The sequence below is a fragment of the Orcinus orca genome, chromosome 13 (genome assembly GCF_937001465.1).
Source record: "Orcinus orca chromosome 13, mOrcOrc1.1, whole genome shotgun sequence".
NCBI lineage: Eukaryota > Metazoa > Chordata > Mammalia > Artiodactyla > Delphinidae > Orcinus > Orcinus orca.
The window spans coordinates 13,071,058-13,214,860 of NC_064571.1; the positions used below are offsets into that span (position 1 = coordinate 13,071,058).

Consider the following 143,803-nt stretch of genomic DNA (forward strand, 5'->3'; position numbering starts at 1 on the left):
ACTTGCAGGACTGATGACACGGCCCGCGAAGCTGATACAAATTCTTCCCTCAGGACGCATCAAATGTGCAGCTGGAACCATACTGCCTTTTCCGATGTACAGCTGAGGTCTCAGGAAAGAAAGAAAAACCCCCAGATGCCAGGAGCACCGTAGGAATTGTAAGTCAGACAAGTAAGCAGTGAGCTGAGGCTGGGGCACCTGGAGACATTACCACTGGCCCAGGGAGATGGGAAGGAAGCTAGTCCCCAAGTCAGGAGATAAACATAAAAGTTGGCCCTGGGCTGGGGATACCTCTGGACACCTGGCACAAGCAGACGCCAAGTGCTCTGATCCCCTCTGACTTCACTTTCCTGAAGGACTTGGGTTGACACAGGGCTTTCACAAGGCAGAGAATGTCAGGACCATTTACTAGATAAGGAAGTGGAGGCCCAGTGAGGTTGAATGATTTGTCCAGGGTCACACGTCTGTTAGCCAGAAGAGCTGGACCCAAACTCAAGTCCTTCCCCTCTTGCAGCCCTGCCTCCAGTGAAGTACATGGCATCTCCTGAAACACCCAGGAAGTGGGGAAACGGACACTGCAGACATCCTGGGATCAGATCCAAGTGCAGAGGTGCCTGGCCTCAAATAACTGGCAGTCATACCCTGGCTACCAAGAGGCTGTCACCCCTCCCACGCCTCCACGTTGCTCATCTGAGTAGGGAAAGTGAGGAGAGGGGATGTCTGGTGGGGCTTGGAGGGGGCTGGAGTCTGCGAGTGGACAAAAATCAGAAGCTGGGCCCGTGAAGTGGGATTCTTTCTTTCTTGAAAGCCACTTGAACTTTGTCATTGCAATTAGGCTTATCTCTTCTTGTGTTTACTTAGCTTGTGGGCGGGAGATGTCATTACCCTTTTTTAATTTTATGGAAAAATACTTACAAGTGGTAAATTTTGAAATGGCCACTAATTTCTGTGACTTCAAGGCTCTCTCTCTCTCTCTCTCTCTCTCTCTCTCTCTCACACACACACACACACACACACACACACCACATACAGTCTAGCCAAGAGGAGGCTGCCCCTTTGCCATGGGAGCTGTCACGTCTCCAACGGCTGTGCTAGCCCCTTGACCAGCCTCTGAGCTGGTCATACCAGGCACTGCCTGGACGGGGAGGCAGGAAGGGCAGGGCAGGCAGAAGGGTCTGCAGGGAGTCAGTTCACAGGCACTGCTCTTCCTCGGACACCAGAAAAGGGTCCAGGCTTCCTGAGAGGCCTCTGGGATTGGTGCCGTCCTGCCCCATGGGGAAACTTTCATGATGCTCTGTCTCCCTAGCCACCTTAGAGCCCAATGAGCAGTACTGTGGGTTGTGTCATTTGACATCCATGGTCAAGGGGAGAGGAGGGGTGTTGGGCAGGCAGTGGCTGCCTGAGAGAGCGTGCTGTGTCCAGGGCACTGCCAGGAGATCCTCCCAGATAGAGCACTTGATGGCGGGGAGGGATTGGGGAGTGTCTCAGGTATAACTTGAATTTAGCCCGGGGCTCAACCAGCGCACGGTCGTTAGGCAGACACACGTCAGCTATTAGCCAGTGCGTTACCCTGCGTAACCCAGATGCCAGCAGGGATTAGATGGTACTCTGGGACTTGGACAAAATTAGTTTGAATTCCTCTAAAGCCCAACCTAGGATTTAGGGGGATCCCTGGGGAAAATGCACCCCATGGCCACTCGGCTTCCTGGTACTGTTTTCAGGGTGCTGTCTTGGCTGCATTACATCAACCCAGAAATGAAACTCAGCCCATCATGTTCCTCTTGCACATCTATTGATTCACGGGTTATGTTTACTGAAGCATGGAAGTAGCTGGGGAGAGAACTGAAGAAAGACGGATGGGGATTCAGTTGGCAGTTTCAAATTCAACACCAGCCTTCCTGGAAGCCTGCCTGCCTCCCTGCCACTGGGGATGCCTTAGGGACTCGGTCACCCTACACCCTCTTGCTGGCCCCTCTCCTTTCTGCCTGCTGCACTGTTCTCTCTCCCTCCCCCATCATCCAGGAGGGAGAAAGATGCCACTGATGTGTCTCTCTCAGTCTCCTGCCCAGAACAGCCCTGCTGCCTCATCAACTCAGCCCCACTAAACACAGACCCCGGGCTCCCTCACCCTCTCTCCCTTATCCTGTCATTTTCTCTCTCTCTTACACACACACACACACACACACACACACACACACACACACACACACTAATCTCCTGGCTGCCCAGCCCTGCCCAATCTGACTACTCTGTATCTCTCGTTTTTGTTTAACGAGAAACACCGTGGACTCATTATCTGCTGACAGTTTTTATTTGCTGACTCATCATTAATTGGACGTCTACTACGTGCCAGTATTGGGAATACCAAGGAAGAAGTACAGTGGAAAAAAGGCAGAGAGAAATAATCCCAGTAGGAATGACAATATAGGTACTTGCAAAGTGTTCTCTGAGCCCAGAGGATTCATAGAGGAGGCTACCAGGGGGAGAAGGACAGAAGGGCAGGGGGAGCCCTGTGAAAGCCAACACAGAGGCATGAGCACCCCGACAGGTTCAGGGGGTCCAACAGGTCCTACCTTCTTCCTTCCCCTATCTTGTCCCTGCCTAATTAAATGCATCTCAATCTCCACACACCTGGTGTAAAGGTACCCTTTCACACTTCCAAAAGGAGATTTTATTTTTTGGCTGTGGTGGGTCTTCCTTGCTGCACACGGGATTTCTCTAGTTGCAGCGAGCGGGCTTCTCATTGCAGTGGCTTCTCTTGTATCGGAACACAGGCTCTAGACACGCGGACTTCAGTAGTTGTGGCTCGCAGGCTCAGTAGTTGTGGCTCACGGGCCCTAGAGCGCAGGTTCAGTAGTTGTGGCGTCCGGGTTTAGTTGCTCCGCGGCATACGGGATCTTCCCGGACCAGGGCTCGAACCCGTGTCCCCTGCATTGGCAGGTGGATTCTTAACCCCTGCCAAAGTGGTTAGTGGAAAGTCGCCAAAAGGAGATTGATTTGGACTGTGGAGGAGCCTGTGAGGAATTCCCAGAATACAAAGCAGCTCTAGGGACTGATGACAACTTGGTAAAAATTAACTTAGTGTGATGATAAAGATGAGAAGAGATCATAAGGTAACTGAGGTGAGGTTTTGAGATTAAAGGGATTCTTTGGTATTTTTCTGAGTGTCTAAATCTAGATCCACACGTACACATACACATCTCCACGTATATACGTATACATACACATGCACACGCACACATATATGCGTGTGCAGGTATGTATGCATACGCGTACACGCACACACACATTTCATGGGATAGCAGCACCTTAAGGTCTGCAGAGCCATAGGGCTTTGTACCTGATTGGCTCTCATCAAGGTTTGCTGAATTGGAGCAAATCACTGCTGTGCCCAGCCTGGTTTTTTTTAATCGTTGACCATTGCTCTCAGGAGTTAATGTTTGAACCTGGCCATAAAGGAGTCGACAGCGGCTGACCTATGACCTACATTTGAAGGGGAAGGAGCCCCCCTATAAATCAGCCCACGCTGGCAGCCCTGCCAGCAGAGCTGTTGACTCAGCTGTGAAGGGAGCTTCGTCGCCACCATGAACTTCTCCGGCAAGTACCAAGTGCAGAGCCAGGAAAACTTTGAGACCTTCATGAAGGCAGTCGGTGAGTGCTGGGCCAAGGCTGGGGGCCATGGCCATGACGGTCTGGTCCTACACGTGGTGGCGCTTTGGGGTCCTGAGGTCTGGATGCGAGGAGCGGTCCAAGCTTTGCACAGACCAGGGGTCCTGTTCTGTTACTTTCGAAGCGCATGCTAGTCCTCCCTGCACAAGGCCACGCCTTAGGCAAGTGGAAATAGCACTGAACTAGGGTCCGATCTGGATTGAAGCCGCCTCTACTGGTACCTCATGGTGTGACCCTGTTCATTCACTCGTTCATTCATTTATTCATTCTTTTTTTAAAAATATTTATTTATTTATTTTTGGCTGTGTTGGATCTTCGTTTCTGTGCGAGGGCTTTCTCCAGTTGCGGCAAGTGGGGGCCACTCTTCATCGCAGTGTGCGGGCCTCTCACTGTTGTGGCCTCTCCCGTTGCGGAGCACAGGCTCCAGACGTGCAGGCTCAGTAGTTGTGGCTCACGGGCCTCGTTGCTCTGCAGCATGTGGGATCCTCCCAGACCAGGGCTCGAACCCGTGTCCTCTGCACTGGCAGGCAGATTCTTAACCGCTACGCCACCAGGGAAGCCCCATTTATTCATTCTTCTAACAAACTTTGATTCAAGGCCAACCGCACGCTGAGATGAGTGCCGTGCTGGGCAGATACCACGGAGACAGATAGCAATGAGCCACGTTTCCAAGGTCACAATTTAGAGAAAAAGAGAAGAAATAAATGCAGTCAAGCATGCACTAACGTGTCCTGAGTGCTGACTCAGCATCAGGCCCTGTGCTAAGCCCTGAACAGGCAACATCCCGTGAATGCCTCACCAGAAGACTCTGAGTTGGATACTATTATTTTTCCCATTTTATAATTGAGGCAATTGAGGCCTTGAAAGGGGAAGTAATCCCAACCGGGGTCACATAGGCAGTAATCCCAAACTGAGCTGGGATTTGAAGCCGGCTCTAGTTCCCGGAGACACATTTAAAATCCCTTTGCCCCACCCCACCGGGTCACTTACAGGAGGATGTGGTGGTCCTGGGAGGGCATCAAGGGAAGCATTGGGAGGAGCGAAGGCGAGCCTTGGGAGATGAGCAGGTGTCCCCTGTGGGGCTGGGGGAGGGGAGTGTCCTCCAGGGGGAGGGAGCAAAGGGGCAGGGGGACAAGGAAGGATGCTGAGAGGAGAGGGTGGGTAAGACAGCAGAGGCAAAGAGAGGAGGAGATTCGGGGAAGCTGAGAGCTAGGACCTTCTCCTGTAGGGCACGTCGTAACACCTCTCTGTGTCCTGCATCCCTCACTTGGGCAACAGGACCCTCCCCACCGCTGTCCATGCACCTGGTTTTCATGAAGCTCAATTCATGTAAGAACATAGACATGCTCTGAAATTCGTAAAGCTCTGTCCCCGGGCAAGGGACACCTTGTCCATCTTCCTCAGGAACCTCAGTGGCAGAGGTGGAGGTAAGGATAGGGGGACATAGGTTTGCCAGGCACAGTCTGGGTGTGTGCCTGCCGTTCTGGCATAATTATTCAGAGCTCCCCTTCCACTCTCGGGGGGGGACCTGGCTTGGGAGACAAGCTGGATGGTCCCCTGAATGTGGAGGACAAAATCCTTTACACTCAAAAGAGCAAAGTCTGAAGGCTTTAAAGTAGGAGGAACGAAGAGGGAGAGCAAGTAAGAAGCAGGTGCTCGGCCGAGAAAAGCTTCCCCGGGCAGAGGGGTGTGTTTTTTTTATAAACCAACTGGCAAGATAGTAGGTACATGAGATCAGGCCAGGTCAGGCCACTGACCTTCCCTTTCAGAGGTCAAAACCCACACTGCTCACAGGACTCCAGAAAGTGCTGGGGCCTCCGGGAAAACACGGCATCTCCCCTCCCCCTCCACATCACGGGGTTTCTCTTGTGACCTTGCAGCTCCCACCTCTGCCCACCTCTGAACTTCCAGTGCTTTCCACCAGGTATGCCTGATGAACTCATCCAGAAGGGTAAGGACATCAAGGGGGTGTCAGAAGTCGTGCATAACGGAAACCACTTCAAGTTCACCATCATCACCGGCTCCAAAGTGATCCAGAACGAGTTCACCTTGGGGGAGGAGTGTGAGATGGAATTCCTGACTGGGGAGAAGGTCAAGGTAGGAGGTGCCCCCTCGAGCCACCCTCTGCTTCCAGAACTTTCCCTGGAGCCTGGTCCCAGGCTTCCTCCCTCAAGGCTCCCACCTCACAATTCCCACTGCTGATACCCTATCTCCGAACCCACTGCCGGGGTGAGAGGCAGAGAGACAAAGACAGCTCTTAAGGAAGAAGCTCTTAGGGAAGCTGCCAGTTTCCTGTGACCCTCTGGAGGAGTTCTGGCCCAAGGGTCCGAGCTCTCCCATATAGAGGGTATGGGGAACCAGGCCCAGAGTGGGAGTCTTAGACTCAGAATCTCCCAGGCCCAGCAATGGGCAAGTGGCAGTCTGTGCAAAACCCCTAACAGAGCCCTGAGTTCATCCGTGAGCCAAAGGAAATGGCTTTGCTGAGCCTGGAGCTGGTGGTCGTGGGGAGAGACTTCCTGAAGGAGGTGCCTGTGACACCAAAGAACCAAAGCAGGCCTTCAGACCAAGCCTTGTGGGTTGGTCAATGAGCCCCTAGACTTTGCTACCTCATCTGTGAAATGGGCACAGTCACCCTTCCCAGAACAAAGGCAGCGGGCGGGGCGGTGTCACCTCCGCTGGGCTGTGGCTGAGGTGTGCGATGAGAGCTGGGTGTGGGATGTGTGATGGTGGGCAGGCGGTGGCAGGGAGATCCAGGCAGGGGGGCGCCCCCCACAAAGGGCCTCTGTTCCTCCGTCCGAAACCCCACACACCCCAGCACCACCAGTACCACTGAGTGGCCATCTTCACTCCTCTCCCCCAACATCCCCTGACCCCAGACAACTTTGTGCATCTGTCTCCGCACAACTGTTGGTCTTTTTTTTACCTCTTCTGCTGGCTCTTGATTTCTGCTTCTCTAGATATAACATTACAGGTCAGGAAATGTGCGATACATTTTAGGAGGGAAATTCTCTTATATGGCCCACGGTAAGGGGCAGGCTGTCATGGGTTTTACCACAGGCCTTTTACAATTGTCCGTTTTGGAGGCAAATTTTAACGTTGGCCAGTGTCTTCTGCTCCGTGCTGGGTTTCTGTTACCTCTTCCTGGATGCATATGAAAAGGAGACCGCAAGAGGAAAGATAAAGGTGCTAGAAAGAATAATATAAAATAATACAAAGCAAAAATATGTGTTCTTCCAGCTGGCCAGGATTTTGAATTTTGCTACTCCCTCCCTCCATTGGCTTGGAGAATTGCGACTTGAATCAATTTTATTTGTGTTTGATTTGAGACAGCCTAGGGGTCTTATGCTGACTCCTAGATCACATCCCATAGATGAAAAGTCTGGCAAAAGAAGCCCTGCCGTTTTCTTCAGTTCTTACACGCACCTCACTTCTGTTCAGAGCCAGAGAACAGGGTTTGGTTGCTGCAAGCAGAGACCTATGCGGGGGAGCCAACCTCATGAGCTAGAGGTTTACTCCCTCGCAGACCCTTCCTCCCAGGCCGTTCCTTTTGTTCCATGCAGGCGGTGGTTCAGCTGGAAGGTGAGAATAAACTGGTGACAACTCTCAAAGGCATCAAGTCCGTGACTGAATTCAACGGTGACACAGCCATCAGCGTAAGTTGACGCTCTGACTTGTGGTTCCTCGTGCTTGCAGCCAGGGGTCAATCTCTGCTACCACTTACTGAGCACCCGCTGCGCCCAGGAAGCTTTCACACATTATCTCGAATCTTCCCACCAACACTGAACTTTCTTAATGGGGAAACTGAGGCAATCATACCGCCAGGAAATGGCAGAGCTAGGGTTCCTCTGAGCTGGATCTGTCTCACAGGGCAGCAGTCCACGGCGATACACTGCACCACCCTAGGAGAAGCCAGCTCCTACTGTAGACGGGGGAGCTTTGTACATTTCTTACTGGCTTGCAATGCAGCTAGTAAGTCATCTTGTTCTAATAAAACCAGTACAGTGTGTTAGGGCAGTTTTCCAGTAGAGAAGTATGGTGTCTTAAGGAAGGGGCACACTTTTCTAATTCACCAAAAGCCCCCCATGTGCTGGTGCTGGCTCCAGCTGGTGCTTCCCTGCCTCTCCCAGTTCCTTCAGGCTGTCCTTCCACCACCAGTTTCCTGGTCAGGGTCGACCACTCCTACCTCCCCCACTTCCTTCCTTCCTCACTGCCATCCCCTGCCTCCTCTCCCCTTCCTCCCCCAACACCCAAATAGGATGGGATAGGAGAGGATCTTGGTAGGAGACACAGGGCCGTGCAAAGCCACCAGCACAGGTCACACTTCTTAGACTCTGCTGGGATGTGGACACAAGTCTCGCTCACGGGCTGGAGGACAGAAATCCATTCATTCCCACCTGTGGTCCTCTGATTCATGGAGCAACCTTCCCATGGACGCAGCACCCACGCTCAAGGAAGGCTTGGTTTGGCAGAAAGTTGGGCTGTTTCATTGCTTTTTCTATTTTATGACGTTGCAGTAATTGTTAGCTATAACGCTTCCCTTCTGCGTCACTAACCAATGAACCCAGAGGCCTCCATCTGCCTTGCAAGCCCAGGGAACTCAGTAAATGCCTTTGCCCTTTGGGCATTTATAAGGAGAATCGTATTCTCGGCAATTTCATGGCAGCTTATGGACGTGACACTCCGGTTTGTGTGTGCCACTTCACCCTTGGTGTCTGGCTGTCGGCCACGTCCTCTCCCCCATATGGGAGTGAATAGTACAGTGTTTCTCCTGCAGTTATAGTACAGTGTCCCCACGGCTTTTCCTTGCCCCCAGGTTGTATTTTGGGGAGTAACAGAGGCAGAACACTGCTCAAGGGGAGAAATCCCTCAACGAGGGAGAGAGTGAGGGTCAACCATGAAATTTGCGGTTCCCAGCACATTCATAGCAGAGAGAGGCACCTGCAGGGCAGTGGTAGATAAGCTGTCCTGGACTCAGTCCTGGCCAGTGTCTTTGATATGATCCATTGCCCCTATTCCTCTCATGTCCTGTGAGGGAGGCAGGATGGGGGACTTAATAGACAGGTTGACCTGTCCAAGGTCATCCAGCTAATGAGTTGTAGAACTAGGGTTCAAACATAGATCTTTCCGTTCCATTTCATTGCTGTTGAAACTAAAGGGCTGCCTTTTCACCCTGATGACATCACCCCACATCATTGCCATAGTCTTGTTCAAGAGAATCAGCAGGAGGGAAGGGCTGGGGGAGAAAGGAGCAACCCTCAAAAACTCAAACACTTACGGATCCAATGAATCTAATGTTTTTATAGGCTCCACAGCTTTGGGAGGGAAATTATGCACTACCTACTAAGTTCCAGGCTGGATGCCCAGGTGTTTCCCCATACACTTGTCCTCAGTGCTCAACACGTTTGGTCCGTAGTAGGTGCTCAATGAAACTTTGAGAAATTGGATCAGATTGGACTGGTTTGGATGGTCTTGCTGTAACAGTCATTGATGTAGAAAGGAATTCAGTAAAAGGCAGGACAACTCTGCACGTGAGGAAGTAAAGTGACCAATGGGATTTTAGAAAAGATTGCAAACCCTTCCTCCGGTCCTATAGAAAACAGAGGAGTCTTTGAATTACTACATATGTTAGCATACTGGGGGCTTAACTATCACTTACAATTCAACATCAGATGAGTGTTTCACGATGTCTTTTCTGGCTTTCAGACCATGACACTGGGGGACATCGTCTTCAAGAGAATCAGCAAGAAAATTTAGACAAGTCTGCATTTCACATCCTTTTAGTATATACAATTAATGTAATAAAGTGAACTTTGTTTTTAAAAAGTGTGTTTTCCTCTTTTCATCGATGTGGTTATTGAACGCCGATCACCTCTATTTTTGTAAATCTTGATCATCTGCACATTCCATCCTACAGAGTCGGGTCTGATTCTCAGCCTGAAAGCAGACCCCAGGCTGCCCGCTCAGGTGACCCTGTAAGGGACACATGATGTGGCTGGATCTGTAGAGCAGCCCTGGAATGAGCTGTCCCAGTCAGCCACATGGCAAGGAGCTGGAACGAGAGGGGCTGTGTGCTGGGTCATCCCCATGGGGACAGAGACAGCAGAAACACTGGGCAGGCGAAGGGACGCTATGCTCACAGCAGCCCCACCCACCAGGGGACATGAACAAAAAGATCGGGCACTGGCCCACCCAGGGACAATTCTCCCTCCTGGAGGAGGGCTGAGTGAGAAGCTTCCAGAAGCAGACAGAGGAATCTCAGGTAGAAATTCCCTCCATGCTGCGGGCAGAAGCAGAATATGGGAGAAGAGGGATTTCTCCAAACGGCACCTTGTACCAGGCTCTGGTAGCTGTGATGGGTTGAGTTGCATCTCTCCAAAACTCACATGTCGAAGTCCTAGCCCTCACTACCTCAGACTGTGACCTTATTCAGACATAGTCGTTGCAGATGTAATCAGTTAAGTTAAAATGAGCTCATACTGGAGTAGGGTGGGTCCCTAATCCAATATGGCTGGTGTCCTTATAAAAAGGAGAAATTTTTGCACACATACACCCACAGGGAGTCTGCCATGTGGAGACGAGTTATGCAACCACAAGCTGAGGAACTAGCAGAAGCTAGGAGAGAGACCTGGACCAGATCCTTCCCTACCTCTTGAAGAAGGAGCGTAGCTTTGGTCACCTTGATCTTACACTTCTGGCCTCCAAAACTCTGAGATAATAAATGTCTGTTGTTTGAGCCACCCAGTCGGTAGTACTTGGTTACAGCATCCTTAGCAAATGAACACAGAGCTCATTTCCCATACCCAAAGAGCTACCAAGCTCGGGCATCTCTACCTTATATCTTTCAGCTCTCAGAACGGTGCCCAGACCACAGAAAGCTCTCAACAAAGATGCTTTAATGAATGAATGAATCTGTCACCTTTCCCACCTTCCCTCTTTTGGGGTTGAAACCCCGTTACTCATTACTTGCATTGTTTCACAGGCCACTATGTCATCTCCCTGCCTCTCTCTCTCACCTGCAAATCTCCACCCCACAAATTGTCATCTTCCCTAAAAACAGCACTGATCGTAATGCATTGCCCTACACATAAGAGTCAAACTCCTCAACCTGCATTCAAGGCTCCGTAACAGGGATCAGTAAACTTCTTCTGTAAAAAGCCAGAAAGAAAATATTTTCAGTTTTGTGGACCACCCAGGCTCTGCCACAACTCCCTAATTCTGCTGTTGTAGCACTGAAGCAGCCACAGAACAATACCCAAACAGGTGGGCATGGCTGTGTTCCCATGAAACTTTATTTATGAACACTGAAATTTAAATTTCACATCATTTGCCTATGTCATAAAATATTCTTCTTCTTTTGATTTTTTTCAACCATTTAAACATGGAAAACCATTCTTAGCTCGCACACCATATAGAAACAGGTGGGGACTTCCCTGGGGGTCCAGTGGTTAAGACTCCGCGCTTTCACTGCAGGGGCGTGGGTTCAATCCCTGGTCAGGGAACTAAGATTCTTGCATGCTGTGCAGTGCAGCCAAAGAAAAAAATGTGGCAGCTGGACCTGACTCATGGACCATAGGTTGCCGAACTTTGCTCCATTATGTCCTGTGCCACCTTATCTAGCTTTACACCCTTCCTATAATATACACTGCAATCGAGTTAAACAACCTCTCATTCCTCTCATAATTTAAGTGCCACCTCCTCCAAGAAGGCTTCCTAAACTGCACAGCTGAAAGTACTCTTTCCCTCTCTCTGGCTTTTTATCTGCACCGGTCTATTGGATGAAGTTCTTCCTTCCTTGCTCTATAGTTTTCCTCATATGTTAGCCCTCCTTCTTCCATATGGAGCAGGATCTTGGGGGGAAAAATGGGAGACAATTATTTCAGGAACTAGGGCAGACTTAAGGAAAGTGCTTCAGAACTTCAGTAAGAACTCAGAGCTGGAAGATACAGGGGAAAATACAACTAATAGGAGACTACAATATGCCATTCACAAAATAGATTCCAGATGAACTAAAGAGCTAAATGAATAAATATGAAATATTAGAAATAGATATGATGATAGATAAATAACTTGAAGTATAGAAGACCATCTTAAACAAGGTGCAACATCCATGAAGGGAAAGATTAATTCATTTTACCACCTTACAAATTTTAAATTTGATATGAAAGAAAGACACTGTAAACACAGTTTCCAAAAAGAAGCAATAATGTGGGAGAATATATTTGTGGCTTACATAACAGAGGTTAATAGACAGAATATAAAAACCTCCCCCAACTCAATAAGACCAACAAGTCAATGGAAAAGTGGGTTGAGGACATATACAGGGAATTCACAATATGAAATATGCTCAGTCTCACTGTTAATCACAGAGGAGGGATGTAAGATGAGATATCATTTTACAAATCAAACTAGTAAAACGTAAAAAGATTGACCACATCCAGTGTTTGCAAGGATGTGATGAATGGCTCTCCCATCAGTTGGTGGAGACGTAAACTGGTACAGCCCATTTGGAGCACCACTTAGCAGTATCCGTTAATATTTTCAATGCGAATTTCCTAGCACCTAGCAATGCCACTGTTGTACATCGCCCTAGAGTTGTGTTTAAACACCTGCACAAAGAAGCATATAAAAAATGCAGCAGCCCCAAACTGGAAACAAATGTCCATCAGTAAAAAAAGGATTAGATAAACTGTGCTATGGCCACACTCTGAAATAACCTTTGGTAGATTAAATGGACGAGTAGATCTATATGTACTGTTATAGGACTATCTCTAAGACCGAGCATTAAAAAAAAAAAAAGTAAGTTTCAGAACAATATCAACAGTACCATATCATGTAAATTTTATTAAAATACGAAACAAAATTATCTATTTATATAGATATACAGATATGTCTATGACCATGGATGGCTGGAACACCAGATAATAGCCATGACTTCTGTGGCAGGAACAGGAATTGGGTGGGAGGTCAAGAGAGCTTTTTGCATTATTTTTATTGTTTGAACCTTTTACAAGGAACTAATTTTGTGGAACTACTTTTTTTAAATGAGCAATGACTTTTTAAAAAGCAGATGATTTCAAGTAAAAATAGTGGGCTTGAAGGCACAGTTCTAGTTAACTAATCCATGATTTTGGACCTCAGTTTTCTCATCTGTAAAATGGGCAATACAACACCTTCTCTCATAGCTTTTGTAAGGATCCCATGAAATGATGCCAGTACCATGCAAATAAAACATGTCATCATTGCCACTTGGATTCCTAGGGAACTGCGGTTGGGTTTGACATTTAGACTTTTAGTAGCAGAAGCTCTGTTACTGCCCAGAGAAATTAACCTCTGTGAGCAGATGAAGCACAGAGAAGAAACAAGGTTTGCTTAGGACCACCCAGCTGATAAATGGTGCATCTTACGTTCTTTGACTCTTAATACACAGGAGGCAGAAAGTAGTAGAAATGAGGTCTTCTCCTCAGCAAAGCCTCTAGGGATCTGACAAACTTCCCAAAATCTCCTAACTGGGAACAGCTCTGGATTTAGGAGGGTGTTGTTTGTATGTTTTTGCCTGAAAAGGAGAATTCATTTTAAATGCTGAATTTGGATTTCGTACAGGTGCCTAGAGAAATCTGGGCCCGAAGTCTGCTTTAAATAAATTGAATAAACAGCTGTTGATGGTATCAGCTATTTTTAATTGGACCCCTAGTCTCTTCTGACCCCTCCCTCTTCCCTCTGCCTGTCCTGTGGGCATCCCACTACCAGAGACGGCTCTTCCCCTGTGACAGCGGATTGATTTGTAAAGAGTCAGTTTTGGTGTCTATATCCACACAAAAGTAGACATTTCTGTTGTTGTTGTTTCAACTGATTGTCATTAGAATAAAGAAAGTGATTTTTTTGTGGGGGGGGAGTTGGGGGGTTGAATATAACAGCTCATACTCAATCTTCAGACCATTTTTTCTATATATACTAGAGGCATCTTGACCATCCTATGATTTTCTAGTATTTCTTACCAGTAAAACACAGAGATGTGGAATTACATGTATCTTTTCCACAACCTAGACTCATTCAGCCAGATCAGGGCTGGCCAATGCTAAGCTCTGAGGAGACAGTAATTCCTGGGAGACGTGATGTCTAGCAGGGAGACCAACCCATAAGCCACATGGCGACAGTATGATCCGTGCTGTGATGCTGACGTGTACAACCACCAGAGCCTGTCTGCCTCAGAAAATGTCTCAGCGGAAGTGACGTTTCAGCCGACTCTCAAAGCATCTGAGTGTGTTTGCTCGGCAGGGAGGTGTGGTATAAATGGAGGTTTGGCAAGAGATGAGGCTGAGAAGGACACAGAGTCTCTGTCATGAATATTCTCGTAAGGAGTTTAGACTTGACCCTGGAGACCATAGGGAATCATTGAAGGGTTTTCAGCTGCAAGAGGAACATGATACTAAAGGCTGTAGAAAAATCATTCTGGCCATGGTGTCGAGGATCAAAGAGAGGGCCACGGCTGAATACAGACAGACTATGAAGAGACAGCGGCGATGGTCCAGGCCAGAGATGTTGGGGACCTGAACCAAGGCAGTGCCTGTGAGGATGGAGCAGGGTGGAAAGGTTCACGAACATTTAGGAATTAGAGTCAATGGGATCTAGTGACTAGGTGTGAGAAGTAAATTGGAAAGATATATGTCAGGGAAATACTGTATGACATCACTTCTGTGTGGAATCTACAAAACACAACAAGCTAGTGAGTATAACAGAAAAGAAGCAGACTCACAGAGAGAACAAACTCGTGATTACCAGTGGGGACGAGGCAGAGGGGAGGGACAATATAGAAATGGGGAAGTCAAAGGTACAAACTATTATGTATAAAATAGGCTACTAGGATATACTGCACAACATGGAGAATACAGTCAGAATTTTGCAATTACTATAAATGGAGTATAACTTTTAAAACTTACTCCCTATCTAGTGAATCCCTATATTGTACACCTGTACTTATATAATATTGTACATCGACTATACTTGAATTTTTTTAAAAAGAAAGATACATGTCAGGGATGTATCAGCAGGAAATAAGCCTCACGCAAAAGGGTTTTCTTGATGAGAATTTAATGAAAGCACCAGATACAAAGGTGTGGTTTGAATAAGGGGAGCTTACGGGGTAGGTGAGGCACCCAGGGACCCGCAACCACAGAAAACCATTACCACCCATGGGCCTGAAGTGGCAACCTGGAGGACAGCATTACTGGAGCTCAGTGAGAGCTGGGACCCTTCGAGAACAACCCAACAGGCGCTGGTTAGGCAGGGAGGGGCCAGGGAAGAGGGAACATGGTGGGGAATAACACCCACCTCTCTCTCCTTCTACCATCCCATCTCCTGCCAGTGCCTCCCACTGGCTGAACAAGAAAGCAGAAGTCAGCCCCCCTGGGCGCAGAGCCGGGCAGAGAAGGGTGGAGAAGGAACGTAGGGAAGATGGAGACAAACTAGCACAATGGGAATTCCTTTAGCTGCGAATCAAAGGAGCCCACTTAGGACTTCCCTGGTGGCGCCGTGGTTAAGAATCCGCCTGCCAAGGCAGGAGACACAGGTTCAAGCCCTGGTCCGGGAAGATCCCACATGCCACGGAGCAACTAAGCCCGTGAGCCACAACTAGTAAGCCTGCGCTCTAAAGCCTGTGAGCCACAACTACTGAGCCCACGTGCCACAACTACTGAAGCCCGCGCACCTAGAGGCCGAGCTCCACAACAAGAGAAGCCACCACAATGAGAAGCCCGCGCACCGCAACGAAGAGTAGCTCCCTCTCGCCGCAAGTAGAGAAAGCCTGCGCGCAGCAGTGAAGACCCAACGCAGCCAATAAATAAATTAATTAAAATTTAAAAAAGAAAAAGAAACCCACGTAAACTGGCTTAGGCCAAAATTAAAGGTGGGACGGGGTAGTTCACTGACTCATGTAACTGTCAAGCAGGAATGGATCCAAAGCCTTACAAGAACGTCATCAATACTTCTCTCTCTCCTTGTCAACTCCTTTTTCTCCCTCGATGCCAGCTGTGTTCTCCCAGAACTTTCCAGGCAGCAGTGAGTCTGACTACCAGCATCTCTAGGGTCACAGACCGAGAGCTTTTATTCCCAGAGAAGGGCAGGGACTCCTTCTCCAGTTCAGAAGGGCCCCAGCAAGGGGCCGACTGCCTGGCATGGGTCGCATGGGGTACTGGAGGCAGCTAGGACCAGCTCCTGACTCAACATACAGCTTGGGAGCTTGGCACTGGCCATGGCGAGAATAGTTACACTGAGAAAAATCAGCAAACGTTACCAATCAGGGTTCTTCTTAACTTAGTTGCTGAATGTTTACCAGCAAACCATTGTGGGTCGGGAAATGCTGCACCATCATAGGTTCAAGCTGGGTGAATGAGGAAGGGAAAGAAGGTAAGTTGGACATGGCTGTCAATGTGATGGATGGGAAGGAAGGTTCATTCTCCTGGTGCCTGGAGATCAGGATGCGAGTCCCAAGCCTTCTGCTCAGAGACTTGCTGCTGTGTCTGCATGACTGGTCTGAGGGCTTGATGACAAGACTGCTGTGCTAGGCAGAATGATGGCCTCCAGAGATGTCCCCATGCTATCCCCCAGACCAGTGACACGTGGCAAAAGGGATTTTGCGGATGCGATTAAGGCGAAGACCTTGAAAAGGGAAGATTATCCTGGATTATCCCAGTGGACCCAGTGGAATCACAAGTATTCTTGTCAGTAAATAGGAAGGCAGGAGGGTCAGAGAAGGAGTGGTGTGTTGTTGACTGGGGGCCACAAACCAAGGAGTGTGGGCATTCTAGAAGAAGCTTTTAGAATCTGGAAAAGACAAGAAACAGATTCTTCCCCAAGGGCCTCCATACAGATTCCCTTCTGCATCCTTGAGAAGTAAGCCCTGAGCAATCTTCCCAAGCAGGGGTTATATCTGGCCTCTAATACATGTGTCTGTCAATACACTGGTGAGGCAGTGAACAAGTGGCTTAGTCTGCGGGGTAGTAATCAGAGTCTTAGACTTGTTTGTGAGGCCCTGCGGGATAGAGGTTTCAGAATGCAGAGCTCACCCCAGCTGAAGTAAAGATTTCTTTAATGGTCTTTCTAAGTATCTGTTCTGCTACAGTTATGTAGCAAACCCCATATTTATAGATTGACAACACTACAAATTAATGTGTTCTTCTAGAGTTAAACCGATTACCATGATGTAAATATTCCCACTGTGGCTAATGGAGGGCTATCAACATGATGCTGATAGATGCAGAGGTGGGAAGAAGTGTATGCGATTGGCTGTCTCGAGCTGGTCCAGCATACCACTGCTTATCTCTACCCTTCACCTCCACTTTCTTAGTAGGAGAAGGGACACCCTGATAGAAGCATGGTTGGAATGCTCATGGACCACTTACGATGGGCCAGGCACTGTCCTAAGAGCCTTACATTTTAAAAACGTAATTCTTTATTAAAAATTAATTAATTTATTTTTTATTGTTGGCTGCGTTGGGTTTTTGTTGCTGCGTGTGGGCTTTCTCTAGTTGCGGTGAGCAGGGGCTACTCTTCATTGTGGTGTGTGGGCTTCTCACTGCAGTGGCTTCTCTTGTGGCAGAGCACAGGCTCTAGGCGCGCAGGCTTCAGTAGTTGTGGCACGTGAGCTCAGTAGTTGTGGCTCGCGGGCTCTAGAGCACAGGATCAGTAGCTGTGGCACACGGGCTTAGTTGCTCCGCGGCATGTGGGATCTTCCTGGACAAGGGCTTAAACCTGTGTTGCCTGAACTGGCAGGTGGATTCTTAACCACTGTAACACCAGGGAAGCCCAAAAATGTAATTTTTTTTTTTTTTTTTTTTTTTTTTGCGGTACACGGGTCTCTCACTGTTGTGGCCTCTCCCGTTGCGGGGCACAGGCTCCGGACGCACAGGCTCAGCGGCCATGGCTCACGGGCCCAGCCTCTCCACGGCATGTGGGATCTTCCCGGACCGGGGCACGAACCCGTGTCCCCTGCATCGGCAGGCGAACTCTCAACCACTGCGCCACCAGGGAAGCCCCCCAAAAATGTAATTCTTATAGCAACACTATGTGATAAGCAGAAATAAGGAAACTGAGGCATGGATGAGATAACCAGTCCAAGGTCATCTAGCTAATATCAGGAGAGCTGATATGAACTTAATTTGTGTCAGTGTCCATAATCTTGAGAACTACACTGAAGTATTCTCTAAAACTGCACTGTCTAATACAGTAACCACTAACCACATTAGCTATTATAATTGAAATGAAATAATTAAAAGTTCAGTTTTTCATTCATATTAGAAACATTTCAAGTTCTCCATTGTCACATGATGCTAGTGGCTACTGTATTGGCCACAGATAGAACACATTTCCATCATGACAGAGGGTTCTATGAATAGACTGTCAGAAGGAAAGAAGCCACACTCATTTGCTTGGAAATACAGAAAATTTAATGGCCTCTGTGGACTGCAATAACATAAAAACTCGAGATACACAGTTTCATGTCTCTTCTGCTCTGATCTAAGCGAATTCATTCACTAATTCATTCATTCATTCAATACACATTAACTAACCACCTACTATGTCCCAGGACCTGTGCTAGGTTCTGGGGATAGAAAGATGAATAAAGGAACGAAGCTCCCGCCCTCCAGAGCCTCACGATCTGATGCTGGAGGCAGACAAGTGAAAAGGCAATTATAGGGCCACGAGGGGAGTGTGATGATGGGAGACTCAAGGATAATAGGACAGACTCCGACAGGCAGCCAGCTGACTCTGAGGCTTTCAGGGAAGACTTCACAGAAGGGGTGATTTCCAAAGTGGGTGTTGAACGATGAATATGAGTTGGCAGGTTTCGGGTATTTTAGAGAGAATGTTTCAAAACTCAGAGAGGCACAGAAGAGCATGGGCCACCCGGGGACCCGTGACTGAAGGGACCTGACTAACGTCTCCGATGCGGTAGATACTCAGGAAGTGACTAGAAGTCAGATGTTCTCCTCAGGGGTGGAAGGAGGGCAGCGCTGAGCAGGAACAGGTGTCGGGGTGGAGAGAAGGGAAAGAGAAAGAGCTTCCTTTTGGACACGCCAAGTTTGATGGGCCTGCAGAATGTTCAAGAGGGTATGCGGGGCTGAGGGTATGCGGACCAAGGTCAAGGGATACAGATTTAAGGACATCAGCCTCACGGCAGTGATTAAACGAAGGGCCTGGCCAAGCTCATGGGGGAGGGTGTGCAGAGAGAGATGAGGACAAACTGAGAGTGACCCGAATGAACAAAACCAGCTCCAGGAAATGCCAGGGGCAGGAGAGAAACGGGGCCAGGGGAGAAACCTCATTAGAGGATCATCGCAAAGGATGTGGTGCCCGGAAATCATGGGCTGTGATGCCAACTGAGGCAGAGAAGCCAAATCACATGAGGGCTGAAAAGTCCCCCCAAGAGTGAACCGTGGGAAGGGCCACATTCATGGACTCAGAAAGCCAGGCTCAGTGGGTTCAGGAAGAAATGGAAAGTAAAGGAAGGCAGATAATAACTGTGGGAGACAAAGCCTTTTTAAAAAATACTCAGCCTTGGGCTTCCCTGGTGGTGCAGTGGTTGGGAGTCCACCTGCCGATGCAGGGGACGCGGGTTCGTGCCCCGGTCCAGGAAGATCCCACATGCCGCGGAGCGGCTGGGCCCGTGAGCCATGGCCACTGAGCCTGCGCGTCCGGAGCCTGTGCTCCTCCACAGGAGAGGCCACAACAGTGAGATGCCCGCGTACCGCAAAAAAAAAACAAAAAAAGCAACTCAGCCTTGAAGATTATGATCAGAGTTTCCCCAGCACATCTATTAACTGCTTTGAAGAAGCCAGTAGACAGAGAAATGTGAAGAATCCAGGGTGAGAAGGAATAAACGGGAAGCAAGGCCCCAAGGACCTAGGAGGGGATGGGATCCAAAGCACAGGTGGAGCGTTTGGCTTTGGAGGAGAGGGGCTCTCATTCCACTGGTGTGAGACAGAAGCGGGAAGGATGAGCACAGACACAACATGTGTGAACGCGGGAAGAGGAAATTGAGGAACCCCATCTCCTGGCCTCTGGGTGAAGCAGGAGATGAGGTTCTGCTGAAAGCAGAGGACTCGCTCAAGGACAGGAGTGAGGACCTGAAATAACCACTGGGCAAAGGGAGTAGCACAGGGAGCACGCCTGGGCTGCACCCCAAGGCCAGCTGAGGTTGGAGAAGAGGCCGTGGATGCGCCTGAGGTGAGAGGTACCATTTTCCTGGCTGTGCTCAGACCTCCAGGTGCAACAGAGGAACAACAAGACAGCTGAACTCATCCAGGCCTGGACTCTGCCGAGTAGGAAGGGGGGATGGGCAAAAAGAAAAAGAGGCTGACGCCCTGGTTATCTGGAAGGATGTGAAGACAGGAGGAGGGGGGACACACTGGAGAAAATATGATGCCATCTAGCAATCAGGGGTGGAGGAAAAAGAGAAGTGAACAGATGGAAAGCAATGACCAGAGAGTCAGACATCAAAAATGAAGAAATTGGGAATTCCCTGGCGGTCCGGCGGTTAAGACTCCACCCTTCCACTGTGCCGGGGCACAGGTTCGATCCCCGGTCGGGGAGCTAGGACCCCGCATGCCACAGAGGGCGGCCAAAAAATGGAGGAATTATGGGGGATGACAGTGTCCAGGGTGTAACTAAGAGAGGGTTTTAATGGGGGAAGTGGAAAGACACCTGGAATTGAGTAAATGAAGAATCTGTAAAACAAGTGGTTTAGATGGTCTGTGAAAGTGGACTTCGAAGACACCGAATCTGAGGAAGAGGGGACGGAAAAGAAGACCTTGAATGTGGGGGAATGGCCAGCGGTGTGGCAGGTGACAGTGACAAGGAAGGGAAGAGGTTTGGGGGAAGGTTTCATATGAGGATAGAAGAGAGACCATTTGAACCGGCACAGTTAGGTCCCTGGCAGAGGGCTGGAGCCATCCTTACGTGAGCTTAGAAGAACTGTCAGTCTCCCTGTGAAAGTTCTGAAGCAGCAGGTGTCCTCAATGAAGAGCCAAGTGCCAGGTGCCAGTATTCCGCACAGAGGCGGCACCTTTGCAGAGTTTTTGGACAAAGTTTTTGGCACATGGGCAGAGCTGTTGGTCAGGTTACAAGGGAGGCAGTGGATCATTCTGAGGACGAAAGGGTGGGGATGGAGGAACTGACACTTTAGGCACAGATGACAAATATGGAGCCTGATGGGATCACCTGACCTCAAGAGGTTAGCTAGAGCTCTGGGGTCAAGGGTGGCCCCAGAGAGTAGAGAAGACTTGGTGACACTCTCAAATGGGGGGGGGCTTTTGTCCAGGATCCCCCAAAACATTCATGAGAAGTTTGGGATCCCAGAAGATAACAGACCAATGGGACAACTAGATCGGTTGATTCCCAAGACCCACACTCTTGGGTGGAAACCAGAGCAGCCTCCCAGGAGATGAGGGCAAGTTGGTCACACTCCCAGAGAGGTCCTCACCTAGGTGTGCAGAGTCCAGACTAGACATTCCTTCTGGTAAGGAAAGCAGAGGACCCAGGGAATGGACAATGAAAGAAATCAAGCAAGGGAAGTCATAATTATTCGTTACTAAAAAATAGAGATTTACTGGGGGCCAGTGATGAACTCTAAGCTGGTAAAGGCCACCCAGGCACACGTGACAAAATAAAAGACGCAAAGGCCAATTCCGCTGGACCCATGATCATCAGGTATGTGGGTTTCCAAGTTTCTCCCTCAACTTCACCCTGAAGAGACTTCTCCAATCCTAGGAGGCCAATGGTCAGAAAAATCTCAGCTATTATCCAAGTAGTGGGAATCACAGGGCTTGGCAGGGAGAGTGTGGAAAGGAAACACTCCCTCTCTGTGTTCTAGAAGTAGTTTCTGAATAATGCTGGGAACCCAGACTTTAAACTGAGGCCTCAAGTGGTTTGGGCAAAGCCCTCCTTCTGCATACGTGCCCTTCTGAAGAAGTTTCAGTTCTCTGAGTAGGACCTGAAAGGCCCAAAGACAGTCTCTTCTTCATAACTCCACACTCGCCTGAGGAAACTGAACATCACCATCCCAGTCAGCAAATTCCGAATATTCCAGAGACACCTGCACAGATAGGTGAGCGGCCACCTGAGACTCCAGGTACCTGCCACCCTTAGCTCAGATGTCATCTCCTCCATGACACCCTCACCACTACACACACACACACACACACACACACACACACCAGACACATGCCCTCCACTGTACTCCCTCTCTCCATAGAGTTTACCATTGCATTTATTATCACACTGTGCTTTAATTGTTTACATTTTGCCTCTCCAGCTACATTTGGAGCTTCTTTATCCCTATAAATATTTATCCCAATAAATATTTGTAGGAGGAGTTGGACTGGTCTGGGATAGGGTTAAATTGAATTAAACTGAGTTGAAATGAACCGAAATGACACTGGGAAAAAAGAGTAGGACATTCCTGCGGCAACAAGGCTGAGCGTTACGCTGATTTCCTCATCAAGGGTCTCCCCAGAAACCCACCACCTCCAGAATGTCTCCCCAGTTCCCCAGCCACGGCGCCCCTCTCCCACCAGGCAGGTCCTCATTGCTTCTTGTGGAACAAAGCCGGCGCCGGCTCATTGCTGGGTTCAGCCATGACCTGCATGGGCTGGTTGTTCAGGGCGGCCTCCCGCATCTTGTGGTACATGAACTCGTTCTGTCGGAACATGCGCAGCTCCATCTCCGTCTGCATCCGCATGGCCTGTGGGACGCGGATACACCGAAAACAGTGAGGACAAACCCCCAGGATGTGTTGGTTTCTGACCTACCTTGGCCCTTTTGGAAATGACAGACTATGGGGTAAGTGGCTCCCAGCCACTGAGATTCAACTGTACCTCCCCAGAGGACACACACACACACTCATACACTGCGAGTCTAATGTCCTGGCCGTGGACTCCATTTGTTGGGAAGAGGGAGTCAGACCCCTGAGAGAGTAGCTTGAGGGAATGCTCTCAGCAGAGAATGTTTGTTCTTAGGAACTGCTAGGTGGGGAACTGGATTTGAACCCTGGTTCCTGAACTTAAGTCCCATCAACACTGTGGGACATCAGGCAAGTGACTTAATCCCTTCAGCCCTCAGTTTCCTCATACACGAAATGGGTGAGATTCCCTTGTACTTTACAACGGCCGGGAAGATTACTATTTCTATGTGACACACAGAAAAACCCTCATTCTCCCGTATGTTAATTCAAGAAATATTTATCAAGGGCCAGGCTTCGTTGAGGGGCTGAGGTTAGAGCAGTGAATACAATGACAAACACTTGTATTTGACAAGCTTAATGTACTGACATACATTCTATGACACCAAAGTCTGTCCTCTTTCCCTGTACTACTGCCTGAGGACAGTCCTCTGAACCCCGTCACTTTCAAATAAATCAGCCCTCGAAGCACAAAGCCAGCCAGCAGCTATGAAGAGCATGCCACTCACCAGACACTGTTGAGCGCTTTTCACACATCAGTTCATTGACCCTTTGCCGCAATCTTACCCTTTTGTCTCCATTTTTCTGATGAGAAGACTGAGGCCCACACAGTCAATATTTGTAGCCACAAAGCTGGAAAGTGGTCAAACCGGAATTGGATCCCAGCAGTCTGGTCCCAGAGCCTGTGCTCCCTGACTCTACTCCATGTGGCACGTTTTCTAATGTACGTGCTACACACACATGCACACCATTAGGTTTTCTCGGTCCAGGCCTGGAGCATCCCAGCGTTCAAGCCTCAATGTTGCCGTCCACTCGCTTTGTGACCAAGGACAGGTTACTCCCCTTCTCTGGGCCTCAGTTTGCTCAGATATAAAACAAGGGGAGTGGACTAAGCATTTCTGAATTCCCTTCTGGCCTAGCAGGCAATCTAGGGTCTTTCCAAAAGCAGAGTCTAGCCCTCAGCTTCCATCTTCAGAGAGCCCAGACTCGCCCCAAGAAGCCACTTGCCTCTAAGTCCTTGGTGATGGGGTGGGAGGGTCCGTGTGTCACCAGGAGAATGGCGTAGGCTTTGCAGATCATGCCGTGCCCCACCTCAATGTTGCCAGCGTGCCAGTTGGTCAGCCCTGCCCGCATGATGGCCATGCCCAGCTGGGCATTGTTGGGGTGATACAGCTTCCTGCAGGGGCAGAGCGAGTAATGATGACACATATTCCCAACCTACCTTTTATCTGCACAACATTTGACAACTTATAAAGTGACCTCACTGATGAAGTCCATATACTCTCCCACCAGCGCTGTGAGGCGTCAACCATCAGGGGAGACTAGGGCACACAGAGATGCACTGAGATGCCAAACACCCCACGCAGTGAGGCTGCAAGAGCTGAGACTCCGACCTAGCTACTGAGCCAAGTCCTAATGGGGAAACGGGGTCAGGATTGTACTTGGAACTTGAGTACAAGGAGCTGGGAGCCTTCAGCCCTCCTTTGAACGGGCTAGGAAGTTCAGGGGAAAAAATATAATTCGAATGTCCTTCTCGGGACAGGGTTGTATCTTCACCTCCTTGGCACTCTCTTAACAGGACTTCCTTTTCGCATGGTGCACAGTTTTCCCAGATTTTGTTTATGAGTAACATCCACTCAAAAAAATGCAACTTTCTTACGCCAACATATTCATTTGGCCAGAAATACAAATTCACATGCCCATGTGGACACATAAGGCAAGAGAGGACATTAGCAGAGGGAAGGCAAAGGAGCTGCCTTTTACAATTTATAAGCAAGAATGGCTGACACCTCTTTTTTTTTTTGCACCTTGCTGTGCAGCATGTGGGATCTTAGTTCCCAAACCAGGGATGGAACCCATGCCCCCTGCAGTGGAAGCGAGGAGTCTCAACCACTGGACCACCAGGGAAGTCCCTCTTTTTTTTTTTTTTAAATAAAATCTAAAGCTGACAAGATTGCCTCTGTTGATTGTTAGGGGGGAGAAACTTTTCTAAGCACTTAAAGTCAAGCCAGATTTAGCCTTAAGGAAACCACAAGCAGAAGATGCCTCCCAAATGACAGACAAGCTGGAGGATTTGGGGAAGACCGGGGATGACAAATAGATTTCATCTCAGGTATCAAATCTGATTATTTGGACATTATTGCTCAGAACTCCACGATACAAAGACTCAGTTATAAAGAGGACAGGTATCAATTACTGATGCCTGCTGTGGGCGCAGGAGGGAGAGGTAGTGATATGCATGCCATCTCTTTGCCATCCCTGGAATAGACACGTTTCCAGGAGACTACCTGAGACCCAGGATCGTCACCTACATATAGCCATCCACCATCCTCCTGGCGTAGTGTGAGGCCTCCTCAAAGGCCTGCAGGTAGGAGAGGACCTCGGAAACGGTGCTCAACAGCCGCAGCGTGTAGATGTTGGTGTCGGCAAACACTGGCTCCTGCTTCTGCAGGCACTCCCGGCATAACTTCACAACCTAGGAGACACAGGCCCTGTCTGTTACCCCTGCACCAGAGCACATGCTTGACTCACATATGGGAGCATCACGCTGGCATTGGACACTCACTCTTCGAAGCTTGAGGAAACTACCGGCAGAGAAGGGAAAGCACAAGTTTGTGATCTGAATAGCAAAATGGCCCTGTTTGGCTAAGATGTAGGGATGGCAAGGGTAACAGTGGGAGACACAGCTGACACGGCAGAATGAGGAGTTATCATAGAAGTCAGCAGGGAGTTATGAAAGCCATGTTCATACATATATATGTACTTCTTCTCAGAACAACGCAATGAGGTAGGCACTACTAATATTCCCATTCTCCCAGACGAGGAAACTGAAGCACAGAGCGGCAAGTGCTTTGCCAAAGTTACACAGAAAGTGAGCAATGGAGCAAGTATTCAAATCAAGCAGTGGAGCTTTATCTTAACCATCATTCCCATGATTCTGCATCCTGGCTGTGCTCTGGAGTCATCTGGAGAGCTTTTATAAATCCCGATGTCTGAGTCCTACTCCAGACCAATTGAAACTGAATACCCGGGGGAGGGACCGTGGCATCCTTCACATCTGCCCCTGGGTGGCCCTTATGCACAGTGAGGTTGGACAGTCATGCCCTGCTCGAAGTGTACGGGAGGGATTGGCAGAGAGAGAGGCCAGGCGACCCATCAGGAGGAGGCCACATGGGTCCTGGTGAGGAAGAAGACGGGCCCGACCACAAGCGGCTTTATGGTCGGGCTTTTCCAACTGATTCATGTGTAGACGTATCTTCAGTTACACCCTACAGAGTCAGATGGTCTCTAGATTTTAGTGGTTCACAGTTCTCCCCTCCTTCCCTTGCCACTCTCACGGGAGAAATGTCACACAATTCTTTCCATTTCAAATGCGTGGAAACCAGTTTTCTCTGAGACTCTCCCAGAGGCCCATGAGGCAGCTGGGTAGGGGCGTGGCAAACTGTGAGCTAGCAAACAATCCTTCCTGAAGACAATCCTTGTAAGCCCATGGGCAGCGTCCAGCCCTGCACCCGACCCTACCAAGCTTGAGCAGAGAAGAGGACAAACGAAGAAGACGACAGAGGAATGGAATCCGGAGCTCCAGCTCCTACCGCGAGCCTCTGCCATAGATTTTCCGTACTGTACAGCAACACTTTGTTCATGGGACTCTCTCCCCGCAACCTGACAGAACTCCCGGGAGGCAAGGAGCATGTCGTGTGTTGGTCACCCCAGTAAGGGCTCAAAAGTGGGCAAAGAATGAGTGAGGAAAGGAGGCGAATGAAGATCAGAGAAAAGCAGATAGAAACGAACAGAAATTAATCTCCCACCTTGCCATGCCCTAGTGCCATCCAAACCTAGCTACCAAATTGTCTAAAGAGCTTGGGGGAAAAAATACTGATTCATGGTCCCTGTGTTCTGTTGCAGACTAGACGAATCACACCTTAGGGGGTAAGACACGGGAATCTGTACTTCCAACAAGCTGCCTTTGTGAATTCAGTGCAGGCACGTGCTCTGCAGGTCAGTGTTGGCCATGGGTCTCAACTCTAGGTGCCTGTTGAAATCACTCGGGAGCTTTACAAATCTTGATGTCTGGGTCCCACTCCTAGAGGTTCTGGAGGAATTGTCCTGAGCATCAGGATTTTTTCAATGATTCTTGTGTACAGCCAGTTGAGAACGCCTGGTGTTTCTAGAGCCAGGGTTGAATGCACAGTTAGTAGATCTGGACACTGTAGCCAGGACGCGAGAAAGCAAGACACCCACTGCCATTTCCATTCCTCCATCCCTGATATCACAGACACCCCCAGCCCCAGGACATTTGTCAGGCTGCCTGTGCTCTCCTCAAACCCAGTTTCAGTGAGTTGCCGATGCAGGGGACACGGGTTCGTGCCCCGGACCGGGAAGATCCCGCATGCCGTGAAGCGGCTGGGCCCGTGAGCCATGGCCGCTGAGCCTGCGCATCCGGAGCCTGTGCTCCGTAACGGGAGAGGCCACAACAAGGAGAGGCCCACGTACCGCAAAAAAAGAAAAATGAATTCTTACCTCGTGGTACAAACCCTCAGAGCGAGCCTTGTCAATGTTTTCGAGCGTATCCTTGGAGAACTGTATCATCTCCTTCACCACCTCCTGAGAGGGCTGGGAAAGGGAGGGACATTCAGTTGGAGACCCCCTTGTGAGGCAACCCACTGCATCTTTGAACAGCTGCCCCCTTTGACATTCACTGTAGTACAAGATTAATGCCTTCTTCATTGAATGCTTCAGTTCTGTAAATGCCATGCAAGGTCCCTATAGCTCAGGACTTCCCTGGTGGTCCAGTGGTTGAGGACAGAGGCCGGGGACTTGACCAAAAAATATCATACTCCAGTTTGCCGTTGGAGCTCATTAAAGAGGGCCCTGTGGCTATGGGCTGTCAACCCTTCCAAGTGTCTCTGCAACCAGTCCCTATTTCCCTGTCTAGACCAAAAGGATATCCATGAGAGAACTTGTCAGCCGTGAAATCTAGACCTACCAGGCTCCCTATGTTTGCCTAAGCAGTCTAGTGATCTTGTAAAAAAAAAAAAAATGAGGTTTTGATATTTGAGGTACCATAATTAAGAAGCCAGTTCCCGTGAAGCCACGATAATTTTGAAGAAAAAGTGCCAAATTTCTCAAAGACCAAAGGAAAAGTTTGCTTGCTATGTTTATCCATATCAGAAGCTCTTTTCTGGGGGGACTTCCCTGGCGGTTCAGTGGTTAAAACTCCTCGTTTCCACTGCAGCGGGCACAGGTTCGATCCCTGGTCAGGGAACTAAGATCCCGTGTACCACGTGGCAAAAAAAACCCCAAGAAACTAAAGAGCAAAAAAAAAAAAAAAAAAAAACTAAAGAAAGAGAAGTTTTTTTCTGAAAAAAAGATTTTTTTTTTTTGCTTGGGCAAATCTAACTTTTTTCCAAAATAAAAATACCTTTATTATTTATTCTGACTGTAAAATTAACATATGCAAACTGTAAAAAATTAAAACATTATGAAAAAGTACGGAGAAAACAGTAGAAATGCCCAGAACCCACACGAAGATGGACACAGCACGTTGAGGAGTATTTTCCAGTGAGTATACAGAGGAAAAATATTTAAACTATGTAACAACTGGTACAGGAAAGGCACCGACCTATCAAAGGCACAGACACATCAACAAAGAGTATGTCTGTATGACTGTATCAGTGTGTTCTGGCTGAATTGCAGTCCTGCATGTACACACATGCATGAGGGTGTATATGTCAATAGCATCAATCTTTTTCTAACTGGAATAATAACATATTTCTGTCTATTGCCTACTTTTTTTCACTCAGTAGATTGTGGATATTTTCGCATATAAATATAAAAATACCTATATCGCCTTTTTAGTAACTAGAGTTTTCCACTGTACAAAACTAGAACAATTTAATCAGTTCTCTGGTCGTCCAATTTTTTCACCACAAAGAATCGGGATCAACAGCTGTGTTTATATCTGCTGCTCACATTATTTTGTGAGGTCACCATCACTAAACTACCAAAAAGTTACAGGAGAATGGGCATCTGTTCCCTTAAAAATACAGCCCCCTAATACGTGGAGATCAAGGGTCTTCCCTCAGGCTCCCAGCCTGTCTTGAGCCAGTTCCACAGTGTCCATCTTGTAATAGGAGAACCCGAACCCAGGACAGCTTGCCTCAGGGTCGAGATCACTTAAGGAAGTGGGATTATATTTATGCTTCTCCCCACTTCACCTACTTTGGCTTCTGCAGAGTTCTTGATCATCCCTAAAATTCTGACTACCTTCCTTTCCATATCCTTCTGTATCTGGGCCTCCCTGCAATTCTTCTGTATTTGTTTCTGTACTTGTCTCACAGCCCGGCTCCAGCATCTGATGCATCCATCAATGCTCTGAGTTCTTCTGGCAGGTCTCACTCCTGACTTAACTTTCACCTTGACCTTTGATTTGTCTGAGATTCCTGGCTTCTGGCTGCCTTCCTGCCTGACGACCCGAATGTTGGCTTCCCACCCGAGCGCTACTCAGCATTCTGCTAGTTAGCAGACCATGCCTTGGTCCCAAGACCAGTCATTTCAGCGTGCGTCTGCTTTCCTTAGCCCGTTGGAATCAAGCACATTAGTGAGAGGAGTCCATATCTTGCCTGGTTGTGTAGAGTTCTATGACTGGTGGTTCGGAGGTATGTCACCCATCCATCAAACGTACATCTTTAGTTTCACCTATAGGTTGTTGCCCAAGTGTTGGCTCATAAAATCACACTAGTCTCCAACCCACTGTACGTTCCATTGTCTTTAAAACTCAAAATACTTAGTGAATCTAAGCTGTTAGGTGTTAATGAAAGCCTTGCTCAGTTTGATGTTGTAAGGAAGAGTGTTACTTTAAGCTCTGGAAGGGAATTAAATTTTTTCAAGGAGGCAACTGCCAATGTTCTCAAAACAACCTGGCTGAAAGGTTGTTAACTGACACATGCAACATGGGATAAAGCTATTCGGAGAAGGGAAATGGGCGGTTCCACTTGGCTCCCTTTTCGGAGTAAAGGCAGGAAAACCTGATCTGCAGATAGGACGTAAGGAAGCCCACAGAGAGAGGCTCCCCTCTCGAGGAGCACACCACAACTAATAGAAAACAGGGAGGAAGAGAAAGGAACCGGAGGAGAGGGGTAGAAGCCAGAGGAGGAATCAAAAGAGGAGGGGAAGGAAAGAGGGACATTAGCTCCCCAACCTTGAGAAACTGGAACATTCCTATTGTAAAAACCATAGCTGAAGGCTGGAGAGAGAGAGAGAGAGAGAGAGAGAACCAAACAGCCTAAACAAGGAGGGTCCAAAGCTACAATCGGGGGAAATTGGTGTTATGTTCTCATTTTTAAAAAATTTGGTTTTTATTTTTATGCAGGTCTATATGTGTATGTTTTTATTATATTTATTTAGTTATTTATAATATATACATAGGAGTCAGAAACAATTTTGATGCCAATTTAAGGTTTGAAGATGAGTCACAAAGGCTGGTGTATAGAAAGGAGCTTGTCAGGCTGGGATAAAGCATTATTTAAATGAAGAAAGAAGAGCAACTGTGATGACATCGTAGATAGAAAAGCTTGAAGGAACTGTTAATAAGTTAGTCCAATGCTCCACTTTACAGATGAGGAAACTGAGACCCACAAGGAAGAGACGTGCCCAAGCTCAGACATTCAGGGTCACAGCCAGAACTAGAACACAGGCCTCCTAATTCTCCAGTATTCTTTCCACTACAATATAATGCCTTTTTATTATGCCTTCAGATGCACTTGCCTTTAAAAAGTTATACTCAATTTTTTTTTCTGCTTACTTGTTTTGGTTGAGTCATTTTAATTTTGAGTTATTTCTTTATTTTAACAGAGAAACCCAATGTGATATAAAAATAATAGACAGTTTTCGCTTTGAATCAAGGTCGGTTCAAGCAGAAATCATCGATGTTTTTATATCAAGAGAGATGTCAGCTCTGCTAATTCAGACTGAAAGACGTGGGCATACAGTCACCAGCTGGTGAGCGTATCTAAAGTGAAGGGACAGGAGCTAACAGCCACACATCACCTATTTAACTATCGGAGTTGCCAGGTAAATATTGAAAAATTTAGAGAAATGACTACACAGTTGTTTCACTTAATTTCTGAAGGGAGAAAAGAGGGTCTGGCCTCTTTGAAAAATTAGGTAGTGGTGGAAGCAAGTTATGAAAAAAATACTCAGGGCCAGGCACCAGGAGGGAAGGCTGGCTGGCTTGCTGATAAGACACATATTATCCTGCAGGTTCTGGAAGGTCAGGGTGAGGGTGGACACAGTGGCTTATTCTTTTCTGTAGCTCCTGTGGTACTGTGTTCAGTGCCCCACACATAAGTGTCAATACACATTTCCTGGAAAACAGAACCTTTGATTCTGTGAAAATGGGGTTGTTCCTATAAGGCACACATTCCTGCTTTGTATCCTGCCTGGGAGGGATGACTCTCAACTTCTCCACACTAGGCATCGTTGATCCACTGGTTACAGATTCTTCCTCCTACTTCTGTCTGTTTGGAGACTGACTCTGCTTGCACACCCCGGTGGGGTGAGTGAATCTGTGTCAGGGCATGTGTCCCTTTTAATTGAAATAATTTAATAAATTTAATTTTCAGAAATGGTAGCATACACAGTGTTATGGATTGAATTTCATCCCCCCAAAATTAAATTTCTATGTTGCAGTCTTAACCCCCAGTACCTCAGAATCTGACCTTATTTAGAAATGGGGTCATTGCAGATGTAATTTGTTAAGATGAGGTCATACTCAAGTAGGGTGGGCCCTTAATCCAACAGCACTGGTGTTCTTAAAAAAACAATGCCAGGTGAAGAGAAAAAGACACATGAGGAGAAGACCATGTGAAAAGGCCCAGGGCCAGCTACAAGCCAAAGAAAGAGGCCTAGAACAGACACTTCTTTCACAGCCCTCAAAAGGAACCAGCCCTGCCAAGACCTTGATTTCAGATTTTAGCCTCCAGACCTGAGAAACAATACATTTCTATTGTAAGCCACCCAGTTTGGGGTACTGTGTTATGGCAGCCCTAGGAAACGAATTCATATGTCAATGTTCAGCCCCTTAACTCTTTTCCTTAAGAAATAGAGCTCAACTATTTACAATTACCAAGACATGGAAACAACCTAAATGTCCATCGACAGATGAATGGATAAAGAAGATGTGGTACAATGGAATATTACTCGGCCATAAAAAAGAATGAAATAATGTGATTTGCAGCTACATGGATGGACCTAGAGATTATCACACTAAGCAAAGTAAGTCAGAAAGAGAAAAACAAATACCATATGATACCACTTATATGTGGAATATAAAATGTGACACAAATGAACTTATCTATGAAACAGAAACAGACTCACAGACATAGAGATTTGTGGTTGCCAAGGGAGAGGGGGATGGGGGAGGGAAGTATTGGGAGTTTGAGACTAGCAGATGCAAATTATTACATGTAGAATGATAAACAACAAGGTCCTACTGTATAGAACAGGGAACTATATTCAAAATCCTGTAATAAATCATCATGGAAAAGAATATGAAGAAGAATATATATATGTATGTATAACTGAGTCACTTTGCTGTACACCAGAAACTAACACAACACTGTAAATCAGCTATACTTCAATTTTTAAAAATAATAAATAAAAAAAAAGAAAGAGAGCTCATTCCACGTCTGTACACAAAGATCTACCTCATTAGTTTATTTTCTTAACTTAAATATTTCCCTATTGGTGGTTATTTAGCTTTTTTCCAATATTTTGCTGTTCCCAACAATGCCATAATGTACTATCTCTTTACACATATATTCCTGTGCACATACGCAAGTATATCTGCAGGGTAAATTCTTAGAACTGCTTGGCCAAAGAGTAAAAAATATTATATATTGAGAGTAAAAATAAGTTAGTGGCAAAAGAAGCCTCGAATAGCCCGAAAATGAAAGAGAGGTGAATCAAGTGGGGGAACAGAGCTATCTGGACAGTAGCACTGACACCACTGGGTAATGAAGTCATTGAGAGGGGTCCCTCCATCTGAACCTAGAAGTCAGTTTTGCTTGTAGCCTTTGCTCTAACCAGAGACAAGTTTCTGCCCACACTTAGGATGCAGAAGTTAATTCAGAAGTATATTTGTATCTTAAATGCTCTGGTGAACTGCGAATTATATAGAAGTGCTGGGTTAGCCTCCCCGAGGAGAATGGCTCCCGGTTAAAAACCTACGTGTGATTTTTCAGACCTGACCATAGGCAATTCCAAAGGCTCTCCCTGGCAGGCCTCACGGGTGGGGGGAAAGCTGCCCTCCCCACAGGGGATTTGGTGCAGGGCCAGAGCACCGCAGTCTGTGAAGGGAGATGCAGCCAAGGACTAAGGTCCCCCGGCATGCTCTTCGCATATTTGCATTCCTGGCCCAGGTGCCTTCGTTCCTAAGTCTCTCTCTCTCTTTTTTTTTTTTTTTAATTGAAGTATAGTTGATTATCTGAGGTCTTGAGGTCTTCTTCAGGAGCCTCTACGAAGGCCTGCTTATTGTGAAGGGGGCGCTGGGGGACATCCCCCTTGGTAAGACTTCAGTGCTCAGTGGTCCCACCATCAATTAGGCAACAGTTACTCAGGAATTAAGCATATTAAGCAATCCAAACATTGCCCCATCTCCCCATTGCCCATTTCCATGGGACTAGGAATATCTTTGTGATAACCCGACAACAAATCTCTTTGCCCATCTGGTCTCTCTATATGGAATTCTCAGCATCACTCAACCTGCAAAGGGGCAAGAAGAGCAACTTAAATTTACTGAGTGTCTACTCTCTATGCCACTCATTTAGCGTCTACTCTCTATGTCACTCGTTTAGTGTCTACTCTCTATGCCACTCGTTTAGCGTCTACTCTCTATGCCACTCGTTTAGCGTCTACTCTCTATGCCACTCGTTTAGCGTCTACTCTCTATGCCACTCGTTTAGCGTCTACTCTCTATGCCTCTCCTTTAGTGTCTACTCTATGCCACTCCTTCAGCGTCTACTCTCTACGCCTCTCCTTCAGCGTCTACTCTCTACGCCTCTCCTTCAGCGTCTACTCTCTACGCCCCTCCTTCAGTGTCTACTCTCTACGCCCCTCCTTCAGTGTCTACTCTCTACGCCCCTCCTTCAGTGTCTACTCTCTACGCCCCTCCTTCAGTGTCTACTCTCTAAGCCTCTCCTTCAGTGTCTACTCTCTATGCCTCTCCCTTAGTGTCTACTCTCTATGCCTCTCCTTTTACATATATCATCTTGCTTAATCCTCATAACAACCCCTGTAGCAGGTGCCATCATTCCTATCTTACAAATGAGAAAACAGAGTAACTTCCCCAAAGTCAAACACCTGGCAAGCAGTGGTACCAGGACGCTAGCTGGGACCCATCTGCGTGCTCTGTCCACCAGGGCAGTGGCGCCTTGGTTAGCTGTGGAATCTGCCCTCGCCTGGCTCCTGGGGAAGATGCCCAGAAGCACCCCAGTGGTGGGGCTGCCTGTACCTTCGGGTCGTCTTTCACACCCAGGAAGAGGTCGTCCTTCAGCCCTTTCTGGCAGTGCTCACACGTACAGTCAAAGTAGTACTGCTTCTTCAGCTGCTTCTTGCGTTCTTCGCTGACGTTAAGGAAGTCGATATAGGACACGGTCAGCTCCTCTCCTTCTGAGATCTTGCCCAGGGCCCGGAGTTCAATTCTGGAGCAGGGTAAAGGAGAAGAGTCCATCAGATCCGGGGTGGGATGTACGCTCTTCATGGTTTCAAGAAGTTGAGTCTCAAAGACAACGACCTCCACTAACACTGAGAAAACTCCATTCCCCCCCAAAGGGGGAGATGTGGTGTAAAGGACAGTTTTCTGGAGAGTTCTACTCTACTCATTATAACAATCAAATCTGCTCCATTCAGCTAATTGCTCTGGAATCAGCTCAAATAGACTCCCAGTAGAGGTCTGGGCTCCATCATAAAAGCATACAAAGGTTCCACGCCTGCAGTTCTCCCAGTGCATTTAGCTACTGATGGTCTGTAACAAAGGAATGGAGAAATAATAAGGCAAAAACTCCAAACAAGAGAAGCCTTGATAGTCATTTCTGGTTAGTTTGGAGACTGCTTCTCTCAGAAACACGCACATTCAGTTACCCAGAAGCTTGGCCCGTTCTGTGTCTAATTATAAGCCCCCTCTTACCTTAACCTTTGGTCCAATGGCTCAGACCTAATTTATGTGAGGAGACTTATGCCTGGAGATCTCTGAGGCAAAGCCCACTGCATTGTTCACTTTTGTGTTTATTGGGGGACATGGCTTTGGGGTTGAAGGTGGTTAGCGAGAGCAGATGACATTGCAACCCCCTTCCAGCCTAGACCTGACCCTCCAATTACCTACAGCACTACACACCTCACCATGTGATAGATACAGAATGTACTGAAGACAAAATCCCACTGCACAACTGACACCCAGCTAAGCCAAACTAGCTGAGACCAGCCTGTGGGCCTCTCAGCCATGCATCTTCCACCCAGGAGTCCAGAAACTACAGAAAGAGTGGTGAGCCTGGCAAGCTGGATCCTAAGCTATGCTCCTGTATCCCTACAACATCAGGGGGCCTCCCTGCCCAGAGGGAACCCATCACCCAGAGAGTGAGGGGCAGGATGCAGAGGGCTGGGAAAGCATCTACAGAGAAGTCCATGGTCATTTCCTTTACCTCCCAGAGAGGCTGATTCAGATGCCACGTGAAAGGCAGGAGAAGATTCCAGCACCAGAGAAAGGTCCCAGTCAGAGGGAGCCCCTTCCACGTGCTCAGAGGTGACAGCCAAGCGAGGAACAGCAGTGACTTGCATGTCCAGGCCCCTGAGGTGACCACTTAAGGTTAAAGAACCTTCTCTCAAAGTGGGGTACACTGCCTTGCCCAATATATGTGATAATATAGGATAAGTAAGCAATTCTGCTCCCACTAGCCCTTTCACAGAGGCAGCTCACTATATTGACATGTCCTCGTTCAACAGTAAATCAGTGGCCAGTTGAGTTGGCCAGTAGCTTTGCTTCGCACCAAGGTTAATCCAATTCTCACAAGGTCTCAGAGTATCTCAAATTATTTCAATGATATGAGAGAGTTTTCAAAACCAAATTAATGTGAAGTCACTTAGGTGTAAGAAATGCACATTATATGCCCCACTCTACCTAACCTGGCACTGGGAATCAGGGGAGGAATAGTGACCACTATTCTGTTTTGGATCCCAGACCTCTTCCATCTCTAATGCTCTGCAGTTCTACAGTTCAGCCAATTGAGCCACAAGTAGGCAACTTAAGTATTTCTTGTAGAGAGGTCAGGAGCAGAGTCCAGGGCCACAGAGACTTAGAATTAGGAAGGTCCCTAGACACGCTCTCACCTTGACCTTTGCTCTACAAATGTAGAACCAAACACCCAGGAGATGATGTGACTCGTCCAAAGTCCCTCGCAACGCACATCAACACAGACTCAGGTGCACCGACCACTCCTACCCCTGCCCTCCCAAGGCCCAAACTTCCACACAGCATTTTGTTGTTAATCCGAAGATCATTTCAAGTACTTTCAAGCCCACCTTGAGAAAAAGGCCCACTGGGGCTGTGGAGTTGTCATTAAGAAAAGTCCGAAGTAAAATCTAATCTAAACCACTAATTCATAGTTGGCCAGAAGCAATAAAGAGAATGCTATGAATAAATATTTATCAAAAACATCACAGTTATGGGTACCATTTTCAGAACCAGTCTGAGTGAGAAGTTGGAGGTTATAAACAAACACAGAGTTCTTGGGCTTCCCTGGTGGTGCAGTGGTTGAGAGTCTGCCTGCCGATGCAGGGGACACGGGTTCGTGTCCCGATCCGGGAAGATCCCACATGCCGCGGAGCAGCTGGGCCCATGAGCCATGGCCGCTGAGCCTGCGCGTCTGGAGCCTGTGCTCCGCAACGGGAGAGGCCACCACAGTGAGAGGCCCGCGTACCGCAAAAAAAAAAAAAAAAAACACAGAGTCCTTTAGTAGGTCAGTAATATCAACAGTGCTCATTTCACGATAAGCAGGGTTTAAAGGGAGAGTGTGGGTTTTTGCTAAGATGGTGTGGACTGGAAAGGACCTTCACGCTTTGAGGTTGGAGGAGAGAGAGAAATGAGGAGTAAGAGAGGGAAGCATAGGCACAGCAGGTAGTGGGTGGGTGAGGAACAAAATGATTAATATAAATGCATTAAACACACAGCATACAGCAAAGACAAGATTCTGGGGAGCAGAAGGACATTACGGACAGACAGCCAAGGAGTCTCGTGAAGGGGCAGCCCCAGCAAACCAGGCAAGTGAGGGAGATGGGTCAGAGCAGCAGGGATGTTTCCAAAGACTGACCCACCTCATCTGGGTGTGAAACATGGATTTCACTGCCTCATGACTGAAAAACAAAACAGACACCCAAATGGAAATCATTACCATTGGCTTATCCCGTATGGCTAGCAAGGGTGCACAGCACTCCAGGTTATGCCATCAAAGCTTTGGTCATCACAACCATCTCTATCCCAGCCGCTCCTAGCTGGGCTCCCTTGACAAGAGGCAGCCTGCTATAGTGGAAAGTGCACTGGATTTGGAATGAGAAGTTCTGGGTTCAAAGGGATTCAGCCCTGGACAAGTTGCTTCACTTCCCTGGGCCTCGGTATTCTCATCTGTAACCTGGTAATGAGACCGTCATGAGACAACGCATTTAAAAGTAGAGTGCTACAGTATTTTTCAATGGCAGGGCACAAAAAGTATGTGAACCATTCATGAAAGATGCTCCAGGTTGCCCAGTCCTGTTTGAGCGCCAAATCGTGGGCAAATTGGGCTTGGAGTACCCCTTCAGAGCCTTGGGGTTTTCTGAGTGGTACACCAATAAGGGCTTCAACTTAGAGTCCCCAGCTGTGTGGCCACCAAGAAGCAGCATCAGGCGATCTTTGGATGATTCAAACCCTGGCTCAGCTTTCTCTTCTACTGAAATAAACCTTCCTTCAGGCATTCTTTTCCAAAAGAATAAAATAAAAGTAGAGTGCTAAGAAAACACATGGGAGGCTATTATTGTCCCACTAACAAGCATCTTGGACAAATAAGGGTGGCCTCTTTGAATGTCTATTTCGGGAACAGTTTGAACTGTGTCTGGAGACCCATCACACAGGAAGTATGCAGAAGTTACTGGGGTTAGAATTGGGCTCCTAGCTCCGCGTCCCGTGTTCTTTGCACTATGGCAGGCAGCTAGACAGTGACTGCAGTCGCCTCTTGCACAACATCCACGAAGCTCGGGTACAATGTGGCTGCTTGAAATTAGTGGACGCGTGGAAGCCAGAGCGGGCACTGGTGACGATCTGAAGAAAGGGCCCCCGGGTTCTTGTGGCTGCTACATGTGGTGACAAGAAGAGCTCTGGGTCACCACCACTTAGGGGAATGGTGACCAGAAAGACCAGCCCCACATGTGAATCTGATCTTCTCTGCCAACCAGGGTAACTCCAGACACCAGCTCCTCTGGGGAGGATTCCATGAGGTCCAGGCCAGTGACCCCAAGAGGCTTACAAAGGGAAATACAAATGCTGCGGAAAGATAATCATCTGGGTGCAAAATGAACTGTCCTGTCTTGAGTGACTTTCTCAAGTGCTACTGTCATGCACGCCCTTGCTTCCAGAAATAGGAAGGAAGAGGGAAATCAGAGCCCTCGCTCTATTGGAACTTAAGCTTGACTCTTGGCTGAGAACCAGAAACCATTATCTTTGGGGGGAAGCCTGCTCCTTGTTGATGGCTTAGAGTCAGCTTGCACCTGTCATAAGAGCTCGTCTCTAAGAGCAAAAGAAATATTGTTTAGGCCTCATTCCCCCAAAGCCCCCCAGCCTAAGCCATGGACAACGAGGGGCTCATCCTGTTTGCTGACTCTTCTCCATTTGCGCTCCACCCCAAATTCCATTCTCTGCCCTTCTGTCCCCTGACCTGTGCCTTCCAGGGGGGCAGGGCTGACCTCTGAGGGCTTCATCACCCAGGTTCCTTGGCCCTCTGGCTTCTGGTTGGGGTTTGGCCCACGGGAGGAGATCAGAAGATGGGAGGAGAAAGAGGTTGGGGTATTTAGTCTCTTGGCTCTCCCTCTGCCACACCACGGTTCTAGCAGTGGCTGGTTTCTCTACAGGTACAGCCAAGCTGTTGGAGTGGCGGGGGTGGGCAGGGAGAAAGGGCCCCCTCCCATGGCTACAGCTCTCACCAGCTGCAAGAACCGTACTTCCTCCATTGCCCCTCCAGGTCAAAAGGTGGTAATGGTTTCATTCTGTCACTAGACCCTGGACATTTCACCATTCTTTGTCAATTTCTTCGACTCTACCCACACTTCCGTCAATTGTGCTTTTACTAACTTCTCTTAGGGTAACCCCTGCATGTGCCTTCTGACTTCTGCTGGGAACTTGACTGTTCCTGCCAAGCGCCTTCTCAGTTGATGATGTTCTGCAATGACCTCTAGATAGAAAATCTCAGGCTTCAAGTTCTAAATTATGTAGTAGTTAGAGGTTTATCTAACATATCTAGGCAACCTCAAGAAACATACAGAGACTCCAAAATTACTCACGTGGAATTCTTTGCCATCTTCCTCATTATGTTTCTCCTATTCACAATTATTCTAGAATAAAATTTCTATGTTCTGTCCATTTGGAGTCCATGCTAGCTCAGGTTCAACAGGTTACTTTTGGTTTAAATCAAGGGTAGAGACAATACCATAAGGTCTCCCCATCCCCAACATACCAACCCAAGTTGAAGACATACTCACTTGCCGTTGTTAAATATGACCGTGCAGTTGGGCCAACAGTCATGGTTCACCAGGCCCAGGTTGGGGAAGATGCCCACACCCACTGCCTGCAGGCCTCTCTGGTCACTGAGCGTGAAACCATTGCAGTTAATCTACCCAGGGGAAAAGAGGAGAGTCAGCTAACATAGACTTGGCGCAGAACACCCTCCAGCTGTTGAAAGTTTTTTAAAAAATAGAAAACCTGGTCTCATCCTGGAAATGCTTAGAGAGTCTGGAAACGAGACAGTCAGTCTCCTGTTCTCTGTGTGACTCCAAATGACCCTCAAGATTAGCACCGTGGGAGAGTCTCCTATTTGCTAAAATGCACCACCACCTTGAAAGTTTTGGGTAGCTGTATTCTAAAAAGGCCCAAAATGGGAATTCCCTGGTGGTTCAGTGGTTAGGACTCAGTGCTCTCACTGCTGGGGCCCCAGGTTCAATCCCTGGTCGGGCAATTAAGGTCCCACAAGCCGTGTGGCACAGTCAAAAAATAAAATAAAATAAAAAAATAAAAAGGCCCAAGATGGAAATGTTGGTTCTGAGAAGTTTCTCCTTTTTCCTGTATCTGGGTCTCACGAGTCTTCCCCAGCGTCTATCTTGGTTTCTCTCTCTGTGCCCTTCTCTGCTTTGCGTGTGTGTGTCTCCTCTGCTACCTTTGACTACTCTCAACTCCTATAACTATTCATAAAATAAAATTAACATCTGTTTTTTGTGTCTGGTGGATACCTTGTACTCCCTGTCCACAACTTTTAAATCTGATGAGTGCAACATTTATTTCTGAATGCCAGGCATATCAAATTGGTTACTGCTTATACGGCACCTGATTTCTTTCTTTTTCCTTAAAAAAAGTTATTTTTTTATAGAAATAGATTCCAAATGTCTGCTCTCAGGGTATAAAAAAATGTATAAGAATAAATATTACCTAGGATACATTAATATCTGCACACAAGTTTCTGCCAAATGTAAAAATCATATATATAAATACATGCTATCCATAATATTTATAACACAATATACATTTATTGATATATACTGATCTGTATAGCACATAGCTATTTGTTATTGATACTAGAGGACAGTCACTTTCTCCATCAATCTTATTGGTCATTCAGCAAGTACATGAAGTTAAGCCCGTCAGTACCACTAATAAGCTGTGTTACCTTGGGCAAATTTCTTTCTTCTCTGAGCTCTTATTTTCCCATCTGTAGGTTAAATAAGTTAGACTAGATGATCTTCATGGGTCCTTTCAGCTCTACGCCTTGGTGATTACAGCATCCTTGGCTGTAGTCCCCAGACCACCTTAGAGATACTCAAGATAGTCTATGACACCCATTCACACCAAGGCTGTGGAGCATAGAAACTCCACATGTGAGAGTAGAAACTCTGGCATCAGACAGACTGCTTCTAGACCTTCCTTGGACACCAGCTCACTGTGTGACCTTTGGCAGTCCTGTAACCTCTCTGGCCCTAGGCTTTCTGTTTTATAAAATAGGAATGTTAAAACCACGGACTTCATCTTGTTTTGTAAAGACTGCACAAAATAATATCTGGAAGGCTATGATGGTTATCTTTCTGTCAACTTGGCTGGGCTGTGGTGACCAGATATTTGGTTAAACATTATTCTGTATGTTTCTGTGAAGGTGTTTTTTGGATGAGATAAACATTTGAATTGGTAGACTTTGAGTAAAGCAGATTACCCTGCACAATGGAGATGGGCTCATACAATCAGTTGAAGGCCTTCACAGAACAGAGACTGACTGCCCCTGAGCAAGAAGGAATCCTGCCAGTGGACTGCCTTTGAACTTGAACCGCAATTCTTCTTTGGGTCTTCAGCCTGATGGCCTACCAGCAGCTCCCACCATCACAAGAGCCAGTTCATTAAAATAAATCTCCTTCCCTCTCTCTCTCTCTCTCTCTCCCCATATATAATATATATATGCTATCCATAATATAAAGCGTAGAGTATAATATACTATATATATATATGCATATACATGGACACACACGGTACATCCTTGTGGTTCTGTTTCTCTGGAGAACTCTCACTATTACAGAAGCACTGGCACATGGTGAGAGATGCTGCGTGTGATCATGCTACTGTTATCACAATAACCCCTTCCTCAGCCCACTCACCATCACCCCACAAGGGTCCGGGCCTGCCAGATGGGAGACATGCCCCCATAGCCCACGGCCTGAGACTGCTGACCCCCTGGGCTCCCACCCTGTCCTCCCGGACCCTCATGGCTTCAAGAGGCCTGGATAGGTTGCTCAAGGCAGTGCCCTCCAGAAAGCCCCTACTCTCCTCTCCCTGGTTGCCCATGATCAGCACATCAGATGTGGGAAAAGGAAGAGTCTTACTTCCAAAGTGACTGGTGGGCAAGAAGGGACAGTGACGGGGTCTTCGTTTTCAATGTGGAGAAGAGAAAATATAGGAAGTGCAGATGAACGAGAAGGTAAATCACCAGCAAAATCTACCGCTCAGAGCTAATGAGTAGTTTACGCTTGGGGTGCTGACTTCAGCCACGCAGGCGTGACCTCAGAGTAAAGGAAGACCAGAAGGAGAACTGGGTAAAAGTTCGTCACGTGAGGTCTCTTTCCCTCGTCCAGCACTTCTCTTGGCCTCCCCTTCCACACGGACCTGGCAGCATCTGGAAGGTCCTTCGTCGGACAATCCCAGGCGCCGGCCCAGCCCCAAGGCCACTTTGGGAGAAATCTTACCACGCCGAAGATCCGCGAGATGTACTGCATGCTGAACTGCTGGCTCTGGGGCGGCCAGTACTGCAGGAAAGTGTCCACGTCCCCCCGCAGCTCTTTCAGCGCCTCCTCCTCGAAGTGTTCCACGTGGCTCTGCAGGTCGTCCACGGGGACCAGGCAGCCCTCCGTGAGCCCGCCGCCCTCTCTCTCCACCCGCCACATGACGCGCGCCGCCAGCCTGCGCAGAGGGGCGGGGTTAGAGAGGCCTCGCTGCGCTCATTCATTCGACAAACGCTTGCTGAGAGTCTAGTACACGCCCGGCACAGGGTCGGGCCCAAGACACCGTTTTGAACTAGACGGATGGAATTTCTTGTAGCATGAAGCTTCTCAGAGTGGGGGAGACCTAAGTTGAAAAGATAATCTAAAGTACTGTTAAGTGCTATGCCCCAAATCAAACAGGGTGACCTGATAGGGAGCGGTTGGGGAAGGGGAAACCAAGGTGATGGGGGGAGGCTCGACAAGGCACCCCCTGGCTGCCAGCGGAGTGAACAAGCGCCCGCCCTGTGCAGATGGGGAAAGAGCAGCGAGTACAAAGGAACAGGGAAAGAGCTTGGCACGATTAGAAACAGCAAGGTGCTGGAGCTAGGGAGCAAGGAGAGGAAATCACATAAAGGTGGAGAGGTGGGCAGAAGCCAGGTCACGTGGGTCTGGGAAATCATGGAAGGGGCCTGGGGACACAGTGAGGTGCGGCAGCCTGGGTCTCTCCTGACTGTGCGGCTAAGATGAGCACTGGAGAAGGAGTCTGACGACTCCACTTCTTACTGTGTGACCCTGGGCAAGTCACTTGACCTCCCTGAACCTCTCCAGTGGCAAGTAAAGTGAGGATAATATGTATCCCCTGCCGTGCTAACCTGCAGAGTGTTGGTTCACAAACTGGCCCCCATCCACAGAGGGCAGGAAGAGAGGCAGACCACTCCAGATTGGTGGGTGTCAGTTTGAATCAGCAGGGGACTTACTTAGGAGGCTTGTCTTGGGCGGCCACAGATAAAAAGATCTTGGGGGCTTCCCTGGTGGCGCAGTGGTTGAGAGTCCGCCTGACGATGCAGGGGACACGGGTTCATGCCCCGGTCCGGGAAGATCCCACATGCCGCGGAGCGGCTGGGCCCGTGAGCCATGGCTGCTGAGCCTGCGCGTCCGGAGCCTGTGCTCCGCAACGGGAGAGGCCACAACAGTGAGAGGCCCGCGTACCGCAAAAAAAAGAAAAAGAAAAAAAAAAAAAGATCTTGGCCCCTGCCAGCCAAATTTTAGAGTTTATAAAGAGGCCTTTCCTGGGTTTGGTCATACCTTCCAGGTGATTTCAACACCACATTGCTATCTCAATGCCACATTCTTGGGCAGCTTCTGGGAGGCGGGGAAGGCAAGCGAGCACATTCCAAGGACAGGGGAGGGGATGAAGACCTGGGTCCAGCTTGCAGGTCAACCGGAAGTCGTGTCCTCTCAATGCCCTCCTCCAACACAGAGGTGTTTAGGAGACAAAGTGAGGTAGTGGATGTCGACATCATGTGTGAACTTATTCACATTCTTAATGATTAGATAGAGAGAAGGCAGAGAAGACAATCTAAGAGGGGAAACAGTATAAGCAAAGGCCCTGAGGCAGCCCCAAACGTGCATATGCAGGGAGCAGGGGCAAGAAAGGCCTCGTCTGGAAGGAGCAAAGGACTCTGGAGGAGAAGGGGGTTGGTTAACGTGGGACAAGAGGGAGGGCCCTAGAAAGCACAGAACTTTGTTTTTTGGGGAGTTTTTTTTTTTTTTTTTTACATCTTTGTTAGATTATAATTGCTTTACAATGTTGTGTTAGTTTCTGCTGTACAACAAAGTGAATCAGCTATATGTATACCTATATCCCCTCCCTCTTGGGCTTCCCTCCCACCCTCCCCATTCCACCCCTTTAGGTCGTCACAAAGCTGATCTCCCCGTGCTATACAGCATAGAAAGTACAGAACTTTGAGTATGAGACAGAGGGCCTTACTTCACTCTGAGGGCAGAGAAGGCCCACTTGTTAACCATTAGGCAGCCCATGCCCACAAGATAAAGCCTGTGACCAAGGGACACTTTGGTGGCTCTCTGCCACTCATTAATTTTTTGACACAGGCAGATCAATTTTTAAAAAGTAAACATTGGGGGGCTTCCCTGGTGGTGCAGTGGTTGAGAATCTGCCTGCCAATGCAGGGGACACGGGTTCGAGCCCTGGTCCAGGAAGATCCCACATGCTGAGGAGCAACTAAGCCCGTGCGCCACAACTACTGAGCCTGCGCTCTAGAGTCCACGAGCCACAACTGCTGAGCCCACGAGCCACAACTACTGAAGCCCGTGAGCCTAGAGCCTGTTCTCCGCAAGGAAGGAAGCCACGGCAATGAGAAGCCTGCGCACCGCAGCCAAGAGTAGCCCCCGCTCGCCGCGACTAGAGAAAGCCCGCGCACAGCAACGAAGATCCAACATGGCCAAAAGTAAATAAACAAATAAAATAAAATTTTTTTAAAAAATTAAACACTGGGGAGCCGCACGGAACAAGTCTGCAACCAGCTCCACCAGTGGAGATCCCCTCATAGATGGGCTTCCCAGACCAAGGGAGAGCACGGAAGAAGTGACCATATCCTGTCACTTTGGGACTCTTTCCTGATTTGCACTCATCCCAGCTTGCTTGGACCTGGGCATGCTGTCCCTGCCGCCATCCCCCGCCTGACATTTGGGAATCCCAGTCTCCACCCCGGGGCCCAGCTCTGACCTGATGTTCTCATTGGGCACCTTCCCGTATCTCTTGATGGCCGAACACTCGTTCTTGTGGTTCTGCCAAGCATCCTTCTGGCAGGTGCGGTCACAGTAATGGGCAAACTTGCACTGCCCGCAGCGGTGGAGCTTCTCCTGCCTCTTGAAGCAAGTGTGGCACACAACGTTCACAAGGCTGGAAATGGAGGGAGAAAACCTGTGATTGGAGGACACCACACTGGCTTTTGGGGGACTGGGGTTCGGGTACTGGCTGTCCTTGTCTTTCTAAGCTTCAGATTCTCATTTTTCAAAATAAGGGGCTTGGGTTTCCAAAGATCCCCTCTAGCTGTGGCTACGCTTCTGGCAGATATTTTTCAGTGAAACCAATGTAGGGAACTCTACTGTGCTCTTCATATAAGCCCTTCAATTTAATTCAGCAAGAGGTCGTAGAGTTACAACCTTTATGCGTTAGCCACCGGGAATACCACAAGTTGCTGGATGAACACTTGAACTTGGGATCACCATGCAGCATGAGCACCCACTATAATAGGGGGGCCTCAGGGTATTCCTGGATCACAACGGAGGAACCAAGGAAGTCTCCTAAGCCAAGGGAGTGGCTGGAAATTCCTCCCAATCCTCTTGCTAAAAGTCACTTGTCATTGGCACCGTGGCCCGGGAGAGGGCATACTATGCAACATATCCTTCTCATTGTTGAAATGGAATGTCCCTTTCCCCAAAGAATAAAAATATCGTAACTACTTACGATATGATGGGACATGAAACATGGCATGTTTTACACAAAATGAAGTCTACACGTTATGATGTATGTCATAGCTCTGCGTGTTTTGCAGGAGTAAAGATGGACAAGGTTACTCATGTCACAGATGTTATCTGATGTATTCTCCTGGCTCAGAGAGAGAGTGGAAGTGATGGGTGGCCAACTCCACAAACTGCTGTGTCCCCATCTGCTGTGAGGTGTGATGCTAGTAATTTGTTACTAGTCATAAAGTACTCAAGGGCATGAAAGGTTAGTGCTTATTTATAACTTACAGTAGATGCAAGGTTATTCCCATAATAATGTCTTCCTCTCTCCCTTGCATTCCCTTAAGCTTTCCCAACGAGAGAGGAAGAGTAGAATTACCCTGACATACTTACAGTTGCACAGAATCCGCAGCGCATCATAATTATGCCGCTACTGCTGCTTTGACCAGGAGAAGGCTGGGGACAGAGCCCCAAGATGCTGCAGTATAGATTTCACCCCAGTCTGGGTGATGGAGAGACCTTTACAGTCATGCATATAATCCCTTATGAGGCCTTGACTCAATGCAACTATCAGTTCAATAATATCTCACCTTCATATTGTCTCATGAGAGTCTTTACAATCACTTTGCTGTAATAAACGTTTAATTACTTTTCATGAAAAGAAAACGTGATCAATCTGAAATGATTTTTCTCCTAGTGAACACATAGTGGGTTCCAAAGGTTAACCACCAAAGTATTTTCTACGGGCTCACACACCTGTTTAAATCTCATTCCACAATTTTTTTAGGACCTAGAGTCAATTTTTAAAAGCTGGTGAAATCCAGGAAGTATTATGAGCTATCTCCTAATTTAGATCTCTTGAGATGAGGCTGACCTTTCTCTCCATCACCCCACCTACCATTAAGGCTTAGCCACGAGGCTGGAACTAGGAAGAAGGAAGAGGGTGGGTCTGATGCAGAGAGGGGTTCCTCCAACTTTAGTGTGTGTGCACATCTTCAGAGATCATGTGGTTCTAATTCAGCGGGTCTGGGGTGGGGCCTGAGATTCTGCATTTCTAACAAGCTCCCAGGTGATACTGATGCTGCAGCTTTAAGTAGCATGGATGTAGATATGAGAGATAACCTAAATTCTACCCTTTCTTGGAGGGCGGGAGGGGGGCAGTATGCATGGAAGTATCAGGTAGGCAGGAAGGGGAAGTTTAAAAAAAAAAAAAAGCTTGTCTTTCTGGTCTCCATCTCTTTTTGTTGGTGGTGGGATGGGTATTACAGAAAGTCAGACCTGGAATAGGTCAGAGTTGAGTTCAGCCCCTGATTCCAGTATCTACTGACTGTGTGACCTCAAGCAAGTACCCTAACCTCTCTGAGCCTTCGTGTCCTTATGTGAAAATGAGAATAGCAACACTTAGATCTTGATATCATTTAGACAAATGACTGTTACCTTTTTTAAATTTTTTAAATTATTTATTTATTTTTGGCTGCGTCGGATCTTCGTTGCTGCACCCAGGCTTTCTCTTGTTGCGGCGAGCGGGGGCTACTCTGTTGCGGTGTGTGGGCTTCTCGCTGCGGTGGCTTCTCTTGTTGTGGAGCATGGGCTCTAAGCGCGCGAGCTCAGTAGTTGTGGCTCACGTGCTCTAGAGCACAGGCTCAGTAGTTGTGGCACATGGGCTTAGTTGCTCTGCCGCATGTGGGATCTTCCCGGACCGGGGATCGAACCCACATCCCCTGCACTGGCAGGTCGACTCTTAACCACTGCACCACCAGGGAAGTCCAACTATTATTTTTTAATGAAACGTACTTGGTATCTTAAAAAACTCAAGCAAGAAGAAAATTACAAAGAAGTTCCAAAATTCTCCCACTCTCAGAGTGATTCGAGGATTAAATGAAACAACAGCTAAGAGCCTGGCACAGAACAAGTCCTCAGTAGGTGTCAGAGGTTGGGCCAGGTGATCTCTGAGCACCTGCTCTCCTCCAGCACCCACTAATTCCCAGGCAGCCGCCACAGAGGACGACTTCCCAGCTGGAAGAGAACCTATAGGTAGGGGGCCAAGGGTACTTCCGTGATAGAAATACCACCCCTTCTTTACTTCCCCACCATGAGAGCATCTAAAAGACGTGATGTCTTAGAGGGAAGTGATAAGTGAAGTAAGACAGAGAAAGGCAAATACTATATGATATCACTTATGTGTAGAATCTAAAAAAACACAACCGGGCTTCCCTGGTGGCGCAGTGGTTGAGAGTCCGTCTGCCGACATGGGGGATGTGGGTTCGTGCCCCGATCCGGGAGGATCCCACGTGCCGCGGAGCGGCTGGGCCCGTGAGGCATGGCCGCTGAGCCTGCGCGTCCGGAGCCTGTGCTCTGCAACGGGAGAGGCCCACGTACCGCAATAAATAAATAAATAAACAAACAAACAAACAAATAAATAAATAAATAATTTAAAAACACAACCAACTAGTGAATATAACAAAAAAGAAGCAGATTCACAGATATAGAGGACAAACTAGTGGTTACCAGTGTGGAGAGGGAAGGGGGAAGGGGCAATATAAGGGTAGGGGAGTAAGAGATACAAACTATTAGGTATAAAATAAGCTACAAGGATATATTGTACAACCCAGGGAATAGAGCCAATATTTTATCATAACTAAAAATGGAGTATAAACTTAAAAATTGTGACTAATTATATTGTACACCTGTAACATATAATATCAGGCATCAACTATACCTCAATTAAAGTTCTAAGACCACTTATTAATTTATTTATTTTATTGAAGTATAGTTGATTTACAACGTTTCAGGTATAGAGCAAAGTGATTCAGTTATACATACATATATATAATATATATTCTTTTTCAGATTCCTTACTATTATAGGTTATTACAAGATATTGAATATAGTTCCCTGTGCTATATAGTAGGCCCTTGTTGTTCATCTGTTTTATATATAGTAGTGTGTGTCTGTTAATCCTAAATTCCCAATTTATCCCTCTCCCACTTAAAACCACTTTTTAGATGACAGGAGAAAGAGTGCTTCTTCCAGCCAGCTTAGCTAGTGACCTTCACCAAGCCTCATTTCTCCTCCTTAGTTTCATTTTCCCAGTCCCCACAAGAGTCCCATTCACACAATGCTTTGCAATTGAAAGAGATGTTTTTTAGCAGTTCTCTTGTGTTAAACCTTCACAACAACCCTTTAGAGTACAGGTCATCGCTATCCTCACAGGGATAGTATTCTCATAGGGGTCCCTGAGGGCTGACACTGCTCCCAGCACAGAAGGCAGAGGAAGCCACCAGACCTACCTGCTTTGCCTGCAGCCCTGAGTGTGCCCTGCCCCAGCCAGCGGTCCCCGCTCACTTTTTGCTCGGCAGCCCTGGGCTATGTCATCTGTCAGAGTCAAGTGGGATGGAAAGGCAGCTGTTGCTCAGCTCCTTGTATGGAAATAACCAGTTACTGGACAGATAAATGCAAATAGAAGGTGTCTGCAAGGTGGATGAGTCCTCCAAGAGCACAACCAGAGAGAACTGGACCAGCAGTGCTGGCTTCCTGGGCTGCTTAAAAACTCTCATCCTGCAAAGTGGTCTCCCCTCAAAAATCGAGGGGGAGGGCACATGTCTTAAAGAACATCACATCCCTCAAGTACCCAGAGAACTTTACAATATTTTCAATTCTGTCTCTCTTCCTTGTTCCTTCCCCTCTTTCTTCTTTTACAAGTATTTATTGGGCATCATTTGCAACAATGTGGATGGACCTAGAGGGTATTATGCTTAGTGAAGTAAGTCAGAGAGAGAAAGACAAATACTGTTTGTTATCACTTATATGTGGAATCTAAAAAATAAAATAGACGGATGAGTATAACAATACAGAAACAAATTCATAGATATAGAGAACAAGCTAGTGGTTACCAGTGGGGAGAGGGAAAGTAGGAGGGGCAGGATAGGGGTATGGGATTAAGAGGTACACACTACTACGTATAAAATAAATAAGCTATAAAGAAATAAACCGGGCTTCCCTGGTGGCGCAGTGGTTGAGAGTCTGCCTGCCGATGCAGGGAACGCGGGTTTGTGCCCCGGTCCGGGAGGATCCCACATGCCGCGGAGCGGCTGGGCCCGTGGGCCGTGGCCGCTGAGCCTGCGCGTCGGGAGCCTGTGCTCCGCAATGGGAGAGGCCACAACAGTGAGAGGCCCGCGTACCACAGAAAAAAAAAAAAAAAAAAAAAAGAAAGAAATAAGCCATAAGGGTACAACACAGGGAAATATAGATTATTTTGTAACAACTTTAAATGGAGTATAATCTATAAAAATATTGAATCAATATGTTGTACACCTGAAACTAACATAGTAAATCAACTATACTTCAATTTTTTAAATTTTTTGTTTTTATTTATATTCTTTTTAAACTATACTTCAATTTTAAAAAGTAAATTAAAAATTTTTAAGTTTATTAAAAAATATTTATTGAGCTTCTATTATGTGCTGTGCATTGAGCTAGGTGACAGAGGGCCTTAAAGACAAAGAAGATACAAACTTTGCCTTCAAGCAGTCCCAAGGCTGGGCTGGGGCATAAACATATATAAGCAAGGTGAGGCATGCCATCCAGGAGTGCTGGGAACCTGCTGCAGGGTTCAAGGTGAGGGAGGGAGGAATCTGGTAAGGTGATCACCGAGGAGGGGGCGACACACTGTTCTGACCCTCTAAAGGTGAGTTGAGTTGTACTCAGAAGGTCAAATTCTTCCACCATGGAGAGGCACTGGCACGAATCAAAGGCTTCCATAGGGGGAGGAGTCAGGGCAGGCACATATAGGAGAGAGGAGGAGATGTTTGACCAGATCATAGGATGCACCGTATGGGGAAAAGATGTTGGAAAAATGACCGGACTGTGGGGGACCTGGAATGCAACTCTCAGTAGCAAGTCCTTATTCTGCAGCAGAAGGAAGCCACTGGAGGCTTCTGCAAAAAGGAGAAACACGGCCCGAGTTGGTACACTCACTTTCTTTTCCCTATGGCATCTACCTAATGTCCTTTTTAAACGGCCCGCGTCAACACTTAAGGGGTATCCCTGGATTCACATCTGCATGATTAGTTACCTTAGCAGAAGAAGTTAGGTGGTACTGCAACCCTAGGTCAGACCTAGGGATTACCTATTTATTTTTAACATCTCTTTCATTAAAATAGCACTTCTCAAATTTTCTCTGCCGCGACTCCCAGGACAAGGTTCACACGCCCCACTCAGACCTGGACGCATCTCCCACATTCTACCTGAGACCAAACCCCTCTTCCCAGGCTCAGAACACATCTTTAGAGGCAAATGAGTGAAGGTGACATTGTTATGGGGACAACATGGCATTTGACCTAATCTATGTTTAAAAAGCTATTATCCCCAAACTTCTGCATTTAAGGATTAGTTAACAAAATTTAGCAACACAGCTCACAACGGGTCATAGGACATTTCAACACATCTGACCTCCACAGCTAAATTAAAGCACCAAATTAAAAGCATATTTCTAAATCTACTGTGGTTACCCTTAAAATCAAGTGCCAATGTTTAAGGCTGTAACCTGAATACTTTCACAGTTACTCATTTTCTGAACTATCTGTTCAGGAATTTCTCTAATCCCTTTATTAAATTATTTCCATTTATAGCATCATTTATCCCCCACCACCTACCCACCAGCTGTTACCAGATTAAAGGCTACACTTGTGTTTGTGCATATGCCATGGTTAATTCTGGTGTTCCCATGGGCCCACATAGAATTACATGGGCTGAAAGCCCAACTCTCTCCACGGGACCTGAAGAAGCTCATAGTCGGTTTGATTTTCAAACAAGTCCGGCTGACAGTAATTTCTTTTAAAATACCTTTCTTTTTCTCATGTTCTCATCTTTATTTTTCCCTACTCAGATAGATAGATAGATAGATATTCTCATATTCTCTTGGGCACTTTCAACTCTTTAAACAGAATCATTTAGGAGCTAGTCAAGAACTTTAAAAAAAAAATCCACTATCCTTGCCACTTCTTAACATCTTTGGTGATAAATTGGATTAATAGGAAATTCATATGATTGGTTGTGATAGGCTGTAAAATAGCCCCCCCAAAATGTCAATGTCCTAATCCTGGAAACTGCGAATTACCTTACATGGCAAAAGGGACTTTGCAGATATAATTAAGATTAAGGACCTTGAGATGCGGAGATAATCCTGAATCATCTGGGTGGCCTAACGTAATCACAAGCGTCCTAATAAGGAGGCGGCAGGAGGTCAGAGGAGGAGAAGGTGCTACGTAGCTGCTTTGAAGATAAAACCCAGGGGTGCAGGCGTTCTGTAGAAGCTAGAAAAGTCTAGGAAACGTCCTGTGGACCCATTTCAGATCTCTGACCTCCAGAATTGTACAATAATAAATGTGTTGTTTAAGCCACTAAATTTGTAGTAATTTTTACACCAACAGTAGGAAACTAATACATTGGTTTGTTATTATAAACACTTCTTTTTCCTGTATAATCACATGTATAGCTCTATTTCTTACCTATGAGTTTTTGGATCTAACCATTCTCAAGCCCCAGAACCAGATGTTTATTCTTCTGAAACAGATGGGTGTGTATTCTTTCTTTTATTAAGGCTAAATAATATTCATTGGACTGACAAGAACAGAAGAAAATTAAGTAGGCAATGCTGGGCCCACTTGTGTGTCAGGGCATGGGAGGCAGTGAGAAATGATGACAGACGAGATCCTGGGAGATTCATACCTGCCCTATGACTCACTCCTGTGACCTGGCGAAAGCCTCAGTTTCCTCATCTGTAAGAGACGATTGTATGAATTCAATGGGTCTTGACCTTCTTCTGGGTTGAGGATCGTTTTGAAAGAGATAACTTTCTCCCCAGAAATAAAAAGCATGCATGCACATCCACATAAACTTTGACCCTCCAATTATAGGTGTTTCCTTAGCTAAGGATCCGTGGACTCAGGTTAGGAACCAGTAGGCTAGATATACTCTAAATTCAAGACATCTGGGACTGTTAAAAAAAGAATAATCAAATCGTATTTTTGGCTTCTAGAGATGCCCACAAGCACATTTCCTATGCCATATCTTGTATTTGATGCTAAAATAAAATAATAATCAGAACAAGCTTTATTCCTATATTAGCTTAGCACCCTTCTCTTCCTGAACTGGAGTCCTTTGCATGTACTGAAGAAATGGTGCAACCCAGAAATCTCAGGCTGGAAGAGATCCTCAGCGTCATATGACTCAATTCCCCTCTATGGCCCGACTCTTCGTGTACATCATCTCTGCCAGGTTGTCACCAGGAAATATACAACCTTGAAAATAGCACTTTCCATCTCCAGACTGTGCCTACAGCCCTGTTCTACCTATCAGGCAATAGAAGCTCAGTGTCAAAGGCCTAAAAGCTTGCAGGTGCCCCAGGAAAAGGATTGGGACTGATAACACCTTTTAATAGTTCCAATTTTTTTAAAACAAAAACAAAAATGCAAACTGGAATTTAATAACAATTTCAAAAGCAGCGTTATGAAAGTCCATTCAGAAGTGGTAAGCAAAACTACACTTTGACATGTTGTGAGTTGGCGTCTCTAAAGGTAAGGATATCTAAGACCTTCTTAAATGGCTTGAGCTCTGGCTAGGACTTTTTATCTCTCCCATTTTGACCTGAAATATGACTCTGTATCTTCTGCTCGAGGTGCCCATTTCTTACTCTTCTGTCAATTAAAAAAGAAAAAGTTCAGAACCCTCTTTCTTGCAAATAACAGTTTGGTATCGGTAGATGGCTATTAGGAGAAGTTTTTCAATGTTCCTGTAAAACATGCTTCAAACTCATGCCCCTGGTGAATTCTTTGGAATCTATTCCAGGCTGAGCATGTATCTTTTGGTTGTGGGTATTGTTTGAAGGTGATGGTGATGATGTGACTTTATTCATATTGCAATAAATTGTGCCCCATGGACCTTAGTCTGTGGGTCAACTGGGTTAACCAACTGATTGATTTTACAGTTTGGAAAAGATGGAGGTTGTACTTCAGAGGGCTGGAAGGGTCCTTCCAAGACCAAGCACAGAAAAGATAAGGATCCAATCTCCTTGCTGAGGCCTGAGTCACACTTAAGACTAAAACCATTTATCTTCTCATTCCATTTGATGTAAAATGAACTAAATAAGCTAAAAAAGGAAAATGAAAGATGCAATGACAATAAGTAACTGGAATAAAAGTAAACTAAAAGAAAAAAAAGAAACTTAAAGCTTAGACATCATTTTAAAAGATACATGTAAAATGAGAAAAATGGATAGTTTTAAATATAAAAGACATGAAAAATTAAAGAAAGTCAAAACTAATTGAGGACTATAAAAGAATTGAAATCCAATGAGCTGGGGACTTCCCTAGTGGTGCAGTGGCTAAGATTGCACACTCCCAATGCAGGGGGCCTGGCATCAACCCCTGGTCAGGGAACTAGATCCCACATGACACAACTAAGAGTTTGAATGCCACAACTAAAGACACTGCCTGCCACTACTAAGACCCAGTGCTGCCAAACACATAAATAAATATTAAAAAAAAAAAAGAAATCCAATGAGCTAAGAAACCAAAATGATGCAAAAGAATTTAGAAGTCTTGAACATTAAGAAGTAATAAACAAATGAGCTACACATAATTTTAAAATGAGGGCATCAATATAAAATAGACAAATCACAAAAGAAGAAATGTAACGACCAATAAACTTTTTTTTTTTTTTGCCACACTGTGCAGCTTGCAGGATCTTAGTTCCCCAACCAGGGACTGAACCTGAGCCCCCAGGAGTGGAAACTCGGAGTCCTAACCACTGGACGTCCAGGGAATTCCCCAATAAACATATTTTTAAGGACCTTTCATCTCCCTAATAATAATAAAAAATTTCAAAACAAAATAATGCTAAAATAAGTTTTAAAGGTTAAGGTGGAAAATACAAAAGTAAAAGATAACTTTCCATGCTGGCCAGAGTTGGGAAGGAGAGGCAAATGCTCTACTACTCATGGAGAAAACTGGTTTGATCCCCTCTGGTGGGGTGATTTGGAGATCTATAATAAGAGACTTAAAAATGTCTTTTGAATCCAAAATATATACATTTCTAGTTCATTTTTAATAAATAATCAGAGACATAAGGAGAGATCTACTAGGAAAAGTAGGAAAGAACCTTGATACCCAAAATATAACACTTGTCAAATTGATGGACAACAGTCAACAAAAGGAATATTATACAGTCATTAAAAATGCTTTGAAAGGATAATCAAGGTTTGGAAAGTTGCTCACAATATATCGTGAAGTAAAGAAGACAAATTGCACAATACTTCCACTTTCGTGTAAAGAAAAAATGTATATGTTAATTACATTGAATCTAAGATATCATCAATTATTAAATGCACTACTTTCTTTTACCATTAAGAAACAACAGCATCAAAATGCTCCCAATTAAATCATAATGAGCCAATATCTATCTTAGGATACATCATGATTTCAGAGGTGTTAAAATGAAACGTGTATTCTAGAATTGATAAAATACTATATTGTGTCACATTCCTTTCATTGTAAAATAACCTCCCCCAAATATTTTAATATCTTGAATTTAGAGAAGCATTTTATGATCAAGGTATACATTTAATACAGTGTTTCTCCCACCACTACCCTCCACCTACAAATCGCTGGGATCAAGAAAATATTTTATATGCATCATATTTGCATAAAAGAATTGTAAGAAGCCAATTACACCTCAATTTTTAAAGAAAAAAAAAAGTTGTAATGATATATACCAGAAGGTTAACAGTAGTTTTCTGTAAATGCTAAGGTTGCAGAGAATTTTTATTTTCTTACTTTGGTTCTCCTATATTTTCTAAAATAAGTTTTTAAAAAATCTATACAAGAGAGCATAATGAATTTCCATATTAGCCCCACCTCATGCAGAAATAAGCAAGATCAGTCAGGCTAAGGAATCATGGAGCTCCTATTCTCTGTCCTCCCTGGAACTGGGAACCCTCAAAGTACAGAGCTAGAAGGACAGAGAGAAACCTTGAACAGCCCCTTCACCACCCCTGGGGTCTCATCCATTTTGAAAGACCAAATCCATGTAAAACAACTCCTTGGTAAATTGACCTTACCCACTTACTTTGCCTTCATCCCTTTCCAGCACCCAACCCAAAATACCTAAAAGGGACGGCAAATAGGCTTTCTTTTAAATACCAGTTTTGGTTGATTAGCAGTGGCTCCCTGGAGTACCCTGCTAGAGAGAACTCTCAGGCCAACTTGGAGTTCAGAAGAAAGGAGTTGCCTGATTGATTAGCCATGTCTGCCAGGGATCATGGTAGCCCAAGTGCTACACATTTGCCAGGTCTAAATGGATTATCTTTCTTTTATTCTTGCTCCTTTATGTTTAAGCAGACCAGCTGTTTTTCCAACAAGCAAAATTAAAGAGATCCTAACCAGACTAAGGACTATATTATAAAGTCCTGGATTGTTGCTCTTAATGCTAAGCCCAGTCTATTCTAGCAAAGACGCAATTCAACTTGCAAGTCAGCATGACACAGTGCAGCATTATATTTTATTTATTTATTTATTTATTTGCGGTACGCGGGCCTCTCACTGTTGTGGCCTCTCCCGTTGCGGAGCACAGGCTCCGGACGCGCAGGCTCAGCGGCCATGGCTGATGGGCCCAGCCGCTCCGCGGCATGTGGGATCTTCCCGGACCGGGGCACAAACCCGCGTCCCCTGCATTGGCAGGCGGACTCTCAACCACTGTGCCACCAGGGAAGCCCAGCAGCATTATATTTTAAAGCTGAATATCACATATATTATGAACCAGTAATTCCACTCCTAGGATACTCACCTCACGTATCTGTTCACCAAGAGATACAAACAAAAATGGCCATAGCAACCACTTGCAGGAGAATGGAAAAATAAATTGTGGTACCTACACACACAGAGCTTATTCGTTTTATTAGTAACACAAAACCATATGGATGAATAAAAGAACTACATTTGAATGAAAGAAGCAAGAGGAATAAAACCACATATAACATTATACCATGGTTTAAAAGATGATAAATAGGGACTTCCCTGGTGGCACAGTGGATAGGAATCTGCCTGCCAATGCAGGGGACACGGGTTCGGTCCCTGGTCAGGGAAGATCCCACATGCCGTGGAGCAACTAAGCCCGTGCGCCATGACTACTGAGCCTGTGCTCTAGAGCCTGCAAGCCACAACTACTGAGCCCGCATGCTAACTACTTAAGCCTGCGTGCCTAGATCCCGTGCTCCGCAACAAGAGAAGCCACTGCAAGGAGAAGCCCGCGCACTGCAACGAAGAATAGCCCCCGCTCGCCACAACTAGAGAAAGACTGCACGCAGCAACGAAGACCCAAAGCAGCCAAAAATCAATAAAATTAAATCTTAAAAAAAAAGCTATATAGAAAAGATGAAAAATAAACTATAAAAACTAAAGTATATATTGTTTAGGACTATGTACATATGTGATAAAACTAGTATTCAAAAGGCAGGGGAATAAATAACACAAAATTCAGGATACTGCTGTAGCTACCTTTGCAACAAGTATGAGACAGGATAGGGAAAGATAGGGAAGATGCATGTATTAGAATGTTCTAGTTAAGTAGGATGGTGGTTTCACAGGGGTTCCTTTGTTGTAATGCTTCATAACATACATATATACGTACATGTACATGTCATGTATCGTTTGCAAGAAGAGATGTTCATTTAATGCAGTACTCAACTAAAGATAAAATCTTTCTTCACGTTTGTGTTTGGAGGGTAAGGCAGAAATAATATGGCTTGCAATAACATGGATTAGAAGGTGCCTCTTTTATAGAGTGACTTTTGTGGGTCACCTGGTCCTACCTCTCCAGTCAGTTTTCTCCTCTACAGCGGCTGAGTCTCCACAGGAGCCTAAAATTGGAGTGAAGACAGGATGAGCAAGGCTTTTCTCTGATGCCTCTCTGGGCTGTCTCAGGTGCGCCCGAGCAGGTCCCTCATCTGTGCAGTGATGAGTTTGAGTATATCACTTTTTTAAAAATTGTGAAACAGTAATTTGAATATCTATCTTTCTTTTTTATTGAAATATAGCTGATTAACAATGTTGTGTTAATTTCAGGTGTGCTGGGTAAATCACTTTTTAAAATAGTCTTTTAGATTGTTTTTAATCATTTTAAAGATTGTTTACTCCAATCATCCTAATTTTTATTAGTGTTGTAACAATAATATAAGATTTTATTAGAATCTTATCCACAACATACACTAAAGTTTTTTATAGTTATTACTTCAAATGAATGATGAATTCTTTATAGTAAGAAAAACAGGTAAACAACCTAAATGTCCAGTTATAAAGGAGTGGTCAAAAAGCACGCAGCCGTTAAATACTATCTTTATGAAGAGAGTATAGTAACGCAGAAGGTACTTATATCATTAAATGAAAAGCCATGATAGTTTATAAGATCCCAGCTAATAGTACAAATGAAACCTATGTTTTAAAATAAGCTGGAAGGAAATAGACAACAATGTTAATGTTAGCTTCGCGTGAAGATACATTTTTTTTCTTCCTAAGTTTTACTCTTGTAATGAAAGGAAAACCTGCTCAATTCCAAACGCTCTTGAAAACGAAACGTGATTGGCTATATTGGCTTTTAGGGAATTGGAGACACCCACAGAGGTGTTCCATAAAAGGCAAGGTAGCAACTCAGCAATAGTAACAAGATCATTGTTCAGAGTTCCTGTGTTTCTAGCTTTTTATGTCTTAATTCTGAATCCAACTGACTCCTCAACTGCCCCCAACACACACACACAAGTAAATAACGACACGCTCCCCTTGAAGAGGTATTACTGTCATCTCAGCCCCCCTAAATTCTTCAGCTGTAGCTAGCCGTGTACTCTGTTCACTGCCTTTTCCCTGAAGGTCTTGGTAAACTGGAAGAAATGAGAATTTGAATGCTACTCAAATTATCTCTGAAAAGCCGTGCCTATTCTCAGGATGGTCATACAGTGAGCCAACCACAAAGCCTAGATTATCAGAAGCCATCTTAATTCAGACCACTTCAACGTCAGGCAGGTCACCCCAGTTCTGGGGCTCAGAGGATACTGTCATGATTTTATCACAGTGCAGGGTTTTGTTTTGTTTTGTTAATAAAGAAAGATTTAGTACTACTTTAAAAGTTTGGTGGTCAAGTATGGACAGGATTGTGAGGAAATGGGGATGTAATTTAATAGAGCCACTTTGGAGATCCTATTAAAATGGAAAACAGCACACCCTATGGCACAGTGATTCCTCTTCTAGCCATTTATCCTAGAGAATAATCACACATGAATACAAGTGGACACGGTCAAGGATTTTGATCACAGAAATGTTTGTTTTTATGAAAAATTGGAAACCACCAAATGTCTCTCAATAGGGGAACAGATTTTCAAAAGTTCATGTATTTATAGGTTAGACAGTCCACAGCAGTTAAAATCCACAGCAGTCCATACAGCACATATATCAACATGGATAGATCTACGTGTGGCAGGAAAAACACAGATCTTCGAGGATTTAAAAGAAGTGGCTATAGACTTATAATTCCCATAAGGATATATATCAAAACATGTCATTGAGTGAAAACAGCAATTTCCAGAATGACATCCAAAGTATGATACCATTGGGAGTTCTCTGATGGCCTAGTGGTTAGCATTCCAGGCTTTCACTGCCACGGCCCGGGTTCAAGCCCAGGTCGGGGACCTGAGGTCCCCCAAGCTATATGGCGCAGCCAGAAGAAAAAAGAAGTATGACACCATTTCTGTTAAAAAGAAAAAACAGACAAACGACAGCCATACTTCTTGATAAGTACGGATATACATAGGCAGGCAGGTACATAGATAGATAGATAGATACATAGATACATAGATAGATAGACAGAGATATATGTAATAGTACAAGAACATTCTAGAAGGAAACACATTAAAATCATAACAAGGGTTACCTCTGAGGAAAGACAGAGGGGACTGGGACATGGGGTGGGAAAGGTGAAAGGGGATTCCAGTTCATTGGAGATATTCTAATTTTTAAAGGTAAGTGGATTCCAGATTACTTGTGTATTTACAATTACTTTTTTAAAGTCTTAGCAATGACTTAATCCTCTAATATATTTATTACACCTCAGAAACTAAAAACATGGAGGCTTCCATACGAGAACATTACCTAGGGCAACACACCCACCTCTCCACTCCCTGTCCCTCCACCCTCTCCACACACAGCACTCCCACTCGGCCAAGTTCACTGGTGTTCTGAGAGCGTGCCCCAAAACTTTTGCTCACCTTTGCAACCCTCCCGGGCACCAGAGCGAACCCCATTGGCCATGACTGTTTGCAGAAACAGTCATGCCAGCAAACACTTAGCTGTCCGAGTGCCCTGCGTTATCAATGGTCACATGGATTGTATCCCTTTCCCTGCTGATTTTGAGAGCAAAGTATTCGAGAATGCGGCACCGGCCAAACCAATGGGAGAAAAGAAGACAACCCACATTCCGTACCTGTCAAAGACCACTGCGGAATAAGCCCGCTCAGCAAAGATGACGTCAGCAGCCCAGAACTCCTTAGTGGCCTTCAGACCTCTGCCTTTGCCCTCAGAAGTGAAGACCTCCACGTTCTCCATTCCCCCTATTGTCATCTCAGAAGCTTCGGGCAGCTCGGCAGATATATAACACTGAGCCAAGTCCCTTGTCCTCGCTGCTATTTCAGCACCTTCAACATCCCAACAGCAAGACTATAAATGGACAGGCACCTCCCCTTCCCTACCCCCTCTCAGCCACCGGGCCCTCACCCCCCCTCTGCCTCTTTTCCTGGAGACGGGGATGGGCCAGGCCAGAGGACAGTGACCTGGGAAGGGTCCCATTCACCGCCCAGCAAAACTGACAAAGTCGAAAATGACCATGGGCTGGTGTGCTTCTCAAATTGGGCCTGAAAACTTTGGAAAAGTTCCTTTGCAAGGAGTCGTGAAGTCCTGGATTGCAGTCATGCCCAGCTGTAGTTGGGATAGGCAGCCCTTGGTCAGTAGGGTATTTTTAGAAGCCAGATGCCTCTGTCAATCCAAAGCAGACAGCTGACATGGTCCAAGAGAAGAGGCGAGGTGATGCTTGCTGCTCTGGGACCCTTCAGCTGTCAGGCTTGGACTTTCTCAAGTCAGATGGGCCCCTTGTTTCCCTACTCCCTCCCCCACGGGTAGATTGTTGGCAGAGAGCAGCAGATGCTAAATTGACCCCTTTGCCGTGTATATAACAGTACTATTTAGGCTCCAAGGGACATCCCTCTTCTCCAGTATTACCTGGGGCTCCCACAACATCCCCACCTGGGGCATGGAGGTCTGAGCGTTCCCTGATGATGTATTACTCAGGCTGTCTTATGAGAGGAGGTAGGCCTTGAAAATGAAAACCCTCATGTCTATCATTCTATCAAATCTCCCTTAAATGGGTGTCCGCTGCCAGAAAAATACCAATACCTTGTTCTTTCCCAGGAATGAGGACATTGGAAGGATTATTCTAAAATCTCTATTGAACTAAATGCTACTCATCTCGATCTCCAGGCAGCTCTCACTGATGTTGAAAAGAAAGACATTTGCAGATCTGGAGCTATGGCTTACCTTCAAGGTAATATTTTTAGTTTCAGGGATGCATCTGTGTACAGATTTCTGTGCTCCGGGTTTCTGTGAGTGTAGTAGTCTACAAGCACTGGCTTCTGAGTCAGATAGATCTGTGTTTGACTTTTGAGCCTACTAGAACAACTTTGAGATAGTACCTGTAAAACAAGAGTGATAATTTCTACCTCACTGGTAAATGAGATAATATATACAAAGGACATAGCACAGCACTTGGTACTTAGTACAGAACTTATTAAATGATAGAAAATTTATTTTATTTATTCTGTCACGTTATCTTCCCCAAACCATCAAGATATGCTAGAAATTCTGATGTGTCTTTAACCAAATTGCATCTCCTGAGACTTCTTTGACTCTTGGAAGCAGATGCAGAATCCTCTGTCAGACCACGTATCCCAATTTTTAGGTCATAACGCATAGCCCCTGGAACCAGAGGATAACTCAGTGACTTCTGATGTATCCAAAAGACCAAAACACGTTAAGACCTTTAAAACTGGGTGCCCCCCAAAAGTAAACATCACATGCTCTCAGGGGAAAAAAATGATTAAAAAGGAGTTCTTTTAGTTAGTTTCAAAAGAATGGCTGCATCCACATTGCCTGGCAACAGCCAGAGTCCACCCTTGGGAGCTAGCAGCTCAGCCTGGCAGGGATGGTGTCGTTCTTCTCTAGACACTTATACCCCTGGAACAGGTTCAGCCCAAGCCAGGGCCAAGGAGGAACTCTACCTGCCACAAGTCAGAAGGAGAGAGGGAGCATCAAACCCAGTGCTTTAGCTTCAACTGAGTCTCAACCTTATCAGAACAACAAGAATTATATTATTAAAGTGTGGTAGACAGAATAATGGTTCCCCAAAGATGTCCAGGTCCTACTCCCCAGACCTGTGAATATGTTACTTTACATAGCAAAAGGGACTTTGCAAATGTGATTAAATTAAGTATCTTGAGAGAGGGAGATTATCCCTGGATTGGATTGTCCAAGAGGGCCCAATGGAATCACAAGAATCCTTATACGAGGAGGTTAGGGGAGTCAGAGTCAGGTGGAGATGTAACAGTGGAAGCAAGAGGGTCAGAGTCAGAGAGACAGTTGAAGATGCTATACTGTTGGCTTTGAAATTGGAGGAAGGGGCTATGGGCAGAGAAATGCTGGCACCCTCTAGAAACTAGAAAAGGCAGGGGTACAGCTGCTCCCCGAAGAGCCCTCAAAGGAAGCATGGCCCTGACGACACCTTGATTTGAGCCCAGTGAATCCCATTTCTGGCTTCTAACCGGCAAACTTTAAGATAGTAAATTTGTTATTTTATGCCACTAAGTAATTTGTTACAGCAGCAATAGGAAACTAACACATAAAGTATTATACTTAGTTTCTCATTATAGTAAGTATTATATAAAATCCCTTTTGCTGGGCTTCCCTGGTGGCCCAGTGGTTGAGAGTCCGCCTGCCGACGCAGGGGACGCGGGTTCGCGCCCCGGTCCGGGAAGATCCCACATGCCGCGGAGCGGCTGGGCCCGTGAGCCATGGCCGCTGAGCCTGTGCGTCCGGAGCCTGTGCTCCTCAACGGGAGAGGCCACAACAGTGAGAGGCCTGCGTACCGCAAAAAAAAAAAAAAAAAAAAAATCCCTTTTGCTGCTCTGAAATAAAATTCATACAGAATTTATCAGTTCTTAAACTTAAAAAACATAAATTACTAACTCCTATAGTCTGAACGTTTGTGTCCCCCACCAAATTCATATGTAGAAATCCTTACCCCCAAAGGTGATGGTATTAATAGGTGGAACATTTGGGGGGTACTTAAATCATGAAGGTGGAACCCTCATGAATGAGATTACATAGCGCCTTATAGAAGAGCCTCCAGAGAGACGCCCTAGGCCGTTCTCTTCTGCCATGTGAGGACACAAGGAGAATCCTGTGACCTGGAAGGGAACCTCCAGCCAAACGTGCTGACTCCCTGATCTAAGACTTCAATCTTCCAGGAATGTGAGAAATAAATTTCTGTTGTTTACAATCTACCCAGTCTTTGCTATTTTGTTATTGCAGCTCAAATGGACTAAGACACTGGTCTAACATAATAAGGGAGAAATAAAAATGAAAGTTAAATTATAATAAAAGTATATATATTCATTGTAAATTAAATATGTCAATGTGCTCACAAGACACATGCTTGAGTACAACTACACTAGAAAACATGATAAAGTAGTCAGATGTTTGCACCTGTAAGTAGAATCACTACGATGGTGAGAGCTAAAGATGTAGATTGATTTGGGGAACACAAATACCACACAAGGCATTGTTGTCTGTGACATGATTTTCTGAAATGGTGAGTGACTCCTAGTAAGCTCTGAATGAAAGAAAGTATAATCTTTCTTCAGTTAACAAGAAGTTGCCTTCCTGGAAAATTTACCGTACATTAAAACTTTACAAAAACTGCTCTAAGATTACATAAAAGAGTTCTAGACTCAGATAAATATAAACAAGATTTTGAAAGCAGCTCTTTCGCCCCTTTCCTGTTTGCCCATTTCTGTTCCCCTCTAACCTTGAAAGAACCTAATTATAGGAATGAGATCACCAGGCAATTTAACCTAACTCCTGACATGTTCTCCTGAATACACCCCATGCTTTGTCTAATCTGTTGATATTTTTCCTAGATAACAAGAGGTAAAAATGAAGAATTAAACAGCTAACAAATGACTAGCTCTCTACCCCCAACAGCCCCCTTAAGCAATCCTGCAGGTAGATCACGCAGGCCAGATCACATCTGAAGAAAGAGTCAGCCAGTCTACCTTACAGAGAATGATGCAGAACCCAACCTCCTGCCTCGATGATTCACTGAGATTCTTCCCCTTTTTCCCCTTTAAAAACTGTCACGGCTGAGCAGAATCTTCAAAGTTGGCCTCTGGACGTGAGTCCAACTTTTCCCCAGATTGCCATCTTTTCTGATTAAAGTATCCTTCCTTTCTACTGACACTTGCCTCTCAAATTATTAGCTTTTGAGCGGCGAGCAGTCGAACCTGAGTTTGGTAACAGTTTTACATAAGTGAAATACACATCTGGATATTTGAAGTTGTATAGGATGGGCAGAGAAACTTTAACGTACAGGGCTGTCCCTTGCTTCCCAGGACATCCAGCACCTCTGGCCAGGACCAGTGAGACAGGGGATATTGGCTCTAGTTATCAGGCTGGTGAGAGGGAAGGGAGCACAGGGCCCTGCTATATTACATATTAACACAAATCCTATGTAAATGTATTTTGCTCATCTGCCCCCCTCCAGTTCTTTTTTTTTCCCCACTGGGATCCAAACCTTTCTTGCTGGCCCTAGCCCTGCCCACAATACGTGAGTAGCAGCCCTCAGTCATCGTGACAACCAAAAGTTACCCCCACATTTCTAAGATGCCCCCTAACTAGTGGAACTGCCTCCATTGAGAATTGCTGGTCTTCGTCCTCAGGAAAAGCACATCTAGAGGTTTGAAAGGTTTTCTTATTGCTCTACTGGGGCTGTTTAGCCAGAGAAGAAAAGATTCAGGAAGGACATGAAACCTTTCTTCAACGTCATTCATCACAGTATGGAAGAAGCAGTAGATTCATTCTGCTTTTCCTGAGAGAGAAAATTAGGAGGGCAGAGTGGACATAACCATATGGCAATGTGGTTTAGCTGTTAAGATCGTAAACTTGAGACTCACAGGCCCCCACGATCATGTTTCTGTTGAGCCCTTTTCTGCTCCGAAAAGATGGAAAATTGTTCCATTGTTAATGATTTTAATAACCATCCGGTCTCTTTCTTTGGCATGTGTGGATAAAGAAGGGTGGTGAGAAAAGAAGAAAAATGAGATTGTTCAAGTCAAAGGACCCCTGGTCCAGGAGAGTGGTCTGAGCTGGGAGATTCCAGACAAGGGGTGACGAGAATGACCATTACGGTCCCATTTACCTCTATTTTAGCTGAACTTCCCTCCCGACTCAGGCCACACACACACATGCCAAGGACATTACTATGGCTACTGAGTACTCCCATACCCTAAAGGGGGTGTGGGGCAACTGTTGGCAGCAACTGTTGGCAGCAAGGGTAATGCTGGATCCCCAGTCATGCACCTTAAGGGCAGAAGGTTAGACTTCCCTGGCAGTCCAGTGGTTAAGAATCCGTGTTTCCACTGTAGGGGCACAGGTTCGATCACTGGTCAGGGAACTAAGATCCCACAGGCCGCGCTGTGCAGCCAAATAAAAGGGTAGAAAGAGGTGCTGTGAAGAGGACAGGACTGAGGGCTGTTTTGGAGAGCGTTAGTAGCGTAACATCGCAAAACTAGACATGGGTTTCAAGTAGCCCTTACTATAAGCTCCACTGGTTAACTTTCATCTTGGGTAGAATCTGTTCCCGGATTTCACATTGCAGCCCTAAAATCTTTAACCATATTCTGTATTTGTATTGTCCTGGACCTTCAAGCAAACAATCTCAGAGGTCTTAAGAGAATGATTGTGTTCCCGTCAGTTGGATATGCTGCAGTTCAGAGAATATGTGCAAATAAGTGTGAAGGTGGAGAAATGAAACCTCGAGTAACCATTTTGAATCACTGAGACAGTCTGTGTGCCTGTGTTAATACCGCACTGGTTGATCTACCGCAACCTGGAAAAACTCCAATCATCCCTTCTGTTGAAAGGCTCACTGTCTGAGTCACACATCTGCAGGGACCACCATCTGGTGGCAAATCAAGGGAGCTGCAAGATTTTAAATCTTTTTCTAAGGCCTTTTTCAGTAGAAGAACAGCCCTTTATCATTGGATTCCACCTTCCTTCGTACCCAGAGCTAAGATTCATTTAGGCCAGGGGTCAACAAGTTTCCTTTGGGCCTGTGAACTAAGAACGGTTTGTACCTTCTTTAATGGTTGGGGGGAAAAGTCAAAAGAATATTTTGTGACACATGAAAATTACATGAAGTTCAAATTTCAATGATGACAAATTAAATCGTATAAGAAAACAGCCATACTCACTTGTTTACATATTTTCTATGGCTGCTTTCACGCTACAACAGCAGAGTTGAATATCTGCAACAAAGACCATAAGGCCCACAAAGTCAAAAATATTTACTGTCTGGCCTTTTACAGAAGATGTTTGCCAATCCTGCTTTAGACCTAGCAGTGTTAAATAAGCCAGGGGTTGCTCATTGCTTTCAAGTGTATTCACTGGCTGATTTAGTCATTCATTGCATAATCACAGGATCAAAGAAGTTCTTGTGCACACCTAGCACTCACATTCCAGAATGACAGAAGCAGGCTCCCTCCTGAATAGTCCATTATATCCTGTATAATTACATCATTGACAAAACTTTACACTCTCTCTGGTCCCTGTGTTCTTACTCAAGCAGCACAGTTGCTTCCATCGTTCTTCCTTTGCTCTTAGAAATCCTTAGCTCCTAACTGCTTTCCTCCCAAGAATTGCCTAAATTCACTCATTCCACATGCATTTATCAGCACATGTACCAGGTACTATACTCAGTGCCCCGATACAAAGATGATTAAAACATAGGCCCTGTATCTAAGACATTGACCATTTAGAGAGGATTATGGAAAAGCATATAAAGATGGTGAGAGAGATGTAGGAGGCAAAGGGGAAAGGGTACTTAAGGCAGCCTGAGGAATCAGGGAAGGCTTCAGAGAAGCAGCAGACAGGGATAAGTGCGGAGGGGGAGAACCAGAACTGGAGGAGACCATTTCAAACCCAAGGACACGGCAGCAGGAGCAGAGATGTGGAGGTGAAGAAACAGCATGACATGGGCAGAAAATTACAATCAGCTAGGTATTCTGGGAGCTACAGAAGCACATGTATTACACTTCTTTATCATTCTGGCACCAGACTATCACCCTTTATGTCCCAGCTTTTCATATACATTTGAGAGATAGTCTAACAGCAAGAATTCATGTTTGAATGCTTGAAATTGTGCTTTATTTGCACCACCTCATAGGTTTTCACAGCACCCTTTGAGGTGGGTATTATTGAGCCCTCCTAGTTAAAAAGCAGCAGCATCTCCTAAGTATAAACGCCAGAGAAACTCTCAGGTGTGTACACAAGGAGACTGCCCAAGAAGGTTAAAGCAGCACTGTCTGTAAAAGCAAAAATGGGAAATAAGCTCATAGTCTTATGAAAGGAGAACGGATAGCTCATGTGCATTCATTCAATGGATGTTATAGAGATGTGAAAGGGAATGAATTAGAACCTCACATCTCAGCAGAGGTTAACATCAAAAAACAATGGTGAGGGGCTTCCCTGGTGGTTGAGAGTCCACCTGCCGATGCAGGGGACATGGGTTCGTGCCCCAGTCCGGGAAGAACCCACATGCCGCGGAGCGGCTGGGCCCGTGAGCCATGGCCGCTGGGCCTGCGCGTCCGGAGCCTGTGCTCCGCAACGGGAGAGGCCACACAGTGAGAGGCCCGCGTACCGCAAAAAAACACAAAAACAAAAAACAAAAAACAATGGTGAGTGAAAAAAGCAAACTGTAGGGGAATAAACAGCAGGTATAATAACATTTATATAAAGTTTTAAATCATGTAAAGCAATACTTCATGTTAGTTAGGGATAAATACGTATGTAGTAAAAATACACATATAAAGAAAGGCATGGGCTTCCCTGGTGGCACAGTGGTTAAGAATCCACCTGCCAATGCAGGGGACACGGGTTCAAGCCCTGCTCAGGGAAGATCCCACATGCCGCAGAGCAACTAAGCCCGTGCGGCACAACTACTGAGCCTGCGCTCTAGAGTCCGTGAGCCACAACTACTGAGCCCACATGCCACATCTACTGAAGCCCAAGCGCTCTAGAGCCTGTGCTCCGCAGCAAGAGAAGCCCGCGCACCGCGATGAAGAGTAGCCCCGCTCGCCACAACTAGAGAAAGCCTGCGCACAGCAGCGAAGAGCCAACACAGCCAAAAATAATAAATAAATAAAATTTTTTTAAAAGGCATGAGAATGAGAAATACTGAATTCATGATAGTATTTACTCCTAAGGGGAGGAAGAGTTCTTTAGGAAGTAGGGAGAGGGTGTTTCAGGAAGAAGTAGAAGATACAATAAACTGAGTTATGCAGTAGCTTGGCATTTAGGGGAATCAATAAAGGTTTAATGTTGCTGAATCGTCAAGTGAATGCAGGGTGGGGAGGTGAGAACAGTAGGAAGATAATGATATCAGGCAGGCGCACAGAGGTCCAGGAATAGCAGTCATGTTTGACTTTCTCCACCATAATACGGGGAGCCAGGATGATGTCCAGATGGAACCCTTCGGCAGTATGGAGAGTAGATTGGAGGGGGGAAATGAGAGGAAGGATAAGTTAGGCAGCTGTTGCCATGGCACTAACAAAAGATGATAAGAACCTGAAATTGGTCAACAGTAGTGTGACAGGAAAGGAGAGCATACCCAAGAGAAACTTTTGCACAGTGCACCCAGGGACACGCCCATCAACAGGAAAATGGGTGGAATTTGGTACAGCAATTAGATGAATAAATAACACCTATATGCAGCAGCCTGGATGAACCTCAAAGTGTCCAGTGAAACAAGTTCCTGAATACTTCTAGAGAAAGACATAAATCTTATGAGATTCAGAAACAATCTAAATTTTTTTCATCACACATATATATGATAAAGGTATATACATACGGGGATTCCCCTGGTCGTCCAGTGGGTAAGACTCCATGCTCCCAAGGCAGGGGACCCGGGTTCGATTTCTGGTGGAGGAACTAGATCCGCATGCATGCCCCAACGAAAAGATCTCGCGTGCTGCAACTAAGACCCTGCGCAGCCAAAATAAATAAATATGTATATTTTAAAGATACGTATATACATATGAAAGGAAATGATGACTACAAACCATGGTAATGATTTCTTTGGGAGACAGGGAACGAAAGGATGAATGTGTGTGTGTGTATATATATACGCATATACTGAGGGAGCCAGAAGGAGAGAGAAAAACGTCACTTATGGAGCAATAATGACAACGTATTATAACCAAGGATTTTGCTCAGTCTACTCTGTGTATTAAAGGTTCTAACAAAGAAAAGAAAAACAGATAAAACAGGAAAGCATATATTTTTCAGATATTTTGGAGGTAGAATCCGTAGATTTCCTGACTGTTTTTCTCAGTGGTTTGAAATTCACTCTCCCAAGGTCAGCGGCCCAACGAGCGTTTCCTTCCTTCCAACGGAGAGACCCGGAGCAGCCGAAGACCACCAGGCGCGAGCCAGGTTAGAACCGAGCCCCGGAAGTAGCGGGCGAAGGGGGCGGGGTAAACAGGAAGGCGGGGCTAAACGGGGCTTTCTGGGAGCGGGGCTGCTGGGCAAGCGCAGTAGCGCGCCTCGCCGCCATGGGGGCGGTGCCGTCCAGTTAGCCGCTGGTGGTGGCGGCGACTTCCCCTCCGGAAGTCAGGTCTCCGCCTCTTGCCCCCACCCCGCTAGCTCGGCTGCGGAGGCAGCGGTTGTCCCTGCCTCTCCGCCTACTCCACCTCGGCCTACCCACCGGGCGGCGGTGTTGGCGGGGAGGGGGACAGTAGTTGTAGACGGCCGCCCCTGCCTCAGAGAAGGTGAGTTCCCGCCCCGTCAGCGGGGGCGGCCCAGGCGTTCAGCCCCTCGACCCCACGGCCCGGGAGAGGCCGGGCGGGCCCGGAGAGTACGCTCCCCTCTCCACCCGCCACCCCCGGAAACGGGCGCCGGGGCCCCCACACGGATCGCTGCCGGGGAAGCTGAGGTTGGAGCGGGAGAGAGGCGACCACGCCGAGGCCGTGGATCTGAAGCGTCAGGGAGAGGGAAGGGGGTGATGAGGACACTCGGAGATCGAGGGGACAGAGACGAGGAGAGAAAAGGCTCCAGACGTGGAAGGGCGTAGACCTGCGCAGGGTGAAATCAACATCCTGGAAAGTAGCGACCTCACTCACACGTGGGGAGAAGTGGAGTTTGGAGTTCGGGGAGAGTAGGAAGTAAACACGCGAGCTTGAAGGTGCCGGGCCCTAGAGGAGAGAAGGGGGTGAGGCTTTTGAGGGATTACTTTGTAGAGTTTGCCCGGGTTTTTGAGGATAACGCCGTGTAAAACAAGCCTCTAAGATTTACAGCCCTATCTTGACAGTGGTCTGAGTTTTAATATGTACCTGCCAGCGTCAAAGCTAATAAAGCAGGACATCGGGGCGGCGAAAACAACTTTTATTCAGCAACTACTGACAGTAGGAAAAGAGCTGAGCTCCATTCCGATTTGCGCAGAGGTGTCCGGGGGGGTTTAAAGAGAAAATGTAGGAATGGGGCAAGGTGGAGCTCAAGCAGAGGCAGGGACGTGCAGAATTACAAAGGGTTGGGTAGTGTCCTTGCATCAGGCGAGCTGTGTCAGTTTGCTGGCAGTTACGGAAGTGAGGATTCTGTTTTCCCACAGGGACTGGGAGACAGAGGCCCTGTCCTTCCTGATGATTACACTGCAAAGGAATGGCTTCCAGATCCTTGAGAAAGACACTCCTAAGTTGTAGGAGGTACACACATACATCTCAGAGGGACAGAGCAAGGGTTCACAATCGTAATCCCTTTTTAGTTAAGCACTAAAGAGCGGCCAGGGACCTGTCATCAGGTGTTGGCTAGAACAAACAGTAAATGTCTTTTGACAGCCCCAAGTTGTTCCAGATCTGAGCTCAAAATGGGGCTGGTTCATCCGAGGGCCGTAGCCACAGGCTGCTGGAGGCCAAGTTAAAGTTTGGTCAAGCCTTTGTGCAGAAGTTTGGAAGGAGTATATCTGCCTAGAGTTTTCACCAGCACATTTTCCCTAACACAAAAAGCTATTTCTTGATCATCTCAATCTAAGAGATGTTTGAGTTTCTACAATTATTGTATACCTGCAAACAAACTGCTGGTTCCAAACCCTGAGTTTAGGCTTTAAGGAAGTTTTGGAAAGGATTTTAGACGGTGGAGCTTGATCCCACTGCAGAAGATCTAGTAAAACATTATGCCATCTTCATAATTAATTTCTAGTATTTGCAGTGTTGCCTTATGTTGCTTTTTGTCTCCAGAGAGAAAGATGGTGGAAGCCAGAACATTGTTGGATAATTTAATTTCTTTTTTCCTGAGGGACAACAGTAAATATAGTAACTTCATTAAAATAATTTTTATTTTCATCCTCTTCCACAATATACTCTATTTTTGTGTGGTATTCGGTAATCTTTTATACCTTTCACTTGGAGGAATGGCAAACAGTAAAGTATTATAAATTTCTTAAAACATTTTGTAAGAACTTTATATAAATTCCATTCACTAAAAATGGAAATTAGAATTTCATTGCAACCAAATGATGTTCCATTAAGTCCCTTAGTGAAGACAACCTTTGGAAGACTAGATTTAGTGTCTTCAATCAACCTGGGTTAGTATGATTGTTAGGATATTAAAAAATAAAATCTCTTGAATTTTCTGCTTTCGTACCAGATTTCCTGCCTTTCACTAACAAGTAAGCCTGAGCAGTTTATATGTGTCAAGACTACAATTCATTTTAGCTCCCATGGCCACATCACAGGAAGATTTGGAAACAGTTTCTTACGAAAAAAAAAAAAAATACAGCTTTCTGCCAGACTTGGTTTTTTGCAATGACTTTGAATATGTGCAATTACTAAACACTTTAAATCAGTTCACACGACGCTAGCAGTTACTTTTCTATACTGCTTCAAGGTGGTATGAGAATACTGGAATAGGAGTCTTGACTGTTAAGTTCTAATGCTAATTTCTTAACTAGCTGTATGACCCTAAGTCCCAAACTTCCTGGACTTGAGTTTTGTCATCTGTGGGGAGGGGAGTTGGACTAGCCCAACTGAGTGGTTCTCAAATCAGGGGTGCTTTTGCCCCACCCCCTCCTCAGAGGACATTTAACAGTGTTTGGAGCCTTTTTTTTTCCCCTTGGTTTTTGCCACTGGACAAGAAAGGGCTTGGTGATTACAGGTGCTACTGGCATCTACTTGGTATAGGCCAGAGCTGCCGCAAACAACCTAAAATGCACAGGCCACCAACACAAACAACAAAGGATTATCCTACTGAAAACGTCAGTAGTGTCGAGGTTGAGGAAGTCTGCACTAACTAAACTGAGCTCCTTGACAGCTCTAAAATGGTGAACTGATTTTGCTGCTCCATACTGGTATTCTTTCCATGGCCTGGCTGTGTACTAGAACAGCAATTCATAAAACATGAAACTTTGACCTCTAATGGCCATCAAATGACATTCAAAGACTAATGAAGTCTGTTGAGTTATGCTTGAGACCACTAGGATTTGAAAAACAAAATACAACTTGTTACCTAAAAATTACCTCTTGTCGCTTTGAGTAAATATCCTATTAACTTTTCAGTTAACTGCTACTTAACACATGGTAAATATTTGATATGCTGTTTAAAACACTAGTAGGAGTAGGACCCAAGGTATTTTTAGTTTAGATATTTATAAAAGCCTAACGTAATTGCCAATAGTACATGAACAAGAAGAGAAAAAAAAATTTGCTTAGTACTTGGCCAGTATCTTTTTTTTTTTTTCTTAAAAGACTATATTAGGAGATTCCCCCAAAAGGTATCAAAGAATTGGCATGCTTCCAGTTATTAAAATTCCACTCTCACTTTCAAGATCCTGATACTATTAAAACTGCAGATCCATTTTCACCTATAGCTGTAACACTCTTATAAGGAGCTCCTCTGTATTGGGCTTGATAATAAACAAAGGTCAGTAAGGATTAAAAATTAGCAATCAAAAAAAAAATTAGCAATCAGGGAATATATAGACGGTGTAAGATTATAAATAGAAAATTGAGAAATTAAACTCAATCACAAAAACCCAAAGAAATACCACATGACCAGACTTATATGAAAAGAAATATGCATTGCATTTATGGTCAAGGGAAAGATTTTCCAGGACACTTTGTAATTCATTCAGTCAAGTTTCTCAGATATTTTTGATAGTTAAAAATGTTCTATTGAGGGGCTTCCCTGGTGGCGCAGTGGTTGAGAGTCCGCCTGCCGATGCAGGGGACACGGGTTCGTGCCCCGGTCCGGGAGGATCCCACATGCTGCGGAGCGGCTGGGCCCGTGAGCCATGGCTGCTGGGCCTGCGCATCCGGAGCCTGTGCTCCGCAGCGAGAGAGGCCACAACAGTGAGGGGCCCGCGTACCACACACACAAAAAAAATGTTCTACTGAGTAATAATATTCCTAAGAAATCAGTAAAAACAAAACCACAGCAAACAGTTCTTGCTTATCTGCTTTTTAGGGAAAAAAATTAGACTCATTTTAAGAATGAAGAACATTTCTGAATTCTTATTGAATCATAAATCCATTTACATAGCAATTGCCAAAAATGTTCCTTTGTTTTCTTGACAGTAAGCAGAGATTCGAGTCAACTGACAGAAAATCTAGCTAACAGCCCTTCTTACAGTTATTCAGAAAACAGTTAGAGCTCCTACTATGGACCAGGTACTGTGTGTTAGGACAAGAGCATTCACAGACCCATTCACGTTTACTGATCTTTTAGGAGGACTGGCATGTATTTGGTGGCATTCTGACATAGGATGTCTGCCATGGGTCCAAGTAAAACTAATTTCACAAGCAAGAGCCTTGAGCTAGCTAGCCATAGATTACATATAATTATTGATGTTCAGAGGTTTAGTTTAAGTTAAGACATATTTTATGTTAAGTATGTAACTAGTGCCTGTAATTAATGATTTTGTTAATTTCTTTGTATTTTGTCATTGGAAATATGCCATAGTAAATCCTCAGTTACTTTTATGGTTGTAGTATTAGTGTAAAATAGCTAGAGCTTGGCAAACCCGTAGGTCACATACTAATCTCATTTCCTGAAAAGGCAAGGTTAATAACTAACACAGTTAAGAATATTCATGACGCTAACAGGTACACGCTGCATCTCTCAAAACTTCTTAAATGGGATTTGACCCTCAAAGTCAAAACAAAAAGAAATAAAACAGCATACTTTGGTTAATGGTTTCTTTGGGGGTTTTTTGGCCGCACCACTCAGCATGCAGAATCTTATTAGTTCCCCAACCAGGGATCGAACCTGTGTCCCCTGCAGTGGAAGCGCAGAGTCCTAACCACTGGACCACCAGGGAAGTCCCAGCATACTTTGGTTAAGATAACAGAATCAGTTACCTAGTCTCCTAAAACTTAGTGCTGTGTTCTACTTAGTCTTTCCTAAGATTATAATGGTATTAAAAGATTGCAAATCTCAAGAGCCAGGAACAAGGCAAGGATATCCATCCTTACCACTTCTTTTCAGTATTGTACTAGAGGCCCTAACCAATATAGTCAGACAAGAAAAAGAAAAACGTTTACAGATAGGAGAGGAAGGAATCACACTGTCTTTATCTGCAGATGCTATGATCATCTATGGAGAAAACCCCAAGGAATTTTGAGAAATGCTACTAGAATAAGAAGTGAGTTTATCATAAAGGACACGAAATACAAGGTGAATATACAAATCCAATAGTATTTCTAAATGTTAGCAACAAGCAATTAGACATTGAGATTTTTTAAAAAATACTATTTACTATTGCATCAAAAACCAAAATACTTTTGGATAACTTTAACAAAGTACAGTGAATGCTAGATAACATTGCTGAGAGAAAGAAGATGCAAATAGTGGGGAAAATTGTCTTTTAATGCTTCTTAGTGAACTAAGTTTAAAAGTATAGGACCATGCCATTAATTTGGTATATTTATTAAAGAGGAAGAATTTATTAAAGGGAACCTAATTACACCTAAAACTTAGCAAATTAACATTCCTAATTTTGCTCAAACATTTTTTTCTTAAGTGATTAAAGATATTTAATAAATATTTTTAAAACCTTTATGCTGTACTATGTTTTAATACCATGTCACAACACAAATCAAATAATGTGCTGTGGGCGTGAAAAATTTTAGTAAATTTTTCACTCAAATTGAGTTGATTTGCTCGTTCAACCTATTAAACCTATTGAGGCATGTTAAAAACATTTCATACAATGCAAAAGTTAAATTCAGGTTTTGCTATTTCTAAAAGGGTGGTTGGAATGTAATAAATTCTCTCTGACAGGTCTAGAATTAGGAAAAGTGGAGTGGTTCTTAGTATTTTATTAAGATATGAAGCATTTTTTAGACAGTTTTGAATTACGAGTAATTCATACTCTTCATGTGTTTCATATTTAACTCAGTAGTTCACGTGCAGTGTTTTTATTACTTTAGCTTTTGCAATGGCTTTAGCTACTAATATTGAAATAAAAAAGACCAAACCTTGTACAGCAATTGAATAACAACGTGCATAGTTTCATTTCTCCAAAATAAAAGATGCCATTTTCTTTCTCTTTCCACTATGATATCTTTCCTGGAAGTAAATGGCATTGTGAGTGTTGGTCTATAACTAGGCTTGTGGTGTACAAATAGGAATGTCAAGTTTTCAGAATTTTGCTAGATTTTTTCCAAAAATTTTAGAAGGTACAACTGAAAAAATACTCCAGATTAGTTTCAGAAGAGACAAACTATTTCTTTCTTGAGACCTAATACCAGCTTGTAAATAGCCTGCGTGTTTCTGCTTGACACTCCATATTCTTTTAGACATTATATGTAGCAGACATTAACACAGGACGTAAACTGAAATTTTTATAAAGAGTTGGTTTAAAATCAGAGCAATCAGAAAAGATAATAAGGATCAAGTTGAACTTTCAGCTTTCATTAAAAAAAACAAAAACAAAAAAAGTCCCTCTGAAACATGAGTTAGCTTGAAATACAAAGAATAGATAGGTACTCCTGTCAGGCACTCCTGACCTGTTTACCCATAACCTTTTCTACTTTCTGTAGTTACTAGAATAATTGGTTGGAAAAACATTTCATTCTATCAGTTAAGTAGATGAAATCCTGAATAGCAATAAAAACAGCTCAGCTGTACAGCACTCAGTATGTGCCATGCACTCTTCTAAGCACTTTACATTTACTAATTTCCTTAAGACACACAACAACTCTGAGGTGTATGTTATATCCTGTGTTAGAGGTTGAGAAACTTGACCAAGGTCATATAACTAACAAATGCCAGAACTGACTCCAGAGTCCCTATGTCTGGCTCCTAGAAGCAGTGAGATAATTAACATAATATGACAACCAGTAGTTCTGCATAGGTGACTCGAGCTTTGTTAGGTGGGTGATCTTTCTAGAAACAAAGCCAACACTTAAAACTCCAGTTTAACAAATTAAGGTAGAATTTTTTTTTCAAAACATTCATCATAGATCTTTAAGGTTCTCTCGTACACTTTACTGAGGTATACTTACAATAAACGACACTTATTTAAAGTGTACAGTTCAATGAGTTTTTGACAGGTGTATACTCCCATGAAACCACCTTCATAAACAAAATGCCGAATGTTTCCACCAACCCCAGCAGTTTCCTCCTGCCCCTTTACAGTCCATCCCTCCCTCCACCCCTGTCCCTGGCAACCACTAATCTGCTTTCTATCACTATAGATTAGTTTGCATTTCTAGAACTTTTTATAAGTAGACTCATAGTAGGTACTCTTGTGTCTTACTCAACATGATTTTGTGATTCATCCATGTTGTATGTCTTGCTATTTCGTTCATTTTTACAGCTGGATAATTCTGTTGTATGGATATACCACATTTTGTTTACCCATTCCCTTGTTGATAGACATTAGGGTTGTTTCAGTTTTGTGCTATTACAAATAAAGCTGCTGTGAATATTCATGTACAGGTCTTTGCATGGACATATGTTTTCAGTTCTCTTGGGCAAATACATATGAGTGAAATGACCGGATCATATAGTAGGTATTTAACTTTTAAAGAAATTGTCAGATTGTAAAGTTGTACCATTTTCAATTCTAACTAGTAGTGTATGGGAGTTCCAGTTGTTCAGCGTCCTTACCAACACTTGGTATTTTCAGTCCTTTTAATTTAGTCCTTCTGATGATGGTGTAGTATTATCTTCTGGTTTTAATTCGCATTTACTTGGCTGTTTATATATTTTTTCTGAAATGTCTGTTCAAATTGTTTGCCCATTTTAACTGAGTTTGTCTTATTATTGAGTCATAGAGTTCTTTATTTATTCTAGATATAAGTCCTTTGTCTGATGTATGAAATAAGAATGCGTTCCACCATTTTGTGGCTAACTTTTCATTTTTTTTTAATGGAGAGCTGTGTAAAGCCCTGGAGATCAGAAAATATTTCAGGTTTTGTAAAAGCGGGGAAGTGGATTCCAGACGTGGAGAAGTTTTACATCAGTTGGAAAGGCAGCCAAGCATATCAGTTAATAACAGATTCTGGAGCCAGACTGCTCCTGTCAATTATTAACTGCAATCACAGACATGTTCCTCAACTTTTCTATGCCTCAGTTTCCTCATCTATTAACTATGAATCATAACAGTACTTAGCCCATAGGCTTCTTAGGAGGATAAAATTAGTTACTATTCTTAAGTGCTGAAATAGTACCTGGTACATGGTAAGGGCAATGCTGGGTAAGTGTTACAGAACAAATTATTAATAGGTGACTTGTAAATGTAATACTTTGAAGTGACCATAAAAGGCAATTTCAGGTTTACTAAAAGTACAAGTGATGCCATGCCTTATTTTCTTTTGTGAACCATCTGGTAGATCAGAGGAATGTTGTGGGATCATATTCTTCAGTGAGCACACTCGGTTTTCCGTGAGATTTTGGGGTATCCAGCAGTGTGCCAGGAGGTACTTGAAGTTTAAATGGCACATTTTATTTAAAGATTAAGTTAAAACTTTTACATAAATTGGATGTTTTAAGACTAGAATTCAAGAAGTTCATGAGTTTTTAAGGTTCATCATGAAACTTGAAATACATCTTTCTGTGATTGATCTCTAGGCTGTATACTCCCTAGACCTCCAGGCAATAAGGGTTCACTTGTCTGACTGTATAGAATGCTTTGGTCAAAATGATTGAGATTGAGAACGATTGCTGTAGAAAGAATAGTTACAATTTAGGAAGACATGTCATGTATTTTTCAAATATTAATAAAATGGAAAAATAAGACATTTATATAGTACAAATAGATTTGAATAATCAGACTCATAAGAAGGAAGATGGTGGGGAGCGCAGTGGAGAAGCATAGAGTGTTCACATAAAGATGCTGAATTTAATTTTGGAATAAACTCAGATTCTATGAAATTCTTAATGTCTTTCTTATTGGGAATGAATAGATCAATCCTAGATGAAGGAAAGAGGTGAATTCTTTGTAGCATGCCATAGGTGTTATCTTACTGTCTTCCTACTTAAAGTTTTCACCAGTAACATGGATGAACACATAGACTGAATGCATATAAAAACTATGTGTGGGAAAAGTAGCAAATGTCAAGATTAAAACAATTTGAATTTTAAAGATCGTCAGAGGTAGGAATGGTGGCCTAAACCCATTACAAGATGAAGTGTAAAGTCCTGCATTTAGAGAAATTAGTCAATTACATTAAGTACCAGATGGGAGAAGACAGCCAATGTGGGGAGAGAGATGCTACCTCTGGGATTTTAGCGATTACAGAGGTCAGTAGAAGTCAGTAACATGTCTGCTGTAAGACACGAAGTACTAAGGCTGGATGCCCCAGCTCATTTCCATAAAGTCCAGAGTTCTACTGGTGCCCTAATAACTTCTCCTTCAGAATGGTATTTTCTGGACTAAAAAATATATTACCATAGTAAATATCAGAGGCTTACTAGATGTTTTTATACTAAAATTGTCATTCTAATAAGCAAAAAGCCAGTACTTTAGCCTTGCAAGCACTTAGGAAATTAAGGTTTGAGATGGTATATGAAATGATATTCAGTTGAAGATTGAAAATATTACCCTAAATGTCTTACCTCTCTTTATTTTATTCATAGATACCACGTTGAATGAGCAAAGACTGAACTTTTTACAGATACCTTTTGTAAAAGGCTTGTAAGGAATAGTGCCATAATTTGAATTGCAGTGGATTTCACATTATGAGGTAGGTTGAAAATAAAGGGCTTCTAAATTGTTAGTATTTTTTATAGTGAAGCTGGTACTTTGACTTGAAAGCAAGCAAAACTCTTAAAAGTGTTAATTCAGATCAGATATATTAAAACTCATGAGTGCTATCTTCAAATTCAGAGGTGTAAACTTCGGATCACTTTCTCTAAAATAAACAATATTATTTATTTTTCAAGGGTAAAATACATACTCAAAAAGTTAGCTTTACTTTCAGATTTACAGGGAGCAAAATAAGAAATTGAAGATGCATTTTATGCGTTTTCAGATGATTGATCTATGTTGATGTAATTCTAAACTTTGAATTATTTAATTGTTATAACAAGATTGTGTTTGGTTTCAGGTAAATGGGAGTGGATTATTGGACAAAAAATAGATTTTTAAATCTCTGCATCATGGTTTTTAGCTCAGTTGTTGCACCGTGTCACTATTTGGGGAAAGTTCATGCTAAGAAACTGAAGCAATTAATGGGTGAATATGATCAAATTTCTCCACCCAGTTCTCAACCTGATAAGGGTAAGGTTCCATTCACCTCTTCATTGATCTCTGCACCATCTGTGATCTTTTGGGATTGGATCCTTTCACTCTGCATGTCTTCAAGGTTCATCCACGTTGTACTATTTATTAGTATTTCATTCCTTTTTATTGCTGAATAATATTCCATTGTGTGAATTACCACATTTTATTTATCCATTCATCAGTTGATGATCACTGAGTCATTTCTGCCTTTAGCTGTTAGGAATAGTGCTGCTGTGTACATTTCTGTACAACTTTTTGTGTGGACATAGATTTTCAGTCCTCTTGCGTTGAAACCTAAGAGTGAAATTGCTGGGGTTATGTGGTAACTCTATGTTTGACACTTTGAGGAACTGCCAAACTGTTTTCCAAAGTAGCTGCACATTTTATATTCGCACCAAGAATGAATGAAGTGGGACTTCCCTGGTGGCGCAGTGGTTAAGACTCCGTGCTCCCAATGCAGGGGGCCTGGGTTTGATCCCTGGTCAGGGAACTAGATCCCACATGCATGACGCAACTAAGGAGCCAGGCGAGCTGCAACTAAGGGGCTTGCAAGCCGCAACTAAGACCCAGCGCAACCAAATAAATTAAAAAAAAAAAAAAAAAAGAATGAATGAAGTTTCCAGTTTTTCCTCCTTTTTGTCAACACTTATTATTATGTCTTTTTTTGGTCTTTTTTTATACAGCAGTTTCTTATGAGTTATCCATTTTATACATATTAGTGTATATATGTCAATCCCAATCTCCCAGTTCATCACACCACCACCCCACCACCACTTTCCCCCCTTGGTGTCCATACGTTTGTTCTGTACATCTGTGTTTCTATTTCTGCCCTGCAAACAGGTTCATCTGTACCATTTTTCTAGGTTCCACATATATGCGTTAATATGTGATATTTGTTTTTCTCTTTCTGACTTACTTCACTCTGTATGACAGTCTCTAGATCCATCCATGTCTCTGCAAATGACCCAGTTTAGTTCCTTTTTATGGCTGAGTAGTACTCCATTGTATATATATACCACATCTTCTTTATCCATTCGTCTGTCGATGGGCATTTAGGTTGCTTCCATGACCTGGCTATTGTAAATAGTGCTGCAGTGAACATTGGGGTGCATGTGTCTTTTTGAATTACAGTTTTCTGTGGGTATATGCCCAGTAGTGGGATTGTTGGGTCATATGGTAATTCTATTTTTAGTTTTTTGTTTGTTTGTTTGTTTGTTTTTGCCGTACGCGGACCTCTCACTGTTGTGGCCTCTCCCGTTGCGGAAAACAGGTTCCGTACGCACAGGCTCAGCGTCCATGGCTCACGGGCCTAGCCGCTCCACAGCATGTGGGATCTTCCCAGACCAGGGCATGAACCTGTATCCCCTGCATCGGCAGGTGGACTCTCAACCACTGCGCCACCAGGGAAGCCCTATTTTTAGTTTTTTAAGGAACCTCCATACTGTTCTCCATAGTGGCTGTATCAATTTGCCTTCCCACCAATAGTGCAAGAGGGTTCCCTTTTCTCCACACCCTCTCCAGCATTTGTTGTTTGTAGATGTTCTTATGATGCCCATTGTAACTGGTGTGTGGTGATACCTCATTGTAGTTTTGATTTGCATTTCTCTAATAATTAGTGATGTTGAGCATCCTTTCATGTGTTTGTTGGCCATCTGTATGTCTTCTTTGGAGAAATGTCTATTTAGGTCTTCTGCCCATTTTTGGATTGGGTTGTTTGTTTTTTAATATTGAGCTGCATGAGCTGTTTATATGTGTTGGAGATTAATCCTTTGTCCGTTGATTCGTTGGCAAATATTTTCTCCCATTCTGAGGGTTGTCTTTTCATCTTGTTTGTAGTTTCCTTTGCTTTGCAAAAGCTTTTAAGTTTCATTAGGTCCCATTTGTTTATTTTTGTTTTTATTTCCATTACTCTAGGAGGTGGATCAAAAAAAATCCTGCTGTGATTTATGTCAAAGAGTGTTCTTCCTATGTTTTCCTCTAAGAGTTTTATAGTGTCTGGTCTTACATTTAGGTCTCTAATCCATTTTTAGTTTATTTTTATGTATGGTGTTAGGGAGTGTTCTAATCTCATTCTTTTACATGTAACTAGCTGTCCAGTTTTCCCAGCACCACTTATTGAAGAGACTGTCTTTTCTCCATTGTATATCCTTGCCTCCTTTGTCATAGATTAGTTGACCATAGGTGCGTGGGTTTATCTCTGGGCTTTCTATCCTGTTCCATTGATCTATATTTCTGTTTTTGTGACAGTACCATATTGTCTTGATTACTGTAGCTTTGTAGGATAGTCTGAAGTCAGGGAGTTTGATTCCTCCAGCTCCGTTTTTCTCCCTCAAGACTGCTTTAGCTATTCAGGATCTTTTGTGTCTCCATACAAATTTTAAGATTTTTTTGTTCTAGTTATGTAAAAAGTGCCTTTGGTAATTTGATAGGGATTGCATCAAACATGTAGATTGCTTTGGGAGTATAGTCATTTTCACAATATTGATTCTTCCCATCCAAGAACATTGTATATCTCTCCATCTGTTGGTATCATCTTTAATTTCTTTCATCAGTGTCTTATACTTTTCTGCATACAGGCCTTTTGTCTACCGAGGAAGGTTTATTCCTAGGTATTTTATTCTTTTTGTTTCAGTGGTAAATGGGAGTGTTTCCTTAATTTCTCTTTCTGATGTTTCGTTGTTAGTGTATAGGAATGCAAGAGATTTCTGTGCATTAATTTTGTATCCTGCAACTTTACCAAATTCATTGATTAGCTCTAGTAGTTTTCTGGTGGCATCTTTAGGATGCTCTATGTGTAGTGTCATGTCATCTGCAGGCAGTGACAGTTTTACTTCTTCTTTTGCAATTTGTATTCCTTTTATTTCTTTTTCTTCTCTGATTGCCATGGCTAGGACCTGCAAAGCTATATTGAACAATAGTGGTGAGAGTGGACATCCTTGTCTTGTTCCTGATCTTAGAGGAAATGCTTTTAGTTTGTCACCATTGAGAATGATGTTGCTGTGGGTTTGTCATATATGGCCTTTATTATGTTGAGGTAGGTTCCCTCTATGCCCACTCTCTGGAGAGTTTTTATCATAAATGGGTGTTGAATTTTGTCAAAAGCTTTTTCTGATCTATTGAGATGATCATATGGTTTTTCTTCTTCAATTTGTTAATATGGTGTATCACATGGATTGATTTGCATATATTGAAGAATCCTTGCATCCCTGGGATAAATCCCACTTGATCACGGTGTATGATCCTTTTAATGTGTTGTTGGATTCCGTTTGCTAGTATTTTGTTGAGGATTTTTGCATCTATATTCATCAGTGATATTAGTCTGTAATTTTCTTTTTTTGTAGTATCTTTGTCTGGTTTTGGTATCAGGGTGATGGTAGCCTCATAGAATGAATTTGGGAGTTTTCCTTCCTCTGCAGTTTCACCTGTGAAGCCATCTGGTCCTGGACTTTTGTTTTTTGGAAGATTTTTAATCACAGTTTCAATTTCATTACTTGTGATTGATCTGTTCATATTTTCTATTTCTTCCTGGTTCAGTTTTAGAAGGTTATACCTATGTGTCTATACCTTTCTAAGAATGTGTCTATTCCTTCCAGGTTGTCCATTTTATTGGCATAGAGTTGCTTGTAGTAGTCTCTTAGGATGCTTTGTATTTCTGCAGTGTCTGTTGTAACTTCTCCTTTTTCATTTCTAATTTCATTGATTTGAGTCCTCTCCCTCTTTTTCTTATGAGTCTGGCTAATGGTTTATCAATTTTGTTTATCTTCTCAAAGAACCAGCTTTTAGTCTTATTGATCTTTGCTATTGTTTTCTTTGTTTCTATTTCATTTATTTCTGCTCTGATCTTTATGATTTCTTTCCTTCTACTAACTTCGGGTTTTGTTTGTTCTTCTTTCTCTAGTTCCTTTAGGTGTAAGTTTAGATTGTTTGTTTGAGATTTTTATTGTTTCTTGAGGTAAGCTTATATTGCTATAAACTTCCCTCTTAGAACTGCTTTTGCTGCATCCCATAGGTTTTGGATCATCATGTTTTCATTGTCATTTGTCTCTAGGTAGTTTTTGATTTCCTCTTTGATTTCTTCAGTGATCTCTTGGTTATTTAGTAACGTGTTGTTTAGCCTCCATGTGTTTGTTTTTTTACATTTTTTCCCCTGTAATTGATTTCTAATCTCATAGCGCTGTGGTCAGAAAAGATGCTTGATATGATTTCAATTTTCTTAAATTTACTGAGGCTTGATTTGTGACCCAAGATGTGACCTATCCTAGAGAATGATCCATGAGCACTTGAGAAGAAAGTGTAATCTGCTGTTTTTGGATGGAATGTCCTATAAATATCAGTTAAATCTGTCTGGTCTATTGTGTTATTTAAAGCTTGTGTTTCCTTATGAATTTTCTGTTTGGATGATCTGTCCATTGATGTAAGTGAGGGGTTAAAGTCCCCCATTATTATTGTGTTACTGTCAATTTCCTCTTTTATAGCTGTTAGTGCTTGCCTTATGTATTGAGGTGCTCCTATGTTGGGTGCATATATACTTATAATTGTTATATCTTCTTCTTGGATTGATGCCTTGATCATTATGTAGTGTCCTTCCTTGTCTTTTGTAACATTCTTTATTTTAAAGTCTCTTTTATATGACATGAGTATTGCTACTCCAGCTTTCTTTTGATTTCCATTTGCATGGAATATCTTTTTCCATCCCCTCACTTTCAGTCTGTATGTGTCCCTAGGTCTGAAGTGGGTCTCTTGTAGACAGCATATATATGGGTCTTATTTTTGTATCCGTTCAGCCAGTCTGTGTCTTTTCGTTGGAGTATTTAATCCATTCACATTTAAGGTAATTATTGATATGTATGTTCCTATTACCGTTTTCTTAATTGTTTTGGGTTTGTTTTTGTAGGTCTTTTTCTTCTCTTGTGTTTCCCACTTAGAGAAGTTCCTTTAGCATTTGTTGTAAGCTGGTTTGGTGGTGCTGAATTCTCTTAGCTTTTGCTTGTCTGTAAAGCTTTTGATTTCTCCATCAAATCTGAGTGAGATCCTTGCCAGGTAGAGTAATCTTGGTTGTAGCTTCTTCCCTTTCATCACTTTAAGTATATCTTGCCACTTCCTTCTGGCTTGTAGCGTTTCTGCTGAGAAATCAGCTGTTAACCATATGGGAGTTCCCTTGTATGTTATTTGTCATTTTTCCCTTGTTGCTTTCAATAATTTTTCTTTGTCTTTAATTTTTGTCAATTTGATTACTATGTGTCTCAGCGTGTTTCTCCTTGGGTTTATCCTGCTTGGGACTCTCTGTGCTTCCTGGACTTGGGTGGCTATTTCCTTTCCCATGTTAGGGAAGTTTTTGACTATAATCTCTTCAAATATTTTCTCGGGTCCTTTCTCTCTCTCTTCTCCTTCTGGGACCCCTATAATGCGAATGTTGGTGAGTTTAATGTTGTCCCAGAGGTCTCTTAGGCTGTCTTCATTTCTTTGCATTCTTTTTTCTTTATTCTATTCCGTGGCAGTGAATTCCACCATTCTGTCTTCCAGGTAGGTCACTTATCCGTTCTTCTGCCTCAGTTATTCTGCTATTGATTCCTTCTAGTGTATTTTTCATTTCAGTTATTGTATTGTTCATCTCTGTTTGTTTGTTCTTTAATTCTTCTAGGTGTTTGTTCTTTAATTCTTCTAGGTCTTTGTTAAACATTCTTGTATCTTCTCAATCTTTGCCTCCATTCTTTTTCCAAGATCCTGGATCATCTTCACTATCGTTATTCTGAATTCTTTTTCTGGAAGGTTGCCTATCTCCACTTCATTTAGTTGTTTTTCTGAGGTTTTACCTTGTTCCTTCTGTCTTTTCATTTTGTCTATCTTTCTGTGAATGTGGTTTTCCTTCCACAGGCTGCAGAATCGTAGTTTTTCTTGCTTCTGCTGTCTGCCCTCTGGTGGATGAGGCTATAAGCTTATAGGATAGATGATTGCTACAGGGGCTCTTTCTTGATCTGTGTCTCAACAAGTGGCACCTCTCTGTCTTTTTGATTATAGCCAACCTAGCGGCTATGAGGTGAAATCTTTTTATTATAAAACATATTTAAACATATAAGGAGAGAAAGCAGTATTATGAACGCTCATGTACCCACCATCCAGTTTTAACAATTATCAACATCTTTTTAATCTTATTAGTGACTTTTAACAGTTTTATTGAGGTATAGTTGACATACAGTAAACTGTATGTATTCCAGGTATACAATTTGATAGGTCTTGGGAGGTGTATATACCCATGAAATGATCACCACAGTTAAGATAGTAAACATATCCATACCCACAAAAGTGCCATTTACAATTGCTCCCTCCTCCTTTTTCCTGCCTCATCCCCAAGCAACCACTGTGTTACTACAGGTTAGTTTCCATTTTCAAGAGCTTTATATATATGGAATAATATATTATGTACTCTTTTGTCAGGCTTCTTTCATTCAGCATGATGATTTTGAGATTCATCTATTTCAAGTGTATCAATAATCTATTCCTTTTTGTCATTGATTCCATTCTATAGAGATACCACTGTTTGATTTATGCATTCACCTGTTGATCAATATTTGGGTTTGTTTTTTTTTCTTCCTTTCCAGGGCTATTACAAATAACACTGCTATGAACATTCATGTATAAGTCTTTATGTGGACATATACTTCCTTTTCTTTTGGATAAATATCTAGGAGTGGAATAACTGGATCGTATGTGAGGTGTATGTTTAACTTCCTCAGAAACTACCAGACTGTCTTCCAAGTAGTTGTATCATTTTACATCCCTACCAGCAATGTATGAGAATTCCAGTTGTTGCACATCCTCACCAGTCTCTTTAATTTCAGTCATTCTAGTGAGTGTGAGGTAGTACCTTTTTGTGCTTTTAATTGACATTTACTTGATGACGAATGACACTGAGCATCTTTCATTTGTTTATTGTCCATTTGTATATATTCTTTTCTGAAGTGTCTGTTCAAATTTTTTTACCCATATTTAATCAATTATTTGTTACATTATTTTGCTCTAGTCAGAATTTTTATACTGTTTGAGTAGAATAAGGGCTGAATTTTCTGACTTACCAAATTAGGCTTCATTTAGATTTTCTTTTTAATCTCAAATTGCCAGTAAAGCTAGCTGATCACTAGTGACTCTAGATTTTGCTCTCAGACTTGTTCTGTTAATGGACAGAAATGTGTGATTCTACATGGGTTACGCTGCCTCCTAATTTTTGGAAATAAAGTACAACACAAAAATATCTAGCGCATTATCATCTCATAGTGAGTACCTTTTCTGCTAGATTTGTAACGCAGGATTTGAGGTGGGGGGAGAGAAAGAGAAATAGTAGTTGTACTGCCCCCACCTGCCAAAAGAAATTTAAACAAGCAAACAAAGACTAGCATTATCTGATTTAAATTTCTTTTGAAACTTCTCTCTACATATAAATCCTAGCCCCTCTCAGCTGTCACCTCCATTTCCTTCCTTACCCCTCCCACCAGTGCTTTAATAGAGAACAAACCAGAAGGCATTCTAGAATGCTTTTTTCACCAATCAGAAGTAATGGAATGAAATCCAAGACCCTGTTCGGAAGATACGGAACTCTTGTCCCTCGTCTTTCCTCATGCCCTGTACCTACGATTAGTTTTGTCTCATAGCTGAATTTCTAATTTCCAGCATTCCCAAACCATTTTACAAACATCCTTTTATTATTAAGTCTTAAAATACTCTAGTCAGGTGAGTATATGTGTTCATTTTATTTTGTGTGAGTAAACAGAAGATTTTTAAAGATCAAATTACTTCTCTATGGTTTATTTCTTTTCTTAGACAACAGTATACAAAAAATTGACTATTCTGAACTTTAGAAATTGTTTGAACATTCAGATCAGGACAGTCACCATGGATGTGTAAGTTGTTATATCCCTAATTCCTTACGTTTTTAGCCCTACAAAAGAATTCTGTATGTCAGCTCCTTTCTACCCTCTTCATCCCACTTCTGAGAAAGATAAAATTATTTGTGAGTGGGCTAGGCAGTATTTGACCTTTCTGATGCTCCTTTTTGGCATTTAATGTCATGATGTTTAACTTTCATGCCAAAGTAGTTTTAATTTGTTTGGGCTTCTTTATTTTGTTTTTTGAGACTCTTTTCAAGAGTAAATGAAATATTCAGCATAAAATAATATAGTAAGAAGAATTTTCTCCCATCTTCTCTACAGAGAATCCCTTGTCAACCTAATGAATCGTTCAAAGAAGACATCTGACTCTTTTCAAGATGAACTTGAAGATTATATCAAAGTGCAGAAAGCCAGAGGCTTAGAGCCAAAGACTTGTTTCAGAAAGATGAGAGAGGATTATTTGGAAACCTGTGGATACAAAGAAGAGGTTGATTCTAGACCCAGGTGTAGAATGTTTGATCAAAGACTCCCTTATGAACCCATCCAGACCTACCGAAGACCATGCAATATCTCACAAGCAGTGGAGAAGCAGTTACCTCTGTGGCTACCAGCTCATGACAGCAGGCTGAGACTAGACTCCCTGAGCAACTGTCAATTCACCAGGGACTGTTTCTCAGGAAAACCAGTAGCCCTGAACTTTAGTCAACAAGAGTATAACTGTAGCTCATACAGTGTAGAATCTGGAGTTTACAGGCACCTCTCCTTAGAAAACAGTACCAGTGCCCATCAAGCTAGTTATAAACAGATACATCAGAAGAGAAAAAGGCACCCAGAAGAAGGCCAGGAAAAGCCAGAAGAGGAGCGGCCCAAGCATAAGAGGAAGAAAGCTTATGAGGAAATAGATTTAGACAAACACAAGAGCATCCAAAGAAACAAAACAGAGGCGGAAACAGTCAGAGTCAGTACAGAAAAGCCTAAGAACCAAAAGGAGAAAAAAAGCCAAGATGTAGCCTCTAAGAAAGAGAAACGTAAGCGTAGAAAAGAGAAAAAGGAACAAGGGAAAGAAAGGACAGAAGAGGAGATGCTTTGGGACCAGTCTATCCTTGGATTTTGAAGCTCTTGCATTGGTTCTCCTGAGGTTAAACTGAAAAAATAGTTGAGGAGCTTGGTTTTACGATGTCCACGTTCATATCGCTCTTTTCATGTGAACAGGTACAGAGCCTAAGTGAACAGAAAACATTTAATGTACTTGCTCTCCAACATGGAAATTACTTTTCTTCTCTTCTAAAATCATTACTACATTTTTCTTATGCATAATGTAATTTCCCTTAATGAGGGTGGCTCTGCTTTTATTCATCAAATTGCTATGATGGTGGAAGTATTTTTCCCTTGGGAGGTCATTTATTTTAAATTGGAGGATTAATAGGCTTTACAGAATCTATTTCTTGATTGGCTTTTAGTTTGGGGTGGGTGTTTTTATATATCTGTGAAGCAGTTTAGATTGATTTTTTTTTTCCTTCGCTAGATCTAACTTGCAGTATATTTTCTAGATTGGAAAGTGGAAAATGACATACATTATAATAAGCTTAAGTTACATACAGTTTTAAACGTTTCAAGAAGTCTTGATACAAAATCAGTTTATATTCTGGGAATGTTTATAATAAAGTTCTAATTTCTACAATTTTTTTTGTTTTCTAATTTCTGCATTTTTGAGCACACAGTGATGTGTTCCTATTCGACGAAGATGTTCTTTGGGAAGAGCAATAACTGAGCATATATAAACCCACTTTTTAGGGCAGAAATCTGAATGACCACAATTTTTCCAAATAGTTGAAATTGGGGAATTTATAAGAAAATGCCATTAGAGGGACTTCCCTGGCAGTCCCGTGGTTAAGAATCTGAGCTTCCACTGCAGGGGGACAGGTTCCAACCCTAGTCAGGGAACTAAGATCCTCCATGGTGTGTGATGTGGCAAAAAAAAAAAAAAAAAGCCATTGGAATATTCTTTCCTGACCAGTGTTTTCATTCTGATAGTCCACTTTTTTGCGATAACCGTATCAAGTGTTTGAGCACTGCTATTTTGTTGTAGAAAGAGTGGTGACCTGGGAATCTGAATCCCAGGATTCTAGACTCAACTATGCCATCAAGTTGTTATGTGACTTTGGGGAATTCACTTTATTTTCCTCATTATCAAATATACCTAGAAGGACTGGCCTCTATAATGCTTTGGATAACAACAAGATGCTGTGATATGAAAACTCTCTTTGCATTCTACAATGTTGTGCTTACATGTTTATTGTAATATTAACTTTAAAATTACTTTGCTTAAATTATTTTTAATCATATATATTCCCTTCCCCTACTCAACCCTCTGCATGTAACCAGTCTCACCACCCTTGCTAGGCTGCTGCCTTACTCAGCTCTGACACCTCTCTGGGTCCCCACCTTGCCTAGCTTCCTACCTCAGTGGGTCCCAAATAGCAAAGAAGAAAGGAAGGAGGGCTTCCCCGGTGGCACAGTGGTTAAGAATCCGCCTGCCAATGCAGGGGACATGGGTTCAAGCCCTGGTCCAGGAAGATCCCACATGCCACAGAGCAACTAAGCCCGTGCGCCGCAACTACTGAGCCTGCGCTCTAGAGCCCGTGAGCCACAACTACTGAGCCCGCATGCCACAACTACTGAGACTGCATGCCACAACTACTGAAGCCTGCGCGCCTAGAGCCCGTGCTCCGCAACAAGAGAAGCCACCACAATGAGAAGCCCGCACACTGCCACGAAGAGTAGCCCCTGCTCGCCACAACTAGAGAAAGCCCGCACGCGGCAACAAAGACCCAACGCAGCCAATAAATAAATAAAAATAAATAAATAAAAATAAATAAATAAAATACATTAAAAAAAAAGAAGGAAGGGGAGGAGGGAGAGAGGGTAGGTGACCCATTTTATTTTACACTAATGACCACAAACCTCCAACCCATCAGGTTTCCCTAGTAAATTTCCCATCCTCAGAGATGTCTTATATTTTCCCCTCTCTCCTCAAACCTTCCCCTCCCTGGTACCTGCCATACAGGGCCCCCTTTCTCTCAGCTGATGACCTCACCTCACACTCCAATAAAAAAAACAAAAGCCTTCAGAGGGGGACTTATTCATTGTCCTACCACTGGATCTATAAACTTCCCTCAAGTATTCTGTTGTCTGTCTTCTCTACAATAATAGTGTCCCTGCTCTTAATAAAGACAAATCCCTCCCCTCATGCACTGAATCCTACACCCTTATACCTTTTCAAGGACTTCATCTCTCTCCTGCACCTTGAATCTCTCCTCTACTGGATTATTCCTTTATATGCAAACAAGCTTCTGTTTCCCCTCTTCGAAAAACAAAGCAAACAAACAGAAAAACAAAACTCCCTTGACACTCTACATCCTCTTTCAGCTATCTCCTTTCTCTTTCACATCAAACTTGTCTACAGCAGCTGTCTATACTGACACCTCTCATTCTCACCTCCACCTATTCTAGTTTCTGTTCCTACCATTCCTCCGAGGCTGCTCTTATCAAAGTCTCCAATGACTTCCATGTTGTCAAATCCAATGAATATTTTTAATTTGTATTCAATTCAGCCTCTCAGCAGCTTCCATTTGGTCAATCAGTCCCTCTTCCTTGAAACATTCCTCTCTCAGCTTGCATAGCACCACATTCTCCTGATTTTTTCCTACCTCCATAGCTGCTGCTCCTTATGGGCTCATTTACTGGTTCCTCTTCCACCCACCTCTAAATGCATCATGTATATTGCATCAGGAGCCAATCCCAGACCACCACTCTTTCTAATCGCACATCCTAAGTGATCTCATCCAGGCTCATGGCTTTAAATTTACCTGTATGTTGATTTGTGGACTGAATGTTTGTGTCATCCCCCAAATTCATATGTTGACATCTAATCCCCAATGTAATGGTATATGGAGCAGGTACCTCCCTACCTTTGGGAGGTAATTAGGTCATGAGGGTGGAGCCCTCACGAATGGGCTTAGTGCCCTGATAAGAAGAGGTCAGAGAGCTAGCTGAGCCACCCAGTCTATGGTAACATGTTACAGCAGCCCAAACTAAGACAGTTGATGACCTCTAAATTTCTATTTCTAGACTAGATTTTCCCCCTGAGTTCTAGACTCATAACCAACTGCATTTGTTGTTATTTCCACCTAGAACACCAAAAGGGCACTTACATCCCTCGTCACCAGTCATTCTTCCCTCAGTCTTCCTCATCTCTGCAAATAACAGCACCATCTTGATTGTTCAAGCCAAAAATCACTAAAAGCAGCCTTGACTCTCTCCTACATCAGAGCCATCAGTGATTCCTCCTGGTTATATCACCAAATTATCTCTCCTATTGTCCAATTCTCCCCATCTTCATTGCCCCCACCCTGACCCAAACCATCATTTATCTCTGGTATTATTTTGGTTTTATTTGTACCAAACAGGACTAATAGGTCTGAGAGAAGCTGAAAACTGGGAGAAGTCATCAGAGGCTCTGAGTTGGTGAGCGCAAAACCAGCAACAGGAGTACTGAGAGACCAAATAGTATCATGGTCATCTAGCACTGAGGATTTCAAAACTATCCAGCAAATATTTCCTTCCAGAAAGACAAAGCCTTACTTGAAAAGAAAACTGCTAGGCTAAGAAACCTAATAGATCAGGGAAGTAACACCAGAGGTAAGGGAAAGCGAAGGTACCAATAGTAGGGAGAAGGTCCCAGATGAAGAACCCAGAAAATTCTGCAACAGCAAAATACATCTGAGGTGAGAATACCACCTTGCCAAGCAAGACCCGTAGGCCTGTAGGAAATAGAGCAGAAAAACTTTTCTGAAGCAAACTTAGCTCTGAAAGGCAGAGAAGTAGCCATATTTTGAGCCCTTCACTGTCACAAGAGGGAGCCCTCAAGCCGTGATGCTGGGAAAGGTACCCTAGGCCATTCCCTCTCCACAAAAATGTGTTCACAGTAGTCCAGGTCACCACATTTCATTTAAACTTTGGAAAGGAGGAGGAGAATATGATCTAGCCACACAAAGTGTTACAAAAGAAAATTGGACTAAAATACTTTGACAAGACACCAGAAAAATGCAAACACAAAGCAGATGAAAACTCTAATCTGACCCTTCAAACAAGGCGGCAAGACATCAAGAAAGCAATTAAAGCTTTAAGAAAAGCACATAAAGCGGAAAAAGAACTCAAATAAAATGGCCAGACAACTATACAACTGAAAAAGACAATTCCAAGAAAAATATAATGCAGTAAAGAAAAAGTAATTGTATTTTTTTAGTCAAAAATATTCATTGAGCATCAAATTTGAGCCAGACATGGTTACTAAACAATGACCTTGACAGACACAGGAAAAAATTAGTAAAAGAAAAAAAAAATCATTTCAGAAATAAAAGGAATACAAGAGAGTATAGACACCATAGAAAGAACAGGGAAATAAACGGTAAGAAAGAGAGTAATGAAGATAATCCAACAAAAGTAAATTTACACCTTGCAAGAGGCGATAAAGATAAGAGATGAGCAAAGGAGATCCAAATATACTGGAGTCTCTAAAGAAGAAGAATCGATGAAGCAGCACAAACATTTAAAACTCTCTATTTGTTTATTAATGACAATATGTATACACATTTGCAAAACAGTTGACTGTTGACTTTGGGCAACGCATGGAGTGTTCTGAATTCTCAGACCCCAAGACAGTTGAGCTTTCAACTCTGACAACTTTGGCTTTGAATTTCAGTTGGGCACTTACAAGCTGTGCGTGGTAGATTCGTTGTCGGGGAAAATGACAGCGATAATTTCCCCTCCCTGTAGCCACCCCTTGTTTCCCATCCAATAAGGCTGGGCTTGGCCATGTGACCTGCTTTTGGCCAATGGGAGAACAGCAAATAAGATGCGAGCTGGATTTAGAAAGTGCCTGTGCTTGCCCTCATGCTGCTTTCGGAGCTCAGCCACCTCGTACAAGCCGTACTGAATAATGAGAGACTTGTGGCTACGTCGGCACCACCCAGGTGCCATTGAACTCTTTTCCTCTTCACCAGATACAAGGCACCTTGGCCACCCAGCCCGCACTGAGCCAGCCCAAACAACTCACAAAATTGTGAGAAATAAATGTTTGCTGTTTTAAATCATAAGTTTTGTGGCAGTTTATAATGCAGCAAAAACTATATACTGCATGACTTTAGGTGAGTTTCTTAATCTGAGTCTCAGTTTTTTCACCTGTGATGCAGAGATAAAACAATTACCCATGGAGGGCTCTTTTGAGGATTAAACGAGGAAATATATGTGAAGTTCCTGGCACAGCATAAATACTCAATAATAAAAAGAACCAACCTCTGCAGGCTGGAATGGTGGCCGTGCTCAGGCTGGGGTACACGGTTGTAGTGCTTTGTAAGCAGTCCTCAAATCTAGAATGCCAGAGGGAGCCTGGGGCAGCAGAGGCCAAGCTACCAGGTGCATGCCCCAGGCCACAGCGCTAGTCATTGGGGGTCGGGGGGAGTGCACTCTAGGCTATTCCCTGCCACTATCACCGCCTGCCACCCCATTCCAGCGCCCCCACACACACAGCGATGTATGCAGGGGCACTCAGTGACTTAGCTGGCTCCTCGGGGAACGTAAAGTATGGACTTCTGCGGACAAGAAACAAGCCAAAGGGCTTCCCTGGTGGAGCAGTGGTTAAGAATCCGCCTGCCAATGCAGGGGACACAGGTTTGATCCCTGGTCTGGGAAGATCCCACATGCCACGGAGCAACTAAGCCCGTGCGCCACAACTACTGAGCCTGCGCTCTAGAGCTCGCGAGCCACAACTACTGAGCCCACGTGCCACAACTACTGAACCTGTGTGCCTAGAGCCCATGCTCTGCAACAAGAGAAGCCTGCACACTGCAAGGAAGAGTAGCACCCGCTCACCGCAACTAGAGAAAGGCCACGTGCAGCAACGAAGACCCAAAGCAGCCAAAAATAATTAATTAATTAATTTTTTTTTTTTAAAAAGAAAGAAACAAGCCAAAGAAAAGGACAACCCTCCCAGGCAGGATGGATGTCCAAATCAAAGAAATGTATCACAGGTTGCCTGAAGACCAGAGTCCCTAATAACAGTGGACACCGACTGGGCCCTGGGTCCTGGCAGATGTTGTACATCCTTGTGTACCTCATGCCCACGGCCACCACAAAGGGAACTGCCATTACTCCCACCATTTTACATGGAAGAAAGCTGAGGCTCAGAGAGATTAATTTGTCCAGGGTTACTCTGGAGCCCAGGCCCATCTCCTTCCAGGTCTGAGGTTTGAAACACCTCCCCTCAATCCTCACCCCCCATTTAGGGAGCTGGAGTCCAGGAGGAGCTGTGCTGGGTCGGGGTACCTGGCAGATAGGTGCTGCCTTCCCCAAGGGGCCAAGGGTGAGGAACTGGGTTTACCACAGACTTTGAAGGGAAGGAAGGAGTCGCTGGCCCCACGGTGTATGAGAGAATATGCAGAGGACGGTGGGCAGAGTCCTGGAGGGACTTGGAAAGTGAGGTGTAACCTTGGTCTAATAGGAAAGGGAGTAACGGGCGGTTTCTAGGCAGAAAAGAAGGGCGTTGGACTGGATGGGCTAGAAGGTTCCCGTCCAAGCAGCAGGCTCCGCCTCAAGGGGACCTCATTTCCGCATCTGCAGCAGCCTGAACCTAGCAACTGTGAGCTCCCCCGCAAGCCTGGCTTCTCTCTCCCTCCCAGGTCTCCCCTCTATTTCACTCCCCGCCCAAGGTCTCTGGCGAGTGAGAAACGACCCCAAGCGGCGCCCTTCGGTGCAGCCCCGCAGCCTTGGTTTCGTCGCGCTGCTGCCTTCGCTCGCGTACCCAGGGCGCTGCGAGGCCACCTGGTCCTCCATCACTAACTCATGTCAGCGACATCCGTGCGCACACTGTCTTCTGGTGAGTGCTGACAGCTCTGCACGAAGCAGCTTCGTTTCCTACTCTTACGCCACCCAACCCCAGATTCCCCTCAGTTCTGGACAAAACTTGTGTCTCACCCCGCACTAGGATCGCCTCAGAGCGTCTCAAACGACTTTCCCCTAAGAAGGCGGTGATCGCTGAGGCTATAGCTGTGGTGGCCACGCCCCGCAGGGGCGGATAGTGGGCAGGACACGCAAATTAACTGGCGCTTCAACCCAGGGGAGACGCGCGCAAGAAAGGACGCGAGAAGTCACTGATCGATCAAGAAGCGAACAAAGATGTCTGCGAAAGAGGCTAATGTTTTCGGTATAGTATTCACATAAGAAAGGAGGTGAGAGGACTTCCGTGGAGGTCCAGTGGTTAAGACTTCGCGCATCCACTGCAGAAGGCATGGGTTCCATCCCTGGTGGGGGAACTAAGATGCCGCAGGCCACTCGGCGAGGCCAAAAATTTAAAAAAAAAAAAAAAAAGGAGGTGAGATTTAGACCGAGGATGAGGTGAACTAAGGTTGCATGAAAGAAGGGAGGACCTAGAGAGTGGCGGAGTCTGAGGACTCAGATGTTAATCTGTTTTTTTCAGCGTAATATTTGACATGCTCTTTGCTTTGTATAACATAACATTAAGTGGAGTTTTGAAGTTAAGAAATGGACTGAGATCCGCTTGTGTGCATTTTCGACTGCATTGAAGGACATGAGGTATCCATCTTTTCTAACTGGCTGTTCCTGTGTTATGTGTTTTTATTATAAACTGGCAATCTAGTAGGTAGAATGTTTCTCTGAATTCTTTGAGCTGCTCTAGCAAATTAACAAAACCCCGGGAGGCAGCTGTTGAATCATATGATCTGTAACTGCATAGGTGACAACTTGAACTTGTGATTGGCCTCTGAAGGGGGCGGAGATCACCAGGGAGTCTTGGACTGAGGCTTTAGCCTGTGGGATCTGATGCTATCTCCCAGAAGATAAAGTCAGAATGGAGTGAATTGCTTGGTGGAATTGGTGTCAGAATCCGACCCACCTTAACTTCCTTTCTCCCATTTCTCCCATTGCAAACATTCTTCAAATAAAGTTCTTATTTTTGTGAACTGCCTCAAAGCTACTTGAAATGAAGCCTGACATAAATTAGTACACAAGCCCACAGGTTCCACAAGTATCACAGGTGGCATTGAGCCCAGGGCTTAAAAGTTCTGGCCTTTCGCAGTGGTTAAGAATCCGCCTGCCAACCCAGGGTACACGGGTTCTATCCCTGGTCCGGGAAGATCCCACATGCCAAGGAGCAACTAAGCCCGTGTGCCACAAGTACTGAGCCTGCGCTCTAGAGCCCACGAGCCACAACTACTGAAGCCAGTGCACCGAGAGCCCATGCTCTGCAACAAGAGAAGCCACTGCAGTGAGAAACCCATGTACCACAACGAAGAGTAACCCCCACTCACCACAACTAGAGAAAGCCCACGTGCAGCAATGAAGACCCAATGCAGCCAAAAATAAGATTAATTAATTAATTAAAAAAAAAAGTTCTGGCCTTTCGTGATTCTGTGACCAGGAGAGGTTTAGAGGACAAAGTCTGTCCACAGGAATACAGAATAATAAAGAATAGCCAAATAAATAGAGACACAAACTACATCCATATGTTGAGAGATGTAATATTGGAAAGATGTCAGTTCTCAAACTGATCTAAAGGTTCAGTGACTCCCAAGCAAAATCGCAAGTGTTTTTTGGAAATTAATGAGCCAAATTTCAGATTTAAGGAAATCAAAATGCCAAGAATAATCCAAACATACTCAGATAAGGAAAAGCTAGGGAGAGGACTTGCTCTGGAAGCTATGTAAGACTTATTATGAACTATAGTAATTAAGACAGAGTGGTATTAGTGCAAAGATACAACAGAACCCAGAAGCAGAGCCATGAACAGATGGACATTTGGTCAATAATTGTTCAAAGAAACAAGCCGAAGATGGAATCACCTGTGCTAAGCCCCACAGAGACTTAATACCTAACGTGATCACAGTTTCAGCCTCTCCCAGGAGTGGAATTTTAAACCAGTCCATCTGGAATTACCTGGTCAGCTCCAGTGGGGTAACCTGCCTAAACCCCCCTGCCTTCCTCTAAGGGACAGTGACCTTGCCTGAAATGGTCCACTCTTAACTTCCTTGTCCCACCCTCTTTCTGCCTATGAAAACCTTCCATTTTGTTCAACTCCTCAGAGCCCCTTTCTGTTTTCTAGAAGGGAAGCTGCCAGATTATTGAATAAAGCCAATTAGATCTTCAAATTTACTCAGTTGAATTTTGTTTTTTTAATGTAGCGAAAGCAGCACTTCAGAGCAGCGAGGAAGACAGACTTCTCAATAAACTGTGTTGAGGAAATACGGTCTCTGGATGCGAAAACAAATGAAGTAGGATGCCTACCTCACAGCTTGGACAAAAATCAATTCCAGCTGAATCATACATCCATGACACTTTTACAAGACATCCTATGAGAATATATCTTTACGATCTATGGCAATGGTTCTCAGTCAGGGACAATATTGCCCCCCCAGGGGACATTTGACAATCCCTGGAGACATTTTTGGTTGTTAAAACTGGGAGTAGATGGTTGCTACTGGCATCTAGCCGGTAGAGACTAGGGATACTGCCATACACCCTACAATGCACAGGACAACCTCTACAACTAAAAGTTACCTAACCCAAAATGCCAGTAGTGCTGAAGTGGAGAAACTCTGGTCTAGGGTTAGGAAATTACATCTTAAATATGACACAAAAAAAGTTCTAACTCTAATAGTTTAATTGCTAAGTTTGACAACATTATAATGAAGAATGTCTGTTCATCAAAAGATACTGCCAAGAGAACGAAAATGCAAGGCACAGAGTAAGCGATCTCATACAGATAGAGCCAGCAAAGGGCTCATCTGCAGAATACAGGTAAGGAAAAATGCAAACAAGGCAACAGAAGAATGTTCCAGAGACCTCAACCAGCACTTGACAAAGAAAAATTCCAAATGGCCAACAGATATTAGGAAAGGTACTCAGAATCATTGTAAACATGGAAATATTGGATTTTAATTGTTGTAATTAGATACAGAATTTAAGTTCAGATCATTCCAAGTGTTAGAAAGAATGTGAAGCACTCAAAAGCTTCTGGGGGAGGATTTAAGTTGATAGAGCCACTTGAAAAACATTTGGTGTTACTCTGTCTGATAAAACTGAATGTGTCATGCTGTGTAACGTGTAAAGTGGACATTCCTTTCCTGGGCCTACAGTCTATAGGAACGCAGGCTTATGTATGTCAGGAGATGTACGTAAGAATATTCATGACAGTGTTGTTTAAAATGGCCCTGGACTGGAAACACTCACGATGCCCATGAATGGATAAATGATCTGTGATCATGTATGTATGTATTTTTTCTCATAGAAGGGAATACCATACAGCCATGAAAATGAATGCACTGTGGTGAAATTCAGAACAAAAGAAGTATATAATTCCATTTATATAAAGTTCAAACAAAATTAACCAGGCAAAACTAGCATATTTTGAGATTTATATTTAAGTGATAAACTGTAAAGAGGAAGGATGAGATTACCATAAAAATCATCCTAGTGAAGGATAAGTGCAGACTAAGAAGGAAAGGAGCCAGGCTTCTGGGATGAGGCAGTGTTTTATTTACCAGCCTGAACGGTGGTTTGGTAGACATTTCCTTTGTGATAAATCATCGTGCTGTAGATTTGTTTCGTGCACATTTCTGCATGTGTGCTATATTTTACAATGTGAGAACGGCATGTTTTATTTTTAAAATGTTTCAAACTAAACTCTTCAAACAGGATAGAATAATAGGGTTTAGGTTATAGACTGTATCCCAAGGTGATGAGCTTAAGTGTTCCTCAATCACCTTGAGAACTGTGATTGGATTTGTTTCTCCTGAGAGCCTGGAGCTGTGAGATGATGAGGTTCTAAATCTCAAAAGCCTGAGACAAAGAGGCATGGCTTCCTGCTTCCCAGCTTCCCTGCTCGCAGGGGACCTGGCAGAGAAGTTTGAGCTGCAAAGAAGTTGGGATTCTTCTCCTGGAGCTGAGTAAAACCTACCCCTAGCTAGGGCTTCTTCCTTCTTTCCTTCCTTCCTTCTTTCCTTTTGAGGTTCTTGGCAGGCAAAACTCTGCTCTCGGTGGGCCCACAGATCTTCTACTTACACAACCCCAAAGACTTGTAGGCTAGAGGAAGTGAGGTTCCATCTGTTTGTGGAAATTTCTCTCAGTAAACTAGTGCATGGTGGTGACTCCACGTAAGAGGTGAACCAAACGTGTTGCTCTTTTGCTCTCTTGTTTAGTGGCCTTGGGTGCACTAGTTGGGAGGGATGGTGGCTTGAGGTGCAAACAGGAGGAGGCTGGGTGAGAAGTACAGCCGAGGCAGTTAGAACTCCTTGGATCTGGGCTTCCCAGGGGACCTGGATACGTGGAAATGAAGTGTGGAGAGAGGTCAGGGCCCTTCTTCACTCCTGTATTCATTCAGCAAGTGTTTATTAGGCATCTGCTTTAGGTCAAGCACAATTTGACATGATGAGGAGACAGCAGTGAATAAGGAATCTGCTTGGTGAGGGATTTCTTTTTTTTTTTAAATTTTTTAAAAAGTTTTTAATTTTTTGGAGCACCGCAAGGCATGCGGGGTCTTTGTTCCCCAACCAGGGATCGAACACAGCGCCCCCTGCAGTGGAAGAGCAGAGTCTTCACCGCCAGGGAAGTCCTTTGGCGAGGGTTTTCTATTCAAGGGTGGTAAGATGGAAAATAGACCAAATTTTTCAATTAAATTGTATGCCAGATGCAGCATTCAGCATCACCTGGGACTTCAGTAGAAATGCAGAATCTCAGGCCTCACCCCAGACCCACTGAATCAGAATGAGCATTTTAACAATATCTGGAAGCACTGTGTTCGGTGATGGTGAGTGCCATGGAGAAGAATAAATCAGGGAAGTGGCCTAGGGGGTCCCGGGGGCTTGGGGGAAGGGCAGTCAAAACTGTGAGAAGGTGACATTCCAACTAAGGCATGGGAAAGCAGAGTCCTCCCGTGGGATACATAGGTAAAGAGCTTTGCTGGCTCAGAGAAGAAGTACAAAGGCCCTGAGGCTAGAGTATGTCTGCGTGTCCCTTGGGAGAACTGTGGCTGCAAAGGAGGAGCAAGGGGAGTGTCACCAGAGAGAAACCAGACACCGGAGGACAGTGAGACAACCGATAGTGGCTGGACTTTGTAGGCACCCTTGGGGATTTGGGCTTCCTTCTGGGTGAAGGAGCAGACCTGAGGGATTTTGAGCAGAGGAGTGATATTAGCCAGGATTACATTACATTCAAAGAATTATTCTGGGGCTTCCCTGGTGGCGCAGTGGTTGAGAGTCCGCCTGCCGATGCAGGGGACGCGGGTTCGAGCCCCGGTCCGGAAAGATCCCACATGCCGCGGAGCGGCTGGGCCCGTGAGCCATGGCCGCTGAGCCTGCATGTCCGGAGCCTGTGCTCCTCAACGGGAGAGGCCACAACAGTGAGAGGCCCGCGAACCGCAAAAAAAGAAAGAAAAAAAAAAAAAGAATTATTCTGGCTGCTGGTTTAGAAACAGACTCAGCAAGCAGGCGCTAGAAGGCCAGTTAAGAGCTGACAGCCGTGATTCAGCAGAGATGTGGTCCGGCCCCGGCAGGAGCTGCTTGTGTGGACGTGGTCCAATCCTGGATGCAGTTTTTTTTTTAACATCTTTATTGGAGTATAATTGCCTTACAATGGTGTGTTAGTTTCTGCTTTATAACAAAGTGAATCAACTATACATATACATATGTTCCCATATCTCTTCCCTCTTGTGTCTCCCTCCCTCCCACCCTCCCTATCCCACCCCTCCAGGCGGTCACATAGCACCGAGCCGATATCCCTGTGCTATGTGGCTGCTGCCCACTAGCTATCTAACTTACGTTTGTTAGAGTATATATGTCCACGCCACTCTCTCACTTTGTCACAGTTTACCATTCCCCCTCCCCGTGTTCTCAAGTCCATTCTCTAGTCTTTATTCCCGTCTTACCCCTAGGTTCTTCATGACATTTTTTTTCCCTTAAATTCCATATATATGTGTTAGCATACGGTATTTGTTTTTCTCTTTCTGACTTACTTCACTCTGTATGACAGACTCTAGGTCCATCCACCTCACTACAAATAACTCAATTTCGTTTCTTTTTATGGCTGAGTAATATTCCATTGTATATATGTGCCACATCTTCTTTCCCCATTCATCCAATGATGGACACTTAGGTTGCAAAACTACAATGAGACATCATCTCACACCGGTCACAGTGGCCTGGATGCATTTTGAAAGCAGAGCAGCCTGGACCTGCTGCTGATGGCACTGCCCATGCGGTGTGAGGGAAGCAGGGGAGCGGCGAGTGTCTCCTGGGGTTCTGGTCAGAGTCAAAGAAGAAGGGATGGAGTTGAGGGAGACAGAGCCTGCAGGCAGTGCGAGCCCCCCAAACTCCCCACAAGTCCCCTCGGAGGAGAGTGGAGTGGAATCTCCGTGGGGGGATGGCAGCTCTGAGCAGAAGGAAATGCCTTAGAGAGTTTGGTTTCAACTGGATATGAGATTTTTTGTTTTTTGGATTTTGGGGGGGCAAATTTTGCTTCCTACCCTATAGTGTGGCCAAGTTTGTCTTCATATAGAGCATTCCAACTAAAAACAAAGCCAGAGGGACAGAGATGAGGCTGAGAAGTAGGCCGGAAAGCGATAACCCAGCAGACTGTGAAGAAAGGTAGAAGTTGATGGAGGTTGCGGGTAGAGACCAGAGGGAGCATGGATTCTATAAAGGCTGGAAAAAAAAAAGGGAGGTGGCCGTTGCAGCTGGTACTTGGAGACTGAGGAATAGGTAGAGGTCGGACGTGGATGGCCTGGGGACTTACTGAGGACTATTTAGAGCAATAAGAAACAGAGGGGCTTGGCTGCAGGAGACATCCAGTCGTCCCTCGGCATCCATGGGAATTGGTCCCAGGATAGCCCCACCCCCGTGCTCAAGTCCCTGTACGAAATAGCGCAGGACAATGAATACGGAGTCTGGCCTCGGTATCTGCGGCTGTGAAAACGCGCTGGCTGTAATCAGATAGACTTTAAAAAGATTTCAAAGGTTTCGCTGGCTGCTTCCTGGAGAAGAACTCAAGGGTGGGTGAAAGGGGATGGAGGCTGATCTGTGGCGCCGGTGAGGAGACGGGGCTTGGACTGGGGAGGCGGCAGCTTGGAGGGAGGGCAGTGGGTAGATTCCAGAGATGCGTAGTAGGTAACATAGGCCGGGCTTGGTGGATCTCGTGGTGCCTACATTTTCTGCGTATATCCGAGCCCCATGTAGGCAGGGCCTGCTTCCCCCTGCCTCTGTCCGCTCCCATCCACCTCCCAGTGGACAGGCCTGAACCTCTCCTCTCTCTCCTTACCGGCACTTGTCATGGCTGTTTTGCTATTTGGACACGGGGGGGTTGCGGGGGGGAGGGTATTTTCTGGCCATCACACTACACTGTAAGCTTCCTCAGGGCAGAGAGCATGTCTCTTTAGTTCACTTATGTGTCCAGGGCCGAGCAGGTCACCTGGCTCGGGGTATGTGCTCCCTGAACACGCGTCATGAGCAGGTGAGAACATACAACATCACACCAATTTGCATCTCACATCACAGGGTTCGCTGCACACAGGAAACTGAGACCCTGAGAGAATAAGGCAGGGATGTAAGTCAACAGCACAAGTGGCCAGCCTGGCTCCAGATCCGCGTCTGCCCACAGTTGTAACCTGTCCAAAGGCACCCAGACCGGAAGCGGAGGGCGCGGGAACCCAGCCCCGCACCGCACCGTGCCTGGGAGGCGAGTCCTCCCGGGGACTTTGCATTCCACCCTCCTCCCGAAGGCTGGATGCCCAGGGCTCTCACCCACCACCCTGAACTAACAGATCGTCACTGTCTACATTTTCACTCTTCCTCATTCTTCCATGCTGAGGGAGCGACCGGAGGCCTCATTTCACTTCGCCAGAATCCGGTATCAATCTGAACCCTTCACAAAAAACGGAACCTCTCTGCTGTTAACTTCGTTCTCACTTCAGATTCTATTTAGGGGAGGGGGTTTCCCTCCTGGCCAGTAGTGTTTCAGGAGCAGATCCTTCCCAAGGACGAGGGCCCTAGCCCGCAGCGCCCCCTCTGGGCCAGCACCCTACTGTGCCCTACCGACCAGGTCTCTGGGTGTCTGCAAAACACAGCTGCTTTGTTGGCCCTAGCTAAAAACTAGGAGCACCTAAATTTGCAGAGATATGATGTTTTTTAAAAGAATCATGGGGAGAAAAGGGGAGGGGGAAGTGGGGTGGGAATTCCCTGGTGGTCCAGTGTTTAGGACTCAGCACTTTCACAGCAGAGGGCCCAGGATCGATCCCTGGTTGGGGACATAAGATGCCCGCAAGCCTCGCAGCAGCACGGCGCGGGGGCGGGGGGTGGGGGGGGGGTGGGGGGCGGTGAATCATGGTCCACACCTGTTCTGTCACACCAAGCAGCTCTCTTAAAGGTAAGGTAGAGCCTTTGTGCTCTGAAACAGAAAATGGGTCTGAATATATTGTTCAGGAAGAAAAGCTAAGTTGCGCACCAGAACGTACGATCTGACCTCACGCCTGGTTGAACAGAGTTTCAGTCTGCAGTAACACAGTAATATGTCCAGTAGTTATCTCCGGAGAGTGAAATCAGCGGAGTTTAATTTTATAGTGTATATTGCTGCTGTGACTTTTTACATTTAGCACAAACAGGTATTTATTTTAATTAACTGCAGAGATAAAAACACTAAAGTATAACAGAAAACTTCTCAGAATAAACCACCAGTAACACATTCAATGCTGCTGGCTGTCATTCCAGCATCCTAATGAGAATATTCATAACTGACAGGCACTGCCCAGTTGCTCTGTACCCATCACTCTCTGAGTCCTCATAACACCTAGAAGGTTGGTACCAATATTGGACTGGTTAAGTGAGCAGGCTGTGGACCCTCTGCCTGGGTTCAAATCTTGGCTCTTCCACCTTCTGGCTGTGTGATCTTAAGTAAGTTATTTAAACTCTAACTCGGTTTTCTCATCTGTAAAATAGGAGTAATAATAGGTCCAGATTTTAATCACAATAAGTGGCATCTTCCTCTGTTCTTTTACCCCAGCTATGAGATTAAAGTATACCTGTGTGTGTGTGTGTGTGTGTGTGTGTGTGTGTGTGTGTGTGTGTGAAAGAGAGAGAGAGAGAAAATGTATGATGGTCCCTATTATTTCTTTCTTGGCACATAAGCACAGGGACTAGCCAGTTCTGTTTCTGCAGAATTTACAAATAATTCTAGTTTCATTTATTTGCCTGATGTTCTCTCTGTTTTCTTAAAATGACTTGATTTTCTTATTTTTATTACACGTTATATGATTTATGGCAAAACCCCCACAAACTACAATTAAGTAGAAAGACTAAAACCATCTATAATCCCCAAACCTAGCAGTAACCACTGATAAATGTTAGACATTAATGATATATTTCCAGATCTTCAAATTTACACAGTGTTTAAAGACTCATTTTCTTAGTCCATTATATTTTATGATTCTCAGTCTATGTCAAAATCATATATTTTCTTACTGAAGTATAGTTCATTTACAGTATTGTGCCAATCTTTGCTGTACAGCAAAATGACTCAGTTTTATACGTATATACATTCCTTTTTTAATATTCTTTAATAGTCTTGGTTTATCCCAAGAGATTGGATATAGTTCCCTGTGCTATACAGTAGGACCTTATTGTTTATGCTTTCTAAATGTAATAGTGTGTATCTACCAACCCCAAATTCCCAGTCCATCCCTCTCCTTCCTCCCCTCCCCCTTGGCAACCACAAGTCTGATCTCTATGTCGGTGAGTCTGTTTCCGTTTTGTAGATATGTTCATTTGTGCCATATTTCAGATTCCACATATAAGTGATATCATGTGGTATTTGTCTTTCTCTTTCTGACCTACTTCTCTTAGTGTAATAATTTCCAGTTGCATCCATGTTGCTGCAAATGGCATTATTTTGTTCTTTTTTATGACTGAGTAGTATTCCATTGTATATATGTACCACATCTTCTTTATCCACTCATCTGTCGATGGACACTTAGTTTGTTTCCATGTTTTGGCTATTGTGAATAGTGCTGCTATGAACATAGGGGGTGCATGTATCTTTTTGAGTTACAGTTTTGTCCGGGTATCTGCCCAGGACTGGGATTGCTGGATCATATGGTAACTCTATATTTAGTTTTTTGAGGAACCTCCATACTGTTTTCCATAGTGGCTGCACCAACTTACATTCCCCCACTAACAGTGTAGGAGGGTTCCCTTTTCTCCACACCCTCTCTAGCATTTGTTGTTTGTAGATTTTTTGATGATGGCCATTCTGACCAGTGTGAGGTGGTACCTCATTGTAGTTTTGATTTGCATTTCTCTAATAATTAGTGATGTCGAGCATCTTTTCATGTGCCTACTGGCCATCTGTATGTCTTCTTTGGAGAAATGTCTATTAAGGTCTTCTGCCCATTTTTCGATTGGGTTGTTTGCTTCAAAATCATATATTTTCAAAATCAATGGCTACATGGTATTTACAGCACATGATTATAATATAATCTCCACTAGAAACTGGAGAACCTGATCTTTTCAAGAAAAAAGCATACATTTATAGCAAAACAATTAACAGAAAGTTTCTTCTTCGTCTTCCTTAGCAGAGTTTCATCCATAGTCAATATAATGGAAAATTCTAAGACTTATGACTCTTTTCAACATGAGCTTCAGGATTATATTAGAAAGCAAAGAGCCAGAGGATTACAACCAGAGGTTTGCTTTAGAAAGGGGACAGAAGACTCTATGTCCAGAGAAAAGGACCACACTGCACCCAGACCTCCAATGCTGGAGCAGAGAGTCCCCTTCAGGAAGCCCCACAAGTCCCCCCGTTCCTACAAAAGGCCGAAAACAGTGGAACGCCGTTTACCCACCCTGTCCAATAGTCATCACTTCCGGCAAAGACTGGAACCTGTAAATCACTGTCAGAAAAAACACGACCATTTCTTCAATATCCGGTGGTTTCCAAGCCCACCTGTGCGAGGAATGACCACTGGCCCACACACAGCACAACACAGAGAAGAGGCCAGCTGCTTCTTAGAGGACCACACCGGCGTCCATCAGGCAGGAGATCAAGACGGAGGCTGGACGGGAAGGTCCAGGGAGAAGGGAGGAGGACATGGCAATGAGGAGCAGGTATCGTGCAAGAGGAAGCACCACAGGGATGAAGAGGAGACCCACAAGGAGGACAGAAGGCCAGAGTGGCGCCAGGAAGCACAGAGAAGTCCAAGTACAGAAAGAAGAGCACCCATGATCGGGACCCCATGAAGGAGGGAAGAAGGTCCAGTAGAGAGAAGAAGCATCCTGGCAAACGTAGCACCCACGAGTGGGACTTGTGGGATGAAGCTGTCCTCGGTGGTTGTTACTGATGCTGGAGATCTGGGACCTGGATATTAAATGACTTGGATCCATTGGAAAGGTTGGATTAAATGGTATTGAAGAAATTCAATAGCCATACTTCAAAGAAAATAAAATTAGATCCCCACCTCAGACTCTGTTCAGATATAAAAACCCAGTTGGTTTAAAGATGTCAATTTAAAACCAAAATAGAAAAGTATTAGAAGAAAATAGAGGAAAATTGTTTTCAATCTTGGAATATGAATGGCTTTCCTGAACAAGACACGTTAGCCAGGGGCCATAAAAGAAGAAAAAAATAGGGCTTCCCTGGTGGCGCAGTGGTTGAGAGTCCGCCTGCCGATGCAGGGGACACAGGTTCACCCCCCGGTCCGGGAGGATCCCACATGCCGCAGAGCGGCTGGGCCCTTGAGCCATGGCCGCTGAGCCTGCGCGTCCGGAGCCTGTGCTCTGCAACAGGAGAGGCCACAACAGTGAGAGGCCCACGTACCGAAAAAAAAAAAAAAAAAAAAAAGGAGAAAAAAACCCCCGTGTATTTGCAAAAACACTTAAACTCTGCATATAACAAAAGATTTTGTGGTACATTTTCTTTAAAACAGAAATGAAAAGATATGCATTGTGCATATGCATTGAGCAGCTCCAGAAAGATACACGAAACACTGGTAACTGGGCTCTGGGGGCAAGAACTGAGCTGGAGGAAGCGGGTAGACGGAGGTAGCTGGTAGACTAACTTTTCAAAGTGTACATTTCTATTTTGAATTTTGTATTATATGAGACTACTACCTTTCCAATAAATAAATATTTTAAAGGTAAGAAACAGATTGGGAAGAAATATTTGCAACACTCTCTACTAATATCTCTTGTGCCCGTGCTCAAATGATTGCCTCTTAGCTCCTAGCAGCTTCTTTGCTCCGCTTTGTGAAACTGGACCCTGTAAACGTGTCTCCTTTGCCAGCCGGCTAGTTAGTCTCTGCCAGTAGAGGGCGCTGGAGGGACACCATAAACTGGGAGCTGGAGGGACTTTCTTCCTTTTCCCGGGTTTGCCAGTTTTCCCGGGCAGCAACTCTTGCCTTTGTGTGTGTTTGATCTAGCGGCAGCCCAAGCCCTCTGACATATTTCTTTGTCACTGGGGGGCTGTGTGACCTGAGAGATCTATGTTCTCTCTGCAGAGCTCTGAACCTCAGTCATGGGAGGCCCTCTTCCAAGTTTCTCTCCGCTGTTCACCCTCCCTTAACCATCTAGGGTGGGCAACCTTCAGCCTGCAGGCCAGATCCAGCCCTCTGCTTGTTTCGTGTACAGCCCTTCATCAAAGAACCGTTTTCACACTGGAACCCCAAAGAAGCAAAATGTTATCCCAAAACAGTGGATCCCATTCTTCTCATTAAAGAACTTTGTTACAAAGCTTGTACTCAATTATTATTATAGTTTTAATTTCATCAATACAAAGATTGTGGAAATTTGTTTTCTGTGTTGTCATATAAGTACCTACATAATATCCTTGATTGTGCCTATTATTCCACAAAACCTAAACTATTCACCACCTGGCCCTTTACACGAAAAGCTCGCAATCCCTACCTCAGTCTTTTTCTTTTTTTTTTTTCTTATTTTTTGGCGGTACCACGTGAGACCTTAGTTCCCCCACCAGGGGTCGAACCCGTGCCCCCTGCAGTAGAAGTGCAGAGTCTTAACCACTGGACCACCAGGAAAGTCTGCCTGCTGTAGTTTTTTTATACCCCTTTTGGTTGTTAACCACCTTTTATTAGTTAAAAATTCTTTATATCTAATTTTCTCTGTTTAAATTACTGGTATGGTTTGTCTCTTGATCTGGCCCTGAATGATATAACCCTAATAGACAAATAGCTTCTACCATTTAATAAGAAAATATGAACAACCTAATAAGAAAATAGGCATTTATCTATTCATGTAGTTAACAAATACTGAATTCCTGTCATCGTTCTAGGCACTGAGATAAAGCAGAGAATGAAATACAAGTGAGATACAAAGAAGGAAAGTAGGAAGGAAGGCTTTGTGGATGTATATATAATAGAGCTCATTTCTGGGATTGGGTCATGATGAGCAGGTAACCCCCCTGGATGTGGGTCCGGATAGACTTTGAGAGGCTTGCAGGTTGTTGGAGTGTCCATTGTTTGCTGTTTGGTATCATCCCACATTTGTAGAACATCTGGCATCCTTAGTCCCCATCCACGAAATGCCGGTAGTTCCCTCTCCCTACTCCAAACACAGACGATCAACATAGGCCCCCATAAGTCTACGAAAGGTGCCCCCTCCCCAGAGGTTTCTTCTCCCTCTGAGAATGCCCGGCTTAGCCTTCAAGTTCAACTGAACAAAAATTTAGAAATCGAGTCCCCGATTTCCTTTGTCCCTGAAGACAACCCAGGGAGACAAACAAGGCTGGTATCTTACCTCCATTTATCAAAGGAGGAACTCAAGACCTCAGGGACTGGAAGAACCAAGCAACAATTCCAGCCCAGATCCTCTGAGACCTGACCCAGTGCTCTTCCCACCTTTGTTTCCAAATGCTACTTTAGGCAATGCACAAACACAGCATCAAACAACATTGAATGACACAGGGAGAAGGCGGTTCACTGTTCTCCTGCGTTCCTTGTGCAAGGAGAGAGGCTCCATTCAGTGCTAATGTGTCTTTACACCCCTCTCTAGGGCTGTTAACCTCCCCTGCTGACTTCAGCTTTTGTTTGCATCGTATGTAACAGTTACTTTCCATTTATGGCATTTTTCATTAGACTTTAAAAAAAATTAATTTACTTGAGCTTTTCTTTTTAGGTCAATTTAGAGAAAATGCCATCCTGGAATAGATAAATCTGGAAAAATAAAGGTGAGGGGTGAATAACGACGGGGAGGGAAACACCAGCCTAAACCACGCCTTATATGTTTCAAATACAGGCTGACATGTTGAGGTATAAGGTAAAGATTCAAATAAGGAATAATTTGGGGAGGGTGCAATCTGGTTATGAATAGTTAGTATATCTAAAGCTGTGTCTGGAGGTTGGGAAAGTTTTTAGGCTGAATGGCTTGGGCTTTCTAGGAGTGTCTGGGCTAGTTGTGTTTCATCAGGAAGCAATAACCTGTTTCAGGCTGTTTCAGATGCACTTCACATCATCTGAGGCCCTTAACTTGAAAGTTCTTTACTAGAAAGTTCACGTGTCTGCATCACTGTCCCCCGCAACGTTAGGATCATTTTTTCCAGTATACAATTGAGAAAACTGGGGCTCAAAGAGTTGAGTAAATGTACCCAAGTTACCCAGATGGTGAGTGGCAGGGCTAGAAGGGGCCCCTGCTTTCCCAACACCACACTTGCCTCCCTTCCCTGCAACCACCCGCTGAGAATGATGGGTACAGAAGGACCAGGGACAGAGGACTCAGGGCAGGTAAGTATCAGGACCGTGGATTTTAGCATGGGAGTTCATGTGTGATGTGGAGCTTGAACTGACTGCAATTGTAATTGTCTGGCAACACGTCTGTGTCACGCAGGAGACGCAGCTCCTGAAGGGCAGGAACTGGCTCTCATACACCTTGATTTCCCTGGGCTGAACACGGGGTTAGATGGCTCCCTCTACGTGTTTGTTGAATGAATAGCATGAGGACAAGAAAGCTCTTCTAGATCAGCAGAGCCTGCAGAGGCTGGAGAGTAAACCTGGAAACGTGGCTCAGCTTAGATGATTTACAGTCATTAATGCCTCTGCTGCATTGACTACAGCACAGGAATGGCTACAGCTCTGAAAGCATTCACAGGCCAAAGCAGCTCAGTGGTCGATCTTGTACAAAGGTCACACTAGAGACCAATATCCCTTAAGAATATAGATACAAAAATCCTCAACAAAATACTAGCAAACCAAACCCAACTGCATATTAAAAAGATTACACATTGTGACCAAGTGGGATTTGTTCTAGGAATGCAGGGACCATTCAACATAAGAAAATTAATCAATGTAATACAGCACATTAACAGAACAAAGGGGGGAAAAACCCACAGAATCATCTCACTTGAAGCAGAAAAAGCATTTGAGAAAATCCAATAACCTTTCATTTTAAAAAACACTCAGAAAATTAGCAATAGATGGGAACTTCTTCAACACGATAGCATACACTTATGTGTACAGCAAAACCATAGTCAACATTACACTCAATGGTGAAAGACTGAAAGCTTTTCCCCTAAGATCAAAAATGAAACAAAGTTATTTGCTTTCACCATTGCTACTCCACATTATACTGGTAGTTTTACCAAAGCAATTAGATAAGAAAAAGAAATAAAGGCATCCAAATAGGAAAGGAAGAAGTAAAACTATCTCTATTCTGAGATGGCATGATCCTATAAGAAGAAAATCTCAAAGAATCCACACACACAGAAAAACTACTAGAGCTAATAAACATTAAGCAAAGTTGCACGATACAAGATCAATACACAAAAATCAGTTGTGTTTCTATACACCAGCAGTGAGCAATCTAAAAAGGAAATTAAGAAAACAATTCAATTTACAATAGCATCCAAAAGAATAAAATACCAAAGAATAAGTTTAACCAAAAAGGTGAAAGACTTGTACACTGAAACCAAGAAAAGAAAAAAAAAAAATGGCTGAAGGAAATTAGAGAAGACCTAAATAAATGGAAAGAAATTCTATGTTCATGGGTTGGAAAACATAATATTGTTAAGATGGCAATACTACCCAAAGCAATCTACAAATTCAATGCAATTCCTATTAAAGTTTCAACAGCTTTTTTTGCAGAAATGGAAAAGCTGACTCTTAAATTCACATGGAAATATAAGGGGCCCCAGATAGTTAAAACAATATTTTAAAAGAACAGAGTTAGACAACTCACACTTCTCCATTTTAAAACTTACTACAAAATTACATGTATTAATCAGGGCTCTTCAGAGAAAGAGAACCAATAAGAGGTATAGATACAGATATAGATATAGATAGATATACATGATTTATTAAAGGTATTGGCTGTCTCAAGCATGATGGCTGAGAAGTCCCATGAACTTCTGTCTGTAAGCTGGAGACCCACAAAAGCCTGGGTTTTGTTGTTCAAAGGCCTGAGAGCCAAAGGTATAGATTCCAGTTCTAGTTCAAAGACCTGAGAACCAGGAGTGCTAAGAGCAAGAGAAGATCAATGTCCCATCTCAGGCAGACAGGCAGAAGGAGGGCAGATCTAACTTTCCTTCACCTTTTTGTTCTATTCAGGTCCTCAACACAGTGGATGTTACTCACCCACACTAGGTTGGACCATCTGCTTTAAGCAGTCCACTAATTCAAATGCTACTCTCTTCTAGAAACAATCTCACAGACACACCCAGAGTGATGTTTAAACAGATATCTGGGCATCCGTGGCCTAGTCAAGTTGACATAAACTTGACTATCACACTACAGTAATCAAAATGATGTGTGGCTGGCATAAGGATAGACATATACATCAATGAAATAGAATTGAGAGTCTAGAAATAAGCCCATACCTCTGTGGTCAACTGACTTTCAATAAGCATACTAAAACTATTCAATGGGGGTAGAATAGTCTCTTCAACAAATGATGCCAGAACAACTTGATATCCACATGCAAAAGGATGAAGTTGGACCCCTACCTCACACCATGTATAAACGTAAACTCAAAGTGGATCAATAACTGAATTATAAGAGCTAAAACTATAAAACTCTTAGAAGAAAACATCAGGGTAGATCTTCATGACCCTGGATTTAGCAATTGATTTTGAAATATGACACCAAAAGCATGAGCAGCAAGAGAAAAATAGAAATATTGGACTTCATCAAAATTAGAAAGTTATGTGCATTAAAGGACATTATTAACAAAGTGAAAAGACAAGCAGCTGTATGGGAGAAAATAGTTGCAAATTATATATCAGAGAAGGGTCTGGTATCCAGAATATATAAAGAGTTCTTATAATTCAACAACAAAAGACAACCTAATCTTTTTAATGCGCAAAGGATTTGAAGAGACACACAAATAAGAAATACAAATAGCCAAGAAGCATATGAAAAGATGTTTAACATCATTAGCCATTAAGAAAATGCAAATCAGAACCACAATAAGGGGGTTTCCCTGGTGGCACAGTGGTTGAGAGTCTGCCTGCCGATGCAGGGGACACGGGTTCGTGCCCTGGTCCGGGAAGATCCCACATGCCGTGGAGCGGCTGGGCCCGTGAGCCATGGCCGCTGAGCCTGCGCGTCCGGAGCCTGTGCTCCGCAGCGGGAGAGGCCACAACAGTGAGAGGCCCACGTACCACAAAAAAAAAAATAATAAAACACAATAAGATACTACCTCACAGCCACTGGGATGGATATATTAAAAATAAATAAACAAAAAAGAACAGAAAGTAACAGGTGTCGGTGAGGACGTGGGGAAACTGGAACCTCATACACTGTTGGTGGACATGTAAAAGGCACAGCTGCTATAGAAACAGTTTGGCAGCTCCTCAAAAAGTTAAACACAGAATTACCGTATAACCTAGCAATTATCCTCCTAGGTATAGACCCAAAAGAGCTGAAAACAAGTACTCAATACATACTTACACAAGAAAGTTTATAGCAGCATTATTGACAGTAGCCAAATAAATAGAAACAACCCAAATGTCCATTAATAGATGAGGGGATAAACGTAATGTTGTATATATGTACAACAGAATATTACTCAGCCATAGAAAAGGAATGAAGTACTGATACATGCTACAAAATGGGTGAACCTCGAAATCATTACTGCAAGTGAAGGAAGCCAAACACAAAAATCCACATATTGTACGATTCTGTTTATGCGAAATATTCGGAATATGTAAATCAATAGAGGGAAAATGAAGATTCGTGGTTACCAGGGGTTAGAGGGGGAAGGGAGCAATAAGGAGAGACTGCTTAATTGGGACAGAGATTTCCTTTGGGGAGATGAAAATGATTTGGAATTAAATAGAGGCGGTGGCTGGACAACATCATGAATGTACTAAATACCACTGGATTATATCCATTTTTAAATGGTAACTTTGTGTTTTGTGAATTTCACTTCAAAAAGAAAAAAGCTCACACTAATGTGTGGTCTCCCCAGGTCTGCCCTCTGTACGCTCAGGCCTCAGCGGTTGCTCCTGGTTAGGAATATGGAGGGAGACTCTGGCCTCTGGCTGGACTGTAGGAGCAGCCCCTTGAACTCTGAACCCAGCTCAGCAGTGCTGGTCCCCAGCGATGGGTAAGGGAGCTGAGGCAGGAATAGGTTGGAAAGGAGATTGGCTTTGGATGCTGGAAGTATCCCTGCCCCATGGCCTGCTTTAGACCTCCAAGGACACTCCATCCCCTCTTTGGTAAACTCCAGGCTTTTAGGGTGACCCACACGGCCTGCCTGCGGGTCTAGGTCCTTGTTGATATTGTGACCTTCTCCCACCGCCCTCCCCAGGTTCCCTCTGCCCCGCAGGCCCTCACATACCCAGCTCTCCTCCTCCCCCACCTTCCCACTCCCCGCTTCTTCTGCTAACCTGCACTTGAACAGCAAGATCACCCTGACAGGTCTCCCTGCCCAGACCTTGACTGCATCACCGGCAGACAGAGCTGCAGGGCACCGCACAGCAGGAGGGGAGAGCAGGGTGAGGGGGCACACACACTCACACACTCACACACACACACACACTCACACACACACACACACACAGCTTCAAAGTGGGCGGGCATCTTTGTTGATCTTCTGCTAACTCCCCATTTCAGTGTTATTTTAACAGAAATTATACATTGGGGGGTGGAGGGGGTAGAGAGAGCACCCTAATCTTCTCAGCTCTTCCAGACTCTGAAGGTCAAGGTCTGGCTTTGCCCCCGGTCCAGGCTGGCGCCCCAGCTCACCTTCCTCAGCATCAGACTATGTCACTGTCAGTTAACTGTCCTTCACCGGCACAAGTGTGTGTCCTTGAGGGAAGGGCCTGGGTCTTGGCGACTTCAGGTCCAGCTGGCCCTGGAGTACACAGGAGGCTGCTGTCAGTAACCACTCAGAAAGGAAGGAAGTGACCGGAGTTGGGGTCCTGAGCCACCACCACTCCCGTGGGACCCTCCTGAGCATCCTGAGTTCTCTGAGCCTCAGCTGCCTCATCTGGAGTCACATGGAGTGAAGATCCTGTTCTGACCTCCCAGGGCAGGAGGCGATCACACACGTGCAATCGCTTGGAGACGCAGCCAAGACCTTTGAACTGCGGGGAGGATGAGGGCAGAGACCTTGCTATCCTCTCACCAGACTCCCGCCCCTCTCCCCCGCCGGGCCCCTCCCTCCCTGCTACCCGCTCCGCCCTCCCCCAGCTGCCCCGCCGGGTCCCAGCCCAGACCGTCTTAGCCGAGCCCCGCCAGGACCAGGTGTCCCGGGCGCGCCAAGATGCAGCCGCGGCTCTGGCTTCTTGTCGCCGCGCAGCTGGCAGGTAAGGCGGGGAGACCCTGGGGCGCGCGGGGCCAGAGCCGGTGGGCTTCGCTGGACCCGGGAAGATCCTGAGCCGTGGAGTTTGGGAAAACTGTCCCCGTGGGATGCCCAGCCCAGAGCCCGGAGCTGCGGTGGCGCCCGGGAGGCGGCCGGCAGGCACAGTCCCTGGGGGTGGAAAACCTCCCAGGGAGCTCATTACCCCAGGGCTCCCGGGAGCCTCAGGACTGAGGCCACCTCTGCCCCAAAGCCTGAACCTAGAAGGGGAGACAGGAAGAGAGGAGGGAGAGAGGAAGGAGGAGGGAGGGTTGAAGGAGATGGGAAGGCAGAAAAGAGAAAAAGGAGGTCCAGAGAGGAAGGGAAAATGCCCTTGTCCAGGTCTGGCAGAGATGTGCCCCAGGAAGGGGCCAGGGGCCTGGTTCTGGCTTTGGTGCACCGGCGCTCGGCCCAGGGTTCTGTAGACATATTCTTATTACTTCCGGGGAAGTATGTAGCACAATCCACCAGATACCAGGCTGTTGCCAGTTCTCAGGCAGGTGTGTCAGGGTACCCCCTCAGGGTCCCCAGTTTCCCGAATACTCCCTGGGGGTGGGTGTCGTAGGCAGTGTGGCTCCCCGAACAAGCAGCGATGGAGTTCGAATGTTGTGGTTAGAATATAGCGGAGAGTCTGTCCCTCTGGCCAAGCCCAGTCTGTTTTCGTTTTTGTTTTCTTGCCGTACACGGGCCTCTCACTGTCGTGGCCTCTCCCGCTGCGGAGCACAGGTTCCGGACGCGCAGGCTCAGCGGCCATGGCTCATGGGCCCAGCCGCTCCGCGGCATGTGGGATCTTCCCGGACCGGGGCACGAACCCGTGTCCCCTGCATCGGCAGGCGGACTCTCAACCACTGCTCCATCAGGGAAGCCCAGTCAATCTGTTTTTTAGAAGAAACCCCTCCACACCCCAAACTGCCCACTAACCTGTGGTTGATTTGCTCTCTTGTTCAAGACGTCCAAAGCTGACCCTCCTGCCAGGGTGACAAGGCCTGCCCGCCTGGGCTCTGACCTAATGAACTCAACGACATCTCACGTAGAAGCTAGTCTAGGCCATTCAAAGCTACTAGTGTTACTGTGGGTCATTTTAGAGACAGCAGGTCCCTCTGAGAGTGGAGTCACGGGGGGACTGAGACCATCAAATAAATCAAATGAGACCATGAGTGTGGTAAGGCCTGGCTCTGGGCCCGGAGCACAGACTGGACTCAGCCACAGCCGGGGGTTCAGCCTCCAGGGGCTGCAAAGCAAGTGGGCACGAGGGAGACCAGGGTGTGTCTCAGCCAGGAGGTCTTCCAGTCAGGACGCAGGCGAGGATCGCACACAGAGAGCCCAGGGCCCCCCGACCCCTGTCCGCTCTGGGCTTTCTTGGTAGAGCTTCTGGAATCTTATTTGCAGCCCCACTACGTGCACATGAGCCCATGCTGTGGATCCGGGTTTCCTCAATTCAAGGAGTGGCTCAAAGCTCAGGTTCTGGGGTCCCAGACCTGAGTCTGAATCTGGATCCACCACAAAGAGGCTGTGTGACCTTAAGCAGCCTCTGTTATAAGGTTAAGCAGCTGTGTTAACCTTCCTGAGCCTCTGTTTCCTCATGTGTAAAATGATATGTTTCCTCCCAAAAGATTTGGTGAGGATTAAACAAAATAATGCACGTACCATATTCAGTACAGTGATTCTTTTTATTTTTTTATTTTTTATTTTTTTGACCAAACCACGCAGCATGCAAGATCTTAGTTCCCTGATCAGGGATCGAACCTGTGCCCCAGCAGTGGAAGAGAGGAGTCCTACCCACTGGACCGCCAGGGAATTCCCTGTCGATTCTTACTATCTCCCCCAGGAGGTCAATGACCCCACACAATGAAGAATCTCTACTCTGCTAAAAAGTCAGTATGGCTTTTGGGGAGAAGAGAGAAGGCCCAGCAGTCACTTGGGCCCCAGGTACCCTTTCATTCTCAGTGCGAACAGAAGCTCAGAGCCATCTGAGTGTGAGGGGAGTCCAAAAGTTTAAGTTCATTTCTTCAGTGTTAGAGAAGGTCACTCTGGGGCCAGGGAGCCTGAGCCCCTAGTACAGGCAGGATTATGAATGTGGGCCACGACCTCAGAAAGCCTTGGGTACACACACACACACACACACACACACACACAGACTGTGGCCTCCTCTGCCCATCCAGGTCTGTGTCCTCTCTGGACCTTGATGCTCCTGGGTCTCTGCCCTGGTCTGCAATCTCCTCTGCCCCACAGCTAAAATGAAAGGTTTGCCAGGTCAGATTCAGTTTGTTGGACTTGGCCATGAAGGACCCATTCGAATCCTCTCCTTACGATTTCATTTGCTACCAGTAGCAGCCCCTGAGATGTGAGACACACAGACAGTGGTTTACCCACATTTAGCACTTTCCACCTGGCAGTGCTTTCGGACATTCTAAGTCTCAGAAGCAGGCAGGACTGCAGTAAGCCGCCCTCCTTCTATAGGAGGAGACAGGCTCCACGACTCGCCTGAGGTCCCACAACGCCATGGGGCACAGACGGGGTTCAAGGCCAGGTCTGTGTGTTCTGCTCTAGGTTCCCTGAACAATCCCCTACCTGCAGGGGCTTCCCATCTGAGACTGAAATGAACTCCCAGTGCCACGTCTGGGGTGTCTGTCCTTCCGCTCGGGAATGGGGATCCAGAGACCAGTTGATGACGGGCTTGGGGAGTAATGGGCTAGAACTGTGCCTACCAGGGGAGAGTGAGTTCCTCTTGCTGGTTGTCACTGTCCAGAAACGGTGGCTGGCCCTCTCTTAGGTTGGCCAGACCGGCCACGTGCTCTGCCGGTGATTCTGAGCTCCTCTCTGAGCTTGCCCTGGGTCTCCTTCAGCTGCTTGGAGCCTTTTGAAGGTCTACCTAGAGCGGCAGCAGGACAAGGTGAAAGGCAACCTGCTTTGACTTCAGACTGAATCCTTGAGTTTGACCCCCGGGCACTTACTAGCTGTAAGCAGGACTTTGAATAAGTCATATCATGCCTCAGTTCCTCATCTGTGAAATGGGAATAAAAATCCCAAAGTAAGTCTGAGGCATGATTGAGGTCGTTTATGCAAAGAACGAGGCATAAGCATGCAGTCAACAAACAGTGCTCTCTCCCCTGTCGCCTTTGTCAGGCTGGCATCATGAACGCCTGCCTGGTGGACGATCGCATGGGGGATGGGGTGCTCGAGCTCCGAGTCCTGGGGCCACACAGCATTTCCCCAGGCCCTGCAACTGGGCAGGCTGTCTCATAACTTCTCTCATACTTGACTACGGGTGACTGTGAGGCCCCACGAGCCTGGCCAAGAAAAGGTGCTGATGGTCTCTGCCCTTTCTGTTTCTCGCAGCTCTGCGTGGCAGCTCAGTACTTCTGCAGACCCCTGCGTCCACGACGGCTCAGACCAATCAGACGGTGATGCTGTCCTGTGAAGCCAAAACCTCCCCCACTAACTCTCGCATCTACTGGCTGAGGCAGCGCCTGGCCCCGAGCGCTAACAGTCACTTCGAGTTCCTGGCCTTCTGGGATCTCACCAGAGGGACTGTGTACGGCGAGGAGGTGGGGCAGGAGAGGCTAACTGTGCTTCGAGATTCTTCCCGGTACACTCTCAGTCTCCAGAGTGTGAAGCCTTCCGACAGCGGCGTCTACTTCTGCATGACGGTTGGGAACCCCGACCTGACCTTTGGGAAGGGAACTCAGCTGAGTGTGGGTAAGAATCTCAGTGCTGTAGATGAGCACCGAGCACCTGCTGGGGGCCGGGTGCGTGCCAGGCCCTGGGACATCCCACTCTCAGTGAGCCCCGCCCTGCAGGAGGGAAGGACCTCCAGAAGCAACTGCACTACCGCTAATAGAAACAAAAAGTAACCCAGGGCCAAGCAGGTACAAGTGTCGTACGTAGTTATTTCACTTAATGCTGTCAAGCACCCTGGGAGGCAGGTGCTGTTTGATCCCGTTGTAGATGGGTTGCTTAAAAGCATCGCTGCTTCTTCTGGAGACAGGGCACACTGTCCTTCAGCCATGCTACGTTCACCTGAGGCTGTGGCTGGATTGGGCCGAGTCCCCAGACCTGCTAGTGGTTTCAGAAATCCCCTCCCAGTGTGCACGCAGGGAAAGAACGAGCATGGGGACCCAGAGCTTGAACCCACGCCCAGAGTTGCAAGGAGTGAGGAGGCTGGATCCCAGACCCGGCTGCAAATTCTGCTGCAAATTTACCCAGTGCCTGTGGGCAGGTCGCTCCCCTCCCTGGGCCTCAGTTTTCCCATCTGTATTGTGGGGCTGCTAAGGGCCTCCATGACTCCCTCCAGCCCTTAGAAACTGCAGTTCCTCAGGGGTTAAGTCATCATGTCCAGTAGAAATATGTTTTAAGATTTTCTAATAGCCACGTTCAAAAAAATCAAAAGAAACAAGTAAAATTAATTTAAATAATAGATTTTATTTAACCCAGTGTATCAGTGATGTTATTATTTCAATGTGTAATCAGTATACAGATGATTACTGACATATTTTACATTCGCTTTTCATGCTAAGTGCTCGATATTTATGGGTACAGCACATCTCGGGTCAGACTGGCCGCGTTTCAAGTGCTCTGTAGCGCACGTGGCAGGTGGCTGCCATATTGGATGGTGAGGGTTAAACTGTCAAGGGTGTGAAGGAATCCTCAAAGCCCCCTCCCCAGGTTAGCCCAAGGCCAACGCCCAGTGGGCCTCCCACGGTCTTGCTTCCCACTCCCCTGGGATCTTTTCAGGCTGGGGGCATTGAGAGTGACAAGGGGACCCCCAGGAATTAGACCACTCAGCATGGGAGGTGCAGGCATAGCGACATGATCAGGAAGACACAAACCAGAGTGATGCCCTCGTCACAGGTCACCAACCTCGGGTCTTAAATCAGGAGGTAGGGAAGGTAGGGAGAGCCCTCCCGACAGGAAGCCGAGGCATCCCTGGAGGGGTGGGTGTCAACTGACGCTTGCATCGAAAGTTGGGCTTTTGTGAGTTTGGTTTATTGTCTCTGTCTCTATAAGCCCCACACTGCCCACTCATGAGATTTCAGGGTCTAGGGAAGGTGGATGGTGAAATTAAGCAAAACTGGTTTCAGAAGATTCCCGCCACGCGTGCCACCGCCCGCTCACTCCTGGCTTTGATCTCCCCAAGCCCCTCTCACTGCCTGCTTCCCCGGGAATGGCAGTCCCTCCCCACAACGCGTGCTGGCAACCGTATCATCTCCGCAGGGTACGGGTATTCAGAGTCAGAGCCTGCCCTCCTGCCAGAAGGTCAGTACAGTTTAAAGGAGGAAGCCTGGATGGTAGAGAAAGTATTTGGGGGAAGATGGGCCTTTTTCAGGCCCCTCAAGGCACCATGGGCTCAAAACTCCTGCCCCTTTCCAAGAGGAGAGAAGTGGGGACAACTGGGTGTGGCGGAGTGGTATCAGGAAGAATCAAGGGGACCTGCCTCTGGGCAAGAAGACCCTGAAATAGAACAAGTCTCCCCCACAAACCCCCCCACCCGTCCCCAGGCCACTGTGCCCAGGCAGCGCACGAAGTCCTGTAGAGCTGCCCCCTCGAGGCTCACCACTGCCGCGCCGGGAGCCTCTGTGCCTCCACGGGTAGGAGGTAGGGGAATGAATACTGCCAAGGCAGTGAGGACTAAAGGGGGTAATGGAAGGTCAAAACACCGCAGCAGAGGGCCGAGCTCCTCCCAGGCTTTCAGGGCAAGAGACTGAGGCTGTTTTCCCCTTTTCCAGGAGGTTCCCTGATGCGCTGAACTTTTTGTCGAAACGCATTTGCTCTTGAGGCGGTGTGCGGGGTGAGAGCCTAAGACGCGCATCTGTTGGCCCAGATGCCGGCCCTGGCGTTTCGTGGCTGTTGAACTCTGAGCAAGTGATTTATTTCAACCTTTTGAGCCTAGGCTTCTTCGGAGATCAGATGGGGAAAACAGTGCCAGTCCCCAGAGTTGTTGGGTTCAATAAGCTTCAGCTGACGCTCTTGGCATGGGCAGTAGCCCGAGGTGGGAGCTTGGGAAGGGTTAATTCTGGTTAGTTGGCTCTTCTGGAAACCTCGTGGAGCAGGCAGAGTGGGGCACGTTTTCTCTGCTGATCATGGCTCAGGGCAGTGAGCGTCTGAAGTGTCCACATTTTATATGGAAGCTACCGGGCCCAAACGACCAAACATTGGCTGCCCCTTCCTTTGCCCTTGACTCTAGAGTTCAAGTTCATGATGTCACCCGATTCCCTCTCCTACCATTTTGCAGAAAATCATTTCAGTGAAATGTCTTTCCCCAACCCTCAGAGGCAGGGGTTGGATTCAGCGGCGCCCGGTGTCCCCCCTCCCTTAGCATCTCCGAGCCCCAAGTGCCTCCCTTTGCCCCGTGGGCTTGTCTCTCTGCCCTGTCCCAACACTTCAGCACGTGACACTGGATTAACATGGGGGAAACTGAGGCACAGAAAAGTGATAGGACTTGCCCCAAGTCACGCAGTGCTTAATCAGGGGTTCTGGGGCTCTTTTCACATCTGGATGGCTCCAGAGCCCCTCTCTCCAGGACACCAAACAGACACCCATCCCTAGGCCTTCAGGTTCATCTGAGAGTCGGGGAAGTAGATCAAAAATCCCAGTGATCTGTGACCTTCAAGCCCTATAGCAGCCTAGGGAACACTGAGAAAGACTTTAGTCCCTGGATATGAAATGTGCAGTTGTAAGATTTATCTCTGAATCCACCTGCTGTTTACCTGGCCAAAACATGTGTCTTGCTTTTGTAGTTGATGTCCTTCCCACCACTCCGCAGCCCACCAAGAAGACCACTCCCAAGAAGAAAGTGTTACGGTTCCCAAACCTAGTGACCCGGAAGGGTGAGTTCTCCCACACCCCTGGATTCTCAGAAGGGCAGCAGACACTCTCCCTCCCTCCGTCCCTCCCTCCTGTCATTCCTTCCTTCCTTCCGTAAGCCCTTCCCAAGTGTGGACTCCAGCCTGTTTCTCTAGCCCTGAGCTGGGGTCTGAAAGGGAGCTGAGTGTGACAGCAGTGCTATCGTCCAGCAGCTCACACTCTAGTGGGAGACACACTCCCAAATCATCGCAGGACAAAACTCAGTGAAGGATACATCCACCCAAAACTTGCATACAAATGTTCCTAGCAGGATTAAAAAGTAGAAACCACTCAAATGTCTACCACCGGATGAATGGATTGACAAAATATGGACTCTCTATACAATGGAATGTTATTTAGCCGTAATCAAGAGTGAAGTAATGATATGCTACCACATGGATGAATCTTGAAAATATTTTACAGCAGAAGAAGCCAGTCACAAAAGACCATATCTTATATGACCCCCTTGATATGAAATGTCTAGAATATGACATTCCTTGAAGACAGAAAATAGATTAGTGGTTGCCTAAGGCTGGGGGTTTGGGGAAGGACTGGGGGGAAGACAGCTAATGGGCACAGGATTTCTTTTGACAGGGATTAAAATGTTCGAAATTAGATTGTGGCGATAGTTGCACAACTCTGTGAATATAACAAAAACCATTAGATTATACACTTTAAACAGGTGAACTTTACAATATATAAATTATATCTTAATAGAGCTGTTAGCAAACAAAAAACTCAACCCAAAGGACCAACACTTTGGGACTGACATATACACACTACTATATATAAAATAGATAACTAATAAGGACCTACTGTGTAACATAGGGAACTCTTCTCAATACTCTGGAATGACCTATATGGGAAAAGAATCTAAAAAATAGTAGATATATGCCTATTATAACTGATACACTTTACTGTACAGCAGAAACTAACACAACATTGTAAATCAACTAGACTCCGATAAAAAGTAATAAAAAAAGACAAAGGACCAGTACTTTAACCTTCCCCAGTTTTGATGCCTAATAGAGGACCTAGCACACAGTGTGTGCTTCGTATATGTTTACTAGTGAGTAAACCAGCTCACTGCTCTGTGCTACACGCACCAGACGCCATAGCTGAGTACACACACACGCACGCACACACTTGCCTTGAACCCATCAGCCAAATGTGTTTCTGGAAAAACACTGACCTCTGTCCCCCCAAAGTTACTGGTGACGAAAAGAAAGTGTCACCTGCTCCCACCCATAGGACAAACCACAAGCAGCCGCACCAGGGCCGCCTCATGCTACTGGTGTTGCTTTGTCTTAAATATTTATATAAAGTATCAGAAAGAGTCTGGGGGGAGGCATCTAGCAGGATCCAGGGCATGGGAGAGGGAAGCTGCCACATGAGTTCACAGTGAAAAGCAAATCAGAACCCATGTACAGAAGGACAGAGTCTTAGGGAACATAAAGGCGGAGACAGAATGAGCTCATTTTATAAAGTATGCCCCCCAACTTTGCCTAAAGGATTTCAGGCAGGGTATAACCAAAACAAGGACGCAAAAGGCCAAGACAGTAGAGGCACTAAGATGAGGATGTAAAGCCTGGGTCTGTGCCCTGGCTCTGGAAGAACCAAAAAACCCAGCGAAGCGAAGAGCAGACCCCAAGTCACGTGGCATCACTAACACCCCTCCTCCCACCACAGTGATATAAAGAAACAACCCGGGCATCAAAGCCTTCATCCTGGCGCTAAATTCTAGAAAAAAATCTGCTCTGTTCATTCTTATGTAAGGACCGCTGAATGATAGTGAATTCAGTAGCACTTTATAAATGATGGAAAAATGGTCTTCAGATTTTTTGCATTTCTGATACCAACCCTCAGTAAAATCCCAGGGTAAGATGCAATTCCAACATTAGTAGGTTATTAAGAATAACCAGGATGTGTGTGAAGGTGGCCAGGTTGGGGGGAGGGGCGTCAAGGGGAGTAGGTGGAGGTTGTATTGGGGGTGAGGACCATGGGGAAGTGTAGCCTAGTGGTAAGTTAGCCAGGCCTAGGTCTGCATCCCTGTCTACCGCTGCTTATACTGTGCGACCTTGGGCAAGTGATTCAGCCTCTCTGAACCTCAGTTTCTTTCACCTGGCAAGTGGGAATGCTCACCTGGCTGCAGGCAAGGCAGGATAAAATGCGATACTATACACAAGGCGCTCAGCTTGGCGGGGCACCTAGACAGAGCTCAAAGCTTGTTATCATGAAAGAAACCCACAGGCCGCCACGGGGAGGGGCCTGCTCCCCTTGAGACAAGCTGGGGAGGTGCTGGGGGACAATTTCTAAACTGCTGTCACAGGAACAGTGTGGTGAGATACAGATCTCAGGAGACCCCAAGACTCGAGTGAGGCAAAGAAGGTGGGGCTGAGTGTCGCTGGTGTGTCTCTGGCCACTGGCTCCCTGCCCAAGCAGGCTTTTCGCCACCTTTACTAGAAGCGGCAGTTTTCCTGGTAGGTGATCGCGTTTCACCGAGGACCCGAGGACCGGTAGCTGTCTCTCGGCCTCTAGTTCAGGTCGTAGCTCAGGAGGCCTCCCCTGACCCCTCTCCCCGATCCCTGCAGCCTGTGTCCACCTCCCTTACTTAAAACTTTATCCAGGCATAATTTGCATGTCATAAAATTCACCCATTTCAAGTGCATGTCTCAATGATTTTTAGTAAATTTACCGAGTTATACAACCATCACCACAATCTAGTTTTAGAACATTTCCATCAAACTGTCAGATCCCTTGTGCCTGTTTATAGCTAATCTCTGTTCCCACCCCAGCCCCTGGCAACCGCTAATCTACATTCTGTTGCTATAGATTTGCCTCTTCTGAACATTTCATACAAATGGAGTCATAGAATATGTGGTCTTTCATGCCTGGTTTCTTTCACTTCACACCATGTTTCTGAGGTTCCCCCAGGTCGGGAGAACCATGGGGGAGATGAGAGGGAGGCAGACAGAAACCCTCACGCATCAGAGGTGGGAAGGACTTCCAAGGGCCTCTCACCCAACCTTCTTCTCCACGTGGCACCATGCAGCCTTGGTGATGGCAGGCTCCCTCCCACGGAGCAGCCCACTGCATCCCTTCTGCCACCTCTCCTGCCCTTAAGCTGTCACGATGGGACTGGCAGGGGCTGTAGAACTCGGGGCATCTGGGTCCAAATCCTGGCCCTGCCTTTTAGTATCCAGGTGACCTAGGGCATGTAATTGAACTTCTTTGAATCTTGGTTTTTTCTGAACTGTAAAATGAGAGATAAAAATGACAGTAATACCTTCCTTCCTCACACGATGGAAGTTTGTAGTTAGTACTATACTTGGCACATAACAGGTCTTCAGTAAACCTTCTCCCCCTTCCCTGACATCGAAAACTCTTTCTAATTTCTTTAACCTTGAGCCCAAATCTGCAGCCTTTCCCTTTTCACCCATGGGTCCTCATTCTGCTCCCTCAGCTACTCATAGGGACACGAAGGGTGCCAGAGAAGGATTTGGGGCATCGATGATATAAACTCTGCTGTTTACATAGCATACAAAATGGGCAAAGGAACAAATAGGCAACTGATAGAAGAAAAATCATACGTGGCCAATCTATGAAAATAGGCTGAAATGGACAAATGGTGAATTGAAGTGAAATATCATTTTTCACCCACTGGACTGGCAAAAACTAAAAACTTTGATAATGCCAAGGGTCGGCAGGGTGCACAACGGGTGATTAGGAATGGAATTCACTGCAGCCTTTTTGGAAGGCATTTCACAGTATCTGTTATAATTGAAGATGGATATGGTCTATGGTTAGTAGTTCTCGTTTACAGTATCTGCCTCCGGCAGGCTCCTGCATAAGGAAAGAAATGTACCTGGATGTTTTCTGCAGAGGTATTTGCAAAACACAGGAAACAAACAAAATGTCCGTTAAAAAAAAAAACAATGTGCTGGCATGTTTAAGTGAAGAAAAAAAAAAAACCTGGTTGCAGAACAATTTGTACTATATAAGCCTCTGTATTTTTAAAAGCTCTATGGGATGTATCTATGTAAATTATGTATGTGTACATGCAAATTAACAATGACAGTTACTTCTGTGAAGGAGCTGCGTTGCCAAGGGGCATTCTAACCATATACTTAAATCTTTTACAGTGAAAATATATTCAGGTATTTCTTCTGAAATTAAAAGTTTTAAAAATAAATAAGAAAAATCCCATTACCAGGCATGCAAATTGTCTATCTCATTTGAACATAAATAGCTCCTGAGTTTATTAATTTTTAAAATTTGCACGTGGGACATGAAATTTTATATATGAAATGATCTCAATGTGTTTAAAGAGCCCAGAAAAAAGACTGGAAGGGACTATGTAAACAGCGGTATTCGCTGGGAGGCGGGGCTTCCGGTTGATTTTTCCCTCTCTGTGTTCACCTGCACATCTCACATATTTAATATGTGTGTGTTTTCCAGGCCCGTCCTGTGCCCCCCTCATTGTTGGCCCACTGGTGGCTGTCGTCCTTGTTCTGCTGGTGTTCTTGGGCGTGGCCATTCATCTACACTGTAAGTTGTGCCCTCCTGGGCCGTCATGGCGACCCCTTTTGCTGTTGGAGGTGTCCCTGAGGGTCCTTCCTTCTCGAGGGAAGCAGGGCACATGGCAGCCTGTTGGAAGTTTGCCGCTCCAACCCTGAACCCATGATAGTTCCAAGAAGTGATTCTTGGCCTGAGGCCAAGCTTCAGGGATCAGAGAACACCCTGTCTCTGGAGTCAGGCAAACTTGGATTTGAATCCGACTCTGCTGATTCCTGATCTAGTGACCTTGGGCATATGCCCTGGCCTCCTTGAGCCTCAGCTGCCTCACCCCGGGTAACCATGTTACCTACTTCCCAGGGCTGCTTTTGTAAAGTCCCGCCCAAGTGCCCGGCTCGGGGCATGTGCTCAGTAATCAGGAACACCCGTGAGCAGTTGGGATGGAAGCAGTGCACGGAGATTGTGGTAGGGTTTGGGTTATGTTCCCAGAAGCTAGAAATCCTCCGCTCTGTGAGGCTGTGGGGAAACTCAGAGATGGCTGCTGCACCCCGTCACTTCAGAGGTGGGATCACCTCCTTCTACGGGCCCCCCTGGGAGCTTCAGGGGAGGCCCACACAGCTGGCCAAGAGCCCAGAGCCCCAGACTCTAGCCCTGACTCTTCTGCTCACCTGTGCCACCTTGTGCAAGTCACTTACCCTCTCTGGGCTTCTGTAAAATGGGACGGGGTGGCCCACAAGGACGTGGACTAGATCAGTGGCTCTTTCATAGGTCACAGACCCCTTTGAACGTATGATGGCAATATGGACCCTCTCAGCAGAGAAATGCACCATGTGCATATTTTCGCATACAATTGCCGCCCCCAAAAAAGGGATCCATTTATTCCATTCTAAGAACCGTTAGAGATCAGTGGTCTGCAGACTTTTTTGATCAAGGACCTCATCCGTTAAAAAATCTTCTAGTTATAAACCCTAACTTCAATTAGCTGTATTTATTTATTTAATATATTATGTATGTATATATTTAATATATAATTATAACTATATTTATATTCTTAAATGATTAATATTTATGCTAGCTGTGTTTATTTAATAGTCTATGCATGTTATTAAATGTGCTTCAAAAATAAAAAGGATGAGATAAACATGTAACTAGACATGCTCATCTTTCCTTCCTTCTTCCCAGGGGGAAACCTTGCACTTCCCCAGAATACACATGCTCTGATTTAAGACCACCTGTCTGTACAACCTCTGCTTCCTGACCTGCTGTGAAGGGCAAGGTGGCGCATTTAAGGGCACACAGACTGCCACTTACTAGCTACATGACTTTGGGCAAGTCATTCAGTAACACACTCACTCTCTATGTCAGCTTCCCCATATGCAAAATGGAGATAGTAAGAGTACCAACCCTTAGGTTTGCCGTAACCAGTAAGGGAGTTAAAACCCATGAGGTGTGTGGAGCAGAGCCTGGCACCAAGGAAGTGGTCCGAGGTGTCAGCTGCCCCTCTCATCGCCCTCCTCCCTCTCTGGGGCTCGGTGTCAGTGGCTCACAGCCCATGCCAACCAGCGGTCTTGTTTTCTCCTTTCAGGCCTGCAGAGGAGAGCTCGGCTTCGCCTCCTGAAACAGTAAGTTGTTGGGGCCTTGGAAAATTGCCTGGGCCACAGCCCTGGGTGTGGCCCCGGCTTCCTCAGCCCCTGCTGCTGCCCATAGCCTCCAACTGCGAGAGCCCCAGACACACACCACCTTCAAAAAAATCACACACTGTGTAAATAGATGCGCTCATGGAGTTCAGGCAAAGAGAGAACCTAAGCAAACAGAATACCGATTAGTCGTCTAAGTATATGTCAAGTATGGTAAGATTTAGCTCTTAGCTCTCCTGAGAATAATAGTGAACTCTTTTTTTTTAATTTTTATTGAAGTATAGTTGATTTACAATGTTGTGTTAGCATCAGGTGTACAGCAAAGTGAGTTAGTTATATATATTCTTTTTCAGATTCTTTTCCGTTTTACGTTATTACAAGATACTGAATAAACAATCAACTACTGCATGGGTAGAACCAGTAGGATGTCCCAAACTCTTTGCCACCCGTTATTTCATTCAACTTGGTCCTGCATGACACGGGAGGGTTGTTTTTACAGATGAAAACTTGCTCAAAGCATTTGGAACAGTAGAGAGCAGCCTCGAACTCGAAGACAAGTCGGTTCACCCCAAGGCCAGCATCTCCACCAGTGGAATTCCTTCCCTCCTGGTGGTGTGTGTTGGACTTGACCCCAGCTGGGTCCCAGGAGTTGGCAAACCCACCGGCTGAGTCACATAGACACGGGGGCTACAAGGCTCACTGCTTAGGCCCACTGAGCTGGGTAAGCTCCAGCAGAAGCTAAGGCAGAAGCCAAGGCTGCCTGAGGCTCCCAGACTCAAGGGCTCTGGACCCCTGTTTGGCCACGGGCAGTGTCCTTGGACTGCCTTTTCTGCCTCAAAATAGAGCTTGTTTCGCACCTACCTATCTCATTCATTACACTCCCCTCTATGTAGAGCGTTTGAAAAAAAGGAAGCAAGCCCCCACTCCTAGATTGAAGATTAGCTCCATTGTGAGGCAGATCTGGGTTTGAGTCCTGTCTGCTACTCACCAGCCTTGGGACTGTAGGCAAGTCACTTCACCTCTCTGAGCCCCTGATTCCTCATCTGTAAAATGGGATAACAGTACCAACCACATGGCTATTGTAAGGACTTACTGAAGAGGCACCGTCTAAGTGCACAGCCCCTGGACGCTTGGAGTCAAGGCAGCAGCTCATGGTACTTACAAAAGGCGACTTTACGAGCCCAAGAACCGAGAAACAACATGTTTTCTTGTGGAATTATAAGTGACAGACCATATTATATTAGTTTCAGGTGTACAACGTAAAATGTATTTTTAAATACTCTGAAATGATAAATTTTCATATATGCTCACTAGACTGTCTGCTCTACACAATTACACACATTGTGTATGTATATATTTGTATACATTGTGTTGTATAGTTGCTTAAACATGCCTGCTGCATGTCGTGGGCAGTTTTCGATGGTGATTTTGATGGTGTGCAATTTTCACTTTACGTGCTGGATTTAGAAACTACCCCGTACTTAAGAGACAGTAACTTAAGTGTATTTGTCGAACTCTAGACCTCCAGCATGTTCTGTTCAGAATCTTCCTTGTGGTGACCTGTTGTGGAGAACGACTCCCCCTCAAGGAGCTGCCTGTGTTGTGCTTCCCCCTCACCCCTTCGTTTTAACTTGTTTCCCAGTGATTTGATGCCAGTTTGGGAGGAGTCAGCTGCAGGACCTCATGCTATGGCAAACCCCAGGGGTTCCGAGGATCAGCTCAGGCGAGGAAGGGGCTGGGGGTGGGCCCAGGTGGGACCCTAGCCCCCCCCCCCACCCTTTTCGTTCCGAACAGCTCTGCTTTCATCCGTTGCCTGTAATTACACTTACCTGTAAGATGTCTTTGAACAAAAGGGTTTGTGGCTAAAAAGAAGTTTGAAAACCATCTCTGGTTTTGCTATCATGATCCAGGTGTGGATGAAATAGTCCCTGGGCCTCAAAGATCAGCTGTTACTAATTCAAGTTGCAATTTGGTGCAGACATTCCCCAGCCTCTAACTGGCCTTAGAAAATCATCTAGCGGCAGGCCACGTGCCTCTGGTCCCCTAGTGTGCATGGGTGAATCCCTTACCTTAGAAGGTACCGCAGGAAGTAACACTATTCAAAGCTAGAGTTCTTAGGGCTGCGTTTTTTGAGCATTTCAATTTTTCTTAATGACTGAGTTGGGCCCTAAAAACATACCAACACAAAACTCTTGGCCCTAGGCTACTTACTTGGAGTGGAGCCTTGCATCCTGACGCGCCATTTATCTCTCTTACAGGAAATACAATAGCATTTGCCCGATAAGTGGTTTCACAGCTCGCTCTTTTTTTCAGGTTTTATAAGTGAGCAGAGGATACGTTTTTGGTGTCCTGCTACAAAAATACATTGGTCGGTGATGAGCGAGATCTGGAAAAATGAGAGAGAAAGGACACACTCAACCATGGAAGTGTCACTGACCTGCTGAAGCTGCCTGCTTTTAACTACTGCAAGTTCTTTCTGTGGGCCTCGTGCATGGGAGCAACTTGTTACATGGTCATCGGGATCTTAGAGAGAAGGTTTCAGAACCCCAGGGCACTTTCTGCAACTTGCAAGGCAACTTGCAAGGAGGATTGAGTACAAAATAGCACCAGCGCCCCACTTCCGGCTCCTGTACTCATCCTGGGTTGGGCTGGGAATTTCAGTGTTGGCCATCCAGCCACCGCCTTGCTTTGTCCAGGTAAGGCGGTGACATTGAGACCCGAGTCTCTCGTGGGATGGTGCCGGGATGGGTTCCTTTGGTCTTCCCAGGCTGGGGCTGACCCTCCTCACAGAAGGCCCCAGAGAGCAGACCCGGACTGGAAATGAGGCTCCCAAGAGGGACTGACCTGGCTCCCACGGTCACTTCAGGTTCTGAGGACCTCCTTTGGGGCTTGGAACTTGTGGACTGGGGGACATGAGGCCACTTGATCTCCCACCAGAAGTCATTCAGCTTTCACTTCTGCCCTCCCATGACTTGTATGTTTCTTCTCTTACTCTCTGTTCTTTTTATGATAATATCTTGGTTGTAAAAATAAAATCTGGAGTCAATGGTGCACATGGCTCCTGTGATATAAACACACAAAAGCTCATCTACGCGGCAAAGATGTCGGTGCTCAGTTAAAAAGAGATGAGAAGGTTAAAATGACTATGTCTTCATTTTGCGTCAAGCTCTTCATTTGCCCCCAAACATGCTGTACTCCACTGTGTAGGTGCAGAGAGAAAGCCTGGACAGGTTGAAAGCACCCGGCACCCAGAGCCAGGTAGCAGGTGCCCCAGGGGCCACCCCCCTCCAGCCCACCCCCAAGTTGCCTTCACTAGCACCTGTTCACTCCTACCGAGCATGGGACCCCAGGGACTCCCGGCCACGAGGCCGGCGACCTTGCACCAAAGAGAAGGTGAGACATATCAGGGTCTCTGTCACATGTCCATTAATATTTTACTGTCTCTCAGCTTCCATAGTCGAAGAAAGATGAAAGGAGAAAATGCTGAGCTGGGATGAAGGAGTTGTAAAAGCCTCTGGATCTTATCTTAGTTCCCCAGCCTGGGCTTGAGCAACTTAAGAGCTATTGAGCCAAAGAAGAATCCAAACTTTGGCTGCATTAACAGAAGCACATGGCCCAGGTCAAAGGAGGAGAGAGTCCCACCTGCTTTTCCTGGCCAGCCCAGGGCTGGGAGGTGGGATTTAAGCAGGGCAATGGCAAACCAGGCCGTCTTCAGAGGCCTCTGGCAGCCGCAGAATGTGACGAAGGGCCAATGAGACCGTCTCCCAGCATCTGAGAGGCTCTCTGTGGAGTCAGGGGCGCAGCAGGACTATAGCAGTGGTGGGTGGGAGTTAGAAGGGCGTAGATGCAGGAGGTGCTCAAGAGAAACTGACTCTTACTGCCCATCAGCTGTAAGGACAACAGAACAGGCTGCCTCCCAAGGCTTACCAGACTCTTCCGGGGTTCACTTTGCTCCGAGACGCCCTGTTTAATAATAGACTAAGGCCCAGACATGCAGCCTACCCTCCCTGAAGGCTCACACCCTGTCCGCAGAGGAAGTAAGAACAGATCTCAAGGCCCCCCAGCCCACTACGGGCTCTGCTATCTCGCTGCATCTCCCCGCTACTGTCTTTGTGATTGTGTTTAGTTGTTTGTGCGTTTGCATGGGGTGAGGTTTGGGGTTCAGGATGGGGGGGGGGTGCCTTTCTGTTTTCTGTGCAACAGGCACCTGCTGGGGCAGCCTGGGCTCCGTCTGCCCGGGGAGCTGGCACTGGTTTGGCTGCCAGCGGCAGGGGCTGCGGTGAGGAGGTCTGCACTCAGCACCTGACTTTTGTTTTGAAGAAGGAACTGAGCATTTGCTACTTTCTGGAGGGCCATTATGGCAAAATATCAAAAATTTTTTTCTTCATTTAGCTGTCTTTTGACTAGCAATTTCACTCTTCGGCACGTATCTTAAAGAAACACATCTCAAAGTGATGTGCGCAAAGAAATATGCCTCAACTTGTTCCTTGCAGTGTTGCTTATTAGCCAAAAATTGGAACCAATCCAAATGTCCCCCAAAAGGAACCAGTTAGATCAATTGTGACGCAAGGGACTCCACGCAGCTGTGAAGGAATGAGCTAGAAGCCTATACACTGGCATCAAATGATGACCGCCACATCTGCATCTATTATAACATCTGTATTGATGATTCTCATTTTACATGTAATACGTTGTCACTGTTAAAATTCAAGCACAGATAAAAACAGGCAAATATATATAAGTTAGAAGTCAGGATATGGGTACCCTTGGTGCAGGGATGGTCATGAGAAGGGAGTAGGAGGTTTGGGGTGGGCATGTCCTGTTTCTCCATGTGGGAGCTGGTCATAGGGGTGTGTTCAATTTGTGAAAAGTCAATAGAGCTGTACAGTCATGAGATGTCAACTTTCATATATAGCTATGGAAATAGATATACATTATACTTCTATAAAGAGATATTTTAAAAATCCAAGTACAGAACATTTCAGAAATGTGTAAAATTGGTATTTGAAAGTTTCTTGTTCTTCCAGATTTTTCCTGCATGTACTTTTTAAACAGAAAATTGAAATCTTATAAAATATAATATACGATATATAACATAGAATATTGAATCTTATTGCTTGATTTTTTTTTTCTCTAATCAAGACCGCTGGACATATTTGTTCCTATATGAATAGAAAAAGGTCTGGAAGGATATGCTCCAAACTGTTGATGGCATTTCCTCTGGGGAATTTCCATTTCTGCATGGTACATTTCCGTGGTCTGTGAATTTTTACAATAATCATCTATTATTTTTATAACTGGGGAAAAAAACGGAGGTTTGGAAAAAAGAAACAACTTCTTTTAAAAGAGGCTCTGGTGATTGTAATCTTAAAAAATTGGAATCAGTTTAAATATCCATCAGTGAGGGATTTGTTCATAAATCATGATTTTTAAAAATCTGTACAACAGAAATCACTGTGACGCACGCTGATACGGCTGGACAACAGGACCTAACTCTACCAGCTGTACAACATTGGGGGAGCTACTTGACTTCTGTGAGCCTGTTCTTTCCTTTGAAATGGGCGCTCCAGCAGTATCTCCTCCTTGGTCTTGCTGTTGGCCTTGAATGACCACAGATAGGAGGGTCTGGGGCAGTGCTTGTTTCCTCCCCTCCCTTCCTCTTAGTGGGAAGCAAGGGTGGAGGGTTCTGGGCCCCAGCTTGCAGGTGTGGCGCCCGCCCAGCCCCAGCGGGGCCAAGTTCAAAGGAAGAAGGGGGCTCCCACATCCCCCTCCTTTTCATCCTTACTCAGCCCCACCCCCTCACCCCAGCCGCTCACTCTCTACCTGTGGGAAGTGAGCAACTTGTTTTCAGAAAGTCATCCCCGGCCCCGTGTGGGCTACAGAGCTGATCCGAATCTACCACCCAGTCAAAGGGAAAGAGAGAAAGAGCCCCGTCTTCAGAGGCCTTTCCAGGTGTGGAGGACGAAAGAGATTTTCTCTGTCACTTCTTGGGAAACCTCCTCAGATGCGTCACTGACACTCCTCAGTGGCTGTGAGTCACTGGCTCCTGGTGTCCTCCTGCTGCAAAGCTCAGCGCATCAACTCCAACAGAAGGGAACCGTAGTCCCCAGCACTGGATCAATTTGAGAGTCACAGAAATATGCGAGACACGTGTGATTCTTTTTTTTTTTTTTTTTTTTTTTTTTTTTTTAGCGGTACACGGGCCTCTCACTGTTGTGGCCTCTCCCGTTGCGGAGCACAGGCTCCGGACGCGCAGGCTCAGCGGCCATGGCTCACGGGCCCAGCCGCTCCGCGGCATGTGGGATCTTCCCGGACCGGGGCACGAACCCGTGTCCCCTGCATCGGCAGGCGGACTCTCAGCCACTGCGCCATCAGGGAAGCCAGACACGTGTGATTCTAATCAAGCCGAAAGCAGAAGTGCTGAAAAAGGCACGCCTGTTCCTGCACAGTATCACTGGTTCTCCGGGGTCGTGTTTTTTTCCATCAATTGACGGCATTTTACATGCGCGTCCTCATCGTTAGAGCTTAACTTCTGCTTCTGAGTTTGAATGGAAACTGCCTACCTCTCTGTTCATATATTATTTTTTGATTAATTTTTATTGGCGTAGAGTTGCTTTACAACATTGTGTTAGTTTCTGCTGTACAGCAAAGTGAATCAGCTATACGTATACATATATTCCCTCTTTTTTGGATTTCCTTCCCATTTAGATCACCACAGAGCACTGAGTAGAGTTCCCTGTGCTCTACAGTAGGTTCTGATTAGTTGGCTACTTTATACATCGTATCAATAGTGTATATAAATCAATCCCAATCTCCCAGTTCATCCCACCACCCCCCTTACCCCTTGGTATCCGTATGTTTATTCTCTACATCTGTGTCTCTATTTCTGCTTTGCAAATAAGTTCATCTGTACCATTTTTCTAGATTCCACATATATGCGTTCATATACGTTATTCGTTTTTCTCTTTCTGACTTACTTCGCTCTGTATGACGGTCTCTAGGTTCATATATTATTGATGGCAGGCCATCTCCCATCCTGCCCCTCATTTCTGTGAACTAATTACCTGTCCCTCTCCCTGCAGTTAGTGACCCTCTTCCTTAGGCTGTTTGCTGCCACTTCAAATATATTAACTTGGGCAACATCTGTGTGCCCAGCCCACCCTGTGCTGGGATGAAGGTGGACAGGACGACAGAGCACAGCCCTCCAGACTCACATCTGCCACCAAAGAGGCTTCTAGGCTGCAGTTCCCTTCTTTCTAGCCATTCCCTCATTTCCTGGAGTGAGAGGACCAAGACCTGTGGGAACCCTCTGGCCCCATCCTGCCACCTGCACAAGTGGTCAGCATTCCCAAGCCCTGAGGCCAGAGTCTATGTGAATAAACAAACAAGCGACTTCCTTCACTCTGTATGACAGACTCTAGGTCCATCCACCTCACTACAAATGACTCAATTTCGTTTCTTTTTATGGCTGAGTAATATTCCATTGTATATATGTGCCACATCTTCTTTATCCATTCATCTGTTGATAGACACGTAGGTGGCTTCCATGTCCTGGCTATTGTAAATAGAGCTGCAATGAACATATTGGTACATGACTCTTTTTGAATTATGGTTTGCTCAGGGTATAAGTCAGAAAGAGAAAAACAAATACCGTATGCTAACACATATATATGGAATCTAAGAAAAGAAAAATGTCGTGAAGAACCTAGGGGTAAGACGGGAATAAAGACACAGACCTACTAGAGAATGGACTTGAGAACACGGGGAAGGGGAAGGGTAAGCTGTGACAAAGTGAGAGAGTGGCATGGACTTACACATAGTACCAATATAAACTAGGTAGCTAGTGGTAAGCAGCCGCATAACACAGGGAGATCAGCTCGGTGGTTTGTGACCACCTAGAGGGGTGGGATAGGGAGGGTGGGAGGGAGGGAGACGCAAGAGGGAAGAGATGTGGGAACATATGTATATGTATAACTGATTCACTTTGTTATAAAGCAGAAACTAACACACCATTGTGAAGCAATTATACTCCAATAAAGATGTTAAAAAACAAACAAACAAACAAGAGAGAAGGCTCGCCTAGGAGGCCTCGTGTGCCCACAGGCAGGTTGCTCCAATGGCAGTGGGCCGGGAGCACCGCCCTCCCTCTCCGGCCCGTCAGCACCTCTCCTCCTGGATACCCCACCTAACCTTGCTGGGCATCCCAAGGCGGTGAGGACTCAACTTCTCCACTTTCTGAATGTTTACTCTGCCAAGTACAGTCGACAAACCCCCTGGAGAACAGAAGCTCAATGTATTAGACGCTAATTGAGCACCTAATGTATCCCTGGCACAAATCCTGGGCTTACATCATCTTCGGGGACATGGACACAGGGCTGGCACCTGGGTGACGCCCAGAGTGAGTGCCCTTGGGAGACCTCACTCGCCCCACCCTCGAACCAGGCCTGAACAGTTGGCAAACAAGCCACCAGGTAAATACCCAGCTGATGGGAACACAGGCAAAGGCATGAATTGCTTCCTCACAGAAAAGCTGTGTTCCCACTGACAGAAGGGTTTGCAGCCTCTCACAGCAGATTTGTGGAGGTCTCTGTGGTTGGGTGCGGGCAACGTGAAGAGGGGAAGATTTGAAGTGTTGGCGGGAAGCGGAAGACCCTCCTTCACCCCCTGCATTCCCTCAGCATCCTGTGGGCCGAAAGCTGGCGGCTTGGCTAGACCTGCTGGCCGGGGAGGGCCAGGCGGGGCCAAAGGGAGGATGTGACTCCTGTCTCTCCCCCTTCTCCACACTCCGGGCCTCAACCAAGCTTGGGGGACCCAGAGAGATTTGCGGGTGGGAAGAAAGCTGACTTCTACAAGAGGAGCAGGCCTTTGTGGAAGACCTTCTCTGGACCCCGCTCAAAGCCCACCTCCCCAGAAACCCAGAACCCCATCTATGGTGGCCCACCCAGCCATGTGGGGGGCTGAAGGAGGCACAAAGAAAAGCACTCTGGGGCTCAGACTGCACCCAGTCTTTCCTCCAAGGGCTTTGCACCTCCAAGGGCTTTTGCATCTTCCTCTATCAGGACTCTGCCAGCCCTGCCAGTGCATAAGGAGCTGATCCGTGGAAGAGGGAATGATGCTACTGAGGTTTTATCTAGGTAATATCCGAGTGAGTGTGCTGCTGTGTGTGAGGGGCGTAGAGGATGTTTGCCTTGTGAACTAGGCCTGATTTGATAGACGAGGCCTTTCAATGGACAGCTGTCCCATACTTGAGCCTGTTCAGACTCTGCTGAACAGAACAAAATCTCCCCAACGGCTTCCCTGCCCTGCTTTTAGTATCCAAACTAAATTAAGACCTCTGTGTGTATCTGTGTGTTTATGAGAAGAAGATATTCACATGTTCTCAATCTCCCGTCATAACCTCTACAGAAAAATTTCATCTTCATAGAATGAGTTGCGACTCGTCAAGGTTAAGAAGACATTTTCCAGAAAATGGAAACCCGTCGTTTGCCTACAAATGGTCACTGGGTGCAAATGTAAAAGCAGGATACCACTCGCTGCTGGAGAGAATGTGGACGGCCTCATGGGGGTTGTCGACGGTATCGTGAGACACTGCAAACGCCTCGAAAACAGTTTGGCAGTATCTAGTAGCGTCTAATATAAATCACATCCTCTAACTCAGCACTCCTGGGAATATGTCCCCTATAAAGGAAAAGCACCGCTACCTAAGAATAAATATACAAAATAAATATACCGCTACCTAAGAATAAATATACAAATAAATATACAAATATATAATATAAATAATATTATATATTTATTTATATAAATAAATATACAACAAATAAATATACAAATAACTGATGATTATTTCAATTTCCTTTACTTGGGTAAAATAAACACTGGAAACAACCCCAAGTTAATGAGTAGGGAATCACTAAATAAACTGTGATCTATCCACACCTTAAAATATCATACAGCCATCAAAGGAATGACTTAAAAAAATGATTTGGCAAGATTGCCAGGGACCCTCAGAGAACAAAAACAGAATGTATTTAAAATATGATCCTATTCTGTAAAGCAAATAATCATCTGCAGAAAACCCTCTACATATATATATATATATATATATATATATATAAAACTGAGCGTATATGACTGCATGAGGAGGTATCAATATATGCCACTGTAGAAGGACACCTGACTACCAACATGAGGCACTGTGCTAAAAAGCACTGAAAAAGGAACTAGTGTCTTTTAAGTAATGAGAGATTAAAACAAAAGTAATCCTTTTATTTTTATTAACTTGACTGTTAGTTAAAATTCAATTTCACAACACATCAGAAAGCACTTAAGAATAGATATTTTTATTTATTCTGGCACTGTCCAATTCCAGAAAGGATTTGGGGCAGCTTACAAAGCTATATGCACAAAGGGAGCAGTAAGGACAAACCAGCAATGGGACGGAGCCGAGGCGGCATCACAGCGACCCAACACCCACCGGCCTTCAGCATCTCTAAGCTGGCTAATCTGGTGCACGTAAAACTTGATGTTTCTATATCCTTCAACCTGATATGATATCACCTCTTACTTTCCAGTTTTAGTTTTCCAATCACTCCAGATAATTTATTTTCTCCTCTAAATTTATCTAAAATTACAATTCACCTCCCCCCAAAGTCTGTACTGCTCCGGCTGTGGGTTCGTGGTATGAACACTCAGGTCGCTCAGAAGCATGGTGAGATGAGAGAGCACAATTTCCACTCATCTGTACTTTTTCCCACAGAAGTAGAATTTGTTATTGCAGTAGCTGAACATATTATAGTTCCTGCATTTAAAAAGATGTATCTTGAGCATATAGGTACAAGGAAGTTATTGACTTACTGAGAGGTTGTTCTTTGATCCTTTAAAAACTTTATTTTTTTCTAAAAGCTTGAGAACAAAACTTCTCCCATCTCCCCAGACTCTTAGTTTTTAATTTCTTATCAGGGTCTCAGAGTCAGGCTGACTTCGCAAAGTGTCAGAATCCCTGAGGCTGGTCTCCAGCCTCTTCTGTGACCACCCCTACCCTCTGAGACTGGGGGATCTTAAGTTTTCACACGAGCTTTTGTTACTGGTCGGCCACATTCTGAATTCTGGATTCCTTCTTCCTCACCGTGAAGGCCTGTTTTTCCATCCTTACGTCCCAACAGAGGAAAAAATTGCAGAGATGGAAGAATGTGTGACTAAGTCATCTTTTGAGAATCAGAAAAGTTTTCTTTCTCAGAGGTAAGAGTCTCTCCCTCCCAAAGGGATTAGCAGCTACTAGACACATACTGGTCAGTTTACAATTACTGATCCCAGTAATTAAAATACAGTGATTCAAGAACAGACCCCAGTAGAATATATGGATTATACGCTACAAGCGGCATTCACATACACGGGGAGAGACTGGATTCTATAATAAAGGGTGCTGGGACAATTAGTAACTATTAGGGAAAAGGCAAGTTTTAGCCTTTCACATCTTGCACCAAAAGAAATTCCAAGTGGTTTCAATAAGTGAATGTTTTAAAAATATATACTGAAGGACAGAAACCAGAAGATCAGTATTTTAATGAATAATAAACTGTAATAAAAATGAAAGACAAACTTGTTTCTAATACAGATTGGAGTTGTTCAAACAAAAAATAAACAAAAAAGGAATCCATTTTTAAAATGCATTTTACCAGATTACACCAGAAAATAATACTCCAGGTAGATAAGAGTGCTGAAAAATGAGCCCATGAGTATTCCATGGCTCGGAGTACAGACTGGTGCCACTACCGTGAAGGGCAATTTGGTAACATGTACCAAGAGCCATAAAGTTGTGTATATTTTTTGACCCAGCAATTCCACTTCTGGGAATTTATCATGAAAAGGTCCTTATGGTTACACATAGGGATTATTAACAGCAAAGACATGCGAGCGTACTGAAAACATGCTAAAAACCTAACTATCCACCAGTGAAATAAAAAAATACAACAATACGATGTAAAGAGAGCCCCTAAAATGATGCTGTGCAAGAAAGCTTAGTAACTGGAAAGATATTCACAATATATTTGTTGTTTTTTGATTTTTATTTTTTATTGAAGTATAGTTGATTTACAATGTTTCAGGTGTACAGCAAAGTGATTCAGTTATACATATATATATATATTATTTTTCAGATTCTTTGCCATTATAGGTTATTATAAGACATTGCATATAGTTCCCTGTGCTATACAGTAGTAGGTCCTTGTTATCTATTTTATACGTAGTAGTCTGTATCTGTTAATCCCAAATTCCAAATTTATCCCTCTCTCCCCTTTTCCCTTCGGTAACCATGAATTTGTTTTCTATGTACACAATGTATTTTTTTAAGACTTTTTTTTGATGTGGACCATTTTTAAAGTCTTTATTGAATTTGTTACAATATCGCTTCTGTTTCATGTTTTGGTTTTTTGGCCGTGAGGCATGTGGGATCTTAGCTCCCCGACCAGGGATCAAACCTGTACCCCCTGCATTGGAAGACGAAGTCTTAACCAGACCGCCAGGGAAGTCCCCACAATGTAGTTTTATTTATTTACTTTTTTAACTCTTTATTTTATATTGGAGTATAGCCGATTAACAATGTCGTGATAGTTTCAGGTGCACAGCAAGGGGACTCAGCCATACATATACATGTATGCATTCTCCCCCAAACTCCCCTCCCATCCAGGCTGCCACATAACATCCCACAGTGTATTTTTTTAAACTTATTTATTTTATTTTTGGCTGTGCTGAGTCTTTGTTGCTGTGCGCGGGCTTTCTCTAGCTGCGGCGAGTGGGGTCTACTCTTCGTCTCGGTGCGCGGGCTTCTCATTGCGGTGGCTTCTCTTGTTACGGAGCACGGTCTCTAGGCACACGGGCTTCAGTAGTAGTGGCGTGCAGCCTCAGTAGTTGTGGCGCACGGGCTTAGCTGCTCCACAGCATGTGGGATCTTCCCAGACCAGGGCTTAAACCCGTGTCCCCTGCATTGGCAGGTGGATTCTTAACCACTGAACCACCAGGGAAATCCCGGCTCCACTTTTAAAAGAGAGAATCTGGAAGGTGACCTAACAGAGGGTGCCAGTTATATCTGTGGGGTAGAATTGTATGAATGTTTTCTTTTCCTCTTCTCTTTGCTTTGCTATATCCTAAATTTTCTCTAAAAAGACACATGACTTTGAAAATAATGTTTTTCAGGCTGTAACTATTTAAAACATAACTATTTTAAACATACAGAACTTCACACTCACACGTTGGCTCTGAACATCACAGATCCACCCTCTCTAGCCACCCTGAGGATTTCACATCTCTGAGTCCATGACTGTCAGAAAGGCATCTTACCCTCCAAACTGATCTCCACAACAGCATTCCCTGCAGCTGCAAGATCTCCTCGAGAGGAAAAAAGTCATCATCACATAACAAACAATAAAAAGAAATCTAAAATTTATACTTTATACATCTATTTTTTAAAGTTGTCCGTGGGTCTGACCACACACGCACACACATTTCTACTTGTTTTCAGAGAAGGGTGGCCTGCCTCCAATCTCACCAGAAGTTTAAAGTAACCAGATGACCCACACTTTCACGCACTGTTTACTGACATTCGATTCAACCTCAATGGCCAGCCACCATCTCCACTTATTAGGCACTTATTACGTGCTTGGTACCGTCCTGTTTCACCTGCACTGTCTCAACTAACCCCTCATGCACATATGCATTCTTGCTATTTTATAAGCAGGATGCTAAGCCCAAGCTCCAACAAGTCCCCGGGGTTGGAAAGCAAAAGGCAGAGACAGGAATACCACCACCCAGTGATACCTGGTGAGATGTCCTCTTCACACCCCAACCCGCGAGGACTGGAGCAAGACCAGTTGAATCTTGGGTCCTGCACAAGCTTACCTGGTCTTCTCACCATACAAAACCCCACAGTTCATGATCCCTGCATATAAGACGTCCCGTGGACTCTTTCCCTACTCTTCCTGTGGCTGGAGCAAACTGCAACTAAAATTCGAAAATCTTTGCAATTGGTAAAATCCTATCCTTTAGAGTTATAGAGCTCTATGTTGGGAAAGGAACTTAAAGCCTATCTAATTCAGCTTCCAAAATAAGACTTCAACACCCTTTACTACAACCTTGCCAAGAGCTCGACCCTCATCCCCGCATTTAAATACCTCCTGTGACATGGAACTCACATTATCTGGGCAACCCAGTTCGCAGTTAACTAATTCCACTCGAAACTGTTTTTCTCGAAGGAAGTCCCTGCAAACTTCCAAGAACCGCTCAAAAGCAAGTCTACTCAATGACTGATACTTGACGGCAGTTCTGAATCACGAATGCACCAAGTTGACCTTTTTGCTGCCATAAAATTCACAGGGAGGGGAGTTTGGGGGAGAATGGATACATGTATATGTATGGCTGACACTATATATCAGGAATAATCTTGAACCAGCTCTCCTGTCTTTCAGGAAGTGGGTATTTTTAATTGCCACTCTTCACACCCAGCAGTGACACAGTAAGGTACCCATACAGAGAAGGTTAAGAGGGTGAGTTGGGGTTCCTTCCATGTGACAGGGCTCAGGCGATGCCCCCAGATGTACCACCACACTTCCTGGGTTCATCCGCTTTCCCAGCACATCTGTTGGTGTTCCCCTTGCCCAGAACCACTGCAACTTTCAATGGTATCACTATGAATTGAGCAGTGGTTCCTGTTTCCTCTTCATTTACAAACCCACACATCACAGATTCTCTGACTATTCCATTGTTTGCGAGAAGGTCACCACTTTAGGGTTGCTGTTTGTTTTGTTTATTGGGAGGAGCGCACTGGCTTTATACCTCCCTCACCCTGCCACCCCGCCAGGTGGTGTCGCTGGTTAAGCAGGGGACAGTGTGACCTTCACTCCCCTGGCCCAGATGGACTCCTCCGACAGCAAATGCTCCCCACAAGACCGCACTTCCTCCCAGGGTTTCAAGGGCATATCAATACAAGAAAAATGAGACTTTCTACAAAACCACCTAAAAACATGGGTGCCTCAGTCTGCTGGGTCTACAGATTTATCAGAGTTTGGGGGCACTGTCTTGGATGTTCTCCTCCAAGAGCTGCAGCCGGCGATGTCCACACATTCAGGTACGTGCTCCCCTTCGTGACCAAATGGTGTCCCGTCCCTGAGAACAGGGTCACGGCTGCTCTCCTCGGTGCGTCTTTGGGGGTGGCTGACAGACACCTGCTGAGTCACTGGGCCTGATACAGTC

The 143,803-nt window shown here is 45.1% G+C and overlaps 4 protein-coding genes across 6 annotated transcripts; 3 read left to right on the forward strand and 1 right to left on the reverse strand.

Annotated features, from left to right (window-relative positions):
- The first annotated feature begins 3,474 nt into the window (after positions 1–3,474).
- Positions 3,475–9,486, forward strand: FABP1 (fatty acid binding protein 1). The gene is made up of 4 exons (XM_004286648.3): positions 3,475–3,651; positions 5,594–5,766; positions 7,230–7,322; positions 9,373–9,486. The coding sequence occupies exons 1-4, from the start codon at positions 3,585–3,587 to the stop codon at positions 9,421–9,423; spliced, it is 384 nt and encodes a 127-aa protein (XP_004286696.1). The 5' UTR covers positions 3,475–3,584; the 3' UTR covers positions 9,424–9,486.
- Positions 9,487–21,909: 12,423 nt separating this feature from the next.
- Positions 21,910–69,511, reverse strand: SMYD1 (SET and MYND domain containing 1). 2 transcript variants are annotated; one of them, XM_049695886.1, is made up of 12 exons: positions 68,912–69,511; positions 61,270–61,424; positions 60,164–60,374; positions 44,898–45,074; positions 42,137–42,350; positions 39,401–39,531; positions 36,989–37,027; positions 34,134–34,323; positions 27,143–27,235; positions 24,934–25,097; positions 23,630–23,798; positions 21,910–22,405 (listed from the first exon to the last, which is right to left on the reverse strand). In XM_049695886.1, the coding sequence occupies exons 3-12, from the start codon at positions 60,298–60,300 to the stop codon at positions 22,247–22,249; spliced, it is 1,473 nt and encodes a 490-aa protein (XP_049551843.1). In that variant the 5' UTR covers positions 60,301–60,374; positions 61,270–61,424; positions 68,912–69,511; the 3' UTR covers positions 21,910–22,246. The 2 variants fall into 2 exon arrangements, with proteins under 2 accessions (XP_049551843.1, XP_049551844.1); XM_049695887.1 differs by lacking the exons at positions 61,270–61,424; positions 68,912–69,511 and having other exon boundaries at positions 60,164–61,166.
- Positions 69,512–69,669: 158 nt separating this feature from the next.
- Positions 69,670–89,343, forward strand: KRCC1 (lysine rich coiled-coil 1). Of its 2 annotated transcripts, XM_012539450.3 has the most exons (4): positions 69,670–69,830; positions 79,135–79,241; positions 79,605–79,777; positions 87,985–89,343. In XM_012539450.3, the coding sequence occupies exon 4, from the start codon at positions 88,004–88,006 to the stop codon at positions 88,775–88,777; it is 774 nt and encodes a 257-aa protein (XP_012394904.1). In that variant the 5' UTR covers positions 69,670–69,830; positions 79,135–79,241; positions 79,605–79,777; positions 87,985–88,003; the 3' UTR covers positions 88,778–89,343. The 2 variants fall into 2 exon arrangements, with proteins under 2 accessions (XP_012394904.1, XP_033273947.1); XM_033418056.2 differs by lacking the exon at positions 79,605–79,777.
- Positions 89,344–115,402: 26,059 nt separating this feature from the next.
- Positions 115,403–131,605, forward strand: CD8B (CD8 subunit beta). The gene is made up of 6 exons (XM_004286650.4): positions 115,403–115,530; positions 118,902–119,261; positions 122,300–122,389; positions 126,864–126,953; positions 128,506–128,542; positions 130,871–131,605. The coding sequence occupies exons 1-6, from the start codon at positions 115,488–115,490 to the stop codon at positions 130,881–130,883; spliced, it is 633 nt and encodes a 210-aa protein (XP_004286698.1). The 5' UTR covers positions 115,403–115,487; the 3' UTR covers positions 130,884–131,605.
- Positions 131,606–143,803: the final 12,198 nt, after the last annotated feature.

Bases quoted from the DNA above. Each gene is read 5' to 3' on its own strand.
- FABP1 (XM_004286648.3), top strand. From the start codon at position 3,585: ATGAACTTCTCCGGCAAGTACCAAGTGCAGAGCCAGGAAAACTTTGAG. The intron at 5,767-7,229 runs GTAGGAGGTGCC...TGTTCCATGCAG, and splicing joins TGACTGGGGAGAAGGTCAAG to GCGGTGGTTCAGCTGGAAGG. The intron at 7,323-9,372 runs GTAAGTTGACGC...TCTGGCTTTCAG, and splicing joins ACGGTGACACAGCCATCAGC to ACCATGACACTGGGGGACAT.
- SMYD1 (XM_049695886.1), bottom strand. From the start codon at position 60,300: ATGACAATAGGGGGAATGGAGAACGTGGAGGTCTTCACTTCTGAGGGC. The intron at 25,098-27,142 runs GTAAGAATTCAT...TGTGTCTCCTAG, and splicing joins CTGAGGGTTTGTACCACGAG to GTTGTGAAGTTATGCCGGGA. The intron at 23,799-24,933 runs GTAGGTGACGAT...CTGCCCCTGCAG, and splicing joins AGGATGGTGGATGGCTATAT to GAAGCTGTATCACCCCAACA.
- CD8B (XM_004286650.4), top strand. From the start codon at position 115,488: ATGCAGCCGCGGCTCTGGCTTCTTGTCGCCGCGCAGCTGGCAG. The intron at 119,262-122,299 runs GTAAGAATCTCA...TTGCTTTTGTAG, and splicing joins GGGAACTCAGCTGAGTGTGG to TTGATGTCCTTCCCACCACT. The intron at 126,954-128,505 runs GTAAGTTGTGCC...TTCTCCTTTCAG, and splicing joins CGTGGCCATTCATCTACACT to GCCTGCAGAGGAGAGCTCGG.